General features: G+C 49.2%; 3 protein-coding genes and 1 pseudogene across 5 annotated transcripts; 1 reads left to right on the top strand and 3 right to left on the bottom strand.

The window, feature by feature from the left end:
* Window positions 1-26,083: 26,083 nt before the first annotated feature.
* LOC309684514 (E3 ubiquitin-protein ligase RBBP6-like) lies at window positions 26,084-54,861 on the bottom strand (the record flags this gene model as incomplete). The annotated part of the gene is made up of 10 exons (XM_082500408.1): window positions 26,084-26,224; window positions 27,711-27,818; window positions 28,250-28,353; window positions 29,051-29,223; window positions 30,136-30,275; window positions 31,034-31,130; window positions 31,250-31,332; window positions 45,686-45,743; window positions 50,770-50,852; window positions 54,829-54,861. The coding sequence occupies 10 exons, from the start codon at window positions 54,859-54,861 to the stop codon at window positions 26,084-26,086; spliced, it is 1,020 nt and encodes a 339-aa protein (XP_082356534.1).
* A 14,441-nt stretch (window positions 54,862-69,302) lies between these two features.
* Window positions 69,303-70,580, bottom strand: LOC309684509 (tubulin beta-5 chain-like; the record flags this gene model as incomplete). 2 transcript variants are annotated; one of them, XM_082500406.1, is made up of 2 exons in its annotated part: window positions 69,303-70,296; window positions 70,408-70,580. In XM_082500406.1, the coding sequence occupies 2 exons, from the start codon at window positions 70,578-70,580 to the stop codon at window positions 69,303-69,305; spliced, it is 1,167 nt and encodes a 388-aa protein (XP_082356532.1). The 2 variants fall into 2 exon arrangements, with proteins under 2 accessions (XP_082356532.1, XP_082356531.1); XM_082500405.1 differs by having other exon boundaries at window positions 69,303-70,580.
* On the top strand, window positions 70,579-106,752 carry LOC309684512 (E3 ubiquitin-protein ligase TRIM36-like; the record flags this gene model as incomplete). Its single annotated transcript, XM_082500407.1, has 7 exons — window positions 70,579-70,692; window positions 102,046-102,192; window positions 103,273-103,368; window positions 104,301-104,554; window positions 105,206-105,330; window positions 105,872-106,165; window positions 106,451-106,752. 7 exons carry the CDS (start codon window positions 70,579-70,581, stop codon window positions 106,750-106,752), a joined length of 1,332 nt encoding a protein of 443 aa, XP_082356533.1.
* Window positions 106,753-110,119: 3,367 nt separating this feature from the next.
* LOC309684508 (olfactory receptor 14J1-like) lies at window positions 110,120-133,644 on the bottom strand (annotated as a pseudogene). Its single transcript has 2 exons — window positions 132,728-133,644; window positions 110,120-110,143 (listed from the first exon to the last, which is right to left on the bottom strand). The product of its transcript is annotated as an olfactory receptor 14J1-like (transcript).
* Window positions 133,645-142,903: the final 9,259 nt, after the last annotated feature.

The raw sequence follows: 142,903 nt of genomic DNA, 5'->3' as shown, positions 1-142,903 counted from the left end.
CGCCAAGGCAAGCGCCACGTGCTCACAATGGTGGAAGCAACCACTGGATGGCTGGAAACATACCCTGTGCCCCATGCCACCGCCCGTAACACTATCCTGGGCCTTGAAAAGCAAATCCTATGGCGACATGGCACCCCAGAAAGAATTGAGTCGGACAACGGGACTCACTTCCGAAACAGTCTCATAGACACCTGGGCCAAAGAGCATGGCATTGAGTGGGTATATCATATTCCTTATCACGCACCAGCCTCGGGTAAGATAGAACGATATAATGGACTGCTAAAGACTACCCTGAGAGCCATGGGGGGTGGGACCTTCAAACATTGGGATACTCATTTAGCAAAAGCCACCTGGTTAGTTAACACTAGGGGATCTGCCAATCGAGCTGGCCCTGCCCAATCAAAACTTCCACGTACAGTAGAAGGGGATAAAGTCCCTGTAGTGCATATGAAGAATATGTTAGGAAAGACAGTCTGGGTTAGCCCTGCCTCAGGCAAAGGCAAACCCATCCGTGGGATTGCTTTTGCACAAGGACCCGGGTGCACTTGGTGGGTGATGCGAGAGGATGGGGAGGTCCGATGTGTACCTTATGGGGATTTGATTTTGGGTGAGAATAGCCAGTGAATAATTTTATGATGTAATAAGAACTGATCTTAGTATCTGGCGCCCAGCAATTTTCCTTGAGATCGACATCTTCAACCTGTGGACCATGGGCATGGACTGTATTGCATTCCCCAGTCACGAGCTTCAAATACAGCACCCACCAGTTCAGCACTACACATCATCTTATGTGCCCTGAGAGACTGTTCTCACTGTTGGAGCCTACCGTCATGGACTACGTGAGCTTAATGGACATTTTTAAGGGATGGCTCATAGACTATGGGAACTGAAAGATCTGGGCATGACATAGATGGTATGGAATAAGGGGTGGATAATGTCCTGGTTCCGGCAAGGATGGGGTTAATTTCCAAGGAGTCGGCAGGGGAGGCACGTATTCCATACCACGTGACCCATGCCCGCTATAAAAGGAGCTAGCCGGGGCGGGGGAGTCAGTCGCCACTCGGGGGCGGGTCGCGGCGGTGCGGGTCCGGTCGGTGCGCTTCGCGGCGGTACTGTAATCGCGTTCTTGTATTCCTTTACCGGTGTTATTGTTTTTCTTTCTTTCTTTTTCCCTTTGTCTGTTCTGCTAAATTATAATATTTCAACCCACGAGTTTTGCCCTTTTTTTTGCTGATTTTTCCCACGGCTGTGGGAGTCGTGCGAGCGGCTGCGTGGTTCTCTGTTGCTGGCTGAGGCCAAACCACGACAACACCGCAGCGGACACGCAGTGTCCTCAAGGGCCCGTCCAGCACAAACCAGGAAACCAAAAAAGGGACGCCCGACCCAAAGAGGCCTCTGATTTGGGCAGCGCTTCCAGGAGATGCGGTTTCTCAGCCCCAGCCTGAGAAGCGAGCTGCACCAGCCAGTGAGAACCACGCTGTTGCGAGTTTGCAACCGCCAGTCCCCATCTGCCACCCAGTCTGGGGTGCCAAACTCGGATTCCAAAGCCACAGGCGCAGATGCCGGCAGCCAGCTGCCTGCTCGCAAGGACCCTTGTGCCAGCGCCCCGTCTCAGAGCAGCTACGACATTCTTCTGGGGAAGGACGCCATGGAGAGAACCCCGAGATCCACCAGCAACTGGAAAACTACATCCTGGAGCCCCTCTGCAAGCGCAGCACCAGCCGCTGCACTGGTGGCAGAACAATGAGCATCGCTTCCCGGCCGTGGGGCGGCTGAGCCGGCAGTACCTCGCCATCCCCACCACCGCCTTCCTGCCAGACCAGGCCTTCGCTGCCGGGGAAGGTGCCCTGGAGCATGGGCGCGCCGTCCTGGCGCCAGAGAATCTGGTCCAGATTCTGTTTATGCGTCAGAACTTTGAGGTTTTTGAAGCCATACGGAACAGCAGCAAGACTTGCAGCAGGAATCCGCACGTGGAGCCCTTCCATGGGGCAGCGGTGGTTTAAATCCACCCGCGGGGCTTTTGGACCTGTATTTCAATACCGTGCCAGGTATTTTCCCCAAATTCCCACCTTTTGGCATCGCTTTGGCAGCACCCGCAGCGAGGAGCAGGCTTAGGGAGGAGGTGTGAACACACCGCCGCTTCTTTGATTATCAGGTTTTTTTATGAACAAGTGATGAGGAGCAAAAGGAGAATGTGCTGTTAATGTTAATTACCTAATCTAACTCTACTAAACATGTTTATACTTCAGCTCCCGGGTTTCCTTGTTTTACCCAATTCCCTTTCCCAGGTGGGGAGGGCTCATCGGGTGATAGAATGACAATAAATTGTTATGGGTCTCTCCAGCCATAACAGCACCACCAACCAAGCGGAACGAGTTTTAATTGCTTAAATTATTTACGGCACAAACAGCAAGATCAGTCCCAGAACTTTTACATTCACCAACTTAGTTAATAAGTTAATTTAATAAGTTAAATTTAATAAGTTAAAGACATAAAATGTGTTGCAGTTGATCGCATGCTGTGGATTGCATGCTCTTGATTGCAGAAGCCAGGGCAGTCACAATTATGCCATGGGGGGTGATGATGTTGTTGTTCCTCCTCCTCTCCGATTGCGCTTCCTCCTCCTGGGAGGCGCCTTCCCCTTTCATGGTTGCCGGAAGCGGCTCTGTGGCATCCCACGGCAAGCTGAGCAGCTATCCGCCTCGCTGCGCCGGCTGCTCCCTGGCAGGCAGATGCACTTGTGCTCCACGCCGTTCTCTCGTGGGCTTACAGCCATGCGCTGTGTGCTGTTGATCGCGGAAGCGAGGTCACTCGCACCTGTGCCATGAGGACTGATGTTCCTCCTCCGCTGCTTGCGCTTTCTCCTCCTGGCAGGTGCCTTCCTCCTCCCTGGTTGCAGGGAGTGGCTCTGTGGCCAAAGTGGACGGCCATCTGCCTCACTGCTCTGGTTGTTCCCTGGCAGGCAGATGCGCTTGGGCTCCATGCTGTCTCCTGGTGAGCTTATGGTGAGGCGCTCCATGCCTCTGATTATAATATCGAGGTCAGCCGCGCTTGTGCCATCTCCTGGTGAGCTTATGGTCAAGCGCTCCATGCCTCTGATTATAGAATCGAGGTCAGCCGCGCTTGTGTTATCTCCTGGTGAGCTTATGGTCAAGCGCTCCATGCCTCTGATTATAGAATCGAGGTCAGCCGCGCTTGTGTCATCTCCTGGTGAGCTTATGGTCAAGCGCTCCATGCCTCTGATTATAGAATCGAGGTCAGCCGCACTTGTGCCATCAGGAGTGGTGTGCCGCCTCTGCTTCCTCCTCCTGGGATGAGCCTGCCTCCTCTGCGGTTGCGGGGAGCGGCTCTGCGGCGTTCCACACAAAGGTGGGCAGCCATGCGCCTCGCTGCTCCAGCTCCTCTTCCTTCCAAGCATGCTTGGCATCCGAGGGCCTGGAAGCTCGGCAAACTGTGGGCCAGCTGCAGGGACCCCTGCTTTTATAGGTCCCCAAGAACAGGCAGTGTGAGGTGGCTGATGACATCAGGAAGCCATTGTGATGTTGATTGGGACTGTGGCTGATGCATGTGGCCAACTATGGTATGTTTGGGCGGGGGGGGGCTGTGGCCTGAAACATGCCCAAATGTGGGAAGAGGAGGAGGGTCGAGGGGGCCAAAAGCCTCTTTCCTGGGGCTCACTCCTGCCCGCCATGTTGCTTGCCCGAGAGGGCAACAGTGTTCCAGGAGGGCTGGGGGTCCTCAGTGCCCTCCCACCGACCCAGTGCCCTGCAAGTGGCAAAGCCCCCCATGCTTGATAGTGGCTCTTCATCTGAAGTAGGGGTCTGGGTGGTAGTGCGACAGGCCGCCTTCCACAAGGTTGTGGCTGTCGCTGCCCATCTGGGGAAGGCAGGACAGCTCACCTTCGAAGAACCACAGAAGCATAGAGGTTGGTAGAGACGTTTGGAGGTCTTCAGTCCAAGCTTCTGCTCAGAGCAGCCCCAGCTGGATCCCGTGCTTGGAACTTAGTTCAGTCATGTTTGGGTACCTTCAAGGACAGGCTTCACAACCCCTCTGGGCTGTGCTGTGTCTGAGGAGACTCATGGTGACAATCTTTTCATTTTGTCTAGCTGGGATTTCTTCTGGGCCTAGTGCCACTTGTTCAGCTGTAGTCACCAGCTGGGTCCACCCCGAGCCTCCTCTTCTTGATGCAGACCAGAGGCAGCTCCCTCTGCCTGCCTCTTGTGTGCCCCTCATCATCCCAAAGGTTTTGGGCTGGGCCCACAGCAAGTCTTTTCTTGGGCTGTGGAAACCAGGAGGGGGACAGAAGAATCCAGATGAAGTTTCCCAAGTGCCAAAGAAGAGAGGAGGCATTTCAATTGCATTTTCTGGTGTTGTTTAATTGTCTGGGTTTTTTTTTAATGGATTATTGCCCAGTCTTCTTCCATGTTGTCAGTCACTTCTGTTGCTCTTTTCCTTAAAATGTGTTCCTGTAAAGCACTGGGGCATTTGGATACAATGAAGGAAGTCTGTCCCTTTGTGTCCTTTGCCATTGATTTGTGAGGAGAAGAGCAAAGGGGAAGGAAGAGGAGGACAATCAGCAAATGGTTGCGGTAGCTCAAGAAATCCCTTAACTTGAAGCTGTTATCCAGCAACCTAATCAAACCAAGACCTCTTCCCATTGCAGTTTCTCTCACGGGACCTGTGTTGTGCTTTTTATCGTCTGGACTCTAAGTAGCTATAGATTTTATAAATATTTTTCCAGCTCCCCCGGTGATGAGTTTGCAAAGAGAGTGACAGTTCCCTGTTCATGCAGATTGATTTCTGAGGTGCATTGGGGTAAGGACAGTTTTCCAGCCTATTTGGAGCCAAGTGTTGAATCTGACTGGGGCCAGTAGGTGGAGGGAGGTCATTCTCCCCCTCTACTCTGCACTGGTGAGGCCACAACTGGAATACTGTGTGCAGTTCTGGGCTCCCCACTTCAAGAGAGATGGGAAACTACTGGAGAGAGTCCAGCATAGTGCAGCTTAGATGATTAAGGGATTGGAGCATCTCCCTTATGAGGAAAGGCTGAGAGAGCTGGGACTCTTTGGCCTGGAGAAGAGAAGGCTGAGGGGAGACCTTCTTATTGCTTCTAAGTATCTAAAGGGTGGGTTGAAGGAGGATGGAGCCAGACTCTTTTCAGTGGTTCCCAGTGACAGGGCAACGGGCACAAGTTGGAAGTTCCATTCAAATACAAGAAAAAAACTTCTTTAAGGTTAGGGTGATCGAGCACTGGAACAGGCTGCCCAGGGAGGTTGTGGAGTCCCCTTCTCTTGAGATCTTCAAGACCCGCCTGGATGCAGTCCTGAGTCATGTGCTCTATGCAATCTTGCTTTAGCTGGGGAGCTGGACTAGATGATCTCTAGAGGTCCCTTCCAACTCTGAAAATTTCATGATTCCTGAAAACCAAACCTTACTCCTATCAGAAGATAAACAAACCTTACTCCTATCAGAAGAACACTAAAGCCTAAAACTAAGACCTAAAAGATGGCTAACGAAGACCTAAGACATACACGGGACTATCACCTAAGGGGGAAACGCTATTAAATACGATAACTATTTCTCTGCTGTTTGCTTCTTCTGGGTCTTTCTGGAGTGGGGGCGACCTCGTGGTGGTGGATCCTCTGCAGAGCTCAGGCGCTGCCCCCTGCTAGAGGTCGGTGGGGTTTTCTAAACAGAGTAAATTGACCTCGTTGGTGGTCTGAGATGACAGTTGCCCAGTTGCCAGCTGGAGGAGGTCACAATCTGGGCTTTTCTCAGCTTCACCTCCCTTTAAAAACGCTGCTGGGGCCTTCCAATCGTCCCACAGGCGATGGAATTTCATGTGAGCGTTCCTCCCATTGACCTTCCCAAACACCCTGGAAGGGAGAAAACAAACGGGAATTTTTAATTTCTTTTTTTAGTTTCTTAGACCACGTTTCATTAGTTTTATTTTGTGAGTTTCTGCTGTGTTTTGCTGCGTGGTCCTACACAGTTTCTGCCGGTACCCCTGGCTGGGTGGGACCTTACTGGTTAAACAAGAGAGATTGTTGGGGATTAAAATAGGAGAATTAACAGTGTGATTGCTTAAAATTAAGGTGGATTGAAACTTGAGCAGCTTTGCTGGGAATGAGTGATGTTGCTTGGCACGAGTGACTGCAGCGTGGAAGCCCTCGGGCCGCAAACCGCAAAAAGGAACTTTAGTGGAACCTCTTCTTAGTGAAAATAGAGAAACGCTGGGATTCTTGCACAACCGGATGAAGCGGAGCAAGCCTGTAATTCGAGGAAAGGGCCTTCAAAGAGAGTCAGGAGACAGAGGAGACCCAAGTGCGGACTGGATGGGAGGAGGGTGAAACTGCACGAGCAGAAACAATCCCCACTGCATTGTCGCTCCAATCAGCGCAGAGGAAAAGCGGCTATTAAACAAATTGCTGGGACAAAAAGTCGGTGCATGCAGAACACAGAGGTGCCTGAACACCTCAGGGAATAGACCTTTTAAGGCTCCGGAAGACAAGTGAGAGGGCTCTCTCTTCGGAGATACCCAGCTTGAGCTGGAACAAAGCCACTCTGGGGCAGAGCCGGCGCTCCGGACTCTCCTTCCCAGTCGGAGGCTGAGGCTGGATACAGCCGCGCCGGGACTCCTCTCCCAGAGGAGGTGAGAAAGCAAAGGGGGTCTGGTCCGAACCTCGCGACTCGGCGGGAGGGTCTCCCCACATCAGAAAACACAGAGCTTTGGGTTAAAAGTCAAACAATACCGCCAGAAGGCTGCGGGGCAGGGGGAACCCTCCAGCTGCCCTTAGCTCCGCTCCCCCTGGGCGCCTTTGAAAGTTTCCATCGGTTTGAGCCCAAAGCAGCAGTTTCGAGAAGAAAAACGACCAGCTAACCTTCCACACTCTCTGCAGGGAAACAGCCACATTGCTGTTGCCTCCACCCCAGCACGGAGAGTCATGGGGACAGCGGGAGGGACTGCCCGTGCTGCGGGGCGTCTTTTCACAACTCCTCTGCTTTTTCTTGGTGTTTTCCTTCGGCCCGAGCCGGCGCCTCTTCTTCGGGCTGCAAGCAGCCTGTAAAGCAGACAGCCTTTACTCATTTCTCCTTCTCCTCAGCAAGGGGGACAGCTAAAGTGAAGAACTAGCTGGAAACAACCCCCAACGGCTACGGCAGCGAGGGGTTTCTTTTTGTGCTGGGTGTAACGCGTTCTGTCAGTGCCAGCCTGCCCTGCTGAACTCCTCTGAACACGAAACAGTTAAAAAAACACTGAAATTCGACAGGGAGGAGGGGGTGCAAAGACAGACCTTGAAAGAAAAACCGTATAATTCCTACTGTCCTCAGTGGAACAGCACTTTCCTCCACAGAAGTCCGTACAATGGGTTTAAAGTGTAGAAGTACTGAGCACTGAAGTGACGTGGTTACCCAATTTCTACCACTAGAAAAAAAAAAAAAATTCTGTGAACCCAATTCCTGTTTCCGGACAACGAAAGTATTGGCAACCTCTGTGCAGAGCCGGGTCACCAGCAATTCCTTTTATGGAGCACTGGGATGTTACGGAACATCCCTGAAAATCAGCAGCAGCAAGTTTAACGCAAAGGGGATTATTTCCCAGAGCCCGGGACGATAGCTTCATCGAGGAACGACATCTCGCACCAACCCCCGGCAGTTTTTCTACCTTCTCTTCAGCCTCTTCCACCTCCTCCTTGTTTCCCTTCAGCTTTTCTTCTGTCCATTCAGCCTGACCGCTGGCAAATCTGACACGTTTTTTCCAGGTGTAGTAGTATTCGACACACTGGGACACAGTCTTCGTCTGAATCTGTTGGGAGAAAACCAGAAGCGATTGATGAGGGAAAGACTGCAGGAAAACATTTAGGGCACAGACCCACAACAAATCTGTCGAGTGCTGTTTGTCTGTCCCCCCTTGTCTCTGGTTCTCACAGCACAACGTATGGGAGAGATCAGGCAGAAAATGAGCCTCCTTCTTCTGAAAGGGCTGTAAAGAAGCCTTGGGAGGGCAGAATTGTACGTTTCACACCGGTGGTCAGCGGAACGTGTCAGTATTCTTTTAGTATTTCTGGTATTTTGCATCAGAGAGATGAAATATTCTGTGGTAATTACACATTAGGGCACATTATGTCTTGTACCTGTGTCTTTTTAGCGTGAAGCAGCATCCCAAGAACAGGATTCCAACACACCATTCAAAAGATGACTTTTCTGGGTTAAAACTCCCCTCCACGCTAACAACCCGAGACCCGCCTCGGTCTAACGGCTTTACCTTCTTCTGTATCAGGTGGAAATCCTTCTGGTGTACAGAAAAGGCCTCTTTAAACAACTGCTCCTTGAGAGGCGTCCAAGTGTCTGAGCCTGGGAATGAACAGCCACGTGCAAATGATTAGACCACTCGCAGCCTCAAGGAAACCCACACCATTTATTCCTCATACATCAAAATCTCTCCTCCTTAAAGAGAAATTAGCTAACGCTGCAGGGAGTTCTTTAGCAGAAGCAGTTACGGCTGCCAGCAGAGCAAGCCCTGAACGCCATAAAGCTGGCGTACCAGGGAATGGAGGAGCGTACGGTGGCATGGGGCGTCACCACACAGGAAAACAGTGGGCTGGAACACAGGGTCGAGGAATTCCCCATGCCAAAACCCCACCAGAATAGATTAAAATGACTGTTTTCCCCACCCCAAAGAACACAAACCGCTGCTCACACGTTTGTAAAAATCACTTCTTTCAATGAGAACAAAGGGAACGGCAGTACCCGCTCGCATTCCCGGAGAAGGAACAAGCTCTGCTTCCAGTTTACCTGCGTAATGATAATCAGCCAGGGGATGGGATTCAGGTCGCTGGGGTGCCCCAGACTGCAGCATTTCCAGCCTCTCCTGCGGGAGTTCAGAGAACAAGACTTAGATTCCCCCTCAGGAGGGGCCAAAAGGTCAACTCTTCAGCCCACTGTGGGAAGACGGTGCTCAGTCGATGCTCAGCAACAACGTGTCGGGGTCACTTCCCCACACAGGAGTTGATGGGAATATTTCCTCAATCCACACTGATCTGTTTTAAGAAACCAGAACCTGCGCAGATCTCCGGGGACCAAGCTGTGGCGCCCCAATGGCCACCACCTCCGGGAGAAGACTGCTCGCTGCTGGAGTCCTTTTGGGCTCGTCCCTGCTGCAGGCAGAGTCTCCTCGTGCAGACGCAGCAGACGCCGAGTCCTCTGCTGCAGCTCAGCACTGTGAAATCCCTTCTTCGAAGAAGAGGGAGCAAAGCAGACCCGCTTGGGGCTTCACCGGGGTCAGGCTGGAGGTGTTTGCTCAGCAAGGAGCGCCCAGGGACGGTGCAGTTGTCAAGCACAGGACATTTCTCCGGGGCAGACCTCGGGTTTTAGCGAATATTCCTTCATTCCCAGCACTTGGAGTAGGAGGACTTCTATTCTCCAAATTGTCACAGAATTGACAGGAGACAAAACAAGCTCCTATTGATACATGGCGTCTGTCACCTCACGAGACCTTAACTCTGCCCCTTTAGCAAAGAGATTTGAGCCTGCAGAACAGAAAACTCAGGAGCGACTCCCAGCTCACCCGAGTGCCAAAGGCTGTCCTAGACCAGTAGGAATTCAAAAACAGCTGCTTCTTACCAGAGCTTCATGCAGGCGGTGCAAGGCATGCTCGAGGTTGGCTCTTTCCCCTGGCACGATCTTGGAGCAGGTATCCGGGTTTGTTTCAATGTCTCCCCAGGGCTTCCACACCAGCGACGCTCCCTCTTCCTCCTCTTCCAACCGGGATCTGTCCTGCAGGTCTGGGATCTCCGCCTGAAAGTCGCTGCCAATGTTGACGTATCTGAAATCGATAAGGCAGAGGAGGTGAGGAAGGCAAGTTGGGAACAGCACGATAGCACGCACCTGCTTCAAAGGAAGGGACATGTCAGGTACGGCACTTTTTCTCAGCACAGCATCACCAACTGCCCTCTAACAACTCCCACAGCCCCGTCTCGGCACCAACAGCGTTACCGTGCTGCCCTTCGAGCCCTTTTGTGCCCCATCAGGCAAGAAAATTGGGTATTTCTTCCTCAAAACCTGATCGAAATGGCAAGATCTACTCCGAGACTGATGGCCAGCAGAAGAAGAGCTGCGACCGCAGGCCAAAAAGAGCGTCAGAATGTTGCGTAGAACGTGGGAGTCCGGCAAACAGCATCATGAAGTCAGCCTGAGTGGCAAGCCCAGCCTGGGCTAGCACTGGCCATTTCTGGCCAGCACGGGGGGATCCTGCGGCCAACAAAAACCCTCCGTTACCCTCAGCAGCGCTGTGGGGCAGTGGGAGAACTGGCCGAGCCACGGGGAGAAGGACAACAGCAACAACGAGGGCCGGCCGAGGCCCAGCACCAAACCAACATCACACCTGCTCCTCAGCCCCGTTTCCCCAGTGGTTACGGTTATTCTGACCGCTGGGCCAGAACTCACAGCCCAACGTGGATTTTAGGGTTATCCTTCATCGGCGAAAACCCAAAGTCCCCGTCCATTCTGCCTGAAAGATAGATAAAAAAAAATCTGCTCAAGATAAAAATCATTCCGCTGAGACCATCCTTTAGCCTCACGGCACTCATCATCGCACACCACCCCCTATTCTCTTGGAATTTCCCTGCTTTCAATGAAATCGCTCACTGGACATGTAAGCTGTGGAGATGGACCCTCCGGATCTCCTGGCACAGCTGCCCCTCACCCAGCTCAGAGTCGGCCCCGCAGGGATTGAGCCGTTCGGGGTTTTTTCCAAGCCAAAGCCAGGAGCGGAGCAAAACTCCGGTGGGCTGTTTCCATCCCCTCTGCTACAACAGCAATCCCAAAGGAGAAAGGCACATCCTTTTTCACTTTTCCAGACTTTCTTTGGAAGGCAGGAGCCTCTGAACAAAACAGTGTAATCACCGTCAACCATGCTCATATTGCGTAGACTTAACTGCATGTCTAGCAGGGAAATCTCTGCCCCTCATTTAGCAGGAAAAGGTGGGAACTGGAGAAAAATCCCCAGCGGGACATCAATCCCCGGCGTTATCATGATGCAGCCTGAAATAAGAGAGGTGGTTAAGATCCCTTCTCCTTTGAGCGGCTATGTGAATTGTCGGTTCTTTACCTCCACAGGGAACTTGTAGCCTTTTATTGTCATAGTGTGTGATCAGAACAAGACCGGCCATTCCTCATTCCATCCTTAAAAGCCTTCAGCGTTTCACTCAGGTTACCTCCCTGTCCCGCTTCCGTCCCTGCACAATTCTTAGGAGGGAGACTCAGAAATTAGGTCTTGTGGTTCTCACTGAAACACCCATTAATTCATACAACCAAAACCCAGCCAAATGAAAAGGCTATGTTACATCTCAGCCCCCAGGGAAAAGAAATGTGCCCGACAAGGTGCTAAAAGGCGCTATGGCAGACCTCCACCCCCCTCCAAACTGCAGTTTTCTCTAGAAAACTGATGAGTTTTCTTCCTCTGCGGCCTTAGCGAGGCTGTAGATTTTTCCACCCTGCAGGGAAAGAAACAATCCTCAAAAGCAGATGTTATTCTGCCTGCAAGGAAAGCTTTAAAATAGTCATTCTGCCTTTAAGAAAAGAAAAATAAAGGGAACATCTGAGCTGGTTTCTCCATGAAATTAACACTTTGCGCTTGCACAGCAAAGCAACGCTCTTTAACCAATCTCATAAATCTTCGTGGTCGTTAAGAAACAGTCAGCCTAAGACACGTGCGTGCACCCTGTAAGCACACGTGTAAAGAGGAATCGCCATTTCCACACCACGACTATATCAAACCGCACTATTTCCCTCACAAGCCATGATGCAAACGGGCCACGCTCCCATTCCTCAGCTCCAGAGCTCCGGCAATGATGGGATCATGCCGACCCTCAGCCGCTGTGGGCATCAGTTCTTCCAACCACCCACTGCCGGGTCAGCGACAGGAATCTGGGAGCAGGAAGGGGATTGTACCACCCAGGCTCCCCAAAATCCCCCGCAGTTACGAGGAATGCAAATCTTAGGCTCCCCTAAGCCACCAGATTTCACATCGTGACCACCGCAGTAACACCAGAGGAGTTTTTAAGCAGCACCGACAGGGTTTAACCTCCGCGCCTGAGAAAGTCCCTGTCCTGAGGGCTGCCGGTCCCCTCGGCCCAACGCAGGAGGCAGCAGCAAACCCCTGTGGAGAGGGCAAGAGGCGCTTGTAAGAGTGACATCCAGCTAATAACGAAAAAGCACTTAAAGCACTTGGAGATATTTAGTCCCCGAGCCAGATGCAGCACATTGCTCAGTAAGGCACACTTCCACAACTACCCTTAATTAACTATTGTGGAGGAATTCCTGAGGGCGAGAGGTCATGATCTGATTCCAATGAGCAACCCAGGATTTCAGCCAGGCGCAGAGGCCTACGCGTGCTGTCCTTGAAGTCTATTCTGGACAACGTGGGAACAAACTTGGCCTGGGAGCGAAACTGCAGAAGGGAAAACAATCAGCGTGTGCTGTGTCCATGGGCATAGCACATCGCTGATCGGGTTGGGGGGCGTTACGTGTAAGCAAGAGGGTTAAGCCAATCACCACATTGTTTATGTGTGCTATTTCTGTAAACATATATATATTCACCATATTGTTTGTGTGTGCTATTTTTGTAAGCCTTTATATACTCTGCTACTAGCAAGCTTATATATACTCTGCTAAAACACCTAATAAAGGAGAATGACCATACTCACAGTGAGGCTACGTCGTTACTCCGGGACACAATCCCACTCCGACATCTGGTAGCAGAGGATGCACCTTCAGCGCGACTGAGTTCTCCGAGATTGCGGTAAGCAGCAAGAGGAGGGGAGTGGGAAACGTGCTGGACGAGCGTGCTGCCTGGTGCCATTAGCTAGGGCAGACACCAGTTGAGGTCGCTCCTTGCCTTCCAGACAAAGGGAAGACCGCGCCTGCTATCACGGAGCTTGAAGCAGCGGCGGCACTGCTGACGAGTATACTCTTTAAGAGAGGTGTGGAAGCATCACAGGAACAGCTAATCATATTGATTAAACTGGGACAGAGAGGGGGACACTTTAAGGATATGGCTTTGCTGTTTTCCCCCTCGGACTGGCGATCCCTGGGTGATACAATGTGGGAAAAGACGATAAACGGGGAAGAAGAGAAAGAGATAAAAACCGTTCGAGAGCTGTGGTGCACGATCTTAAAAACTTTGAAAGCCATGAAAGCAGAGAGGGAAGTTGCTTGTGCCGCAGCACAGATGCCAGCCCCAGAGCAGTCCAAAATCGGAGGACAGAGCGCTGAAATAAGACCCGGCGCGTGGGCACGTTTTTGGGGGCTGCTGGCCGTGAGAGGGGTCACGGGAACACCGTTTAGAACCGTTGCCGAAGTTCAGGAACTTGCAGACCCACCCCACCACCACCACAAAAAGCAGAAGCCCAGTTGGATCTGCCACGGGTATGCAAAAAGCGGAAGTTGTCACGCCCGAGCCAAGACCAGCGACTGAGCAAAATGCGGAAGGAGTGCCTCAGGAGACCCCAGAGGAGTGGCCTCCGCCACCGCCACAGCAGGGAGGGGAAGAATGCCCACCTGCGCCTTCGGCTCCTCCTTTGTGCCCTCCCTCCCCTACCGCCATCCATAGACTCATCTGCGCGGGGGGCGCAGGCAACGACCGGCGGGCTCCCGCAGCACCACCAGCCTGACCGGCCACCGCAGCGGGCACAAGAATGTCCACAGAGAGGCACGCACTAAGAAGATGGAACAAAACGAAGCAAAATAAAATAACAACTTATACATAAGAATGTTATGGACATATGTGTCTAGTGTCTTGTATTATGTATAACAGATATAGTGTATGTTGTAGGTGTTAAACGTACATGCATATGTGCATATAATATAATAAGCATAACATATAACCTATGGTCTATAATCTATGTATGATATAATGGATATAATGTGATACACATTATATAATATGAAGTCTATTATACATACATGCACTGGATGGTGTAGTGTATGTTGTTCATGGATTGGTATGTGTTTAACAGTAATATTTATTGTGTATTAATTTTATGAGGATGTCGATTGTGGGTTACACACGTACTGCATCTCACTATTAATTTGTAATACTGCCGAGTCTCCATATGCAATGATTTGTCAGTGGCAAAAAGAGAAGGGGGAAGGTATCTCTCCCTCTGCTGCGGGAGTTAGCAGCATTCAAGCCTGTGCCACTGCCAAAACACCAGCTTCAGGAGACGTTTAAAATCCTAGAATGGGTGTTCTTAGGAGTGCAGCCCAGGTACAGCATTCAAACAAGGCCGGAGGCAGTAGGAGAATTGATCAGGAATGGAAGAACAAGAATAGTAGAGATTAGCGGACAGGAACCCGACGACATCAGTGTACCGGTAAACGATACAGACCTAGAGTGGTGGTTGCGCAATTCAACCCCCATTCAGGAAGCGTTATTAGGTTATGCAGGACGTGTGCACTCGCAGCAGCCAAAAGGGAAAATGTGGCAAGTGCTAAAATGGAACCAATGGGTGACGCAGACAAAGGTTAAGCGTGACCCCCTAGTTAATGGCCTCACTGCATATACAGATGCTGGAAAACGGCTTCGCCGTGTGGTATGCGTCTGGCAAGATCGAGGACAGTGGTGCCAGCATGTACTAGAGGGAGAGCCGCAAGACTCCCTTCAGACATTGGAGCTCTCTGCAGTAGTGTGGGCCTTAACTATATGGTTGACAGTACTTTTAAATGTAGTGACAGATTCCCTGTATGTAGCCGGAGTAGTTCCACGACTAGAAGATGCCCTAATAAGTCATTACTGGGCCGCTCTCCATCATCTTTGAAAGGTCCTGGAGAACAGGTGAGGTGTCTGAGGACTGGAGGAGAGCCAATGTCACTCCAGTCTTCAAAAAGGGCAAGAAGGGTGACCCAGGAAATTACAGGCTGGTCAGCCTCACCTCCATCCCTGATGATGGAACAGAAGTCATTACTGGGCTGCTCTCCATCATCTTTGAAAGGTCCTGGAGAACAGGTGAGGTGCCTGAGGACTGGAGGAGAGCCAATGTCACTCCAGTCTTCAAAAAGGGCAAGAAGGGTGACCCAGGAAATTACAGGCTGGTCAGCTTCACCTCCATCCCTGATGATGGAACAGCTTGTTCCGGGCATCATCTCCAAGTATCTGTAGGAAAAGAAGGTTATCAGAAGTAGTCAACATGGATTCACCAAGAGGAAGTCACATCTGACTAATCTGATAGCCTTCTACAATGGTGTGACTGGATGGGTGGATGAGGGGGAGGGCAGTGGATGTTGTCTACCTTGACTTCGGCAAGGCTTTTGACACTGTCTCCTACATCATCCTCACAGGCAAGCTTAGGAAGTGTGGGTTAGACGAATGGACAGTGGGGTGGATTGAACAGTGGCTGGCAGGTAGAGCTCAGAGGGTTGGGGTTAGTGGTGTGCAGAGTCTGGTTGGAGGTCGGTAACGAGTGGTGTCCTTCAGGGGTCAGTACTGGGTCCAGTCCTGTTCAATATATTTATCAATGACCTGGATGAAGGGATAGAGTGTACCATCAGCAAGTTTGCTGATGACATAAAACTGGGAGGGGTGGCTGACACGCTGGAAGGCTGTGCCACCATACAGTGTGACCTGGCCAGGCTGGAGAGTTGGGCAAAGAAACCTTATGAAATTCAACAAGGGCAAGTGTGGGGTACTGCATCTGGGGAGGAATAACCCCCTGCACCAGTACAGGTTGGGGGCTGACCTCCTGGAGAGCAGCTCTGTGGAAAGGGATCTGGGAGTCCTGGGGAACAATGGGATCACCATGAGGCAGCAATGTGCCCTGGTGGCCAAGAAGGTCAATGGCATCCTGGGGGGCATCAGGAAGAGTGTGGCCAGCAGGTGGAGGGAGGTCATCCTCCCCCTCTGCTCTGCCCTGGTGAGGCCACATCAGGAGCGCTGAGTCAAGAAGGGCAGGGAACTGCTGCAGAGGGTCCAGCAAAGGGCTACGGAGATGATGAGGGGACTGGAGCATCTTTCTCATGAGGAAAGACTGAGGGACTTGGGGCTTTTTAGTCTAGAGAAAAGAAGATTCAGGGCGGATCTCATTAATGCTTACAAACACTTAAAGGGAGGGTGCCAGGGGGATGGGAACAGTCTTTTTTTTCAGTGGTGCCCAGGGATAGGACAAGAGGGAACGAGCACAAACTTGAACATAGGAAGTTCCATCTCAACATGAAGAGGGACTTCTTTCCTTTGTGGGTGGCAGAGCGCTGGCACAGGCTGCCCAGAGAGGTGGGGGAGTCTCCCACTCTGGAGCCATTCCAAACCCACCTGGACGTGTCCTGTGCCACTGCTGTAAGTGCCCCTGCTCTGTCACAGGGGTTGGAACTGGATAGATGATCTCCAGAGGTCCCTTCCAGCCCCGACCATTCTGTGATTCTGTGAAATGAATAAACTTCAGACTCAGTGTTCCTCTTTTAACAGATGCCACCCAAATGGGAGGCCTGAGTATGCTGCTTTGAGCAGGGGAACGTGCCCTGGCTGCGTAAGAGGTGAGGAACTCTCTGCTCTCCCTTACCGGCAGACCTCCATTTAAAGAGAGCTCTGGAGAGGAATATTTGACCAGTGGGAAATGAAATTACAGTCACTTACCTCAGGTGGGACTGAAGTGAGAGCCCTGTGGTATGGGTCCTGTATCCCAAGAGTGAACATAGAGGTTGGGCTCCGTTTTTATATTGGTTCAGGATTGACTCGGCTGAAGGAACCTTTGATGAGAACAGGCAAGTCTGCCCCGAGAGGAGATTGTCACAGGGGGAAGGGTTGCAATCCAGGGACTGTGTAAAGGAACAGGTGGTTTGCAAACTCTTTTGGGCAAGGATTTCAGATGCTTTTGCAATGCCTCACACAACTGTGGCCTGGACACTCATGGAAAACAGATACCTGATCATTTCCATCCCATCAGTGTCAGTGTGTGTGCCTTCTGAAACCATGCACGTGCCAACAAGCAATCGGATTTGGGTGAGTGACGTGTACATGGAGTGAATATGAACGACAAATTCATACCATTGAGATGGCAGGATGTCAAAAGTTTCAAGCAAAGTCCTTACTGTCACCAATGCTGAGTTTATTTTTTCTAAACTAAGAATAACCTAGAGCTTCCTTGTTTTAAATACATCCCCTCTGTCCCCCCTTCCACTCTTCCTTGCCCAGCAAGACTGCAACCTGCTGCCTCCTGTTCTGCGGGTCGTGAGCCATCCATTGCAGAACGGCCTCGAACACGGCCTCTTCTCTCCCGTGGAGCTCCTCCTTCTGCAGGACACGCTGGAGCTCGTTGACAGAGAGCTCCAGAAACTCTCTCGACACCCTGATCATCTCCTCCAAGTGATGGAGGACGAACGCATGGGCTGTTTCTCGCAGGTCAGGGCAGCAGTAATACTCGGTGAATTTCCAGATGCCGATGCAGTTCTCCAAGCACAGCTGGGACTTTAAGAACTCGCAGCACAGTCTGACGACGCCCATGACGTTGAACTGGTCGGCCGCTATCAGCAAATGTTCAACGTTGTCGGCTGTGACTGGTACTGTGCCGGTGTAGGCATACTCGATAATGAGCCGCATCATTTTGGGTGACGTGCCGGGGATTTTATAGATGACCTTTCCGGCGTTGCTCCAGCTGGTGGAAAACAAAGCCCTGGAAAAAGCAAAGCAGTGCTGGGGGAAAAGCAGCTTTGCTGCGTTAAACCCAGATCCCGTTATCCCGTGCCTCCTTCCCGGGGCACCAATTTGGGCACGCACAGTAGCCACGCTAGGAGGCCGTGGGGTTTATTAATTCATGTGTTACGAGCCGGTTGTATAACAAGGAGTCACTGCCTCCGGCTGTGCACAGAGAGCCACATGGCCAGTGCCCCCCTTGCTTCAACAAGACCACCAGAGAATGGCGGTGTGTGGGGAAGGAACACCTCCCGCCCCACGGCAGACAAGCCCGGCTGGCCACGCTCCAGCCCTGCACCGCATCTGGGGGTTCGTCAGACACCGCTTCCAGCGCTGCTGTGAGATCTTGGGTTGGGGATGAATTCTGGTGTCCAGGGAGGCCCAGGACTATGGGGAAGTGCTGGAGGAGAGTTTTCGGGCTGAGGGAAGTGCTGGAGAGACACCAAGGCAGCGTGACACAGCCTGGGAAATGCTGTGTGTCCCCATCCCCTCTTGTTCCAAGCACTGACCTGAAGTATTGACTGCAGCTACAGAGGATGTTCTTGTGAGCACTGAACTCAATGCCACCCACGCTGATAACCACATCGCAGAGTCTCTCCTCCAGGCAAAGCTCACTGCAGGTGGTGCAAAGCACAGCACTCATCTTCCTCTCCCTGGGTGAGGATGAGTGTCGCTGGGAGCCAAGCTATCGCCCACGTCAGAGCCTGCGGCAGTGGAAGGTGCTTCTCTCGGAGGTGCTACAGCTTTTTGTCCGTGCCCTCCCTCCAACACCGTCTCCCAACCCCTGCCTGGCTGGTGGCTCTGGAACGTGCTGCATAATGACATCACATCCCTGTAATGACATCACGGATGCAGGGGTGACCCAGGACCGGCTGTGCACCCCTTCACAGCCACTGGGGTCATGGTCCTCCTGGCTCTCTTGCCTCGGGGATGCTCTCAGCCTTCGCTTCACCACAGCTCAGAGTGCATTTCCAAAGGGAGTTCTGTCTTACCCCGTCCTTGTTCGCCATGGGGTACAGACGCTGTGTAACGCACATTACTGCTGTTATCGAGAGCACATTGGCTGCTTTTGCATTAATTGCAGACTGTTATGCTGCAGCCTTCAAACCAGGGTTAGCAAGAACTTGAGTTGCAGCTAAGCCAGTTTCTCATCTGCTCTGTCAGCCTTGTGTTCTGTTCAATGGCATCGTGCGCTGTACGCTTGGTTCCTTCTTCCGTTGTGGGTGGGGGGAAGTAGGACTACATGTGCTCTGCAGGCGTGCAGAGGCGGGTACGGTGTCTGCGTGAGTCAGCACAGGCAGGAGGCAGGAGCGACCACAAAACCACAGATAAAATGCAACGAGTAAATTTATTGTCATTAACTCGCCAACCGGGGATTGCTGAAGCAGGACCTGGGCAGAGGCACACAAGCGGGGGTGCGGGCACCGCGCAGCTCGGGCCGTGCTCAAGCGTCACCAAACCTGCTGTTTTCGCCTGTTTTCAGGGATTCACGCAGGAGTAGTTTACCACTGTGGCTGGACCTTCCCCGTAGCAGGGCAGGAATCTCAAGCACGTTGCATAGGGGGCCTCTAAGTCTATCACAGGCTGATGTTATCTAAGCACAGATGTTCTCCTTGTCAAGCACACAGCAATTAACAACAATTAGAATGTTATATTTATTTTTCTACCCCCCAGCTGCAAGTCACTCAAACACATTCACAAACCTCCTCGCCGATCTTCTGCTATTTTCCCTCAAGAAACATCTTGTTTTATACGTATTTTATTTATAGGTATTGTTTTATTTCTATGTATTTTATTAGACCACAGGCCATACTCTCCAAAGTAGTTTGGGAAGTGTGAGAATTTGATCTTATTCTCCTTGCTATCAGACCAAAACAAGTTTTCAATGATGATGGAAACATGGATTCAGAGCACAATCCCGCAAATGCAGACTCCTCCCTCCCGGCTACCTACTGCAGCAGCTTGCAGGAATTAAGTCCTCAAGCCACCAGTTAGGAATGGACGGCAGCGTTTATTGAGAAGGAATTCTGAAGGGTGGTTGGTCCACAAGTAACAGGAGTAACTCTTATCTTGGTCCTTTTTTGGGATATGGAATTATATTATGCCACAAGCAGCAGTTAAGCTTCCACCAGTGAAACATTCTCAGAAAGACACTGGAATCAGTGCTTATTCCATCTTCAGTTGTTCAAAAATGGAGAGTAAAATTTCACAATGCCAACTGAACAGCTCTCCTCGCAAGGTCACTAAACGGATCGGAAGAGATATTAAAACCCTTCCTTGGAAAAAGCTCTTCTCCTTTATTACTGAATGTAGTGGAAGAAGCCAAGGGAGTAGTTTTAGCAGACTCGGGGAAAAATATCTCCATGCAGAAGATGTATGTAGATTGCAACCTCCCTTCAGTGAATCATTCCTTCTCTCTGTGTTTAGGAAAGCACACACAACATTACGGTATTAAGAACTATAAAGTTCTTGAGAATGTGCCTTTGGAGAGGAACACCCAGGTCTGGGAACAGAGAACTTCCTTTCATTGCAAGTCTCACCAGAATATTCAAGTTTCCCTCTCCTCAGAACATTTTGTGCCGAGTTCTGTGGAAAAGAAAGCCTGATCAAGTATTTTGAAGCTTCATGCTCCATAGGCCACTCTTTTTCACATGTGGAAAACCAGTCCTATGTTCTCTCGTGGCAGGCACAGCCTTTCCCATTTTGTGGTTTTTCAGGCACAAACCAGACATCAGGAAAGCTCTCGATTGGAGTATTATTCAGTAATACTGAAGTATACTGAAGTATTCCCTCCAGTCAGTCAAGCAGAAACAACATGTCCATGACACTTGTATAGAACCCTAAGATAATACTGCAGAATAATAATAAAATAAAATCAAAACCAAACCAAAAACCAAACAACCCCAAAACCCCAAAAGCCCCCCAAAACCAGAATCAACAGTCAGTGTATTAAATCCCATTTAAACAGAAGACTAAACAGAAACTGGCACAAAGTAAGGGGGAAAGGGGACAGAAAAGAGGAGGGGAAGGGGAAGGTCACTGCTGGGTGCTACAGTTACTTCACGGTGGTTTCCTAAAACCCAATAACTTGACTAAACTACAGATTCAGCCAGGAAAGATGACAGTTGTGCTTGATGGCGATGCAGCAATGGGCACGGCTCTCTGCATTTCTGCAGCCTCTCAGGACACAGACCAACTAGAGGTCCGTGCAGTTACTGCCGTGGTTACACTAAAACAAAACGCATCCGCTTTCTTGCTTTGGTGGTAGTAATCGCAGGAGAGCAGCGCAGATTTGCAAGCGTGCAATGACAGCTAACGTAAGAGCAGCAAGACAATGAAGAAATAGTCAAATGATGAGTTTTTGTGCATCCTCTTGAAAAAATTCTGAACTGATTTTAATTTTGCTGCTTTCCTGTTCAACAATACTTGGCAAGCTTCCCCGTGATTTATTCCTGCCACACGAAGATCCAGGTTCTGCTTTGAAACAGGTACAGAAATGAGTGGATTTAAAACAAAAAAAAAAAAGGCGAAGAGAAGAAACCCCCCCCACTTCAGACCAAGCCCTGAGCTAGCTTTAAGAATTAAGCGGATTGTGTCTCCACCACGAGAAGCACCTGCAGCCGCAGTGCTTTTACAGGGGGGGAGAGAGAGAGGAACGTACAGAGTGACGCAAGGCTTCCGCCCTCCCTGTGGCTGCCCACAGCCCACACCAGGTGCTGTCACAGCAAACAAGAAGGGAATGGGTTTGCTTTGTCTTTCATTTACTTTGATTAGTTCTCACTAACACTAAGTCTTCTCTCCCACTCCAGCATTTCTCCCTTTTTCTTTTTTTTTGAGACACCTGTCAGCTGATGGTAAGGTGCTGCTTAGAAATGTAATATGGACACAACAGGGAACACACGAGGCTACAAGACCGTTAACTTTATTGATGAACATGGGATTTGTGCTTACGCACGTGGTAGCAAACAAGAGAAAATTAACTGTTTTCAAGAAATAAAAATTCATCTGAACTAGGTCAAGCGCTTCTGCTATGTTACCTGAAGACGAGTAATATGTTACAACATTACGCCGAGGCTGATAAGGTAATGCTCTTCTGTCTTCCCACACTGGGGACTACTCTTTAAATGATGGTATCAAAATAGCTTCATCCTTTCAAGAGGAAGATGTTTTAACACTGCCTGTCTTTGGCAACTCCTTTTTCACCTTTTTCACAGGAGGTTCCTTTCGCGGAGATTATTCAGGATCAGTGTCGACCTTCTCTTGGGAAGCCTTTGATGGTTTTATAATACTGTCTTTCTTAGGAGGAACGGCTGCTTCTACTTTCCGCTTTTCAATTTTTGCTTTGGGCTTATACTCCTCTTTTTTCTCCTTTTCAGACACCAGTTTGAAAGCAATTGAATGTTTTTGATGTTTATGTCCTTTGTTATCTCCCACTTGATTGTCTTTCAATTTTGTAGGCTCTCTGATGCCATGGCTCTCCCTTCCAGAAGGTTTTTCAGGGTAATTTCCAGCTCTATGATGACTTCGGTGGCTCTGCCCACCAGGGTAGTCCTCCCTATGTCCTCGAGCATATGGTGAATGTTCTCGTCTGCTCCCAGGTGGACCAAACCTCTCTGGAGAATATGTGTCTCTGCTTGCTGGAGGTCGAGGATGAGCACCACCAGCACAGTCCTTGTAATACTTTCCACACCGTCCTCTATAGTCCCTTTCCCTTTCTCTGTGTCTTTCCTTTTCAAATGGATCTCGAAAGTCAACCGATCTGCCGTAGTAAGCTTCCCTGTCATATGCTGGAACTTCCCTTTGCCCCTTCCCTTTGTCTCTTCTTGGACACGGTGGTGATCGCGACTAGGCACGAGAATGGGAACGACTAAATGATGGAGAGCGGGAGAGGGAGCGAGAGCGGCAAGAACCTGGTCTTGATGTGGAGTAGGTATATGAACGGCGGTAAGATAAAGCACTATAGGGAGTCTTGGACCTTTAAAAAAACACAACACAAAAGCAATAAATGAAAGTAATTTTGTTTCCTCACCAATTTGGTTTGTTCCTTTTTTCCCTCTCCGTATGCTTATGTCAAAACTCCTTTTGGCTGCTGACAGCACTCCTGCCAATTGAAGAACTTGATGGCATGTAAAAGTTTCTGCTTCCAAGACAGAACAGCTGCTGCTTTGTTAGGGTAAAAGCATACGGGAAGGGGAAGTCTGTTTCCACTCACTTCTAGCACATCAACTACCACAGCCATTGATTGATATAAGGTGGTGTATACTGGCCTCTACTGGTGCGCGAACGCACACGTTTCACTACTCGGCAACTCCATGCAGTGCAAACCATTTTTGTTGCAGTAAGATGCAAAAAGAGCAAGTCTTAATGTCTACAGCACACCGTGAAACATCGGGAAAACACGATTCAGACAGTAAAGCTCAGTTTTAAAATGCCAGCTTTGTCATTTTAACTTCACAAATTTGGCAATTTGTACAGGATGCAAACTACATGTCCTGCAGTCCTACACACAGGACTGTTTAACCAACACTTCTGGCCTGATGGCCTACCAAAATTTTGCCCATAATAGCTCTCACCAAGGATAGTGACAGCATTTCAAGAAAAGTCCTATCTAAAAGCTTCTAAACTCAGCCTCTGGCACTATGACGCAATGCCATTCCTCTAGGAGAGATTCTGGCAGCATTACTAAGAGCCGCCTATTCCCACTCCTGCCCAAGTGACTTTTAGGCATAGAAGACATCAGCTACTTTGAGTCTTTTCTTCACAAGTTTGTCTTTCATTAGTTTTTGAAGAACCCTTTCAAAGTATTCCTCATATGTTCGTTGGCATCATTCCTCCTCTCAAAGTCCTTCACCAGTGTAAAGTTTCCTGACAAACAAGTCTGATCTTTCAATTCCAAAGAAAACAATTGTCCTGGTTCCGGCAAGGATGGGGTTAATTTCCAAGGAGCCGGCAGGGGAGGCACGTATTCCATACCACGGGACCCATGCCCCGCTATAAAAGGAGCTAGCCGGGGCGGGGGAGTCAGTCGCCACTCGGGGGTGGGTTGCAGCGGTGCGGCCCCCGTCGTTGCGGCCCCCGTCGTTGCGGCCCCCGTCGTTGCGGCCCCCGTCGTTGCGGGCCCCGTCGTTGCGGGCCCTGTCGTTGCGGGCCCCGTCGGTGCACTTCGCGGCGTTACTGTAATCGTGTTCTTGTATTCCTTTACCGGTGTTATTGTTTTTCTTTCTTTCTTTTTCCCTTTGTCTGTTCTGTTAAATTATAATATTTCAACCCACGAGTTTTGCCCTTTTCTGCTGATTTTTCCCACGGCTGTGGGAGTCGAGCGAGTGGCTGCGTGGTTCTCTGTTGCTGGCTGAGGCCAAACCACGACAACAATGTCAACCAAATACTAGCCAAAGCCACCAGTTTTCAGCCCAGGTAAATATCTCTACGTGTATCCACATGTGATAAGGAAAAGAGGAAATAAAGACACCTTCTCTCCTTGTCCCCTTCAAAGCGCTTCGAGGTAACGCTTACAATCAAAACAGGGAGACGCAGAAAATCCTGCAATGACACCTATTCAGCTTCTGGCCTCGTCACCGCTGTCAGGAGGTGAAGGATGCCATTACAGTGAAGCTTTAGTAACGGAGTCACCTGCTCCTGAACAACTGCTGCCCAATTCTAACGATGGCTCTGCTGTAACCTCTGCCGTATGTGAGCTAGTACCCTACGTAGGAAACTCCTGTCAGGGTGATCCCTTGAATCATCCAACCCCTGTAATGACAGGGGGTGGAGCGGAACTCCTCCTGATTCTTCTAGACAACCTGCTTCTCCAGTACGGACATGTCAAACAGTCATCTGGGCTTTTTTTGCCTATGCTCATTTGAATCCTTTAGAATAGTTTTGCATGTTTACTGTCTCCAATGAAAACGTAGATTGGAAAGAGCACTACGTCATTTTTGCTTATGTCAGATGCACTTTAGTGTAACTGCAGTCCGGTCTGCTCTCAAAATGCAGAAGTGAAGAGCAACACAACTTCATTGAGCCAACTACTTACTCCTCTTTCAGACTCTGTTGTTCCCTGTAAAACTCCTCCCGAGATACAGGAGGTGCGTGTGTCGTGGGGATGGTACTGCTCTTGCTATCCAAGCTGATGACATGTTTGCAGGAGCTGGGGCATACCCTGGGGCGGGGGGACAGTGTACGCAGCAGATGGAAGTTGAGCAGGCGGAAACTGAGGAAGAAAACTGAGGAAGAGTGGAAGTGCTTGGGGTGGTGGAAGGGCGGTGGAAAGGGGAAGTGCTTGGGGTGGTGGAGGATACAAGGGAGGTGGAGGCACAGGCACAAAGACTGGTGTTGATGTTGGTAGCGTTGGGCTTGAGCCCTTCTTTGGGAACATTCGCTGTGCGGGAATCCTCGATTTGAACTTCTAAAGAGACCCCAAGACATGTGTCACTGTTTGTAACGCTCTGCCCTGATTTTACAGAGGAAAAAGAACAAAGCGGGAGCATGGTGGCTTCTTGTTCTCAACGTAAGCATATTGCTCCCTGCTTCCTGGTCATTTGAGACTACGCTCATTTCTTGATCCTCTCACTTGCCTTCCACACCCTCACCCCCAACAGTTCCCGCAGTCTTCTCTCCTCTTCTCGCCTTGCGACTGTGGGTGGAGGCTGCCCGTGCTTAAGAGAGACTCCCATCTCCCATGTGCTGAGCGCCCACCGCTCCTCTGCCGCTCCGTGAGACACTTAATACTTCCGATGTTGTCGCCTCACCATGATGTATTTGGCCTGTTCCTGTCCCTGAATTGTTCTTTTCTTGCTTACTGAACTTGAGATTTTTAGATAATCTGTGGAATGGATCCTGGTTTCTGGTTTTATTGCTCATAACATTTTATAAACACACTGTGCCCTTACAATCTATCTAGAACAAATATATACCAAAAGGAAGGACCAGCTTGACACTGCAATGATGGATAAAACAGTCTCTGCTCTCTCCAACTGAGAGAAAGCAGCTTGGCTGTTGGACATGAACGCATTGAAGAAATTCAGAATTGTCATAAAATGACAGCACTGACTTTTCCAAGGATTTGCTCAATTAGTATCAACTAAAATTTTTAGAAAAAAGAATGTTGGAGGCTGATTTCTATGGGGAAATCAATTTTTCCAGCTCTATTCAGCCAGTAATCTAAAGGGTGGCTTTCCATCTGATCCTTTAATTCTCTTTAGGTTTTACATGGAATTATGGTTTCCTCAAAAAGCATTCATTTTTCAGAGTCCTCTTTTCAATCCTGTACTGGGCTTTTATTTTAAATCATCTTACTGCAAGCGCAGATCCCCTCTGCTAAGGCCAATTCAAATTAAGGCATTTAAAATTTAGTTACCACTTGTATTCTCCACAACTATCTGTGCAGACTTTTTTCATTATAAATCAGCTGTTGTGTAAGTTATGTGGTACGGCCTCGTTTAGCAGGTTACAAGTAGGAACATATTGAATTTCGGTAGGACACTTACAGTTCGCAGCCCGGTCTGCCACCTGCTGAGCGAGGTGCACTGCCTCCCATTGGGCGACCTGTTGGAGTGGGGAGAGGACAAAGAGCAAAATCCCATTGAGTTTGTCTGAAGGTCATTTTTTTAAACGAAATTCTGAAGTTATCGTTCCTTACCAGTTGTGGGTATCGGTTGTCCCTGGGGGCCCGGAAGAGTTGGGAACGCTGGTTGTCGCAGCACAGGAACCTGACAGGTCTTGTGAGTAAATGCAAACAGTTGGAAAATAAGCTCTACTAAAATACAAGAATCCTTGCCTATGTTGACATCAAACTTACCTTCTCTTCCAACAAACTGCTGATTGACAGAGAGGAAGATTGAGGAGGTTCAGCAGCCGTCAGCAGAGCAGCAAGAGGTATAACGCTATCGGCACCACTACAAAAAAACCCACACTTTTATTAATCAAACAGCATTTTGGAATGCTGCTTGAAATATAAAGTCTAAGGTGAGAAAAGGCTGACTACTGGAAATGGAGAAAAAAAATATAAATAAGAGAAACAACTTCAGATTTACAAATGTGAAGTTGGCCGATTCCAAATGAAGCCCTGTCAAGAAGTCCCTATGGACTACTGGCATTGAAAGAGAAATTTCACGGGAAAAATAGTTTATTAAGCTGGCTGCACATGAAAGGATCAGAGTACGTGTAACCCACACGCTCAATCTCAGTGTGGGAAGATGGAAGAGCTGCAATTCTATTGGGAAATGTCGATGTGATCATTCAGAGACTGCCCGAGAGGTTCTTTTGAACTGTGATCCGGTGCATTCAACGGTACGGCCGAGCCCGACAGTCTGCTGGGCAGAGCGGCTGTTTGCATTCAGCGCATGAAGTCGAAAGGGTATAAGCCCTAAACAATAGCACAGATTTCTCATGTATTTTCATATGACTTCACTGGGTTGCAAACTTAGACTGTCATGTTTGTAAATACTTCAGATTTACAGTGTTTCAACGTTTATTATCCAATCTGTATGTGGCACTGACTACACTGTGTATTGCTGAGGATGACTCTGACTTATCATAGTATCGATGATATCAAGACTGTAGAAAAAAGTAATGTGAAAACACCTGGCCAATTTTACCTATAATTGTACTTTTACACTTTTCATGAAAATATTATTTCCCCAGTCCTAAAGAGAAATTGATGCACTCAAGAAGATTTGACATAACTAAATGGTTCCTTTAGGAACTGTGAGCCACATGCAATCAAAGGGCTTCTGGGGAAAAAACGTTCCTCTCTCAGGGTAAACCTTTACTGAACGACTGATAAGGCAACCAAGCAAGAAACAAGTCTGAGAAAATTCTTGCATGAGGCACACTTCCAACTTATCAATGTGTCCTCATTCGAAGTAAAGACAAAACCCAGAAATTCCACAGTTATCTGGAACTGTCACTAATGATGCATAAATCGCCAGCGGAGAAGCTCAAGAAGAAGAATCTGACTGCAGCATTTTGGTGTCTTTCATATTCATGTTGATCTACAGATTTCCTACCGAAAAGGTCCAGGAGGTAAAACAGGCATGAGCGGTGGTGGAGGTGGTGGCGGCGGTGGCGGCTGCTGCTGCTGAATCTGCTGACGGAGCCTTTTTGCATAGCCAGTTCCATTGTTGAAGTTGTTCACAGCCTAGAGGCAGAAAAACGTTTACAAAAAGGTAGTATGAAACTTCAGTAGATACACGAAGAAAAGGCTCCACAGAGTAATGTTACTTGTGTGCTCCTGCAAACGTTATCAATCCTAAAATGAATCAACACACAGATGTATGAACACATCGCATTAAACACTGATATTGATGACGAGTGACTCAGAGTATCTGTATTTAAAGCACTTCAGTGTTAACACCAAATTGGAAAACAAAAGTGTGCCCTGAAGTGGCCCCATTGTCTCTAAAGAGTTGTAAGCTTCTGTAGCAGCAGATGATGTATTTAGAAAGTAAACGTGGCCTTATTATGCAATTTAGCCTTGCTTAAGGAGACGTAAATTATTATTTTCTTCCCTTTCACCTTTTACTAACAGACTTTTCTTACAAACAGTTTGCGTAGAAGTCATCACGTTACCTTGCGCAGGAACTGGTTGGCAATGAGAGCATCAGGAGAAACATCTGTCTGATGACACGTTGGGCATGTGTGTTCCTCAGACTCCAGTAATGCCGTTCTAATACCTGTGTGTCAATAGAGTCATCACAGAAGGTTTAGCCAAAGGACGGCAATGTTGGGGGTTCTAATAAAAAGACATATATGACTGATGGGGGAATATGGCTTTAATTGAGAGCGTGAAGCTGTAAATGTTCAATAGTGTAAAACATTTCTAGTATGCAGCATTTATTTCTGGTATACAGTTTTGATATTTCACCAGTGTAACACTTGATGGTTCGACCAGTCTCTTTTCCACTATCCGCTGCAGTGAGATGTCACCAACCTCACAGTTAATGAATAAAACACACCTCAACAAAACATTAGTAGGTTTGAGTTCTGAAGGATTCCACCAACTCTCCCCTGGAGAAGAATGCAGATTAAATGCCCAACGACCCATTGTTGCAGAGCACACAATTATGTGTGAGAGAAAGGGCTGTGAAAAAACTAAATGCATTTGATATCTAATACTGCAATGCACTGCGCAGTTATGCACTCTTCTCATACGCCTCCTTCCGCATGGAAAGAGGATTTAACCGGATACATGAAAGGAAAAAAAGCTTTCTGCCTTTTTTTTTCCTTTATACAAAAAGAGCCCTTTCCTATTCAGGGGATACATTAGTATGAAATAGAACGGGCAACAACGTAATTTCGCCGTCTCCTATTTCTGCTCTCAGAAAATCAGAGGTGATGTTTTGAATTAACAAACACGGGAAGAATACGTACATTTGTCACAATAACTGTTTCCACAGCAGGGAATAACAGCGGCATCAGTCATTATCTCTTTACAAATGACACACAAAAACTCAGCTGGAATAGGGTCTTCTGAGGACGAGGGGGAGGACGGCTCCTCTGGTAAAAAGGGAGGCTTTTCCTTCTTTCCTCCAGCATAAGCTTCCCTGGAGGGTGGGGTGGGGAAGGAAGAAGAAAAAAGTTACAGATGGGTAAAGGAAAACTGTTCGAAGCTTTGGATATCACCAGAGGAAGATAATAGATGGAATTCTCATTTCACATTTGCCTTCTGAGACGCAGACATTTAGTTTAAACCACTTTGCAATAGTCACAATATGAGAAGAGGGAGGTGGGAACAATCTTCCTTCTGCAGAACTTTCCCATTCATTGGATCAACTAAGAAATTAGCTCAGACTAGAAACATCATTTCTTGACAGCCAGAAATCAGGTGCAATGAATCCCACCTCTCCTGGGCCAGAGGGTACATGCAAATTGTAGGCTCAGGATAAAGTTTGTCTCCGAGTAAGTGCATTTTATAGATGGAAGAGGTCTATGTTACAGCTTCTACAAAAGGAGATGCGTGACAGAAGAACAGAAGTGCCACCAAGTGCATTTTGAAACAGCCACTCCTGCCAGCACACAGTACTATTGTCTTAGTTTATAGCAACAGGAAAACCTCAGTGGGTTTCCCACATGGGATTTGATAAAAGTCAGAGCAGGGGAGGAAATCTCAGTCCAAGAGCTATTTGTTAAATTTTACAAGAAGCCTTTGGAACATAAAACAGAAGCAAAATGAGCTTTCCAAGAGAACAACTCCACATTAAACACGACAGAAATGTTTTACAGAAATACAGATTCTTAGCGCACTGCAAGTTTAACCAAGTTCCAGAGGCATGAACAGTAGGACCACCCCATTTTAATACTAGCAAGTATCACAGTTGTTAAGGTGACGATGCAATGCCAGTGCTTCCTCCCCCGTAATGACCGACGCTGGCCAACTCGGTTGCATCGTCCCTCAGGCATTTACGCATGGTTTGTCTCCTTCACTTTTTGGTCCATCCAATTAACTCCATACTTACGCATTAATAATCGGTAGTGCACATTTTCCAGTGTTTTTCAGCATAGCACCCTTTCTATTGGGATCTTTCACGTCCATCACGAAACTCCTTGGTATTTCTGTGCTCTTTTTAATTCTGGGAAAAGGCTTAAAATTTTTGTCCTGTTAAAAAAAGAAATGCAGACATATCTCATCTTAAGACCCACGCTTAGAATGACATTTCAATGACTATTTTAAGCAGCAAAAGCCCTTAATCCTCTCCTTTTACCTAGCGCAAGGGTTTCTCAACTAAAATACTTATTTTCCTAAATTAATAGAGCCAATACGTTTCAAAGACTTGAGCAGCGTATTGAACTCAATCGATGTTCTTTTGCTTAACTTCAGGTTCCATAAGGGTAACATATCCCTGAGCTCACCACCCACTCAGAGAGGAGACACAATCGCATATGGCTCCAAAGCGCAGTCCAGAGTGAGAGCTGAACTCAGTGCTCAGAATCGGCCACTGCAGAAACTTACTTTCACCACCTATATACATGAAGGCTGCACATGCATTCAGTGACTGATGTTACCTGGCATGAGTACTCAGCCAGAGACTTGTGTCATTAAAACACGCAAATACTCAATAGGTGGGGTCAACAGAAACATCAATAGTATTGAAATATATGTAAATACACATGAAAGTTCCCAGAGAAAGATCGATGGACATATTTAATGTCTATGACGTAGAAAAAAGAAAATGTCACATTTTTAATTCTAGGTTTCCCTTGAATTTTGAAGGCTTTTGCAACATTGCCATATAACATCTGTCTGTCACCCCAAGAGAAACACTTCCGAATAAGAGCGTTCCCGTGTTTGTTACGTAACTGCCAAGGTAAAAATAAGAAAAGCTAAGTTACACCAGAAGTACCCCACAATCTTACCCCATTTGTTGGGCAGTGCTTTATATAGTGGCCAGGTTTTCCGCAACGAAAGCAAATGTATGATGGTGGAGGTGGAGCCAAGGGTTTCTTCATGGAACTAACAATTTTTTGGGAAAAGAAGAAAAAGGTATGCATTTGTCTCTCTTGTTAAAAGAACCCACCTCTACAATCTTTCCATAATCTTCAAAGAAGAGATGTGACATTAGCAACACTTACTTCATTGGATCGTATTTACAGCACGACTGGATCATCGTAGCTTTCGTTATATCTTCTTCGGAAGCACCGGCCAGGTCGTCACTCTGTGTAACAGGGAAGGATTTGATGCACACGTTAGAGACACGTTCAAGCCCACACAGCCCAAGACAGCACCGCTCACCCCATCCTGGAAAGAGCAGCACAACGCTAGCTGAGGTTGCGTGAAAACAGCTGCTTCGATCAAATACAGTTGTCCTGAACGTGTTCTGGGGAGTCCATATGCCATCGCGTGATGTTTATGTGACCGTTCACCCCCCTGAAAAGAGCATTCTCGGGCACTCAGAACCTTCGGATCTGTTTGTACCTCACAGAAAGACTGGTGTGAACAATCCAGTTTTCTTCCAAGTGGACTGAAGCTATGTGCAGAAAAAAATATACTATCCCGTATTTTTAAAGGGATTTTTAAGCTCCGGACCATTAGAAGAACAAGCTATCCACTGTTCATTTAATGGGGAAAGATGCATGCAACTATCAGTATTTATATTTTGCAGCATTAAAAGGACACTCAAGAGTCAGGGAAGTTGTTCCAAAACCAAAGCTAAGCAATACAATGTGAAAAAGGAAAAAAATACCCTCTAAACAATTTTCATTGCAGGAAACAAAAAGCACGCAACAACCCATACAAACATACGTATCACAAGCTACGGACAGACAGAGGTAGAACACGGCACCAAGTTCAGCTGTGCAAACCTTGAACCTGCATGATCTAAAACCCACCATACATTATCTGTACAACATAAAGTCGTACAGGAAATTTTCCAGCATATTCACTATGAAATACAATGCACTGCTGGGCACAAATACGGATATTCACATGAGAACTGCGCAAATGATGGCATTACTCACTTTTTGCTATGCTGAATTCAATACATTGTATTTGCCACATAGACTACATTTTACTGGAAAATAGATTAAGTCAATGTTTGGAAAATTAATACAAGGCGACATTGTTTAGAATTAAGTGCAGTGTGTAGAAAAACCTTTGAGACTGTTTTTACATACTGCTTTTGATGTTCCACTCGTAGGCCCAGTTCGACTTCTAGGAGAAGAAAGAAAGGGGATCAGAACTTCAAATAAAGCACTTGTACCCAACATAAAGCAGTGAAAACACATTCTAAAACCTGAACATCAAAACATTATGTTCTGACAATCTAGTGAACGGGGAAGTTCCTTTGTATACATAACCTGTTCTCTCCTGGTACTGAAAAAACCCAAACCCCAAATCACAGTTCTCCTTGGTCACAAAGCACTCTGAGACTGACAGATAGAGAACACGGCAGTGCAAGAGGAAGTCCTCAGATATTTTATCTCGGCTCTGTAAGTACCAAAAAAATGAAGCCTGTGCTACAGTTTTGTGTTCTTGAAGAATCAGCCACCAAAGCATAGAGGTAACTTCAGCCAATCTGTGGGTCCCTGGTATTACAAATGGGTACCAGATAGAGCAGTTTAGTTTCTAAGAAGGAACAGTCATAATTTTGATGCTTCAAAGTGCAAGTTTACTTCCGTGAAACAAATCAGTAGTCTGACAAAGAAATAACAAAAATCTCAGCAGCACAGTCTGTAGAACAGTGTTTCTCTGTGGAAGCCCACACACTGTCTTCAGGTATCCACCACGCTTAGCCATGAAGGTGTCAAAATACTAAACGTGTTCCATATGCTAAATGGACTAAAAATAGTAGTAGCAATGACACCTGAAAGCATTTTGTGTGATTTAGGGGTCTGGTGACCAAAATAAAAGATACATTAAAATCTGCCCCATGACAACAAAAGGTCAGAGCAGCTTTAACAAGAGAGGTACAATCTCAATGCCTCTGTAAACTAATACCCATAAAAAAAGCTAACACACTGAAACCTGAACAAAGAATACAACGCTTTATGGACACTTACATAACTGATGGTTTGCTGCTAGCTTTAACTCCTCCAGCAGGGATTCTTCCGACAATTACCCATGAGTTCTTAGGAGTCGGGGCATTGTCATCTGCGTATTCTGAAAACAACGTAAATACAGAAAAGAATATCAATCAGTTTTTAAGAATATATGTTACTATGGACTTACACAACACTTCAGAAAATTCTTTCACAGATTTAAAGGCAAAATTTTCTGTGTAACATTGTGCTGTTATCACCTCAACACTCTAACAGTACATTTCAAGAAGTCTTCAGGTTTCATCATCAAACCCAAGCAGCAAAATCTTCAATTTTTAAAATAGTTTGAATGCCAACAGCAAAATGCTCTCACAGGTCACTACAGGAGAGTCTGACAATGCGTGAGGTTCTTTCCTGATCTAGCCTAAGCTGCTTTGGCTTCTGTGAGGCTACAAATGGAATCGGATTATTACTGGTTCGTTAAATGAACTAATACAGATTGTTTTCAGTCGTGCCACTTGGTCAAGAATGAAGTAGAAACATATTAAGGGAGGTAAATATTTATTAGCTTGTCTTCCTTGGACCTTAATTATGTTGGATAAAGCACAACATTCAAAACAACATGGAACTCTTTTGGTACTATCTTTTACAAGACACTTCAAGGGGGTACTTATTTCTTCTAAATTTAGTTCTATAAAAGTTTGGTGTATGGCTGCATCTAATCCTCTAGACAGCCAAGAGAGCCAGCAGAGAGCGCGGCGCCATCTCACCTGTCTTTGGCACTGTCTCATGATCCAATAAACAGCCCCCAAAGAGTGCCCGTCTCTCTCCATGTCCAACAGTGAGCCCACATGTGAAATCTAAACTACATTCCTAACCTTAGGGTGGTTAAACTTAGACTACATAGATCTTGATCGTGAAGAAAAAGTCTATGAAAGACCTATGTTGTGTATCTCAGGAACGTACGCGTAGGGTTAACAGCCCATTTCCACCTTTTCCATTTACAGTCGTCTGATGCAGGGAGTCACCACGCGTGTGACAGTATAAATATATATGGGGAAAAAGGAATGAAGGATTTTTATGCTCTTTGTAATATGCTATCTTTTATCGTCACTAAATTAAAAAAGCGGGGAGGACGGGAAACTATGTCATCGTTTCTCCCTGTAACAGTAATTTGAAAACTGGTAAACATTGTCCGAGAAGACGGAAAGTACTTGCCTTTCTGCAAGCGTCGCTTGGTAGCTTCCAAGGGTAATAGCTCATTTTCCCAACGCAAAGACGCGGTTTTTGTTGATCGGTGTTTGTGAGGGTACTGAATCCCGTAATACTCGCCTAAATATATCCCAAGAGGGAAAAAAAACACCGGAGTTTACTATATTGGCAGTGCTGCTGTTTAGGAAAGAGTGACTAATTCTGTATTTACCAGATATATAGCACACTTCCTTTATTGCTCTTTCCTCTTCAATATCTGCAGCAGTCTTAGGCACCCATTCAGAAACATCTGTAGGAAACAGTTTTAAAAGATTTTTAGGTATCTATACTAAGACCTTCAACAATTCTTAATAATCAAATCCCATAATGAATTTCATTTCAGTCATGGCTGTTTCTTTTCTGACTGTAGCCTCTGCTTCGGGACAGAAAAAGGGTTCCTTAATATTAGGCATTGCCAAGTGCAATGGAATTGCACTCACAACACATATTAAGCTAACGTTTGGTGATTTAAAATGATTCAAAAGCATCTTCAGTACTCCTTTGCAAAATAATCCTTCATTTACACCCAAAAGGAAATCTCCTGACTAAACACGTCACTGGGGAGTGTGTGTCACCAAACCTCTGCCTAAAGTCACCATCACGTGACGTCTGCCGGCAGAGCTGGTGAAGTGAGTGCTCCTTATCTGTCCCAGTTCAGGTATGTGATTTATACCACTGCTGACATCTACAGCCAGGCATTTCACAGGATTTAGAAAACGTTGCCTCACTCCCATCTGGGGACTACCAGTTCCAAAATTTGAAGATTAGCTGGAAACTATTTCCAAAAATTGTCAACAACTCTTCTCTAAAAAAAAAATTCTAATACATCAGTTGTGAAGTACATTGCAAGGGTCCAAAACCCCGACTCTACTTCATTGAAAAAGAAAGACAAAAACTTTTTACAGTTCTCTTTCTCTTCATCGTCCTCTTCGTCATCTTCGTCATTGAGGTTTATAATCACTGGAGGGTGAACCGGTAGTAAAATATTCTTATGAGTTCTGAGCGATTGTTGACGATGGGCCGGAGGCAGAATCCCTTCTCCTACACCCTGTGGCAATGGGGCATCTGCAGATAAGAACATTATATGTATTTTATTAGGAGGGAACTAGAACATCAAGTCCAGGTTCAGACCAGCAGGTACAGTTTTTAAATCATTATCATATTGAAGGAATCATTAAATAGAGAGATTGTGCATTGTAGAAAAAATCTGCAGAGGTTGACATCTTCCAACCACCAGAGAGTAGGAGAGACACTCTCTTCCAAGAGCACCTTCCAACTACAGAGAGTAGGAAGAATCATGGGCACTCGCTTCTCTGAATGGGCAGATGAGGCAGCGCTGAAGAAAGCCTTTTGCAAAGAGGAACACAGTTATCATTCTACGCTATGTAAAAAAGGACGAGGGGGTATGGTATTGCCTTGCACACTGTATTTCAATAGCCTGCGTCCAATGTTCACGCCTGAACAATTTATTCCAAATGATGAATGGAAAGACACCTGCACGCACTGCACTGTATTCTGACGTTATCTATCCGAGGGGGGTCTCATCCATCTCACATGTTGTGCTCTATCAACAGATATTGCTACCGGTGGCCCTACCAACCTCCTCCCCCACCACACACACTACTCATTTCTCTTACATCATCACCTGCCTACTCACCGCTTTCACTACTGGAGAGATTTAATCTAGCAAACACCCAAGTAAAGCAACACTTTTACTCTGTGGACCCTGGCAACCTAAATTGCCATTTGTGAGTTCATCTTTCATGTCACTCATAGTTAGGAAGACCTGTAATGTGACAGCTGAAAAAAATCATGTGGCAGACCCTATTCAAACGCCAATACAATTCCTTTCTTTGCCTTCAACTTGCTGGGGCAGCAGATCATACCCGAGTGATTTGTAACAGTGCGTTTCTTGACCTTAATACATACTATGTAAGCACGGGAAGTAAGCACTGGGAGGACGTTTTCCTGTATCTACTTACTCTCATGAACAAATGGTTGAGAATATATTTTTACTCACTGTTACTAGGCGGCAAAAAAGGCCCATGCATGTAACGAGGTTTGCTGTGATGGAAGGCACAACTGACGCTCAAACAGCCTGAGGGTTGTCTTTCCCAGCAACAGGAGGTGTTGCTGTACTTTTGCTGCAGGAGAAAACAGTTTTCAGGTACTGTAAATACAACAATAAAAATGGACTAAATGGATTAATACGGGGTGTGCTGCTGTGAACACAGCGACAGAATCTGCACCCGGAACCCACACGAGGACAATGACTTTGTGGGTAAGTCACGCTACATTCCCATGCTCTAGTGGTTGCCTCAGATGTGAATCTCCTCTTTTAAAACTCTTCGGTTTTAATTAATAATACAGTAGTCCAGGTATAACAGCATTATGGTGACAAATATAAACTCGGGTTTATATCCTGGGTATGAACGACATCCCAGCTGACAGCTGGAAATGCCAGGTTGCTGGTTATTTCTTAACCAGTTTCTGAGTGATTTTTTAGAGGAAAACAAAGTCACACTTGAAAATATTGGAGCATTTGAAGGTCAGTTTCACTCAGTTCCAGACACCAGTAGCTGGGTCTAGGAGCAGCATCTCAAACCCACTCCACTGTTGGACTGTAGTCAGTACGACTGGGCCATCCCCTGAGACACGCTGGGGGCTGGAGCCAAAGCCCATCGCCCCGGCATTAACGCCTAAATCCCCCGGGGATGAAACGGATGCAATGACAAAGAGCCCTACAGCCGCCCCCGGATTTTCACCAGGTGGAATGTAAATATTTCTTGGAAGAACAAACCCCTTTTGAAGGACTTTGCTTTAAAGAACTGGTTTTGCAAAATTCAGGGAGTCGCTATAAGCAGAAGTTGCAAACATGGCCTATTTATTCAGAATATAATGTTGGTTCAACAGGACAGTGATGAGTGATCTCTATGCGCGGTTTTTAACTTGTGTATTCTCTGAGTATCCGAGCCCAGTTCCCAGGAAAAATTGTCCATAGTTTAGATGATCAGTAGCTCTTCTCAGCACTTCTGAAGATCAGATATCTCATCTACAGATGCTGCCATAACCCAGCCAGCGTGACACAGCAACTTCAAACTTTACATAACAAACCTCCCTTTCAACATGGACATCTCAAGAAAATCAACAAAACAAACCACTCTAAAATCTACTGCATTTACCTGTGCAGAGTCGGAATAAAAATAGTCGTCATTCCCAGCAGTGGCCATTTTCACCTTTTGTGCTTCTCCTCCACTGCCAGAACATACATGAAAACGTTAAAGCTATCAATAGTCAGGCAAATCGTATTCTTACCCTGAAAGCAGTCATTTTCTTTCAAAAACTAGACCGTCAGAACCTTACCTCTGATTCTTTCTTGAAACAAAACTACAACTGACAGTGAAATACACACACAAACGAAGAGGTGGTACCCGCTCCAGGCTTGCTGGACCAACAAAGGCAGTTGCCAGCCAGTACAGAATGTTATGCTTCCGAGGTTCCACGGTTGCCAGCCGCTCCTCCAGCTCATGAAATGATAAAGATGGTGCTTTGGGACCTGTCCGGCATGAATGTCTTCCTTTATCTCCATTGCTTCAGAGTAAAGTGTGGAAAATCGGACCGTTTCAAAGAGTCTCCCATTCCACCGTTTCCTCAACGTAAATGGAACAAACCCATTTGGTGGGGCTTAAATAGTACCCAGCTTCTTGCTGTAGGAAGTGTGGTCTTAGAAACAAATCTAAGACAAACCTTATTCTTTGGCTGGGTTTTAGCCAAAATCCTTGTGATCAGTGTGTTTCTTACTGTACCTTGTTCTTGGGATGGAGAAACTTGCTGCTTCCTGTTAGTCCCCTGTTAGCCGTTACCTGCTCACACTGCTGGGCTTCATTGCTTTTTCTTGCTGCCGTGGTGTCCACTGCCACAGCTCAAGCAGAAAGAACAGCATATGCCCGTGTCCCCAATTAACACCTCTGTTCCCATTCAGGTCCCAGGCTGCCCTGAACAAAAACTATCTAGCACTGTTAGCCCAAAACTGGGGAACTTAGGAGTAAAGCATAACAGGAAGCACCGAAAGGAAAAGGAGCTGTGACCTCAAAAGAGAAGGATGCCGCCACTTGACGAGTACGAAGGATACAGATGAAGCCAAAAAAGAAGGGAGGTAGATACAAGGCAGAATTCAAGCCAGAGGCCGAGACGTGCATGTGACTGCTGGTTTCTTGGGAAAAAAAAACCAACAAAACCACCACCACTGGGCTGGACGGACTAATCACTGGAGCACACCTGTACTGTATGCCATGGGTCTGCCAGCGGGAAGGGTGACAGGCGCGTACATGACAAGCAGGTGCCAGTGACTCCATGGGCACAAACGGTCCGAGGCTCAGTGGTAGTGACACCCAAGTTGGGGAAGAAGTACGAAGGCATCGAAACAACTTCTTGTCTCTCGAGGAGCCCATCAACTTGTCTGTAACTCGAGTATCAGCGGATACTGCGGATAACTGTGAAGGAGAATACTGCACACCTGAACACGGGGACTTTGGCACTGGAATAAAGAGATTTCTGCAAGGATGGATCCACCTGAGCACAGAAGGGGACCAAGGTGGGGAGTGCAAGCGAGAGCTGTGAACAGAGACATGATATGAGAAGGCTCCCACAGTTCCATAAGCCCGACATCTGACTGGGGCACACGGGGCAAGGAAAGCTCCAGAAAGCAGATGAGGACCATGAATAATGAACTGTCAGTGGGCAGCATCAGCAGAGTAAGAAAGTGCTAATGCTGCCAAGAGCGATCCAAACAGGGGCTCTTTGTAGCTGTATAGCTGTGCCCAAATGAGGCAGAAAACGAGAAGAATGAATTCTCTACTGGGTTTGCCTGGCAAGGGTCTGGTAGTGGGAGGGCTAGAGGGGGAAATTCTGTGAGAAGCTGCTAGAAGCTTCCCCCATGTCTGACAGAGCTCCAGGACAGACCCACCGCTGGCCAAGGCTGAGCCCATCAGTGACGGTGGGAGCGTCTCTGGGAGAACAGATTTACGAAGGGGGAAAAACTGCTGGGCAAGAGCAGCCAGAGAGAGGAGTGAGGAAATGTGAGAGACCTGGATGAGGGGACAGAGTGTATCCTCAGCAAGTTTGCTGACGATACCAAACTGGGAGGGGTGGCTGACACTCCAGAGGGCCGTGCTGCCATCCAGCGTGGCCTGGACAGGCTGGAGAGCTGGGCAGAGAAGAACCTGATGAGGTTCAACAAGTGCAAGTGCACAGTCCTGCACCTGGGGAGGAAGAATGCAAAGAACCAGTATAGGTTAGGGGTAGACCTGCTGGGAAGCCATTCTGAGGAGAAGGATCTGGGGGTCCTGGTAGATAGTAAAGTATCTAGCACACACAACATTACGGTATTAAGAACTATAAAGTTCTTGAGAATATGCCTTTGGAGAGGAACACCCAGGTCTGGGAACAGAGAACTTCCTTTCATTGCAAGTCTCACCAGAATATTCAAGTTTCCCTCTCCTCAGAACATTTTGTGCCGAGTTCTGTGGAAAAGAAAGCCTGATCAAGTATTTTGAAGCTTCATGCTCCATAGGCCACTCTTTTTCACATGTGGAAAACCAGTCCTATGTTCTCTCGTGGCAGGCACAGCCTTTCCCATTTTGTGGTTTTTCAGGCACAAACCAGACATCAGGAAAGCTCTCGATTGGAGTATTATTCAGTAATACTGAAGTATTCCCTCCAGTCAGTCAAGCAGAAACAACATATCCATGACACCTGTATAGAACTCTAAGATAATACTGCAGAATAATAAAAACAAAAACCAAAAACCAAAAACCAAACAACCCCAAAACCCCACAAGCCCCCCAAAAACAGAATTGACAGTCAGTGTATTAAATCCCATTTAAACAGAAGACTAAACAGAAACTGGCACAAAGTAAGGGGGAAAGGGGACAGGAAAGAGGAGGGGAAGGGGAAGGTCACTGCTGGGGTGCTACAGTTACTTCACGGTGGTTTCCTAAAACCCAATAACTTGACTAAACTACAGATTCAGCCGGGAAAGATGACAGTTGCGCTTGATGGCGATGCAGCAATGGGCACGGCTCTCTGCATTTCTGCAGCCTCTCAGGACACAGAGCAACTAGAGGTCCGTGCAGTTACTGGCGTGGTTATAGTAAAACAGAACGCATCCACTTTCCTGCTTTGGCGGTAGTAATCGCAGGACAGCAGCGCAGATTTGCAAGCGTGCAATGACAGCTAACGTAAAAGCAGCAAGACAATGAAGAAATAGTCAAATGATGAGTTTTTGTGCATCCTCTTGAAAAAATTCTGAACTGATTTTAATTTTGCTGCTTTCCTGTTCAACAATACTTGGCAAGCTTCCCCGTGATTTATTCCTGCCACACGAAGATCCAGGTTCTGCTTTGAAACAGGTACAGAAATGAGTGGATTTAAAACAAACAAAAAAAAAGGCGAAGAGAAGAAACCCCCCCCACTTCAGACCAAGCCCTGAGCTAGCTTTAAGAATTAAGCGGATTGCGTCTCCACCACGAGAAGCACCTGCAGCCGCAGTGCTTTTACAGGGGGGGAGAGAGAGAGGAACGTACAGAGTGACGCAAGGCTTCCGCCCTCCCTGTGGCTGCCCACAGCCCACACCAGGTGCTGTCACAGCAAACAAGAAGGGAATGGGTTTGCTTTGTCTTTCATTTACTTTGATTAGTTCTCACTAACACTAAGTCTTCTCTCCCACTCCAGCATTTCTCCCTTTTTCTTTTTTTTTGAGACACCTGTCAGCTGATGGTAAGGTGCTGCTTAGAAATGTAATATGGACACAACAGGGAACACACGAGGCTACAAGACCGTTAACTTTATTGATGAACATGGGATTTGTGCTTACGCACGTGGTAGCAAACAAGAGAAAATTAACTGTTTTCAAGAAATAAAAATTCATCTGAACTAGGTCAAGCGCTTCTGCTATGTTACCTGAAGACGAGTAATATGTTACAACATTACGCCGAGGCTGATAAGGTAATGCTCTTCTGTCTTCCCACACTGGGGACTACTCTTTAAATGATGGTATCAAAATAGCTTCATCCTTTCAAGAGGAAGATGTTTTAACACTGCCTGTCTTTGGCAACTCCTTTTTCACCTTTTTCACAGGAGGTTCCTTTCGCGGAGATTTTTCATGATCAGTGTCGACCTTCTCTTGGGAAGCCTTTGATGGTTTTATAATACTGTCTTTCTTAGGAGGAACGGCTGCTTCTATTTTCCGCTTTTCAATTTTTGCTTTGGGCTTATACTCCTCTTTTTTCTCCTTTTCAGACACCAGTTTGAAAGCAATTGAATGTTTTTGATGTTTATGTCCTTTGTTATCTCCCACTTGATTGTCTTTCAATTTTGTAGGCTCTCTGATGCCATGGCTCTCCCTTCCAGAAGGTTTTTCAGGGTAATTTCCAGCTCTATGATGACTTCGGTGGCTCTGCCCACCAGGGTAGTCCTCCCTATGTCCTCGAGCATATGGTGAATGTTCTCGTCTGCTCCCAGGTGGACCAAACCTCTCTGGAGAATATGTGTCTCTGCTTGCTGGAGGTCGAGGATGAGCACCACCAGCACAGTCCTTGTAATACTTTCCACACCGTCCTCTATAGTCCCTTTCCCTTTTTCTGTGTCTTTCCTTTTCAAATGGATCTCGAAAGTCAACCGATCTGCCGTAGTAAACTTCCCTGTCATATGCTGGAACTTCCCTTTGCCCCTTCCCTTTGTCTCTTCTTGGACACGGTGGTGATCGCGAATAGGCACGAGAATGGGAACGACTAAATGATGGAGAACGGGAGCGGGAGCGAGAGCGGCAAGAACCTGGTCTTGATGTGGAGTAGGTATATGAACGGCGGTAAGATAAAGCACTATAGGGAGTCTTGTACCTTTAAAAAAACACAACACAAAAGCAATAAATGAAAGTAATTTTGTTTCCTCACCAATTTGGTTTGTTCCTTTTTTCCCTCTCCGTATGCTTATGTCAAAACTCCTTTTGGCTGCTGACAGCACTACTGCCAATTGAAGAACTTGATGGCATGTAAAAGTTTCTGCTTCCAAGACAGAACAGCTGCTGCTTTGTTAGGGTAAAAGCATACGGGCAGGGGAAGTCTGTTTCCACTCACTTCTAGCACATCAACTACCACAGCCATTGATTGCTATAAGGTGGTGTATACTGGCCTCTACTGGTGCGCGAACGCACACGTTTCACTACTCAGCAACTCCATGCAGTGCAAACCATTTTTGTTGCAGGAAGATGCAAAAAGAGCAAGTCTTAATGCCTACAGCACACTGTGAAACATCGGGAAAACACAATTCAGACAGTAAAGCTCAGTTTTAAAATGCCAGCTTTGTCATTTTAACTTCACAAATTTGGCAATTTGTACAGGATGCAAACTACATGTCCTGCAGTCCTACACACAGGACTGTTTAACCAACACTTCTGGCCTGATGGCCTACCAAAATTTTGCCCATAATACCTCTCACCAAGGATAGTGACAGCATTTCAAGAAAAGTCCTGTCTAAAAGCTTCTAAACTCAGCCTCTGGCACTATGACGCAATGCCATTCCTCTAGGAGAGATTCTGGCAGCATTACTAAGAGCCGCCTATTCCCACTCCTGCCCAAGTGACTTTTAGGCATAGAAGACATCAGCTACTTTGAGTCTTTTCTTCACAAGTTCGTCTTTCATTAGTTTTTGAAGAACCCTTTCAAAGTATTCCTCATATGTTCGTTGGCATCATTCCTCCTCTCAAAGTCCTTCGCCAGTGTAAAGTTTCCTGACAAACAAGTCTGATCTTTCAATTCCAAAGAAAACAATTGTCCTGGTTCCGGCAAGGATGGGGTTAATTTCCAAGGAGCCGGCAGGGGAGGCACGTATTCCATACCACGGGACCCACGCTAGCCGGGGCGGGGGAGTCAGTCGCCACTCGGGGGCGGGTTGCGGCGGGGCGGGTCCGGTCGGTGCGCTTCGCGGCGGTACTGTAATCGCGTTCTTTCTTTCTTTTCTTTCTTTTTCCCTTTGTCTGTTCTGTTAAATTATAATATTTCAACCCACAAGTTTTGCCCTTTTCTGCTGATTTTTCCCACGGCTGTGGGAGTCGAGCGAGTGGCTGCGTGGTTCTCTGTTGCTGGCTGAGGCCAAACCACGACAACAATGTCAACCAAATACTAGCCAAAGCCACCAGTTTTCAGCCCAGGTAAATATCTCTACGTGTATCCACATGTGATAAGGAAAAGAGGAAATAAAGACACCTTCTCTCCTTGTCCCCTTCAAAGCGCTTCGAGGTAACGCTTACAATCAGAACAGGGAGACGCAGAAAATCCTGCAATGACACCTATTCAGCTTCTGGCCTCGCCACAGCTGTCAGGAGGTGAAGGATGTCATTACAGTGAAGCTTTAGTAACGGAGTCACCTGCTCCTGAACAACTGCTGCCCAATTCTAACGATGGCTCTGCTGTAACCTCTGCCGTATGTGAGCTAGTACCCTACGTAGGAAACTCCTGTCAGGGTGATCCCTTGAATCATCCAACCCCTGTAATGACAGGGGGTGGAGCGGAACTCCTCCTGATTCTTCTAGACAACCTGCTTCTCCAGTACGGACATGTCAAACAGTCATCTGGGCTTTTTTTGCCTATGCTCATTTGAATCCTTTAGAATAGTTTTGCATGTTTACTGTCTCCAATGAAAACGTAGATTGGAAAGAGCACTACGTCATTTTTGCTTATGTCAGATGCACTTTAGTGTAACTGCAGTCCGGTCTGCTCTCAAAATGCAGAAGTGAAGAGCAACACAACTTCATTGAGCCAACTACTTACTCCTCTTTCAGACTCTGTTGTTCCCTGTAAAACTCCTCCCGAGATACAGGAGGTGCGTGTGTCGTGGGGATGGTACTGCTCTTGCTATCCAAGCTGATGACATGTTTGCAGGAGCTGGGGCATACCCTGGGGCGGGGGGACAGTGTACGCAGCAGATGGAAGTTGAGCAGGCGGAAACTGAGGAAGAAAACTGAGGAAGAGTGGAAGTGCTTGGGGTGGTGGAAGGCCGGTGGAAAGGGGAAGTGCTTGGGGTGGTGGAGGATACAAGGGAGGTGGAGGCACAGGCACAAAGACTGGTGTTGATGTTGGTAGCGTTGGGCTTGAGCCCTTCTTTGGGAACATTCGCTGTGCGGGAATCCTCGATTTGAACTTCTAAAGAGACCCCAAGACATGTGTCACTGTTTGTAACGCTCTGCCCTGATTTTACAGAGGAAAGAGAACAAAGCGGGAGCACGGTGGCTTCTTGTTCTCAACGTAAGCATATTGCTCCCTGCTTCCTGGTCATTTGAGACTACGCTCATTTCTTGATCCTCTCACTTGCCTTCCACACCCTCACCCCCAACAGTTCCCGCAGTCTTCTCTCCTCTTCTCGCCTTGCGACTGTGGGTGGAGGCTGCCCGTGCTTAAGAGAGACTCCCATCTCCCATGTGCTGAGCGCCCACCGCTCCTCTGCCGCTCCGTGAGACACTTAATACTTCCGATGTTGTCGCCTCACCATGATGTATTTGGCCTGTTCCTGTCCCTGAATTGTTCTTTTCTTGCTTACTGAACTTGAGATTTTTAGATAATCTGTGGAATGGATCCTGGTTTCTGGTTTTATTGCTCATAACATTTTATAAACACACTGTGCCCTTACAATCTATCTAGAACAAATATATACCAAAAGGAAGGACCAGCTTGACACTGCAATGATGGATAAAACAGTCTCTGCTCTCTCCAACTGAGAGAAAGCAGCTTGGCTGTTGGACATGAACGCATTGAAGAAATTCAGAATTGTCATAAAATGACAGCACTGACTTTTCCAAGGATTTGCTCAATTAGTATCAACTAAAATTTTTAGAAAAAAGAATGTTGGAGGCTGATTTCTATGGGGAAATCAATTTTTCCAGCTCTATTCAGCCAGTAATCTAAAGGGTGGCTTTCCATCTGATCCTTTAATTCTCTTTAGGTTTTACATGGAATTATGGTTTCCTCAAAAAGCATTCATTTTTCAGAGTCCTCTTTTCAATCCTGTACTGGGCTTTTATTTTAAATCATCTTACTGCAAGCGCAGATCCCCTCTGCTAAGGCCAATTCAAATTAAGGCATTTAAAATTTAATTACCACTTGTATTCTCCACAACTATCTGTGCAGACTTTTTTCATTATAAATCAGCTGTTGTGTAAGTTATGTGGTACGGCCTCGTTTAGCAGGTTACAAGTAGGAACATATTGAATTTCGGTAGGACACTTACAGTTCGCAGCCCGGTCTGCCACCTGCTGAGCGAGGTGCACTGCCTCCCATTGGGCGACCTGTTGGAGTGGGGAGAGGACAAAGAGCAAAATCCCATTGAGTTTGTCTGAAGGTCATTTTTTTAAACGAAATTCTGAAGTTATCGTTCCTTACCAGTTGTGGGTATCGGTTGTCCCTGGGGGCCCGGAAGAGTTGGGAACGCTGGTTGTCGCAGCACAGGAACCTGACAGGTCTTGTGAGTAAATGCAAACAGTTGGAAAATAAGCTCTACTAAAATACAAGAATCCTTGCCTATGTTGACATCAAACTTACCTTCTCTTCCAACAAACTGCTGATTGACAGAGAGGAAGATTGAGGAGGTTCAGCAGCCGTCAGCAGAGCAGCAAGAGGTATAATGCTATCGGCACCACTACAAAAAAACCCACACTTTTATTAATCAAACAGCATTTTGGAATGCTGCTTGAAATATAAAGTCTAAGGTGAGAAAAGGCTGACTACTGGAAATGGAGAAAAAAAATATAAATAAGAGAAACAACTTCAGATTTACAAATGTGAAGTTGGCCGATTCCAAATGAAGCCCTGTCGAGAAGTCCCTATGGACTACTGGCATTGAAAAAGAAATCTCACGGGAAAAATAGTTTATTAAGCTGGCTGCACATGAAAGGATCAGAGTACGTGTAACCCACACGCTCAATCTCAGTGTGGGAAGATGGAAGAGCTGCAATTCTATTGGGAAATGTTGATGTGATCATTCAGAGACTGCCCGAGAGGTTCTTTTGAACTGTGATCCGGTGCATTCAACGGTACGGCCGAGCCCGACAGTCTGCTGGGCAGAGCGGCTGTTTGCATTCAGCGCATGAAGTCGAAAGGGTATAAGCCCTAAACAATAGCACAGATTTCTCATGTATTTTCATATGACTTCACTGGGTTGCAAACTTAGTCTGTCATGTTTGTAAATACTTCAGATTTACAGTGTTTCAACGTTTATTATCCAATCTGTATGTGGCACTGACTACACTGTGTATTGCTGAGGATGACTCTGACTTATCATAGTATCGATGATATCAAGACTGTAGAAAAAAGTAATGTGAAAACACCTGGCCAATTTTACCTATAATTGTACTTTTACACTTTTCATGAAAATATTATTTCCCCAGTCCTAAAGAGAAATTGATGCACTCAAGAAGATTTGACATAACTAAATGGTTCCTTTAGGAACTGTGAGCCACATGCAATCAAAGGGCTTCTGGGGAAAAAACGTTCCTCTCTCAGGGTAAACCTTTACTGAACGACTGATAAGGCAACCAAGCAAGAAACAGGTCTGAGAAAATTCTTGCATGAGGCACACTTCCAACTTATCAATGTGTCCTCATTCAAAGTAAAGACAAAACCCAGAAATTCCACAGTTATCTGGAACTGTCACTAATGATGCATAAATCGCCAGCGGAGAAGCTCAAGAAGAAGAATCTGACTGCAGCATTTTGGTGTCTTTCATATTCATGTTGATCTACAGATTTCCTACCGAAAAGGTCCAGGAGGTAAAACAGGCATGAGCGGTGGTGGAGGTGGTGGCGGCGGTGGCGGCTGCTGCTGCTGAATCTGCTGACGGAGCCTTTTTGCATAGCCAGTTCCATTGTTGAAGTTGTTCACAGCCTAGAGGCAGAAAAACGTTTACAAAAAGGTAGTATGAAACTTCAGTAGATACACGAAGAAAAGGCTCCACAGATTAATGTTACTTGTGTGCTCCTGCAAACGTTATCAATCCTAAAATGAATCAACACACAGATGTATGAACACATCGCATTAAACACTGATATTGATGACGAGTGACTCAGAGTATCTGTATTTAAAGCACTTCAGTGTTAACACCAAATTGGAAAACAAAAGTGTGCCCTGAAGTGGCCCCATTGTCTCTAAAGAGTTGTAAGCTTCTGTAGCAGCAGATGATGTATTTAGAAAGTAAACGTGGCCTTATTATGCAATTTAGCCTTGCTTAAGGAGACGTAAATTATTATTTTCTTCCCTTTCACCTTTTACTAACAGACTTTTCTTACAAACAGTTTGCGTAGAAGTCATCACGTTACCTTGCGCAGGAACTGGTTGGCAATGAGAGCATCAGGAGAAACATCTGTCTGATGACACGTTGGGCATGTGTGTTCCTCAGACTCCAGTAATGCCGTTCTAATACCTGTGTGTCAATAGAGTCATCACAGAAGGTTTAGCCAAAGGACGGCAATGTTGGGGGTTCTAATAAAAAGACATATATGACTGATGGGGGAATATGGCTTTAATTGAGAGCGTGAAGCTGTAAATGTTCAATAGTGTAAAACATTTCTAGTATGCAGCATTTATTTCTGGTATACAGTTTTGATATTTCACCAGTGTAACACTTGATGGTTCGACCAGTCTCTTTTCCACTATCCGCTGCAGTGAGATGTCACCAACCTCACAGTTAATGAATAAAACACACCTCAACAAAACATTAGTAGGTTTGAGTTCTGAAGGATTCCACCAACTCTCCCCTGGAGAAGAATGCAGATTAAATGCCCAACGACCTGTTTGTTGCAGAGCACACAATTATGTGTGAGAGAAAGGGCTGTGAAAAAACTAAATGCCTTTGATATCTAATACTGCAATGCACTGCGCAGTTATGCACTCTTCTCATACGCCTCCTTCCGCATGGAAAGAGGATTTAACCGGATACATGAAAGGAAAAAAAGCTTTCTGCCTTTTTTTTTCCTTTATACAAAAAGAGCCCTTTCCTATTCAGGGGATACATTAGTATGAAATAGAACGGGCAACAACGTAATTTCGCCGTCTCCTATTTCTGCTCTCAGAAAATCAGAGGTGATGTTTTGAATTAACAAACACGGGAAGAATACGTACATTTGTCACAATAACTGTTTCCACAGCAGGGAATAACAGCGGCATCAGTCATTATCTCTTTACAAATGACACACAAAAACTCAGCTGGAATAGGGTCTTCTGAGGACGAGGGGGAGGACGGCTCCTCTGGTAAAAAGGGAGGCTTTTCCTTCTTTCCTCCAGCATAAGCTTCCCTGGAGGGTGGGGTGGGGAAGGAAGAAGAAAAAAGTTACAGATGGGTAAAGGAAAACTGTTCGAAGCTTTGGATATCACCAGAGGAAGATAATAGATGGAATTCTCATTTCACATTTGCCTTCTGAATTGTAGGCATTTCATTTAAACCACTTTGCAATAGCCACAACACCAGAAGAGGGAGGTGGGAACAATCTTCCTTCTGCAGAACTTTCCCATTCATTGGATCAACTAAGAAATTAGCTCAGACTAGAAAAATCATTTGTTGACAGCCAGAGATCAGGTGCAACGAATCCCACCTCTCCTGGGCCAGAAGGTACATGCAAATTGTAGAGTCAGGATAAAGTTTGTCTCAGAGTAAGTGCATTTTATGGATGGAAGAGGTCTATGTTACAGCTTCTACAAAAGGAGATGCGTGACAGAAGAACAGAAGTGCCACCAAGTGCATTTTGAAACAGCCACTCCTGCCAGCACACAGTACTATTGTCTTAGTTTATAGCAACAGGAAAATCTCAATGGGTTTCCCACATGGGATTTGATAAAAGTCAGAGCAGGGGAGGAAATCTCAGTCCAAGAGCTATTTGTTAAATTTTACAAGAAGCCTTTGGAACATAAAACAGAAGCAAAATGAGCTTTCCAAGAGAACAACTCCACGTTAAACGCGACAGAAATGTTTTGCAGAACTACAGATTCTTAGTGCACTGCAAGTTTAACCAAGTTCCAGAGGCACGAACAGTAGGACCACCCCATTTTAATACTAGCAAGTATCACAGTTGTTAAGGTGACGATGCAATGCCAGTGCTTCCTACCCCGTAATGACCGACGCTGGCCAACTCGGTTGCATCGTCCCTCAGGCATTTACGCATGGTTTGTCTCCTTCACTTTTTGGTCCATCCAATTAACTCCATACTTACACATTAATAATCGGTAGTGCACATTTTCCAGTGTTTTTCAGCATAGCACCCTTTCTATTGGGATCTTTCACGTCCATCACGAAACTCCTTGGTATTTCTGTGCTCTTTTTAATTCTGGGAAAAGGCTTAAAATTTTTGTCCTGTTAAAAAAAGAAATGCAGACATATCTCATCTTAAGACCCACGCTTAGAATGACATTTCAATGACTATTTTAAGCAGCAAAAGCCCTTAATCCTCTCCTTTTACCTAGCGCAAGGGTTTCTCGACTAAAATACTTATTTTCCTAAATTAATAGAGCCAATACGTTTCAAAGACTGGAGCAGTGTATTGAACTCAATCGACGTTCTTTTGCTTAACTTCAGGTTCCATAAGGGTAACATATCCCTGAGCTCACCACCCACTCAGAGAGGAGACACAATCGCATATGGCTCCAAAGCGCAGTCCAGAGTGAGAGCTGAACTCAGTGCTCGGAATCGGCCACTGCAGAAACTTACTTTCACCACCTATATACATGAAGGCTGCACATGCATTCAGCGACTGATGTTACCTGGCATGAGTACTCAGCCAGAGACTAGTGTCATTAAAACACGCAAATACTCAATAGGTGGGGTCAACAGAAACATCAATAGTATTGAAATATATGTAAATACACATGAAAGTTCCCAGAGAAAGATCGATGGACATATTTAATGTCTATGACGTAGAAAAAAGAAAATGTCACATTTTTAATTCTAGGTTTCCCTTGAATTTTGAAGGCTTTTGCAACATTGCCATATAACATCTGTCTGTCACCCCAAGAGAAACACTTCCGAATAAGAGCGTTCCCGTGTTTGTTACGTAACTGCCAAGGTAAAAATAAGAAAAGCTAAGTTACACCAGAAGTACCCCACAATCTTACCCCATTTGTTGGGCAGTGCTTTATATAGTGGCCAGGTTTTCCGCAACGAAAGCAAATGTATGATGGTGGAGGTGGAGCCAAGGGTTTCTTCATGGAACTAACAATTTTTTGGGAAAAGAAGAAAAAGGTATGCATTTGTCTCTCTTGTTAAAAGAACCCACCTCTACAATCTTTCCATAATCTTCAAAGAAGAGATGTGACATTAGCAACACTTACTTCATTGGATCGTATTTACAGCACGACTGGATCATCGTAGCTTTCGTTATATCTTCTTCGGAAGCACCGGCCAGGTCGTCACTCTGTGTAACAGGGAAGGATTTGATGCACACGTTAGAGACACGTTCAAGCCCACACAGCCCAAGACAGCACCGCTCACCCCATCCTGGAAAGAGCAGCACAACGCTAGCTGAGGTTGCGTGAAAACAGCTGCTTCGATCAAATACAGTTGTCCTGAACGTGTTCTGGGGAGTCCATATGCCATCGCGTGATGTTTATGTGACCGTTCACCCCCCTGAAAAGAGCATTCTCGGGCACTCAGAACCTTCGGATCTGTTTGTACCTCACAGAAAGACTGGTGTGAACAATCCAGTTTTCTTCCAAGTGGACTGAAGCTATGTGCAGAAAAAAATATACTATCCCGTATTTTTAAAGGGATTTTTAAGCTCCGGACCATTAGAAGGACAAGCTATCCACTGTTCATTTAATGGGGAAAGATGCATGCAACTATCAGTATTTATATTTTGCAGCATTAAAAGGACACTCAAGAGTCAGGGAAGTTGTTCCAAAACCAAAGCTAAGCAATACAATGTGAAAAAGGAAAAAAATACCCTCTAAACAATTTTCATTGCAGGAAACAAAAAGCACGCAACAACCCATACAAACATACGTATCACAAGCTACGGACAGACAGAGGTAGAACACGGCACCAAGTTCAGCTGTGCAAACCTTGAACCTGCATGATCTAAAACCCACCATACATTATCTGTACAACATAAAGTCGTACAGGAAATTTTCCAGCATATTCACTATGAAATACAATGCACTGCTGGGCACAAATACGGATATTCACATGAGAACTGCGCAAATGATGGCATTACTCACTTTTTGCTATGCTGAATTCAATACATTGTATTTGCCACATAGACTACATTTTACTGGAAAATAGATTAAGTCAATGTTTGGAAAATTAATACAAGGCGACATTGTTTAGAATTAAGTGCAGTGTGTAGAAAAACCTTTGAGACTGTTTTTACATACTGCTTTTGATGTTCCACTCGTAGGCCCAGTTCGACTTCTAGGAGAAGAAAGAAAGGGGATCAGAACTTCAAATAAAGCACTTGTACCCAACATAAAGCAGTGAAAACACATTCTAAAACCTGAACATCAAAACATTATGTTCTGACAATCTAGTGAACGGGGAAGTTCCTTTGTATACATAACCTGTTCTCTCCTGGTACTGAAAAAACCCAAACCCCAAATCACAGTTCTCCTTGGTCACAAAGCACTCTGAGACTGACAGATAGAGAACACGGCAGTGCAAGAGGAAGTCCTCAGATATTTTATCTCGGCTCTGTAAGTACCAAAAAAATGAAGCCTGTGCTACAGTTTTGTGTTCTTGAAGAATCAGCCACCAAAGCATAGAGGTAACTTCAGCCAATCTGTGGGTCCCTGGTATTACAAATGGGTACCAGATAGAGCAGTTTAGTTTCTAAGAAGGAACAGTCATAATTTTGATGCTTCAAAGTGCAAGTTTACTTCCGTGAAACAAATCAGTAGTCTGACAAAGAAATAACAAAAATCTCAGCAGCACAGTCTGTAGAACAGTGTTTCTCTGTGGAAGCCCACACACTGTCTTCAGGTATCCACCACGCTTAGCCATGAAGGTGTCAAAATACTAAACGTGTTCCATATGCTAAATGGACTAAAAATAGTAGTAGCAATGACACCTGAAAGCATTTTGTGTGATTTAGGGGTCTGGTGACCAAAATAAAAGATACATTAAAATCTGCCCCATGACAACAAAAGGTCAGAGCAGCTTTAACAAGAGAGGTACAATCTCAATGCCTCTGTAAACTAATACCCATAAAAAAAGCTAACACACTGAAACCTGAACAAAGAATACAACGCTTTATGGACACTTACATAACTGATGGTTTGCTGCTAGCTTTAACTCCTCCAGCAGGGATTCTTCCGACAATTACCCATGAGTTCTTAGGAGTCGGGGCATTGTCATCTGCGTATTCTGAAAACAACGTAAATACAGAAAAGAATATCAATCAGTTTTTAAGAATATATGTTACTATGGACTTACACAACACTTCAGAAAATTCTTTCACAGATTTAAAGGCAAAATTTTCTGTGTAACATTGTGCTGTTATCACCTCAACACTCTAACAGTACATTTCAAGAAGTCTTCAGGTTTCATCATCAAACCCAAGCAGCAAAATCTTCAATTTTTAAAATAGTTTGAATGCCAACAGCAAAATGCTCTCACAGGTCACTACAGGAGAGTCTGACAATGCGTGAGGTTCTTTCCTGATCTAGCCTAAGCTGCTTTGGCTTCTGTGAGGCTACAAATGGAATCGGATTATTACTGGTTCGTTAAATGAACTAATACAGATTGTTTTCAGTCGTGCCACTTGGTCAAGAATGAAGTAGAAACATATTAAGGGAGGTAAATATTTATTAGCTTGTCTTCCTTGGACCTTAATTATGTTGGATAAAGCACAACATTCAAAACAACATGGAACTCTTTTGGTACTATCTTTTACAAGACACTTCAAGGGGGTACTTATTTCTTCTAAATTTAGTTCTATAAAAGTTTGGTGTATGGCTGCATCTAATCCTCTAGACAGCCAAGAGAGCCAGCAGAGAGCGCGGCGCCATCTCACCTGTCTTTGGCACTGTCTCATGATCCAATAAACAGCCCCCAAAGAGTGCCCGTCTCTCTCCATGTCCAACAGTGAGCCCACATGTGAAATCTAAACTACATTCCTAACCTTAGGGTGGTTAAACTTAGACTACATAGATCTTGATCGTGAAGAAAAAGTCTATGAAAGACCTATGTTGTGTATCTCAGGAACGTACGCGTAGGGTTAACAGCCCATTTCCACCTTTTCCATTTACAGTCGTCTGATGCAGGGAGTCACCACGCGTGTGACAGTATAAATATATATGGGGAAAAAGGAATGAAGGATTTTTATGCTCTTTGTAATATGCTATCTTTTATCGTCACTAAATTAAAAAAGCGGGGAGGACGGGAAACTATGTCATCGTTTCTCCCTGTAACAGTAATTTGAAAACTGGTAAACATTGTCCGAGAAGACGGAAAGTACTTGCCTTTCTGCAAGCGTCGCTTGGTAGCTTCCAAGGGTAATAGCTCATTTTCCCAACGCAAAGACGCGGTTTTTGTTGATCGGTGTTTGTGAGGGTACTGAATCCCGTAATACTCGCCTAAATATATCCCAAGAGGGAAAAAAAACACCGGAGTTTACTATATTGGCAGTGCTGCTGTTTAGGAAAGAGTGACTAATTCTGTATTTACCAGATATATAGCACACTTCCTTTATTGCTCTTTCCTCTTCAATATCTGCAGCAGTCTTAGGCACCCATTCAGAAACATCTGTAGGAAACAGTTTTAAAAGATTTTTAGGTATCTATACTAAGACCTTCAACAATTCTTAATAATCAAATCCCATAATGAATTTCATTTCAGTCATGGCTGTTTCTTTTCTGACTGTAGCCTCTGCTTCGGGACAGAAAAAGGGTTCCTTAATATTAGGCATTGCCAAGTGCAATGGAATTGCACTCACAACACATATTAAGCTAACGTTTGGTGATTTAAAATGATTCAAAAGCATCTTCAGTACTCCTTTGCAAAATAATCCTTCATTTACACCCAAAAGGAAATCTCCTGACTAAACACGTCACTGGGGAGTGTGTGTCACCAAACCTCTGCCTAAAGTCACCATCACGTGACGTCTGCCGGCAGAGCTGGTGAAGTGAGTGCTCCTTATCTGTCCCAGTTCAGGTATGTGATTTATACCACTGCTGACATCTACAGCCAGGCATTTCACAGGATTTAGAAAACGTTGCCTCACTCCCATCTGGGGACTACCAGTTCCAAAATTTGAAGATTAGCTGGAAACTATTTCCAAAAATTGTCAACAACTCTTCTCTAAAAAAAAAATTCTAATACATCAGTTGTGAAGTACATTGCAAGGGTCCAAAACCCCGACTCTACTTCATTGAAAAAGAAAGACAAAAACTTTTTACAGTTCTCTTTCTCTTCATCGTCCTCTTCGTCATCTTCGTCATTGAGGTTTATAATCACTGGAGGGTGAACCGGTAGTAAAATATTCTTATGAGTTCTGAGCGATTGTTGACGATGGGCCGGAGGCAGAATCCCTTCTCCTACACCCTGTGGCAATGGGGCATCTGCAGATAAGAACATTATATGTATTTTATTAGGAGGGAACTAGAACATCAAGTCCAGGTTCAGACCAGCAGGTACAGTTTTTAAATCATTATCATATTGAAGGAATCATTAAATAGAGAGATTGTGCATTGTAGAAAAAATCTGCAGAGGTTGACATCTTCCAACCACCAGAGAGTAGGAGAGACACTCTCTTCCAAGAGCACCTTCCAACTACAGAGAGTAGGAAGAATCATGGGCACTCGCTTCTCTGAATGGGCAGATGAGGCAGCGCTGAAGAAAGCCTTTTGCAAAGAGGAACACAGTTATCATTCTACGCTATGTAAAAAAGGACGAGGGGGTATGGTATTGCCTTGCACACTGTATTTCAATAGCCTGCGTCCAATGTTCACGCCTGAACAATTTATTCCAAATGATGAATGGAAAGACACCTGCACGCACTGCACTGTATTCTGACGTTATCTATCCGAGGGGGGTCTCATCCATCTCACATGTTGTGCTCTATCAACAGATATTGCTACCGGTGGCCCTACCAACCTCCTCCCCCACCACACACACTACTCATTTCTCTTACATCATCACCTGCCTACTCACCGCTTTCACTACTGGAGAGATTTAATCTAGCAAACACCCAAGTAAAGCAACACTTTTACTCTGTGGACCCTGGCAACCTAAATTGCCATTTGTGAGTTCATCTTTCATGTCACTCATAGTTAGGAAGACCTGTAATGTGACAGCTGAAAAAAATCATGTGGCAGACCCTATTCAAACGCCAATACAATTCCTTTCTTTGCCTTCAACTTGCTGGGGCAGCAGATCATACCCGAGTGATTTGTAACAGTGCGTTTCTTGACCTTAATACATACTATGTAAGCACGGGAAGTAAGCACTGGGAGGACGTTTTCCTGTATCTACTTACTCTCATGAACAAATGGTTGAGAATATATTTTTACTCACTGTTACTAGGCGGCAAAAAAGGCCCATGCATGTAACGAGGTTTGCTGTGATGGAAGGCACAACTGACGCTCAAACAGCCTGAGGGTTGTCTTTCCCAGCAACAGGAGGTGTTGCTGTACTTTTGCTGCAGGAGAAAACAGTTTTCAGGTACTGTAAATACAACAATAAAAATGGACTAAATGGATTAATACGGGGTGTGCTGCTGTGAACACAGCGACAGAATCTGCACCCGGAACCCACACGAGGACAATGACTTTGTGGGTAAGTCACGCTACATTCCCATGCTCTAGTGGTTGCCTCAGATGTGAATCTCCTCTTTTAAAACTCTTCGGTTTTAATTAATAATACAGTAGTCCAGGTATAACAGCATTATGGTGACAAATATAAACTCGGGTTTATATCCTGGGTATGAACGACATCCCAGCTGACAGCTGGAAATGCCAGGTTGCTGGTTATTTCTTAACCAGTTTCTGAGTGATTTTTTAGAGGAAAACAAAGTCACACTTGAAAATATCGGAGCATTTGAAGGTCAGTTTCACTCAGTTCCAGACACCAGTAGCTGGGTCTAGGAGCAGCATCTCAAACCCACTCCACTGTTGGACTGTAGTCAGTACGACTGGGCCATCCCCTGAGACACGCTGGGGGCTGGAGCCAAAGCCCATCGCCCCGGCATTAACGCCTAAATCCCCCGGGGATGAAACGGATGCAATGACAAAGAGCCCTACAGCCGCCCCCGGATTTTCACCAGGTGGAATGTAAATATTTCTTGGAAGAACAAACCCCTTTTGAAGGACTTTGCTTTAAAGAACTGGTTTTGCAAAATTCAGGGAGTCGCTATAAGCAGAAGTTGCAAACACGGCCTATTTATTCAGAATATAATGTTGGTTCAACAGGACAGTGATGAGTGATCTCTATGCGCGGTTTTTAACTTGTGTATTCTCTGAGTATCTGAGCCCAGTTCCCAGGAAAAATTGTCCATAGTTTAGATGATCAGTAGCTCTTCTCAGCACTTCTGAAGATCAGATATCTCATCTACAGATGCTGCCATAACCCAGCCAGCGTGACACAGCAACTTCAAACTTTACATAACAAACCTCCCTTTCAACATGGACATCTCAAGAAAATCAACAATACAAACCACTCTAAAATCTACTGCATTTACCTGTGCAGAGTCGGAATAAAAATAGTTGTCATTCCCAGCAGTGGCCATTTTCACCTTTTGTGCTTCTCCTCCACTGCCAGAACATACATGAAAACGTTAAAGCTATCAATAGTCAGGCAAATCGTATTCTTACCCTGAAAGCAGTCATTTTCTTTCAAAAACTAGACCGTCAGAACCTTACCTCTGATTCTTTCTTGAAACACAACTACAACTGACAGTGAAATACACACACAAACGAAGAGGTGGTACCTGCTCCAGGCTTGCTGGACCAACAAAGGCAGTTGCCAGCCAGTACAGAATGTTATGCTTCCAAGGTTCCATGGTTGCCAGCCGCTCCTCCAGCTCATGAAATGATAAAGATGGTGCTTTGGGACCTGTCCGGCTTGAATGTCTTCCTTTATCTCCATTGCTTCAGAGTAAAGTGTGGAAAATCGGACCGTTTCAAAGAGTCTCCCATTCCACCGTTTCCTCAACGTAAATGGAACAAACCCATTTGGTGGGGCTTAAATAGTACCCAGCTTCTTGCTGTAGGAAGTGTGGTCTTAGAAACAAATCTAAGACAAACCTTATTCTTTGGCTGGGTTTTAGCCAAAATCCTTGTGATCAGTGTGTTTCTTACTGTACCTTGTTCTTGGGATGGAGAAACTTGCTGCTTCCTGTTAGTCCCCTGTTAGCCGTTACCTGCTCACACTGCTGGGCTTCATTGCTTTTTCTTGCTGCCGTGGTGTCCACTGCCACAGCTCAAGCAGAAAGAACAGCATATGCCCGTGTCCCCAATTAACACCTCTGTTCCCATTCAGGTCCCAGGCTGCCCTGAACAAAAACTATCTAGCACTGTTAGACCAAAACTGGGGAACTTAGGAGTAAAGCATAACAGGAAGCACCGAAAGGAAAAGGAGCTGTGACCTCAAAAGAGAAGGATGCCGCCACTTGACGAGTACGAAGGATACAGATGAAGCCAAAAAAGAAGGGAGGTAGATACAAGGCAGAATTCAAGCCAGAGGCCGAGACGTGCATGTGACTGCTGGTTTCTTGGGAAAAAAAAACCAACAAAACCACCACCACTGGGCTGGACGGACTAATCACTGGAGCACACCTGTACTGTATGCCATGGGTCTGCCAGCGGGAAGGGTGACAGGCGCGTACATGACAAGCAGGTGCCAGTGACTCCATGGGCACAAACGGTCCGAGGCTCAGTGGTAGTGACACCCAAGTTGGGGAAGAAGTACGAAGGCATCGAAACAACTTCTTGTCTCTCGAGGAGCCCATCAACTTGTCTGTAACTCGAGTATCAGCGGATACTGCGGATAACTGTGAAGGAGAATACTGCACACCTGAACACGGGGACTTTGGCACTGGAATAAAGAGATTTCCGGATGTTTGCTGGAAGGACTACACAGCCAGCCAGCCTCAGTCTAGGAGGTTCCTCCAATGCATTGATGACAACTTTCTGATGCAAATGGTGGAGGAGCCGACTAGGAGAGGTGCACTGCTGGATCTCGTCCTCACTAACAAGGAGGGTCTGGTGCAAGGAGTAAAGGTTGAAGGCTGCCTTGGCTGCAGCGACCATGAGATGGTGGAGTTCATGATCTCGGCTGGTGGAAGCAGAATAGCAAGCAGAATTGCAACCCTGGACTTCAGCAGGGCAAACTTTGGCCTTTTCAAACAATTACTAGGGGAAATCCCGTGGACAAAGCTGTTTGAAGGTAAAGGTGCCCAGGATAGCTGGTCAGCATTCAGGGACTGCTTCTACCAAGCTCAAGATCAGAGCATCCCGACACGTAGGAAGTCAAGGAAGGGAGCCAGGAGACCTGTGTGGCTAAACAGGGAACTGCTTGGCAAGCTCAAGTGGAAGAAGAGAGTTTATAGATCATGGAAGGAGGGGCTGACCGCTTGGGAGGAGTACAGGGCTGCTGTCAGGGGATGTAGAGAGGCAACTAGGAAAGCTAAGGCCTCCTTAGAGTTAAACCTGGCAAGAGGGGTCAAAGACAACAGGAAGAGCTTTTTCAAATACATGGCAGATAAAACTAACACCAGAGGCAATGTAGGCCCACTACTGAATGGGGTGGGTGCCCTGGTGACAGAAGATACAGAGAAGGCAGAACTATTGAATGCCTTCTTTGTCTCTGTCTACTCTGTCGGGGGCTGTCCTGAGGAGTCCTGTTCTGCTGAGACCCCAGGTGAAGATGAAGTCAAGACAATGGATGGGTTTGCCTTAGTTGATGAGGACTGGGTCAGAGACCAGTTAAGCAACCTGGACATCCATAAATCCATGGGTCCAGATGGGATGCACCCGCGGGTGCTGAAGGAGCTGTCTGAAGTCATTGCTGGACCACTCTCCACCATCTTTACCAAGTCTTGGGAAACGGGCGAGGTGCCTGAGGACTGGAGGAAAGCAAATGTCACTCCAGTCTTCAAAAAGGGCAAGAAGGAGGACCCGGGTAACTATAGACCGGTCAGCCTCACCTCCATCCCTGGGAAACTGATGGAGCAGCTTATCCTTGGTGCCCTCTCAAGGCATATCAAGGATAAGAGGGTTATTAGGGGCAGTCAGCATGGCTTTTCCAAGGGGAAGTCATGCTTGACCAACCTCATAGCCTTTTATGAGGAAATAACGAGGTGGTTGGATGATGGCAGAGCGGTGGATGTGGTCTACCTTGACTTCAGTAAAGCATTTGACACGGTCTCCCACAGCATCCTCATAGCTAAACTGAGGAAGTGTGGACTGGATGACCGGATAATTAGGTGGACTGCGAACTGGCTGAAGGAGAGAAGCCAGAGAGTCGTAGTCAATGGGGCAGAGTCCAGTTGGAGGCCGGTAACCAGCGGAGTGCCTCAAGGGTCGGTACTGGGGCCCATATTATTCAATATATTCATTAATGATTTAGATGAGGGAATTGAGTGTACTATCAGCAAGTTTGCTGATGACACTAAGCTAGGAGGAGTGGCTGACACGCCAGAGGGCTGTGCTGCCATCCAGAGAGACTTGGACAGGCTGGAGATTTGGGCAGGGAATAACTTAATGAAATACAACAAGGGAAAGTGTAGGGTCCTACATCTGGGCAGAAACAACCCCAGGTTCCAGTATAGGATGGGGAGCTACCTGTTAGAGAGCAGTGTAGAGGAAAGGGACCTGGGGGTCCTGGTGGACAGCAGGATGACCATGAGCCAGCACTGTGCCCTTGTGGCCAAGAAGGCCAATGGCATCCTGGGCTGTATTAGAAGGGGGGTGGTTAGCAGATCGAGAGAGGTCCTCCTTCCCCTCTACTCTGCCCTGGTGAGACCGCATCTGGAATATTGTGTCCAGTTCTGGGCCCCTCAGTTCAAGAAGGACAGAGAGCTGCTGGAGAGAGTCCAGCGTAGGGCAACTAAGATGATTAAGGGAGTGGAGCATCTCCCTTATGAGGAAAGACTGAGGGAGCTGGGTCTCTTTAGTTTGGAGAAGAGGAGACTGAGGGGTGATCTTATTAGCGTTTATAAATATATAAAGGGGGAATGTCATGAGGATGGAGCCAGGCTCTTCTCAGTGGCGACCAGTGATAGGACAAGGGGTAATGGATTCAAGCTGGAACACAAGAGGTTCCACTTAAATTTGAGAAGAAACTTCTTCTCAGTGAGGGTGACAGAGTACTGGAACAGGCTGCCCAGGGAGGTTGTGGAGTCTCCTTCTCTGGAGACATTCAAAACTCGCCTGGACACCTTCCTGTGCAACCTCGTCTAGGTGTTCCTGCTCCGACAGGGGGATTGGACTAGATGATCTTTTGAGGTCCCTTCCAATCCCTAGCATACTGTGATACTGTGATACTGTGATTTCTGCAAGGATGGATCCACCTGAGCACAGAAGGGGACCAAGGTGGGGAGTGCAAGCGAGAGCTGTGAACAGAGACACGATATGAGAAGACTCCCACAGTTCCATAAGCCCGACATCTGACTGGGGCACACGGGGCAAGGAAAGCTCCAGAAAGCAGATGAGGACCATGAATAATGAACTGTCAGTGGGCAGCATCAGCAGAGTAAGAAAGTGCTAATGCTGCCAAGAGCGATCCAAACAGGGGCTCTTTGTAGCTGTATAGCTGTGCCCAAATGAGGCAGAAAACGAGAAGAATGAATTCTCTACTGGGTTTGCCTGGCAAGGGTCTGGTAGTGGGAGGGCTAGAGGGGGAAATTCTGTGAGAAGCTGCTAGAAGCTTCCCCCATGTCTGACAGAGCTCCAGGACAGACCCACCGCTGGCCAAGGCTGAGCCCATCAGTGACGGTGGGAGCGTCTCTGGGAGAACAGATTTACGAAGGGGGAAAAACTGCTGGGCAAGAGCAGCCAGAGAGAGGAGTGAGGAAATGTGAGAGACCTGGATGAGGGGACAGAGTGTATCCTCAGCAAGTTTGCTGACGATACCAAACTGGGAGGGGTGGCTGACACTCCAGAGGGCCGTGCTGCCATCCAGCGTGGCCTGGACAGGCTGGAGAGCTGGGCAGAGAAGAACCTGATGAGGTTCAACAAGTGCAAGTGCACAGTCCTGCACCTGGGGAGGAAGAATGCAAAGAACCAGTATAGGTTAGGGGTAGACCTGCTGGGAAGCCATTCTGAGGAGAAGGATCTGGGGGTCCTGGTAGATAGTAAAGTATCTATGAGCCAGCAATGTGCCCTTGTTGCCAAAAAGGCCAATGGAATCCTGGGCTGCATAGGGAAGAGTGTGGCCAGTAGGTCAAGGGAGGTCATTCTCCCCCTCTACTCTGAAATGCTGAGGCCACAACTGGAATACTGTGTCCAGTTCTGGGCTCCCCAGTTCAAGAGAGACAGGGAACTGCTGGAGCGAGTCCAGCAAAGGGCAGCTAAGATGACTGAGGGATTGGAGCATCTCCCTTACAAGGAAAGGCTGAGAGCGCTGGGACTCTTTAGTCTGGAGAAGAAAAGGCTGAGGGGAGGCCTTATTATGGCGTACAAGTACCTAAAGGGTGGGTTGAGGGAGGATGGAGCCAGACTCTTTTCAGTGGTTCCCAGTGACAGGACGAGGGGTAATGGGCACAAGTTGGAACATAGGAATTTCCATTCAAATACACAGAAAAACTTCTTTAACTGTGAAGAAGGGTACCAGAGCACTGGCACAGGCTGCCCAGGGAGGTTGTGGAGTCCCCTTCTCTGGAGATTTTCAAGACCCGCCTGGATGCAGTCCTGAGTAATGTGCTCTGGGCAATCCTGCTTTAGCAGGGGAGTTGGACTAGATGATCTCTAAAGGTCCCTTCCAACTCTGAAAATTTCTGTGATTCTGAGATTCTGTGAAGCTGATCTCAGGAAGGAAGAGATGATGCTGAGAGTGTCCTTGGTGTGGACAGCGTGTGATTCAGGCCAACTGTGAAAATAATTGGCCTGATCCATAATTGTATCATCAAGGGAATGGTTAAACACTGGAGGAGAGAAGAACCTTTTCAAGTTAGAGAGTGAAGGAACACGAGTGAAGACCCTGGTGTGATGTGTTTGCTGTTCGGGCACTGCCCAGTATCTACTGGAGAGAGAAGGGAGAGAGCTCAAACCACTGCAGGGGTGGGATTCAGTCACTGGCCCAAAGGCACCCACTCTCTCTGAGATGCCCTGGGTGATGCCTGTCACACAGCCAGGCTGGATGGGGACGGGGTTCCTGTACAGGACCTCTGCTGTCCCTGTCAGGCGCATGCAGTTGTGCTGGAGAGCCCTGGCACCTCCCCTACCACTACAGGACGGAATTTGTAAACTAAATTGAAGTTCAGCTGCCCTGAATTAGGTTAGGCAAGGAAGGGATGCACATGAGACACCTGCCATTGTACTCCAGCGACATGTGGAAATGAGAGCTGATTGAGAAGAGGAAGAGAGACTTAGCTCTGCCTATGCCACATGACTTCGTTCAACATCTTTGTCAGCGACATGGACAGTGGGGTTGAGTGCACCCTCAGCAAGTTTGCCAATGATACCAAGCTGTTTGGCAAGGTAGACACACGGGAGGGGAGGGATGCCATCCAGAGGTACCTGTGCAGAGGTGGGCCTGTGCAAACCTCATGCAGTTCAACAAGGCCAAGTGCAAGGTCCTACATCTGGGTCGGGGCAATCCCAAGCACAAATACAGGCTCGGCAGGGAATGCCTGGAGAGAAGCCCCGAGGACAAGGACCTGGGGGTGCTGATTGACAAGCTCATCATGAGCCAGCAGTGTGCGATCACAGCCCAGAAGGCCAACCGTATCCTGGGCTGCATCAAAAGAAGTGTGGCCATGAGGTCAAAGGAGGTGATTCTGTCCCTTTACTCCACTCTTGTGAGACCCCACCTGGAGTACTACATCCAGCTGGAGTCCCCAGCAGAAGAAGGACATTGACCTGCTGGAGCTTGTCCAGAGGAGAGCCACGAGGATGATTCGAGGGCTGAAGCACCTCTCCTATGAGGAGAGGCTGAAAGAGTTGGGGCTGTTCATCCTGGAGAAAAGAAGGCTCCGGGGAGATCTAATTGCAGCCTTCCAGTACCTATAGGGGGCCTACAGGAGAGCTGGCGAAGGACTTTTACTAGGGCATGTAGCGATAGGCTGAGGGGGAATGGCTTTAAACTGGAAGAGGTTAGGTTCAGATTAAACATTAGGAAGAAATTTTTCACTTTGAGGGTGGTAAGGCACTTGAACAGGTTGCCCAGAGAGGTTGTTGAGGCCCTAGCCCTGGAGGTGTCCAAGGCCAGGCTGGACGTGGCCTTGGGCAACCTGGTCTAGTGAGAGGTGTCCCTGCCTATGGCAGGGGGGTTGGAACTCGATGATCTTCAAGGTCCTTTCCAACCTAAACCATTCTATGATTCTATGACTCCATTTGGTCAGCTGAATCCCTCCATGGGCTGCCCTGGACAGAAGGAAGAGTTACGACATCGCCATGCTGGAATTGGACCAGCCTGTCCAGTGCAGCTCCTCCATACAGCTTGCCTGTGTGCCCAACGCCTTGCTGAGAGTGTCAGAGCTGAGAACCTGATACACCAGTGGCTGGGGTTCCAAGAGTGCAAGATGTGAGTTCTCAAAAAGTACTGGTGTCCTGAGTGCAAGCTTGGATCACTGGGGAGATGGGTTGGGCTTCCCGAGAGCAGAGCTGACAGCCAGATCCAGGCTGCAGGGACGTATGTCTCCAGAGAGATGGGCCTGACCCATGCCCAACATGAGACAGAAGGGAAACCCCAGTGCAATGCCCTCAGGAGGCAAAGGAAATCCCTAGGGAAGGGCTTCACCCAGACAGGGAAGGAGAACTGGCAACAACGAGCTGCTGCGTGTTCATTCCTTTCTGAGCTCACAGCAGGAGCATCAACCGATGTTCTGCAGGAGGCCAAGGTGTGCCTCAGTGATGTTGAGCTCTAACACCAGCCGGCAGTACGCAGAGGACATCCACAGCCACAACCTGTGTGCTGGCTATCCGCAGGGTGGCACCGACACCTGCCAGGTAGGATATGCTACAAGTTCAGCCCCAGCAGCACAGGCTGCCCTGTCACAATGCCCAAACAGACCCTGGCATGTGCTTTGCCTGGCAAGTCACCCTCCCACCGCTGGGTCCCCACTGCTGTTGGGGCTCACCTTCCCTGCCCCATCTGCAGCTCCTTGCCCAGTGCACCTCAGTCCCCCCGAGGCCGGGGACTCTGCCCAGAAAGCCCATTCAGTGCTCTTGGCAGCTCATAGGTCCAGATCCCAGTCCCAGAACATCTGTCTTCCACGCATCCAGGATCACTGTGCAGGGATGAGAGATAGCCCAACCTTACAGGCCCACCACCCCCTCCCAGGCAAGGCTCTGCAGGCTCCAGCACCTGAGCAGAGCCGTTCTGTGCCATGAGTACAGCTCTGGCAGGTGCTGTGAGAGAGAAGGAGCCGGCCAGAGTGCGGACAGCGGCCACCCGACACCACCTTCATCCTCTCTCCTCCCCTGCAGGGTGACAGCGGTGGTCCTCTCGTCTGCAAAGACAGCAATGCTGACCACTTCTGGCTTGCTGGAGTGACCAGCTGGGGGAAGGGCTGTGCGAGAGCAAACCAGCCCAGAGTCTACACCTCCGCGCAGCACTTTTACAACTGGATCTTGGTACAGATGGACTGCACCCAGCAGTAACGGCTACTCCAACGCCACAGCCAGTCCTCACCTCAACCCCCTTGAGAGGCCAAGGCCAATACCAACGCAAGCGGGCAGGTTTATGCCCTGTCCATCTCCATGCCAGAGATGGGTGCTAGGTGGTAATCCACAAACTAGCACAGCAGCCTACAAAATCTTTGGAATACTTATACAGTTCAAGACACAGAAATACACACCCTTAATTATAATTATTGCTTAGTAAGTTATCTTAATGACTTCTATTGGTTAGTACAGGCTCTCGCTTTCATTTGAAACTACAGTGTCCTTTAACTGATCTGCGCATGCTCCAGTACGGTGGGGGGGTAATTCTTTTCAGTCTCTAATTGAGTCGGTGGTCGTGATCTCCCACTGCCGCCTTTACCTTTCCCCCAGTTACTGCTTATCTTTGATGGCTTTGGGCCTCTTTCAGCAGCTGTACAGTTCTCAGCGGTTTTGGCACTTTCTGCTTAAGGATATTCCCATGTTATCATCCCTCTTTTGTTCTTCGAGGGTACTTTCATGAGCAAGGCATGTATTGGTTATACGAAGTGTCTTGTTTGATAGAGCCTTGTAACCTTTTTACAGCTTTTTGTTCTTGCTTAGTGAGAAATTCTACCTTTGAAAATGCATTCTACCTTTTAAAAGTAAATTTTACCCTTTCAAAGTACATCACTAAGGCTGGCCACGTGCAGTTAGCCTCCGTGGGCTGTCCAGTGCCGCTGAGGAAGACCCCTCGGCTGGCCTGTCGCCCTGGGGAGAGGAACCATCCCTCCTGCCCCGCTCCTGCCTACTGCCTGCCTCTGCCTCCTCCTGCAGCCCCCAGAGCGGCCCTCGGAGGAGCGGTGTGTGGCTGTGGTGGGCACATCTGTCAGTGAGAGCAGCTCAGCAGAGGGGCCCCTTCCACCCCACGGTGCTCTGGGAAGCAGAATTTCCACAGGCAGGGCTTGATTTCGCCTCGCCTCGAGATCTTGAGCCAAAACACCTCTCCAAGCTCTCTGTGCCAGTGCCACCACAGGAGCCATTCAACCCCGCGCCAGGAGCCCAGCTCAGGCTGACCCCGTGGGGTCAGAGGGCGGGAATGCGCAGAGCATGCTGGGAGACAGCTCACCCCGGGGCATGCTGGGAGCTTTAGTCCCAGTGCATGCTGGGAGCTGTAGTCCTGGGACATGCTGGGAGCCAGCACACCCCGGGGCATGCTGGGAGCTGTAGTCCGGGGGCACAGGGCTGCCCGGCAGCCATGTTGTGTCGGGTGCAGCAGTCTCTGCTCCAGCCACGGCCCGGCTGAGGGGAGGAGAGCTGAGGAGACGAAGGCAGGAAGGGACAGGGAGGCAGAGACAGAACTGCCTGAAACGTAACGTTGCTGGCAGCGCAGAGAGCGTGAGCTGCAGTGAGCCCCAGGCCTTTGGGGCCACATCACCCCTCTGCTGCCTCCCAGCCCCTCTCTGCCCTCCTCCCATTTCCCTCTCTGTCGTTTTTCTCACTTCCCTGTACCTCTCCTAGTTTTGTGTGTACCGCTCCCTATCCCTCTCTTCTCCAAGTTCCTCTTTCTCTGTCGCTCTGCCCACCCCTGTCTTTTTCTTGCTGTCCCTCTCTCCTGCTCCCTGTCCCTCTTTTTTTCTTCCTCTCTCTGCCCTGCAGCCCATTGCTGTTGTTTCCTTCCCTGTCTCTTTGTGCTGATCTGCATCCCTCCCTGTTTTTCAGTCTCTCTGGCCTGTGCCCTCTCCTTCTGTGTCTCTGCCTGTACGTCACGCTCCCTGTCCTTGTCTTCCCCTCTCCCTCCTTCCTTCCGCTTCTCTTTCTCTCTCTGTCGCTCTGTCCTGCTCGCTGTTGCTGTGTTTTTTCATTCTGTATCCCACGGTCCCTGTCCTTCTCCCTGTCCATCTCCTCTCTCTCTTGCCCTCTTTGCTGCTCCCTGACCGTTCCCCCCCCCTCCCCTGCAGGGCTCCTGATACCTCTCTTTCTTTCTCCATCCCCCTGTGCTGCTCACCGTCCCTGTTCTTCTCTTTCTCTTTGTTGTTATTCTCGCTCTTTTCCTCTGTGCTCTACACATTGCTGCTTTTTTTCCCCTTCCTTCTCAGTCTCGTCATCAGGATCTGACCCTCTTTGTTTCTCGGTCCCTTTGTTCTCCTCCCTGTCCTTCCTTTTTCTCTCTCCATCTGTACATCCTGCTCCCTGTCCCTGTCTTTCTCTATCCCACCTTCCTTCTTCTTCCCTGCCCCCATCTCTGTCTCTCTGTCTTCCTCCTCAACCCAACTTTTTCTTCCTCCATGTCTCTGCAGGTCTCCTCATCCCTGTTTGCCTTGATTTCTCCATCTCTCTAGCCTTTTTCCTTGCACCTTTCTTTCTTGGCTCCTCTGTCTTTTCTTTCATCATGTTTTTCTCTTTCTAGTCCTCTGCCCTTCTCCCCATCAACTTAAACTGAATGACCCGGTGTCCCTGTGCTCTGGTATTTCCTTAGGATTGCCCTGAGGAAGATGTGTGGTTTTAGGGATCATTTAGGGGCTGGTGTCCGTATGTGGACAGTGGAGCGAGGTGTAGTTAAAGCAGAGGTTGTTCTCAGCTGGTGCTCTATGCATCTTGTTCAAACAGCCAGCTGGGGGCCTTATTTTGAAGGAAGGTTTCTTGTTCTGCACTTATTGCTTCTCGGGATGCTGCACAGGAGCAGTGTTGGGGTCTGGAGACATGGAGCGGACCTGCTGTCAGTCCTAGTAATCATGAACTTATCTGGACTGGAATGAAACCAGACTGACCGTGTATGGGTTTCTTCCCAGCTCCAATTCCAACCTACATGCTCGGTGCTAATGAACAAGAGACGCTCTGCTATTTTGAAATTGTCAGTGGCTGCAGATGAGCAGAGAACATTGCTCAGCCAACAGGGCAGGTGGTCTGTGATAAAGGATGTGTCCCTGCATGGCGGTGCTTTCATGAATGTTTTCATGTCTTGTGACTTCAAAGCCCTTCCTTTTTGTGAAATTTTTAAGAAGGTATTTCTTATTCTGGGGTTTTGCCTGGAGTTGGGCTTCAAGTTGAATGGCTGATAGAATGGGCTTCATAAAACAGAAGACAGAACCCTGCTTTCGTGTTCTTATTTTCTAATGGCCTCTGAACTTCGGTACGCAAAGGGAAGAGTGGTTGAAAGAGTCTGATTTTTGAGAGTAACATATTCCTGTCGCATGCCTGTCTCTACATACCTGAAGTATGATTTGGCTCAGCTCTGAGGCTGTAATGGTGTAGCAACAGGAAGAAGTGTCATCTTTAAAGGTAATGAAGCTGTAGCAAAACTAGGGGGAAAAGCTAGTTTCTTCCTTGAATGCTGCCTGACAAACACAGTAGCAAGGAAAGGCACTTGCAATTGGCTTTTTTATGCAGTCTTCATAGGGAGCTTTTCGTATTGATTGATTTCTGGGAAGCAAGGCAGCATTGAGGAAAAAAACCTGGGGCTTGTCTAAATGGCGTCTTCACCATAGACAGCGTTCAAGCCCTTGTGCTCAAACAGGTCTTTATTGCAGTTTATGAAGGCAGAAGATGAGCTGTGTGTAAGGAAAGTTTCGGCAGAAGAAAGGCTAGATTTGCTAAATTGGGTCTTCTGTATGTGATGCAAATATGAGAAGACTTGGCAGTGTTTACATCTTAAGTGCGTGCCGGTGTGTTAATGCAGTTATCGAGGTCTTTTCGGGGGTACTTTTGGACTGCAGGTCACGTGTCTGGGTGGTACCGAGCCCGAGAATGAGCCAGCACCTGCTGATGGTTTTAGCTCACAGGATGTGACAGAGTGGAAAACCTCTTTGTGGTGGGCTTCAAACATCAAAGGTGAGGATATGTTGCTGACGCCCACCCCGTCCTGGAGATGTGGGGAGTTTTGCTAAGAGTCCGGTAAAGATTCTGCTTTAGAATCATAGAATCGTAGACTCATAGAATGGTTTGGGTTGGAAGGGACCTTAAAGATCATCCAGTTCCACCCCCCTGCCCTGGGCAGGGACACCTCCCACTAGCCCAGGTTGCTCCAAGCCCTGTCCAACCTGGCCTTGAACACCTCCAGGGATGGGGCAGCCAGAGCTTCTCTGGGCAACCTGGGCCAGTGCCTCACCACCCTTACAGTCAAGAATTTCTTGCTAGTACTGCTGGTACTCGGAGACGAGGTCGTTCATGTTGCTCTCGGCCTCGGTGAACTCCATCTCGTCCATGCCCTCGCCCGTGTACCAGTGGAGGAAGGTCTTACGCCGGAACATGGCCGTGAACTGCTCCGAGATCCTCTTGAAGAGCTCCTGGATGGCCGTGCTGTTGCCGATGAAGGTGACGGCCATCTTGAGGCCCCGCGGCGGGATGTCACACACGGCCGTCTTCACGTTGTTGGGGATCCACTCCACGAAGTAAGAGCTGTTCTTGTTCTGGACGTTGAGCATCTGCTCGTCCACCTCCTTCATGGACATGCGGCCTCGGAAGACGGCGGCCACCGTGAGGTAACGGCCGTGACGCGGGTCGCAGGCGGCCATCATGTTTTTGGCATCGAAGACCTGCTGGGTGAGCTCGGGGACGGTGAGGGCGCGGTACTGCTGGCTGCCGCGTGACGTCAAGGGGGCGAAGCCGGGCATGAAGAAGTGGAGGCGAGGGAAGGGCACCATGTTGACGGCCAACTTGCGGAGATCGGCGTTGAGTTGACCGGGGAAACGCAAGCAGGTGGTGACGCCGCTCATGGTGGCCGAGACGAGGTGGTTGAGGTCACCGTAGGTGGGGGTGGTCAGCTTCAGGGTGCGGAAGCAGATGTCGTAGAGGGCTTCGTTGTCGATGCAGTAGGTCTTGTCCGTGTTCTCCACCAGCTGGTGGACAGACAGGGTGGCGTTGTAGGGTTCCACCACCGTGTCGGACACCTTGGGGGACGGGACGACGCTGAAGGTGTTCATGATGCGGTCAGGGTATTCCTCCCGGATTTTGGAGATGAGGAGGGTCCCCATGCCGGAGCCGGTGCCACCGCCCAGCGAGTGGGTCAACTGGAAGCCCTGGAGGCAGTCGCAGCTCTCCGCCTCCTTCCTCACCATGTCCAGGACCGAGTCCACCAGTTCGGCCCCCTCCGTGTAGTGGCCTTTGGCCCAGTTGTTGCCTGCGCCGCTCTGGCCAAAAACGAAGTTGTCCGGCCGGAAGATCTGCCCGAAGGGTCCTGAGCGCACCGAGTCCATGGTGCCCGGCTCCAGGTCCACCAAGATGGCCCTTGGCACATACTTACCCCCGGTGGCCTCGTTGTAGTAGATGCTGATGCGGTCGAGCTGGAGGTCGCTGTCGCCGTGGTAGGTGCCGGTGGGGTCGATGCTGTGTTCGTCGCTGATCACCTCCCAAAACTTGGCCCCGATCTGGTTGCCACACTGGCCCGCCTGGATGTGGACGATCTCCCTCATGGTGGCGGCGCGGGTCGGGCTGGGCGCGGTGTCGGTGCAGTGGGCCCCACCCGGTCTTGCTGGGCGATTCGATGGCGCGGCCCCTTTAAGGCGGGAGCGCTGTTGCGCTCTAGTATCTAATCTAAAAACCTCCTTTCAGTTTAAAACCATTACGCCTTGTCCTATTGCTACCCTCCCTGATAAAGAGTCCTTCCCCAGCTTTCCTGTAGCCCCTTTAGGTACTTTAAGGGGCTTTAAGGTCTCCTCGGGGCCTTCTCCTGTCCAGGCTGAAAAACCGCAACTCTTTCAGGCTGTCCTCATAGGAGAGGTGCTCCATCTTTGTCGCCCTCCTCTGGACTCACTCCAACAGGTCCATGTCTTTCCTATGTTGGGGGCCCCAGAGCTTGACGCAGGCCTCTGATCATCTTTCTGGCCTCCTCTGGACCCACTCCGACAGGTCCATGTCCTTCATATGTTGGAGTCTCCAGAGCTGGACGCAGTACTCCAAGTGGCGTCTCACGAGAGCAGAGTAGAAGGGCAGAATGACTGCAGCCCAGGATGCAGTTGACTGTCTGGGCTGTGAGTGGACATTGCCGGCTCATGTTGAGCTTCTCATCCACCAACACCCCCAAGCCAGGGCTGCTCTTGATCGATTCTCTGCCCAGCCTGGATTTGTGTTTGGGATTTCCCCGACCCAGATGTAGGACCTTGCACTTGGTCTTGTTGAACTTCACGAGGTTTGCACAGGCCCACCTCTCCAGCCTGTCCAGGTCCCTCTGGATGGCATCCATTCCCTCAGGCAAGTTGACTGTGCCACACAGCTTGATGTCATCAGCAAAGTAGCTGAGGGTGCACTCCATCCCAACATCCATGTCACCAGCAGAGGTGCTGAACAGCACTGGTGCCAGCACTGACCCCTGAGTAACACCACTTGTCACTGGCTTCCACTGGGACATTGAGCTGTCGACGATAACTTTTTGAGTGTGGCATCCAGCCAGTTCCTTACCCACCAAGTGGTCCATCTGTCAAATTGCTTTCTCTCCGGTTTAGAGACCAGGATGTCATGCGGAACGGTGTCCAGCTTCGCACAAGTCCAGGTAGATGATGTCAGTTGCTCTTCCCTTATCCACCAATGATGTACCTCAGCCATAGAAGGCCACCAAATTTGTCAGGCATGACTTGTGCTCAGGGAAGCCCTGTTGGCTCTCACCCATCACCTCCTTATTTTCCATGTGCCTTAGCAGAGTTCCCAGGAGGATCTGCTCCATGATCTTGCCAGGCACAGAGGTGAGACTGACCGGCCTGTAATTCCCCGGGTCCTCCTTTTTTCCCTTGGTGAGGAGCGACACCAACTGTTTTCCTGCCCAGTTCCTGTCCTGTTGCACCATACCACTTGCTGCATATCTTAAAATTACAAAGGCAGATTGTTTTCCAGTAGTGTTAAAAAGGAAAAAAAACACTCACATTGATTATAGCAAGAAGAAAAGAATTTTTAAAACTGCCACAATTAGAGGAAAATTTGGAGAGCAGTACTGAGCAGTGAGTGAGCAATTACCGTGAAGGGAATGTAGTTTCATGACTTTCTGGAATAGTGTGCATTAGTAGAGTTATATTTTTATTTTGAACTAACAGGAACAAGAGGAAATAGCAAAGAAGCATGAGGAAAACCTTAGAGTTCAACACCAGAAGCTAAATTTGCATTCTGACAATTCCCTTAATAAATTCAAAGAAACTGCTTTGGTGAGTTGTGTGTATCTGTGGGATTAGAGAAGTTGTTCCCAAGTTTTTAAAATTGTTGGTCAGAAGAACAGTTTTGCAGTCAAAAGTAAGTACTAAGTGATGACAGAAAAAAGAAATGGACCATTGATAAAAAATTACTGTACTATTCTTGAGAGAATTGGCAAGAGATGGATTAGAGGTGAAGTGTGAAAAACCAAAGTTACCACCTCAGTATATATGGGCATTTTTCCTATCCTCCTAATTTATGGAGACTTCTAGGAGAGGGAGGTATATTTTGTTTTCTGTTCTTTTCATTCAATCCGTGGTTATGTTAAATTGACCCATTTCAATGCAGAATTCCTCTTGATGCTTTATAAGATGAAACCTTATTCTGTGGATCATTGGATGCATAAAGCTCTTTTCAAACCAGCGTCGCTGCTTTTTCTGTGGACTAAGAATCAAATCTCACTAAATAAACACGTTTGTTAGATATTAATGCTTAGTTATGTTCAGGACTGAGTTTAAAATGCATTGCTAATGCTTACCTTTGTTTTAAAGCTTAAAGTATTTCTTACATACATTTGTTCTGTTTTAGAGGAGTTAATGAAAAAGTCTTCACCTTCCAACAGCAAGGATTTTCTCCACTTAGCTGAAATGGAGCAAACTGTAGCAGAACAGGATCATTATCTTCCTTCACTTGTTGGAAAACTAAAGAAAACATCATCTCAATTGGAGAAACAAAAACTAATTACTTTAATGAAAATCCAAGAGTATCAGACTATCAGACCCCAGTAAGTTTTTAGACTATTAACATAAATCACAACGGGATTGGATCAAGTCAATTATGTGTTGCTGCTATAGGATTGGTCTCTCAGATTGAACATCTTTTTGCTGAATTTAAGATTTGGCTGGAAAAACTAACTCAAAAGAGTCACTATAGTTGGTAAGTGTAAATGATTTTTAATCTGTAGCCCTTCATTGAGGCTAATACTGAAAAACTGTGGCTTAGAAAAGAAAAGCCTTTCTGTTGTCAGCTTTATGCCATTCAGTGAAAAAGAAAATAGTCAACGGGTCTCGGTACGAGAGTCGTCCTGAAGCTACTGTGATATTTGGTGGTTTGTGTTTCGTTTATTTTCTTTTTTCTCCTGAAAAAAGCTCCGTTTGGGCTTGCTGCCTAACAAGCTTAAACTCACAAAAAAATAACCCTTGTTTAAAAGGGAAAAGGCGTGCTGCTGTCTTTTCCTGTTAGGGCCAGGAACTAGAATGAACCATGCCCCCATCTCATTTTGCTGATCTTCTTGAGTAATTTTCTTATTAGATGGAGGATGCCTTTGTTGAGTCAGTGTTTTTTGCTCTTTCCAAGTCTGTGTGTCATTGCTTTAACAATAATAAAATCTATAAAATCATTATTTATTTGGAGTTTGCTAACTTAATTATCGCAGTGTGCCCTATTAATGCTTATTTTTTTCTTAGGCTTCAGGAAGAGCACACAGTTGATGTGGAACAACTTAAAAGATGAAGCAAATGAATTGAGGAACATCTTATCTCAGGTGGAGAAGGATTTAGCAAATGTAAAGGCTGAACTAGAGATCCCAAAAAGAAGAAAACAATAGAGCACTCACAGGAACGCTGAAAAACCTGGTGGAACAGTGGAAGAGCCAGTTAGGCAAAAAAGAGATGCAGCAGAAAGTTAGTCAACAAAAATTAATCCCTATGTCACATAAACGTTTAATATTGCTTAATGCTTCAGACTCCGTGTATAGTAGAACAGGGTGTAGAATATAATTGCATAATATAAGAGAGTAAAATATAATTGGCTTTTCTTGTTTTGTAATGTTCGTATGAGCAGCTTCTTCACTTAATAGAACTTGAATTTCTTATTTTCGGGCTCTGAGTGAAGCACTTCTGGACCTCCGAGCAGAAACGACTGCTGATGCTGAACAGCAGACTATTTCTGCTGCAACACAAATAGAACGTCCAGGAGACTATTGACAAACAAAGGGCTGACAGTGAGTACTGGGTAACATATCGTTGTATTGCATCATTGTATTGTTGATAGTCCTGATTTCGGGGGGTTGCTGGTTGGTTGGCTGGTTGGTTGGTTGGTTGGTTGGTTGGTTTTCTTCCAGACACAGATAGAGAAAGTAAAATATCCGATTACAAAATTTACAGATAACCTTAAAATAAGGAAAAGCAGGAAAAGTTCTTTGTCAGATGAAAAGGCTGAGCTGAACCAAGAACTCCAGAGAAAACAAAAAGCGTTTGCTAAATTGCTGAGAGAAAAACATGAAGTGGAAAAAGAAGAAGAAGAACTGAGGAAAGGAGTCAGGAGGCTGAGCAGCAGCATTGAGGTAGAAGTGATTTTTAAAATCATGTTTGATGTTGGTCAAGTTTCTGCATCGATGTGCTGGGTTTGGGGGGAAACATTAAGTCCTCTTGGCAGGCATTGAGACTTACACTTGATTTTAAAATTTACGTTTGCTCACCAGCTGGGTTACCTGTGAGCTGTTAGCTTTGCTGTTGGAAGATTCCTCAAACAACAGGAAGAGCCTGAAAAAATACTTGCTCCTTGAAATAAGTTTGAAGGAGTGTGAGGAGTTGAATTACCACTTTTAAGGCTTCTTTGGAAAATGGAACTTGGTGATCTTCCTGGCTGTTCTTTTTTTCTCCTTGCAGAAGAAAAGTAAAGGATTTACAGTAGAATTATCGTGGGGGTTTTTTTTTGTTTGTTTGTTTTTTTTTTAATTCAGCTACTCGATGGTGATTATTCACTTTAGAATGTAAACTAATTCTGCCAATAGGAAGTCCTTATTTTTTGAGTGGAGAAAAATGCTTAGGTAGTGGTCATTAAACTTGATGTTTGTGAAAGCGTGTAATTTTTCAGAGCAAAGCTGATGAACAAAATCTGATAGCTGCACTTCAGAAAAAAATTAAATAGTTGGAAAGCGAACTTGAGAAGAAATGTGAAGAAACAACAAAAAAAAAAGATGTAAGAGAAGACAAGGAATGTGTTACTTAGACCGTGGCTTTGAAAGACATCATCAGCCTCGGTGCAGGCAGGCCAACTCTCCCTATTGCCTCTAAAAAAACCCGCCCACCCAACCAAACCTGACCAGAAGAAAAGCAGTTTCGTGACTGTAACTTCTTCACGTTCCCCGTGCTCTTTGTTGCTGCTCCTGTTGCTCAGTACTGCTATATTAATGCTTCCTGACCTTTTTGTACAATTAAAGATCCCTTACCAATCATAAAGTATACGGGGATATTATAGCATGCTTGTATAATGACATTCAGACTATTTAGGACATTAAATATTACTCTAGGCCAGCACTTACGCTTCCAATTAATTTGAGGCTTTTAAAATACCTGTTGCTTAATGTCTAGAGATATTTTTCTCAAATTGTGCTTGTTTTTTCCTTTTTCCGTGATTTTGCTTTCTGTCTGCCCCTTAGTAGCAGCAGTTGTTTTGAATGAAGGCAGAAAAGAAAGTACAGGGCCAAACCGGAGAAGTCCAATTAAAAAGACCCCAAATTGCTTACAGGAATATTGACTGTGATTTTTTCAGTAGCCATTCATGATCACATAGGTGTCTTAAAAAAAGACATATGTGCAAACCCTCTGCAAATGTTCCGTTTCCTTCAGTACCGTAATGGCAGGGTTTGACTGCTAAAAGATGCAGAAGAGAAAGGAAACGGTGACGGTGGTTGTAGCTGTTGTTAGATTGTGGTCTGAAACGGCTTCAAAATGGCATTTATTCTTAGCAAGTCTCTCATGAATTTCATGTAGAACACAGCCATGATCAGCACGTGGTTTATGACATTATTTTTTCCAGGTTTGGGGCTGTTGGTTTTTTTTTTCGGTAAAGCTATACTGTCTACAAGGTAACCATAATAAACAGAGAAGGGGGTGTGATTCAGTAAGGAAATAAATTGCAAATGCGGATTCTTTAAGACATAAAATAATTTCTCCTAAAGGAAGCAAGTTAGCAAATAAAGTTTTCAATGTAAATTTACTGGATGTTGCGGGCCTGAGAAAGAGAAAATTGCTCTACAGCAAAAACTGAGAAGTACCAGTGTCGCTGTTGACTGTGCTGTTGGAGTAAGAGCCTCCAAGACTGAAAAAGAACTGGAAGAACTAAGAAAACAGAATCTAGATTTTGAAAACAAAGTTGCTCACATGAGGTGAGAGGCATTCCAAAAGAATCTGTAAAAACTAAAAAAAATCTAAATGAGACAAAAAATCTGTGGAAAGAGATAGATAGTCTCTGTTAGGCCAACTGATGCAGTAAGGACAGGGCAAGACTCTATTCAGTGGTGCCCAGTGACAGGGCAAGGGGCAATGGGCACAAACTGGAACACGGGAAATTCCATCTCAACATGAGGAAGAACTTCTTTACTTTGAGGGAGCCAGAGCGCTGGAACAGGTTGTCCAGAGAGGTTGTGGAGTCTCCCTTTCTGGAGAGATTCAAAACCCACCTGGATGCATTCCTGTCCAACCTGCTGTAGGCGATCCTGCTCTGGCGGGAGGGTTGGACTAGATGATCTCCGGAGGTCCCTTCCAACCCCTGCCAGCCCGTGATTCTGTGAAAAAAAAAAAAAGGTGGGAATTTCAAAAACCCGTGGAGCCTGTGATGAGCAAACTTAAAGCTGCTTGAGGTATTTTGAGAAAACAGTTGGCTTATTCATTTTCATTGACTAAACTGTTAGATGATTTAGCGCTACCTACCTAGTTAACTTCTGTTCTCAGGGTCAAACATGGTCAGTACATGTTTGGACTGGGCTATCAACAAAGATCATTTATTTAATCTTGTCTTCCATCCTCCAGTCTCCTGCAATATGTCAAATTTTGAGTAATAGCCCAACATTATTGTTTATGTTTGTTTTTTCACGTTTAGGAATTCACACTTCAGACCCCAAAGTAAAACCACGTCACCAACAAAGGGGTCGACGTAAGGATGGTGAAAGTGCTGCTTCTATGCCTTATGTGAGAGAAACTGGAAGAAAGACATTTCAGTTCTTCAGAACCTCGAAGCGCAGCATGTGTGGTCCACCGTACTGTCACTGTCACCCAAGAACCAAAGCTCAATGGATCTACAGGTGGGTTCCTGCTTACACGAGGTTCTTAAAATGCCTCAAATATACCCGTCTGTATTGTGCTGCTTTTGGTTTTGTCCGTGCGGGTGACTATTAAGTTATTTCTGCCTAAATACAGGCAAGAGTAAATTTGATCCAGCATAATTTTCAGAAATAGATTGGGGCGGTATGCATAGGGAGAAATGTAAAGCTTTATAAAGCTTTACAATTAGTCAGACAGAATATTAACGAAGAGTAATTTAGCTGCCTCCATAGCAGGAATTAATTTCTCTGCCAACAAAGAGGGATGAATGTGATAATGTGCCAATGTGCAGTAACATACACATCCCCACTTTTTACACCCTCTTTTATGTGATTTATTCTTTTGAAATATGTAATAAACTGTGGATTAGTCCACCTTTGACTTCTCATTTTCATTGATATTTAAATATTGATAGCAATAGTACCAGTTTTGCAGTAAAATTTCTGTTTTCTCTCAAGAAGAGTTTCATGTTCAGATGTTTCCTCCCAGCAGGGGATGAAAGAATGACCTCGCTTTGCATGGTGTTTTTCCACAACTAGGATTTCACTGGAGGTTTGATTATGATGGATTGGATTTATGATTTGTTTAATTATTTAGGATTATCTTTCATCTTGGATAAACCTGGGCTTGGGTCTTGTTCAGATTTCTGTTATTGATTTAAATGTACTCTAACTTTTTGTGATTTATATTGTTATTTTTTGCATGTGATTTATGTGGGACAGATGACTGAATTCACTCTTCCTGCCATTTGTGCAGGATGATATTTTCCTTCATCTTTTTTCCATCTTTGAAATATGCTACTGTCGCCTTGATAGCACGCACTGTGTCATAAATTTGACGAGAAGCCTGCAGGTGGGATTCTGAGTCTTGCATCTTTCTTTTTGGTCATCTGTTTCAGATGTAACAATCATTTTACATATTTCACTTTATTTTTACCTTGCCAATAAAGCCGCGTGCAATCTAGTACCGTACGTCATTGGCATTTTATTTGCCAATGGTAGTACTTACATGTTGCGTATAAACTGCAAATTTGGGGATTATTGTGCAATTAGTAATTGGAATGAACGGAATTAGTCTGCAATGCCCAGAAAACCAGAGTATTAATAATAAAGATTTTTAACCAAGTGTTACAGAACGTGGTCAGTCATTAGGCAGCGTGCTCTGATGCAAAATCCCTGCCCAGCACAAACCGTAATACTGCCCGGCCGCTCCTGCCTTCGCAAGCAGAGATAAAGGAGGAGACTGCACTATGGAGTCATCAGATCCAAAAGCAGTTGATGCCTTTGGGAAGGTTTTCAGCACAGGAACATTCCCTTTGTTCAGGTCACGGGTGTCTGTGGCAGAATCGCCTCATTTGGAAGATCCTGTGAGGCTGACGCAAACGCTGCGAGTTACAAATGGTCTTTAAAATGCCAGAGAGAAAGTCTGTATTTAACAGCAGCTTGTAGGGCAGAGACGGTGTACAATTCGCCTGATGCCTTCGCTGACACTTCAGCTGATGTAACATTCAATTCACTGCTCAGACTGAGAGAGTCTTTCCTGAAATTGTAGCTGGAATTAGGAAACAATGTCTGTGTTTTTTCTATAGACAAATATCCTTCAGGATCATCTAATGCACCAACTTGGGGGAAAAGAAGTCCACGTGCGAAACCATCATCTAAGAATAAAACAACCATTCAGGTCACTGTTTCATAGAATCATAGAATCAGTGAGGTTGGAAGGGACCTTTAAGATCATCAAGTCCAACCTTTAACCTACCCTGATAAAAACACCACCACTCCTAAACCATGTCCCTAAGCACCTCATCTACCCTTTTCCTAAACGCCTCCAGGGATGGTGAATCCACCACCTCCCTGGGCAGCCTATTCCAATGTTTAATAACCCTTTCAGTGAAAAAATGCTTCCTAATATCCAATCTAAACCTGCCCTGACATAACTTGAACCCGTTTCCTCTTGTCCTATCACTTGTCGCCAGGTAGAAGAGGTCAGCTCCCATCTCTCTAAAACCTCCTTTCAGGTAGTTGTAGAGGGTGATAAGGTCTCCCCTCAGCCTCCTCTTCTCCAGGCTAAACAACCTCAGTTTGATATAAATTGTTACAGTTCAGTCCTTTTGGAAAAAGCAATGTGTCTCTCCCCACCTTGGAAATGTAAAAGAGCGCTTCAAACTTCCCCAACCAAAGTCCCGCAGGATTCTAAGCAACGCTGAGCAGTTTTGTTTATGTGCAGACATGCACTTCTGCCTGTATGACTGTCCTGGTTTGAGGTAAAACAGAACCAATTTTGTTCAGTAACTTCGCTGCTTAGCGGGGCCTCTTCTAACTCCTGAAGTTAACTGCATATTGTGCAGACAATGTTCACTCTCTCAGAGAGGTCAGACCAATGTTTATAGCTGATGCCCAGGCATGGGATGCAGAGAGGCTCCTGCTTATACTTATTGCTATAACCCCCACGGCCAAACAACTTTGTCATTTGCCACGTTGGAGGGTCGGAAGCGGAAAAGCATAGTGGTGTCCCACCTGGAGGGAGGAGCGGACAGGACAGGTGACCCCAAACTGACCAACAGGGTATTCCATCCCATCTGCCTCATGCTCAGTAGAAAAGCTGAGGGATCAAAGGGTCACGGGCTCTTCCTTCAATGGCCGACGTCTGAGGAGGACTCTGTTTGTCTGCCTGTGATCCCAATCCTGACTCTGGATCCGGAATCCAGTTCCCGTCCGTCACTGAGTCCAGCCTGGGACTGCCCCAGTGCCAGCCGGTGACGTGATTGTCATCTCGGGAGCTTGATACGGTTTTGTATATATTTTTCATTATTTCCTTTTATTTTATTATTAATATTTCATTAAAGTAGTTTAGTTTCTTCTAAACTCGTAAGTCTCTTTTTCCTCCTCTGCCTCTCTCTTTGTAGAGGGGTAGAGGGGAGCATCTGTCGGTCCCGTCTGGGGTCCCTCGGGTCCCCAGTGGTGGATTTGGCCTAAACCACGACAGAAGAGTATAAAACCAGGGACTTTCGGGAAACGGGTGCGAGCCGTCGGCGGAGTGAGACTCCCGGGCCGCCCAGCGCTGTTTTGCTTGCTGCCGCTTGCTAATAAATACTTCAGTCTTAATTGGCTCCGTCTCCTCGCATCAATTTGTGGGACTAACCCATAACAAACCTGAAATTAATTACAGCTTGTTGGGAGTGTCGAGATGCTCGGTGGGGGCTCGGGGGTGGGTGGTGGAGGGAGAAGCGGTGCCCTGACCCCCACCTCTTCCTTTTCCCCTCTCCTCCCCAAGACTGCACAGCGCAAGATGAGGGAAATGCTCCAGCAGGTGAAGCAGCAGGAGCAGAAACACGCTCCGGGAGCCCCGGCCCCGCAGCACAGCAAGGGAGGCTCCCGCCGTGCCACCCAGCACCGCCCGATGAATGTAACCCCCCAGCCGGACATCCCCCCCTCCCAAATCCTCCTCCCCCACCCCCAGCAGGTCAGGGGAGCAAACCAAAGACCCCCCCAAACACACAGCCCCCCATTCCCCGCGGCGCTGCGAGGATGCACAGCCGAGGGGTACGGGGAGCGCTCTCTCCATCCCACAGCCTCCCCCTTCCTCCTCCCTCGCCTCCCGACGCTCTCCCTTTAGTTGGACTAACGTGGGCAGGTTTGGGTACCTCAGCACCTCACGCTTGTGTCTCCCTTTTAGAGATTCTGTGTGCCTTGGAAACCTGAGAGTTGGAGATCTTTTTTTAATTAATTTTCTAATAAAAAAGGAACCGAGTTTGAAAAGCGATAGGGATAGGCAGCACTCTGGTCATTCTCTCCGGGGCGTTGTGGAGGAAGGCTGCCAGTCTTCCTCCCGGTGTACTTTTCCCCGTTGGCTCCAGACTGCTGCTGGGGCTGAGCTCTGAGCCGCCAGAGCGGTTCTCAGCAGACGGTCACTCGGCGCAGACAATGAGGCCCTGAATAGCCCTTCCTGTGCTCTTGATGGCTCCGGACGGCTCTGCTCCTCTGCTGCTTCTAAGGTGGGGCTGCCCCAGTGCCCTCACTCAGGAGCCTTTTGTCTGTGCGGGTCTCACTTGTGACAGGGGGTGGGGGTGTTGCCAAACTAACTGCTGTGCTGCGATGTGTGAGTGGGTGTTCCCGCCCGTGTCAGTGCCAGAGCTCTTCCGTAGGCTCCTTCTGCCAGCGGAGAGCCAGGGGCCGCTCCTTCAGGAGAGAGCTTGTTTAAAAAGAGAAAAAAAAAAAAGGGGGGGGGGGGGGGGGGAAGTGGGAAAAGAAAAAAGAGGAAAAAGATAAAAAAAGGGGAAAAAAGTAAAAAAAGAGAAAAAGTAAAACGGGGGAAAAGGGAGAAACAGAGAAAAAAGGGGGGGAAGGAAAAAAAAAAGGGAAAAAGAACAAAGGGGAAAAAGAGGAAAAAAGTAAAAAAAGAGAAAAAGTAAAACGGGGGGGACGGGAAACAGAAAAAAGGGGGAAAAAGCAAAAAACAAAAAGGGAAAAAGAAAAAAGGGGAAAAAGAGAAAAAAGGGGGAAGAAGTGAAAAAAGAGAAAAATAAAAATGGGGGGGAAAGGGGAAACAGAGAAAAATGGGGGAAAAGGCAAAAAAAATCGGAAAAAAAAGGGGAAAAAGAGAAAAAAGGAGGGGGAAGCGAAAAACAAAAGGGAGAAAGAAGAAAAAGGGCAAAAGAAAAAAAAACCCCACATATTAAAAAAGAAAGGTAGAAAGGAAAAAAACAAACGAACAAACCAAGGAAGGAAAGTGGGAACATCCCCCGGGCAGGAGGAGGGACAGGAGCCGGGGGAGGGGGGAGGTGAGGGGAGGTGGCGGTGCCAGCGCCGGCCCCGGGGGCTGCGACACCACGTTTTTGTCCTCTACTGCAAAGTGTTCTGTGAAAAACAACCAACCAAATCCCACCCAACGACAACATCAAAACCCAAAGAGAAATCTCTCCAGCTCACACGAGCCTGAGCTGCTCTCCGCTGCTCTCTTTCCAGTGTCTCGGGGGGGTCACGGCCGAGCTGAGATTGGGGGTGGTGGTGGTGGGAGTTTGCCCCATGGCTGTGATGGGGGGAGAAGGGGTGGGTGGGGAGTGGAGGATGTGGTGTGGGTTTTTTTTTTGGGGGGGTGGTGGTTTTTTGCCAGGTGTCGCTTTACCCAGTGGCTCGGGGAGGCGTTGGCATCAGGAAGCCTGTGCTAAAGCGGGGTGGGGGCCTCGCCGCAGTTGGTTAGCAGAGCCAAAGTCGTTATTAATGGTTATTAATGGTGCACTAATTACGCCCTTGTAACGGGGAAGCTCAGATGCCCCCTAAGCACCCCCGCGGTGCTTCTCTAGCCAGGCGAGCGCTGGGCGTCCCCCCCGCAGGAGAGGAGAGCACCTCCGGGGTGGGTGGAAGGGCATCACCCAACGGGGAGAGGACCAAGTTGGGGCTTGGGTGTCCCTTGGGGTGGCCGGGTGGCGGGGTAGGGCTGCTGGGGGCTGCCACGATGAGGGACACCCCCACACCTTTCTCCATGGCTCCCAGAGCTCTGCTCCCTCCCTCCCTCCCACCCATCCAGTGCCACCGGAGAGGTGGTGTCCCCCCTCCCGGGGCGGGCAGGGGCTGTGCCACCCCATCTAACACCTCAACGCACCAAAGCACCGCACTGGGGGAGGGACTCTGCGCCTGGTAGCCCCGTGCTCCCCAGCACTGTAAGGATGGGGCTGAGCCCCCACCACGGCCACCCTGTGCAAACCAAAGACCCCCCCAAACACCCCCCCCCCATTCCCCGCAGCGCTGCGAGGGTGCACAGCCGAGGGGTACGGGGAGGGCTCTCTCCATCCCACAGCCTCCCCCTTCCTCCTCCCTCGCCTCCCGACGCTGTCCCTTTAGTTGGACTAACACAGGCAGAGAGAGAGAGAAAGAGAGGTTTTATTATTCTTTTTTTTTTTTAATTTTTTATTTTTTATTTCCTAAAAGCCACCGGTTTTTCATCCCAGGCATGGCCAGAGGAGCTCACCCAGCGTTGAGGGGGGGAGGTTGGGCTGCGGCACACAGCGCAGCGGCTCATCAGTTTTTAGAATTAATGTAACGATAAAAAAACTAACGGCGATTTTTAAGTTTTGTAAGGATTTTATTTATTTATTTATTTATTTATTTCATTTCAGAGGGGGTGGGGGCGGGAGGGGGATGTTTGTTTTTTAGCACAAGCCGGCTTTTCTAGAGGTTAAAGAAAGGCCGTGCTCGGCCGTAAACGCTTTGGGGAAAGATCCCGGTTGCAAGGAGAGAAGGTGGGAAAAGAGGGGCAGGGGGGGAAAACAGATTTCCAAGAGGTTGTCAGCCCAGGGCTGGGGGAAAAAAAAACCAAAACACTAGCAAAATTATTATTATTTTTTTAATTTCAAAAATAAAACACACACAACCCCCAACCCCAAATGACACACACACATCCACACACAAAAACTACCTCAGGTTTTCATACCTCAGCACATTGCGCTTCTGTTTCCCTTTTACAGATTTTCTATGCCTTGTAAAACTGATAGCTGGAGCATTTTTTTTGTTTATTTTCTTAATAAAAAAAAAAATGAGTTGGAAAACACACTCTTACTGAGTGCGAGGCGGGAGAAGGAAAGCAATCCCACGGGTGCCAGAGCTCTTCCATAGTCTCCTTCTGCTGGCTGAGAGCCAGGGGCCGTTCCTTCGGAGAAAGCTTGAGAAATGTTTGAAAAGAGAAAAAGAAAAAAACCAAAAGAAAAAAATGGGGGGAGAAAAAAAAAGAGGGGAAAGAAGAACAAAGAGAAAAAGGAGATAAAAGGGGGGGAAGAAAAAAGGGGGAAAAAGAAAAAAAGGGAAAATGAAAAAAGGGGAGGGAAGAGGAAAAAAAAAGGAAAAGGAAACAAAAACCGCAAATATAAAAAAAGAAAGGTAAAAAGGAAAAAAAAAAAACCAACCAAACCAAGCAAGGAAAGTGGTGAAAGCCATCGGGCAAGAGGGACGAGAGCCGGGGGTGAGGTGGCGGTGCCAGCGCCGGCCCTGGGGGCTGCGACACCACACTGCAAAGTGTTCTGTGAAAAAAACCAACCAAAACCCACCCAATGACAACATCAAAAAACAAAGAGAAATCTCTCCAGCTCACACGAGCCTGAGCTCGCTCTCCGTTGCTTTTGTTCCAGTGTCTCGGGGGGGTCACGGCCGAGCTGAGATTGGGGGGGTGGTGGTGGGAGTTTGCCCCATGGCTGTGATGGGGGGAGAAGGGGTGGGTGGGGAGTGGGGGATGTGCTGTGGGGTTTTTTTTGGGGTGGTGGTGGTGGTTTTTTTGCCAGGTGTCGCTTTACCCAGTGGCTCGGGGAGTGTGACGAAACGGGAAAAAGGGCTTCACTGAGAAGTTCAAATTAATAATTTCTTTGGACTTCGCTCACGGGTCCAATACGTCACTATTGCAAGTTCTGTGTGTGCGATGGCGATTACACTATTGCAATTTAAAAGAAATTAGCGGGATCCACTATTGCGAGCTACAAATGCCCCTGAACAATAGCAACACAAACCACAAGGGCGCTAGATATTAATGCCTTAAAAGAGTGCACCAGTCACAAACTCAATCACATGGCATATACCGTACAGATGTTTCTTAGTCACTTACCCTCTCTCTCTCAGGTGAGGTCGCTCCATCCCGGGGAAGTTACCCTGTACAGCGTCCTGGATGGGGGGGCAGATCTCCGAGGGGCCAGCTGTATCCTTGGAGGATTCCCCATTTGTCTCCCCAGACCCTGCGGTTTATATTTCCTGACTCGGTGAGGGTGCAGGATTATGCCAGAGTGGATTACACTGTCTGGGATATTTCCCTCTGGTGGGGTGACAGCGAAGTCTCTGTTGCCAATTTGTGATGTCCGGTGCTCAACCTCACGGGAATAGTGGTGGGATGGGACTCGGGGCATTTTGTTTGTTAAGGGCCATTTGGTTTTGGTTGTTCTGTGCCATCTTGAGATAAGCCCGGGCTGAGCTGTTTTGCAGCTGCCCCCAAGTTCTCTCTGCACAGCCAAGGCACGGCGGGGATGGAGCTGAGTGGGATGGCAGCTCCCTGCCTCTCACCTCTTGTGCTCTGAAACCGGCTTGGCTGGCTGCTCCCACACCGTGTGTTACTGGCTTGCCCAGCAGGTAAAGAACCCAGATTTGGGACGCCACTGTGGTGTCCGTAAGGGGTCCTGGGCTGCCCTTATGTGGTCCTGGGGGGGGTCTCTTGCAGGCCAGAGGGAGTCTGGGGCAGCCCTTCAAGGATCTGGGGGTCCCCTCTGGTGCCTCTGGGGAGGGTTTTGTGGCTGGGGAGGGCCGAGCTGGTTTCAAGAGGTGCTTCCTCCCTTTCTCCAGCCCACCCAGCTCCCCTGACACCCCCACCCCCCAGCTTGGTGGGTGCCAGCAGTGCCAGCCTGTCCCACTGGGTCGGGCACTGAGGGGGGCACCGCCCCAGCTGCGGGATGGGAGGAGGAACCACAGCACCAGGGACAGAGACCAACATTTTATTTCTTTAACATTTCCCATGGGGGGCACCCCAGGGTTGCGCGGCTGCACCGCAGCTGGTGCCAGGAGGGACTCCAACGTCCCCCCCACAGCTCACCTGGCTCCGCTCGTGATGCTTTTGATGGGGCTCAGCACGGTCTCTTCTGTGCTACGGACCAAGCGGCTCCAGGTAGGCGACTGCTGCACCGCACTGTGCCGCAGCGTGGGGTGGTGTGGGGGGCTGCGGCGCGGGGCTGGGAGCTGCTCCCGTCTCACCCAGCTCCCGGGGTCCTGCAGAGGGACTGGAAGAAGCCAAAGCAAGGGACGACGGACACGAGAGCCCGCCCAGAGGAGCAGAGCGGTGAGTGTCCCTGGCACCGAGCACCATGCAAACAGCCCACACCCCACGGCAGCCCTGAGCTGGGGCTGTGCCGGGGGCTGCCGGCCGCTCACTCTGTCCCCTCCCTCAGCAGCTTCTTGACTAGCAGATGAAGGATGGGAGCTCAAGTCGATGCAGGAGAAGCAGGGAGTGTGTGGGAGACCCCCAGATCCTGCCCCAGACCCTCAGCCCGTGCCCTGCCCTGCCCTGCCTGTGCTGGGCAGCCCTGCCCGCCTGCTGAGGAGGGGGTGCTGCCCGTGGACCCCGACGGAGGAGACGGGGTGCAGCGGGCTCTCTTCTCTCTCCTCCTCTGCAGGGCAACTGAGGAGGCAGCGAGGAGGGAGCACCGGGCCCCACAGAACCCACTGGGCTCCCTGCCAACCATATACCATCTGAGCAGTGATGCCTCTCTCTACCCCCTGTCCCCCCCAAGCCCCCAGGTCCCCCTGCCCTCCTCTCCCGCCTATAGGTCCTATCAGTGGGGACAGCTCCTTCTGGTCCAGGCACGGCCGGGCTGACCTGCCGGGGGAAGGGGGGGGGCTGAGAGCGGAGCCAAGCGCCCGGCCAGGCCGGCCCCGGGCACCCTGCGCTGCGGCCGGGGCTGCCGCCACCTGCGGGGAGCGAGCGGGGGGTGAGGGGGCGGCAGCGGGGGACGGGGGCCTGAATCGGCCCTGTTTCCCCCGGGGACCCCCCACTCGGCTCTGCCCCCCCCAAACAGGCCCAGACCGCCCCCCGAGCCCCCCAGCCCGGTCCCGCCACCCCACAAACCCCCCGAACTGGCCCTGCACACCTCCGCGGCGCCGCCGCCGCCGCCGCCGCCGCCGCCCCGCCCGCCCGCTCCCGCCCTCCTCGGCTCCGGTCCCCCCGTCTCCCCCGGTAACGACCGTCGCAGCTCCCGCCCGACGCCGTACACCGGAAGTGCTCCCCCTCACGTCCGCCCACCCGCGCATGTGCCGAGGCGAAAACCCGGGCCACGCCCCCCTGCGTCGCCGCGGCAAACGCGAGCGAGGGGGCGGGGCCGCGCCGAGGAGAACGAGCCCCGCACCACAGCTTCTCTCCGCGTCGGGCAATGCGAGGCCGAAACCATCCCAGTCCTTCCCAAAAAGAGCCGGGACCCCCCGAAACCAGCCCAGCCCTCCCCAAAATGAGCCGGACATCCGCCTGCAGAGCTCCGCCAGCCCCCCCGACGGACATCACGGGGATGGGGGGAAAGAAAACAACCAGAAAGGTACTGAAAATAACTTGGAGGTGGGGCTTAGAGATCCTTCTGAGAGGCAAAACCCGGCCTTTGTTCTCATTTTTGATCACGGGGTTTCGCAGTGCTTCGCGGGCAGTGGTTATCCAGGGGCATCAGCTATCCCGGGAAGCGAAAGTTCCCATCCCGTGTGGCAAAAGTCCACTCGCATGAATAACTTAGACAAAACCAGCTCTCAAAAGGACAAGAGGCGCGTTTGGTCACCTTTTCCTTGAAGCTTCGCTAAAACTGTATACTCAGATTGGCCCTGTCCTGCAGTTTCTTTCCCAGAGTTTTGCCCCCAAACCCACGCTTCCGGCCCCGGTCCCCAAGCCCTCCCTCAGGGCCCACCGCCTTTCCCCAGCCCGGCCTGTCCTTAAAGCTTTTCTTTCCACACACAGCCCTTTCCACTCACCTCCCTCCGGGGCCTCCTCTCTCACAGACACCTCACAGCCCTGCAAACCTCCCTCTCCCGAAAACCCATTCCCCTCTCACTCCCCCCTCACACAACACCTACTCCCCTCACACCCTCGCTCCCACCCCCCCCCCCCATCTCTCGCCCCCCCTTTCCCCTCTCCTCCCATTCAAAATGGCGCCGCCCTTCCCTTCCCTTCCCTTCCCTTCCCTTCCCTTCCCTTCCCTTCCCTTCCCTTCCCTTCCCTTCCCTTCCCTTCCCTTCCCTTCCCTTCCCTTCCCTTCCCTTCCCTTCCCTTCCCTTCCCTTCCCTTCCCTTCCCTTCCCTTCCCTTCCCTTCCCTTCCCTTCCCCTCTCGCCTTTTCCTGCCACAGCCGCCGCCCCCCGCTCAGGTGACACCGCACACAGCCGCCATGAGGCGCGGCGGGGAGGGCCGGGGCTGTGAGAGGCGATGGCGGTGAGGGAACTCTTGGCTTTTCTCCTCTTCTTTTCATCTCCTCAGGCTTCGGGCAGCCCCGCGTGGGCGGCTGGAGATCCCCCCCTCCCCTTCCAGGAGTGGCCCCGGCCCTGGGGCGGCCCCCGCCTCCCTCCTCCCCACAGGCTCTCCTCAGGGAGAGCCCCCAAATCTGTCCCCCGGGCGGCCCCACAGCCTCCTGTGTGTCCGGGAATGGGGTTTCCTTCAGGGAGAGTCTCCAAACCTATTCCCGGGGTGTCCCCACAGCCTCTTGCGTGGCCGGGAATGGGGTTTCCTTCAGGGAGAGGCCCCAAATCCATCTCTGTCGTTGCCCTACAGCCTCCTGCATGGCTGAGAGCAGTGTTTCCCTCAGGGAGAGCCCCCAAATCCATCCCCAGGGTGGTCCCGCAGCCTCCTGTGTGGCCAGGAATGGCGTTTCCCCTATGGATGGAGCCCTCTCCTTCCCCTGACTCCACTCCTGGGCAGCCTTTTCCTCCCTCCCACCTTCTCCCCACAGCCTCTTCCAGGGCTGGGAGAACACTCCTGCCCTTTCTCTTCCTGCGGGATTTGAGAAGAAGAGCCCCCCCGTCTGCCCAGCCCACACGTGGGGTCTGGGCAGCTCCACGGCTTGTGTTTGAACCGGGAATTGGGATATTTCAGTTTTCTTCTGCGATCAGGCCTGGTTGTGAAAGGGCCAGTTGTAGTGGTTAGGCTTTGGTGGGTGAGTAACAGCAACTCTTATTTAAATTTTCCTTTTCTTTAGATTTTGTGTAAGGGGCTCGTTGTCCTCACGCCCACGAGTTCTGCTCCAGGTCAAGCGAAGCCCCATGGAACTGGCCCTAAGGGCGGCGGCGGCGGCCATGGACCCCTTTGGCGTCAAGAACGTGGTTTATTTTGAGTTGAATCTCCCTGTTTTTCTTGAAAAGCGGGGGTCTGGTTTGTAGCGAGGCTTAAAACCCCGGGTTGTGCCTAAACGTGGGTCTGATTTCAACCTCAGGGGCTGCAACTCTGTCCAGCTCTGACTCACAGCCCTGGCAGCACCGTCAGCATGCCGGGCTCGGCGTTCTCTTGTATTTTGAAGGGTTTCTTACGGATCGGCAGCAGCCGGGGATATTTAGCAGCTGTGTATTGGTGGTGGAATCCATGTGGTGAAAAGATCTTTGGGGTAAAGAGGTGAATAGGTGTTGTTTTCTTTTTTTTCACCTCGAGAATGTTTCTTGTTGCCTTGTACCTGTAAAAAGATGTTCAAATCGTTAAGGTGTTCAAATCGTTTCATAAAATTACCCCCTAGACAGGAATATGTTTTGTGGTTGGTTTGGTTTTTTTTATGAGAGTCCTTTCAGCCTGCTCTCCAGGTGGAAATGGGAAATGCAAAGGCATTACAATGATAGATTTGCTAAATCTGTTGCCAAGGTCTATATTACTGGCTTTCCCTGAAGCGGGGAAAAGACGTCCTGTTTAATTGTTGTTTGCATTTGAAATTCTCTGTGAAATGGATTAAGCAGTGTGGGCTTCTTTTTGTGGGTCTGCCCTTGGAAGGAGAGCGCCTTTAGGAAAAGGCTTTTCTGGAGGGACAGAGAATTTAATTACTGATGGCTATAAAAGCGCGCCCTGTTTGGGTGGCCTGAAAACAAAACCCGTGAAAATCCATGACTGAAAAATGAGACTTTCTCCTAATGATCGGGGCTGCTGTTTCTACTGATTGGCCCATGAATAACAGCTCGTTCCTTACTGGTGGCTGAGGACCCTTGAATTGTTTCCCAAAGCCTAAGGCAGCGGGAAGGGCTGGGGTTGTCAGATCACTGCAAATCAAATAAAAGAGAGCGGTTTGGAGTTGTCTCGTTCCCTCTTTCTTTTCCCAAGAAAGAGGGGTGGAAAATGGTAAAATGTTTTGCAGCAGAGTTCAAAATGGCAAAGGATGTACCGTGTGGGGGGTGGGACGTGGGTTTAGGTGTTGGTGGGGACCCCAGCAATAAACCGTAAGAGGTAGAGCAGCTTTGTGGGACTTTTGGGGCTTGTTTTTGTGTGGATATTCGCTCGTTGCAGACCACGTGCCGGAGCCCTCCAACGGAGGCATTAGAAAAAGAAGTCTTTTTCTTAGTACTAATGCTTTGAATTTTCCAGTGTGGGAAAAGCCGCAAAAGTGTGTATTTCTGCCCAGCTGCGGAGAAATGGGTAATACTGAGCCCTACAATAGCTTGGTTGTTTTTTTTCCCCCTGTGTGATGACTGGTGTGGAGGGAGTTTGTACCAAAGAGTCAACTTCTGATTGTGGGCAGCCCCTGTTTTAGGAACTGTTGCACAGATTGCTTATCGATGCAACTGCTGCCGCGACTCCCGCACTCCCTGCTGAGTGATAATCCAAAACTGCAGAGCGAGCTGGGTGCCCGTGGAAGGGGAACTGCACTCTCAAGTGGAAATACTTGGGGTCTCGTTGCCTGTGGGAGGGAAAGGGATGTCAAGAGTCAACCTAAAGGAACTTCTCACCTTCAGAGATCAGGCTCTGGAGGTGACAGTTAATTGAGGGGAGTCGTGGAAGCGTGCTTTACTGAGCAACATGCTGCTGCTGGCCCAAGACTAAATGTCTCCAAAGTTTGGGGTTGGTTTAAGTGCTTTTTGGTTATTAGCTGGATGTCACTCTTACAAGCACCTCTTGCCCTGTCTGGAGGGGTTTGCTGCTGCCTCCTGCATTGGGCCGAGGGGACCGGCAGCCCTTAGGACAGGGACTTTCTCAGGCGTGGAGGTTAAACCTGGTGCGTGCTGCTTAAAAACTGCTCTAGGTGTTAGTGCAGTGGTCACGGTGAGAAATGTGGTGGCTTAGGGGAGCCTGAGATTCTCATTCCTCTTAAGTGCGGGGGATTTTGGGGAGCCTGGGTGGTACAATCCCCTTCCTGCTCCCAGATTCCTGTCGCTGACCCATCAGCGGGGTGTTAGCAGAGCTGATGCCCGCAGCGGCTGAGGGTCGGCATGATCCCGGCATCGCCGGAGCTCTGGAGCCGAGGAATGGGAGCGTGGCCCGTTTCCATCATGGCTTGTCAGGGAAATAGTGCGGTTTGATATAGCCGGGGTGTGTAAACGGGGATTCCTCTTTGCACGTGTGCTTACAGGGTGCACGCAGGTGTGTTACTTGGAGTGTTTCTTAATGCCTGCGAAGCTTTCCGAGATTGGTTAATGAGCGTTGCTTTGCTGTGCAAGTGCAAAGTGTTATTTTCATGGAGAAACCAGCTCGGATGTTCCATTTAGGCATTCTGCCTTTAAAAAAAGAAAAATATTTTAAAGCTTTCCTTGCAGGCAGAATAACATCTGCTTTTGAGGATTGTTTCTTTCCCTGCAGGGTGGAAAAATCTACAGCCTCGCTAAGGCTGCAGAGGAAGAAAACTTGTCAGTTTCCTAGAGCAAACTGCAGTTTGGAGAGGGGGGGTGGTTTGCCAGAGCGCGTTTTAGCACCTGGTCGGGCACATTTCTTTTCCCTCGGGGCTGAGGTTTAACATGGCCTTTTCATTTGGCTGGGTTTTGGTTGTATGAATTAATGGGTGTTTCAATGGGAACCACAAGACCTAATTTCTCAGTCGCCATCCCAAAAATTGTGCATTCTAAAAAATCAGAATGCGGATGCAAGAACAGAATTTGGACCAGATTCTCCGGCGCCAGGACAGTGCACCGATGCTCCAGGGTGCTTTCCCCGGCAGCGAAGGCCTGGTCTGACAGGAAGGCGGTGGTGGGGATGGCGAGGTACTGCTGGCTCAGCCGCCCCACGGCCGGGAAGCGATGCTCATTCTTCTTCCACCAGCGCAGCAGCTGGTGCTGCGCTTGCAGAGGGGCTCCAGGATGTAGTTTTCCAGTTGCTGGTGGATCTCGGGTATGCTCTCCATCGGGTCCTACCCCAAAAGGATGTCATAGATGCTCTGAGATGGGGCGCTGGTGCATGGGTCCTTGCGAGCAGGCAGCTGGCTGCCGGCATCTGCGCCTGTGGCTTTGGAATCCGAGTTTGGCACCCCAGACTGGGTGGCAGATGGGGACTGGTGGTTGCAAACCCACAACAGCGTGGTTCTCACTGGCTGGTGCAGCTCGCTTCTCAGGCTGGGGCTGAGAAACTGCATCTCCTTGAAGCGCGGGTCCAAAACAGAGGTGATAGCTGCTGGGCTTTCGAGCACTTTCTCGAATGCAGTTCCCTTCAGTTTGGAAGACGGCAGAACACGGAGAATGGCATTACATGCGATCTACTCCTTGGTGTGTTGATTGGACAGGGAATCAGTCAAAAGAGAAAATAAGAAAAATTAATTTGCCTTCTACTTGGATGGCAGAAATCTACGAGAGGCAATAGAAGTCGGATGGTTGAACAAAATCTTGCATGGCTTTGAGTTTGCCCTGAGCTGACGGCTGCAAAGCCTATTGCGAAACCTATTCATTTTTGTGATGGTAGTGATTTTTGTTGGTGTTTTGTTTGGATGTCTTAAGAGTATAGTTATCAAGCAATTATCTCCCCCCAGCCCTGCCATGCCCGCCAGCAGCAATGGGCCGATGGGGTCCTCAGCTGTCAGGTGGGAGGCAGCGGCACCGGGGCAGGGAGGGGGATGCCCGGTACCCCCGGGCGGGCCGTGCCGCCGGTGTGGCTGGAGGATGCTCCATGGCTGCTCACTGCGGCATTTCCCATGGCAGGGAGGAAACGCAGGGGGAGCAGGGGGTGGGGGCAAATGGGGGAGGCAAAGCATCTGCACGGGGGGGAGGGGGGGGGCTGTGAGGGCCATGGAAAGGGGAGTGAAGGGCATCTGCAAGGTTGGAGGGGGTAAGGAGGGTGGTAGGTGTCTAAAATGGGGTGCTGGGGGTGTGCAAGGAGGGGGGGCAGCAGGCCGCTGAAGGGGGGTGTAAGGCATCTGCAAGGTGGAGGGGTGGGGGCTCAAAGGGGGAGGTGAGGGGTACCCAAGGTGGGTGTGGGAGGGAGGCACCTGGGCGATGCCTGTTGGGGGTCTCCCCACCAGACCCCCCCTCCTTGTCCCCTCCTCCGCATCTCGATGTGACCCCCTGGTGATGCTGTGGCCCTTCAGAGCAGGGGGACAAAGGCCACTGTCCCCACAGAGCCCCATGCCACCCGGTCACCTCAGCTATTGTCCCACCGGGCGCTTGTGCGGATGCGCCTGGTGTTGGGGTGCAGGCAGGAGGTGGCTGGGTGGTCCCCCCATCTTTCTGCATTTCCTTAGCCTGGGGGAGGGCCTGTCCGCCCCCCCGCTGCACCCATGGGACCCGGCTGCAGGAGCTGCTCTCGGGGGCAAACGAGAGGTGGGGAATTAATTAATCTGCCCTGAAATTACAGCTCACGGCAAAGACGGAGAGGAATTTGCGTCTCCACCAGCAGGGGATGACGGTCACGTCCTGGTGATGCTCAGCTGTGACCTGCGTGTCCCCCCCCCCTCACAGCCCCACTTTGGGGCTCTGGAGATGTGTCCTCTCCTGGGTCCAGTCCCCGTCACAGCCCAAATCCTGGCTCAGGAGCCAGAGGGGTCCCCGCAGGGGACGGTGCTGACCCCCACGATAGCAAAGGAGGGAGCCACAGGACCGGTGGCTTCGTCTGGGTAGGATGGAGATGGAGAGGGGCAAGGAGGGGGGTCTCCTGCTCCGCCACCAGAGCAGCTCCCCCAGTTTGGCCCCTCATCCCCTTATAACACTGGGATCAGTGTTATTAATTACACTTTGCGCGAGATTAATTACATTAATCCTCCCTCCTGCTGCTGGTGGCCAGTCCAGCTTGCGTGTGACGGGACGAGGGGGCCGAGGTGGGAAGTTTGCCTGCTCGTGCGATGCTTTTGGCCTCCCCCGGCACCGGGAGGACTCAAAGCCGGACCTGAACCTCTGCTTTGTACTTTTCCTCATCCTCAATTACACCAACGCTTCCCCAGGGAAAGATTTTTCTTTCTAACTGGAGGAGTTGCACTGAGACAGGTAAACTGAGGCAGGACAGTCAAAAATCCCTCTCTCTCCTGCTAGGACAAAAAAACTGCTGCAGCAAAATAATAATTTGGAGAAGTTTTCTTGAGATGGAACAACACTCTCTGCTCCGAAACTCAAAAGTGAGCTCGCCATCCCCTTTCCCAGCCCAGTTTCGATGCTTTGATGTTTTCCAGGCACCTGGCAGCGGCGGCGAAGGACAAAGTACTCGGGGGCCAGAAAAAGCTCATTCCCAGATGGGAACGTTTGTTCCTTTTGCTCGTTAAATTGGCTGGCGAGTGGGAGGTGTGAGCTTCCCCGAGCGTCGCTGCTGCGCGGCGGCAGGTGATGCCATTGGGTCGAAGCAGGAATTTGGGGGATAAAAAGCAGATTTCCGGTATTTTGCTCTTCTCTAAAGAGAAGGGTTTCCTGGAGGCCCTTTGAAAGCTGCAGTTGTGACTCGAGTGTGAGACGTGGTTGGTTTTTTATTTCTTTGAGCGCGGTGATCCCAGTGATGCTTCCCCAGCCCCGGGGGCAAGGGGAGAAGAGAACTCCTGTAGTTCTCCTTCAGCTTTTAAGGCACAGATGCTCTTTGTGCAGCGCTGGCAGTGGTATTTCAGCCAAGGAGGGCATTAGCTGTCAGCCCTTGGCTTTTTTTTTTTGAGGAGAAAAATGCAGTTTTGTGTGGAAAGCGGGCTTGCAGCAAGAGAAGCCTGAGCCTGGTTGGGCTGAAGACGAAGCTTCACCCTTGTAGGTTCTGAGGGCCTTTGGAGGTTGGTGGTGGCCATGTCCTGTGGCCAAGTGCCATCTAGTGAGTCCTGCAGGTATCACGTTTGGAGAATGAAACTTGCTGTGCTCAAAAGTGTGGGGTTGGGTCTCCGCACCCCACCCCCAGTTTGGAAATCCCTATTTTAATTTTTCGAAAGGAACCACAAGAATGAAGCAGGACGTTTGGTTTTGGTTTGAAACACTCAATTGTCTCCCCTTTTAGTAAATCCTTCCAGACTCACGGTGTATACAATACAGGTGACATTACAGGTGGTTTTATTTGGGTAGGGGAAAAAAAACCTCCTCCAAGTCCGTGTTTTTAGGGCTGTGCCTGAAGGAGGAGACACGCAGAGGTGTGATGCTCGTTGGCTCGCGTGGCCGCGGGGATGGGTCATGACTGGGAGGACGTAAGGGAGCTCTCCTCACCTGGCCCCAACTTGTACCTTCTTCTTCTCGCTAAACAGAGACACGCCGAGGAGGCGGTGATGGACCAGGGAAGAACGAGCACCGTTGCCAATATTCACTATGAGAAGGAGGAGCTGGAAGGTGAGTCGGGAGAGGTGGCACCAGCCCCACGCATTTTCCCGTTGCGCAAAGTCCCTGCCGCGTCCTGTGCTCAGTGTACGCATCACATGCAGCGAAACGTGGCATGCTTCTAAATAAACAAGCACAGTTATTTTCACATTTTTTTTAACGTTGTGGCTTTTCGACAGAGGGGAAAAAGCCCCCGCGGCATCTGTGGTGTGAGTGTTGGCCACGGAGCTGGGCAGTTCCCAGCTTGTTTTCTCAGAGGCTGCTCTTGGCTTGGAGAGGTCAGGAGAATAATTTGATGGCTGCAGACACAGGGCTGTGATTTTCTTTTTTTTTGTTCCAGACTTCATTATCACGGGACTAATTGGATCTCCTCTTGTCGCCTTGTGCCGACAAAGATTTTAAAAATAATTACCTTCTGTGGCTGCTTAATGAGCAGGTCTGAGTGTTGTCCAGCCGAAGCTGGAATTTGAGACGAGGGTTGATACTTTCAGGGCACTTTTAGGTGACCCGGAGCCATCGCTTGTTGTTGCTCTGTTGTTGCAAAGTTAGAGTAAAACAGGCTTGGAAAAAGGGACGGGTCTCTGACATTCAGGAATGCAGTGAAACTAAAATGAAGAGAAGTTGGTGTTTCCTCCTGGGATGGCTGTGCTGGTTTAATCATGGCAGCGGCGTCAACCGTCTCCGCAATATCGAGAGTGATGAGAACGCTGCTTTTTTTGCAGGCCACCACACCCTGTCCATGAGCATGCGGATGCCGCTGGTGAGGCAAAGCCACCGGCACCACCGACCCCACCGCCAGAAGCATCGGAAGAAGGAACGGGAGGACTGTGCCCCAATGGAGCAGGGCTACCACTGTAAGTCCCGCCGCAGCATTCATGAGCCTCCTCGGGGCTGCGTGGGTGCCGGGGTCCTCTGCAAGCAGGTCCGTGTGGCTGATTGGTGTGGTTTGCTGTTCTTCTGAGGGAAAGTGGCATTATTTGGGAGGCAGTTGAAGGCATAATGGATTGAGGCTGGTCTTCCTTAGAGGGATCCTGCCTTTAAAAATGGAAACGTGGGGAAGGAAAGTGGCCCATCCTTATGCAGAGGTGGAACAGATGGTTCTCCTTCTCCATGGCTCTGTGCAAGCCTGGCCAGACCCGGGGGAGAGGGGCCAGCCCAATATTTAGGGCTGAACTGGTGCCAATCGATGGCCACGTAGGGCTTGCTCCAGCGTTCGCTGCCGTCTTCCACGTCCTCCTCAAACTTCAGCCACCTGCGGACATCGGGCACGATCAGCCCCGTTGCAAGAAAACAGCAGCTCTGTGGAAAGGGACCTGGGAGTCCTGGTGGACAACAGGATGACCATGAGCCAGCAATGTGCCCTGGTGGCCAAGAGGGCCAATGGCATCCTGGGGTGCATCAAAAAGAGTGTGGCCAGCAGGTGGAGGGAGGTCATCCTCCCCCTCTACTCTGCCCTGGTGAGGCCGCATCTGGAGTACTGCGTCCAGTTCTGGGCTCCCCAGTTCAAGAAAGACAGGGATCTGCTGGAGAGGGTCCAGCAAAGGGCTACGAAGATGATTAGGGGATTAGAACATCTTTCATATGAGGAAAGGCTGAGGAACTTGGGTCTCTTTAGTGTAGAGAAAAGAAGACTGAGGGGGGATCTTATTAATGCTTTCAAATACTTAAAGGGAGGATGCCAGAGGGATGGGAGGAGTCTTTTTTCAGTGGTGCCCATTGATAGGACGAGGGGTAATGGGCACAAGCTTGAACATAGGAAGTTCCATCTTAACATGAGGAGGAACTTCTTCAGTTTGAGGGTAGTGGAGCACTGGAACAGGCTGCCCAGAGAGGTTGTGGAGTCTCCCACTCTGGAGATGTTTGATCCGGGATGTGAAGCGAAAAGCCCCCTGGTTCTGGAGTGACTTTCGGGATGGTCTGAGCCTACAGTGTCTGGCGTCCTTCCTCTTCCTCTACTGTGCCTGCAAGTCCCCCGTCATCAATCACCTTTGGGGGACTGCTGGGGGAGGCGACCAACAGCCACATAGTGAGCACCTCTCTCTGTTGGGTGGCACGAGGGAGGACAACACTCATGCAAAAGTCCTTGCTGCAGTGAATTTGCACTTGTGGTTTTCCCTCTAATGATTTAATTACTCGCTGCTGCCTCTCTTCCCTGGACAGAGTGCCATGGAGTCGCTGCTGGGCGCATCCGTGACCGGCGTGGTGTATTTCCTCTTTGCTGGCCAACCTCTCGCCATCCTCGGCAGCACCGGCCCCGTCCTCGTGTTCAAGAAGATCCTCTACAAATTCCGCAAGTAAGGCTGGCTGCTGCGGCCAGGTGCTGCGAGCGCCTTCAGAAGAAGGCAGGGATGGAGAAAAGATGTTTTTCTTAGTGGAAGTTGGTAGATTTAAGTTGTCTTCTGTGTCACAGACATCACGCACTGCTGCTTTAGTATGTGACGGTGCAGGAGCCCTCGGTCTCTGAAGGATGGATGGGTGGTTCAGGGTTTTTAGAGTTAAAGTGAAAGAGCAGGAGGAGGAGAAACCACAAGGATATGGATGCCCGAGATGGGCTGCACAGGGAAGATGAGACAAATGACTCTGGTTTGGGAATGAGGGAAGATTTGCTTTCCTCTCAGTACAAACTCGGGCACTTTTTTGCATGTTTTTTGCTGGAAGTGGAAATATATTTTACCCACATATCCAAACAGTTCTCTGGTCAAATGTTTTGATGATTTTTGAAAAAGCAGGAGCTTTTCAGGCAAAATGGATATTTTCCATGACAGTCTTTTTGTTGTGGCAACTGTGATGGGAGATTAACCTCTCTTATTGCAATTAAATTTATTATGAAGCCCCAACTTGCTGGCAGCAGGTAACTGGGTGCAAACCCAGCCGGTTTCGCTGTTAGGGCATCGGGGTGATGTGGGAGAACACCACCTTCCACAACAGGGACCTGACCTCAATTAGCCTCCGAGGCATTAACACAAGGTAATTGTTAAAGAATGATAATTAAATAATTGGCCTCTCCTCCTGCGGGCCCACACCCTGCGCCGCAGCCCCGAGGCTGTCTGTCGTAGGACGTGGAAACTGCATTTACCATCCGCAGCCTTGACACGCTCCTGAATTGCTGCCGACTTTCCCCAAAGGAAGGCACGGCTCAGAGCCTCTTGCTGCCCTCTCCACCCTGCGTTTTCTTTTGCTTTCCCAGGGACTACGCGCTCTCCTATCTCTACGGGCGTGCATTGGGCTGTGGACCGCCTTCTTCTGCATAGTGCTGGTGGCCACTGACGCTAGCTCTTTGGTGTGCTACATCACCCGCTTCACCAAAGAAGCCTTCGCCTCCCTCATCTGCATCATCTTCATCTATGAGGCTCTGGAGAAGCTGAGTCACCTGCGAGAGGCCTACCCTGTGCACACGCACAGCAAGCTGGACTTCCTCACCATCTCCTAGTGGGTTTCTTCCTCCTAAAGTGCCGCTGCCCCTTGGCAGGAGCTCAGGGCTGCACCTCCATGCCTTCCCCTCACCTCTGTCTTGGCTTCTCTCCTCCCAGCTGTAAGGGTGAGGCACCGACCCATCCCAGCAACGAAACCCTGCAGTTCTGGGAGAGCAACAAGATCAATGTGTCTGGCATCACCTGGGAGAACCTCACGGTGACTGTAAGTGCCCCGAGTCACTGCTTCCTCGTGCCGCGGCCGTGGCGTCCAGGGGCACTGGCCTGGTGCAAAGCTCAGAGCCCTTCAGGTGATGATGGGCTTCCAACTGTGCCAGTGCTGCTCTGAAAAGTCGTTATTTCAGTCTAAGGTGTGGGTTTAACCCCCTTGGGCCTGGGAAGGAGAGTCCACCTCATCCCTGACATGGTGGGCAATAACTGTTATCCTCAGGACAGCGGTTCTGTCTGGGAGCAAGGTTCAGTGGGTGCTTTGGTTATTGGAGAAGTTGGAGGACTTCAGTTCATGCTTGAAGGCCATAATTAGCTTCTTTAATTGGTTCCTAGTAACTCCAGGCCTTGCTTTCTTACTCAGCGCTGTCTGAAGGTACGTGCATAAACTTGCATGTCTGAGCAGCTCCTTGGGCCATTGTTGCTGGAAGCAGAGCTCAGGCACAGGGTGGGACGCTCTTATGGACATCTTCACCCCCCTTGGCTGTGTCCTGTGAGCCCGCCCCCTGTGAGCCCGCCCCTGGGAAGGGACAATTTGTCTCTTCTCCTTTCCTGTCACTGTTGTCTTAGCCCTCCTTCCCCGTTCCCTCTTTCACTCTCCCCAAGAGTTTCCAGTGTTTCCTTCCCCTCTGGTGTCTTCTTCAGCCACGGTTACCTGCCGTTCAAGCGGAGGATGTGCCATAGGTCTGTGGTACGGTGTCCCATCACATCTCCTGTCTCCGCTGTCGTGGAGAGTTTCATGGACCTGCCTGTGGACACGATGGCCCCTACACACCTGAAGTCCTCTTCAGGCTGAGAGATCTGGGGCTGTTCAGTCTGGAGAAAAAATGGCTCAGGGAGACCTTATTAAGGTGTCTCAATGCCTGATGGGAGGGAATGAAGGCAAGGGAGCCAACTGTACCTCAGGAGTTCCCAGTGAGTAGACTCGGAAGGTTGTCAAACTCTGGAACCACTGGAACACTGCAACCGCCCAAAGAGGTTGTTAACTCTCCACCAATGGAGATCTTCCAAAGCCTCAGGAGTTCCCAGTGAGCTTTGAATTTTGAGGGTGAACAAACACTGGAACAGGTGTCTCAGAGAGGTGGTGGAGTCTCTAATAACGGAGTTATTCAAAACCCACCGAGAGAAGGTCCTGAGCAACCTGCTGTAGCTGACCCTGCCTCAGCTGGGGCTTGGACTACACGGTCTCCAGAGGTGCCTTCCAACCTCACCCATTCTGTGAGTGTAGAGGACAAAAGTAAGACAGAAAGAAATGAGAACAGATCCCCTTGGCCACAAACACCTTGGTCTCCTGTGGAGAGGACCTGTGATGAAGAGAGGAAACTTATAATGAGGAAGGAGTAGCAGAGATGGAGTGTTATGCACTGACTGTAATCCTCCATTTCCCATCCCTCGTGTGCCTCTCCAGGCGGGAGTGAGAAGAAGAAATGCAAATGCAAATGAAGGAGTAATTTGAGCCTAGGGGAAAAAAAAAAAAAAGTGGGGTGGGGGAATGGTCTAAAATATTTAGTCATAGTTTCTGACTATCCGAGTCTACTTGACTTGGCAATGAACTGATAATTTGTAAGTGATTTCCCTGTCTTTGTTTTGACCCATGATCATCTTTCCCCTCGTATCATCTTGAGGAGGGGGAGCGAGTGAGCAGCTTGGTTGTTGTCTGGCTGCTGGTCAAGGTTAACCCACCTTTCATAAACCCGCTTTCATTCACAACCAGACTGGAGAGCACTTTGTAACGTGTGTGGTGGGGATGGGAGAAGCAGATACTGGGCTGATTGTTCTTGAATTCTGAGAGAACTAGACAAGGTAATCTGCTGACCTCTTCGGTCTCTAGCTTGCAGGCTGTAATTCTTACTTACACGAGGAGATGAATAAAAGTGTGCAGTTTCCGTTAGGTGTGACTGTGCACTGCTGTGGAAAAACTGCTTCCACAGACTAACAGCATGACTGCAGTTTTTGGAGATGTCTGCCTGCACAGCTAATTTTCCTGAACATTTCCTTTGTCTTTGGGCTTTTCACCATAGCCTAAGATAACATTTGGAGCTTGAGAGTTGGTTTTGGAGATGGTCTGCAACCTTAGCTTTGAGTGTCCGTGTTTATGCTACTTTATGGGCCTTTTAGATGGCTTTAGCTGTTGCATGATCTTGGAGTTGAGCGGCACTTTTTCCCTCTTTGAGCAGTTATTTCAACACGCTCAGTTTTTGAAAGATGAGTTTTAGTGAACACCAGGTTTTTTACAGTGCTGTTTAAGCTGTTGCTGGAATTAGCGCTCAGCATGAGCAACTTGTAATTGGAGTCAGACAGAAAAATTGAAACACTGGGGCCTTTTGTCTTTAAGATGGCTGTGACTGGTGGTGGTGGCTGCGTTTCATTTGTTGCTCCAAGAGCAATGGCTATGTGGCTGGTCAGAGTCTAGCTTAGACCTCAGTCATTACAGTATTATGTCAACTCTTGCTTTAAGAAACAGTTGATAGCTGTTTCAAGAGATGCCGGTGTGAACAGGGTTAAATTTGACAGGGTGGACATGTTCTGTATTGCATTTACATCTCCGAACTGGAGTGCGGGGAGCTTGAGGTGTGCAGACAGCTTCAGGGATTAGCAAAATGGTTGATTGCAGTATGGAGGCTATGTGATGTGTACACAGACATTGCTACAGGTTCACTCACTGTAAACCTGGTGAAACTGTTTGTTTTCATCTGCTGGCTTTCACTGGCATGGACAAATGTAAAAGGTGGAAGATAAACAGAATATAAAAAATACCCACTGATAAGTCAGACGCTGCTGTGGGATAATTGAGTGTTTTGGTGGTTTGTTGAGCACCTCAGTTTTTGGAAGGACACCTGCATTCTCTCTGCTCTCTTTTTTTTTCTTCCAGATTTTGATGTGTCCAGAACATGAAATGGAGAGGGTAAACATGTACTGTGAAACCTGCAGAAGGCCTGTTTGTCGTCTATGTAAACCGGGTGGATGTCAAGCAAACCACAGAGTAACAACCATAAGCACCGCCTACAAAACCTTTAAGGTAAAAGTAAATACTGTTGGACCTGGCCTTAAGAAGGGGGAAGAGCACTGAGCCTCGGGTTTAAGGGCAAACTTCCCCTGGCAGGATGCCAGGACGTGTGTTTGGAGGACACTGAACGAGTCATGAGGCATGCTGCTGTGCAACATCTGTTAATGTATATATTAGTGTGACATAGTGTGCGGCTAAGAAACTAAACTATATTTTCTATGAGGCTTCAAACAGAACCCCTTAAAAGCGCTTCCACCTTATGTTAGCCAACTGTGCATCAGTACTGACCAATGCAGAAGGTTTAAGAAGTTAATGGTTTACAATCTGGCTTTTTTAAGGCAAGTGTCCTTGTGGCTTGGGTTAGCTTATACTTCAGAAGCACTCCTGAAGAATCTGCATCGGCAGTTATCTGCTGGGACGCTGTATGTTTTTGAAGTTGCAGAGCTGTTGATTCCCTAAGCACCATACAACAGGGCAGACTTGCAAACACTGCTTTGTTATTAAAGAATGATTGCTGCTGCCTCCTCTTCTTCCTTTGCTTCCTCTCTTGCTCACAGGAGAGAAAAAAAAAAAAAAAAGCCCATCCCAGCCTGCCTTCTGCTCTTTGGCCTCCTCGCCTGTTTGCAAGGCTTTTCCTGTACAGCTGTTAACTCTTGCAACTAAGGAAGTGCAGAGACACTCCTAAGTTCAAGTTTCCAACCACTCATTTTTCTAGCAAACCTTACTACAGATGAGTTAATAACCTATGAGGCTTTTCTATTAGTTCTGGTAATGTCTTGAAGACTCGTGTTCCTAGCCTAAGAGAGAAGGTGACTGCTGTGGCTGGGGAAGGATGAGCCAGCTGAGGCTGTCACCTCTTCTCCTCAGAGGCTGTGCCACCAGTCCTGCACATGGCAGTGGCCTGATGTCCCGGGCCAGTCATGGCGGGTCACTGAGCAGTTCTCCGCAGGGTTGCTGCTCATAACTGATGGCAGGCTCTTGTCCTCGTAACTACAGAAACTGAGTGCTGGCTGGGTGGCCCACCTGTGCTTGTTGTCAGTTTGGGTGGGATGCCCTTGTTCTGCCTGCCAGTTTGCTGTTTTATTTTAACAGGAGAAGCTTTCAAAAGATATCGAGTACCTCATCAGTAAGGAGAGCCAGGTGAAAGCTCGCATCACGCAGCTGGATCTGCTGCTGAAAGAAACAGAGGTGAGAGTGGCTTGTGGGTTGTCTGGGGATGGACCTTGCAAGGACACAGCAGGGACTCCAAATGGAACAGTGAAGTGTTCCAGATCCTTTGGTTTTTTTTTTTGTTAGCCAGCAAAACCATTTCTGAACAGTTTGTGTTGGTTCTGAGTCACAGACGGTAAGACCTAATCCTGACAGTGTGGGAAATTTGGGCAACCTACAGAGGGAAGTTAAGTTTTGGGTGCTGCTGTGAATTTAATTGACATAAAGCTTATTTGATACCTTACCCAAAGAGAGGTGGGTTAGACTTACAGCTCTTGCATATGAGTGGTGCTGCACAATTTATGCTGTCTGTTTACCTTGAGGATGTTGCAGTGAAGTCAGAATTAAGGGCAAAATCTCCCTGCAGAAGAGTCAGAGCTGGGAGCTCACATACGAGCTGAAAAACGCAATGGCAAAAATTGGCAGGAGCTCCTGGCCCTGCCTGTATCTTGCTGCAGATGGCCTTTGTGCTTCATAGTTCCTTTTATCCAGGGCACTCATCAGAGGTGGCACTACAGGGCATAGGGGAGAAACTGGGCTGGACTCCCAGTTCAGGGTGACTGGGGAAGGTGGAAGAGCACCTAGGTCTTGGGCATGAAGACTTCAGACGCTGACTTGCTTTTACAGTGCTTTTCCATGAACTATTTAGACAAACGCTGTGCGTAACTCAATACATAATCGGAGGAATAATTTCCTGCTCTTTCCTCTCTGTGTTAACGTAGGAGACGCTTACTAGCTTGGGTGCAGTGCTGATTGCATTTTCAGTGTTGAAGAGCATAACAAAGCTCGTTAGTCTTGTCAGTCAAACAGATGACTAGTTTGCTCTGATCTCTTGAACAACCCTAAGTACATTTCTGTACACAGCCACAGTGCTGTGGGATCCGTCTAAAATGTCTTTTGTTCCCTCCTAGTGCAACAGTGAAAGAGCTAAAGAAGCAGCATCTCAGAGTTTTGAGAAATTATCTCATGTCCTGGAAGAGAAGAAATCCGCAGCTCTTAGGGCAATTGAAGCTTCTAAGAATTTAAGGCTGGAAAAATTGCAAACACAAGCAGAAGAATCTCAAGGGCTCCTGGAAAATAATGGCCTTGTAGGACTTGCTCAAGAACTGCTTAAAGAAACCGATCCATCTTGTTTTGTTCAAACAGCAAAACAACTTCACGTCAGGTATCTTATTAATTATCTTCCGTTTGAGGTACAGGTACTGTTCCAGGGATGTCTGGTCAGTCATATTCTTTGGACACCTGCTAGGAAAGTACTGAATGCAAGTACTTTGTGTTGCAGAGCCTCAGAGGCGGTCCCGGTACCATTCAGTAGAAATTCCTATATTACAGTGTGCGTTAAAAAACAGCCCAGAGGAGGGGCTCTGTCCTGCGCCAACGCCTAGCCTTCTTCAGTAGGACTGCAGTGGAAGGGTAACCCATTCAGCTCACTGATACAGTCCTTTGCTCAGAGATTGCATCGGGTATTTGCAAGTTAATCTAACAGGTCTCTTCTGGCTTTAAACTCTTTGATCTGAATAGTTGTGCTCCATTAGCGCTTCACACCTATTTTGTTCTTTGAATGTAATGCCCCAAATTGTTAAAATGCTCTGCCAACCAAAAGATTCCCTGTTAGTTATCTTTACACTGATGTACAAAAGGCCTTTAAATTTTGCATTTTAATTCTGTCTAGAGAGACAAGTTTCTGGGACACGTGAGTAAGTACCTGAAAAGAGAACTTTTTTTAAAGCAAAACCTAGCGGTTTTGCTTTAAGGAATACACCCATGTGAATTCCTTTTTCCCTCTTCTGCCATCCCTCTGCTTCTGTGCTTTCAGAATCCAAAAAGCTACTGAATCTCTCAAGAGCTTCAAGCCAGCAGCTGAAACTACTTTCGAGGACTTTGTGATGGACATAGCCAAGCAAGAAGAGATCCTTGGTGACTTGTCCTTCCATTCCAATGGTAAATTATGAGAGCATCATGTCTTTCTTGAGTTATAGCTTTAAGGGCTTCTCTGGAAAGAGGCAAAACTTGTGCAGGGCTGCAGTTGCAGAACTCAATCTTGTGACTTGCATTGTCCCTTCTGCCTCTGTGATTCTCAAGGCATTACCTGGCAGCAATGCTAGCTTCAGCTTTGATAAAGAAGCTAAGATGCCATGGCATTCAGAACCAGTTTACATTGGCTTCCAAAATATTGTAGTTAAGTAATACTAGGTCTTCCTAGCAGCTTTTTGTCGTGATTGCATGACAGAAAAGAATAGGTTTTTATATGGTTTTTTAGTTGCCAGCAAAAATAAATAATACAACTTTCAAAGTAAAACCAGAAAGGATTTAAGTGCATGAACAGACCCGTCCTCATCTGCACTCTTTGACTGAGTCAGATTCCCCCCCCCCACTGTCCCCCCAGTGCTGTAGCCACTCAACAAAGGGCTTCTGTGTTTAATTCTAAAACAACATGTATCTACATTTGAGGTTTTTTTCTCCTGAATCTCTGTCATTCCAGGTCTAGAAATACCAGAAATCAATGAAGAGCAGAGCAAAATGTACAACAAAGCTCTGATCAGTTGGGAATGCCCTGGGAAGACAGACTCAGCTGATATCTATGTTCTTGAGTATCATAAGCTTAATAGAGAAGAGGAGAGTACAACGTGGCAGGAGATCGAAGTTTGCAGCAAGAGCAAAGTAATATCTGATCTCGATGACGACAGCAGCTATGCCTTCAGAGTTCGAGGATATAAAGGATCCATCTCTAGCCCTTGGAGCCGAGAAGTTATCTTGCGTACGCCTCCAGCCCCAGGTATTGGGTTTTCTTATGTCCACGAGCTGCTGGTGGTGGTAAGAGCTGTAGGTGGTTTCCAGTAGCTCCCAGACTTCTACTACACTGTTACCGGTTGTATAAATGTTTAAAAGCACTGTTAACAAACAGGTTAAGTAGGTAGCATACTGAGACTGTGTTAGCTTGCGTAATGTTCCTGGTAGCCTTTAAAAGCGAGGAATTCTAGTGCCAGCATGACTTAAAATATAGTTTATAAGCACAGAAATACTTAACTAAGAGAAAATTTTTTGGGATGCTGTTTTTCAGTTCTCAGTTTTCTTTTTGATGACAAATGCGGGTACAACAGTGAACATCTCCTGCTGAACCCAGGAAGAACCTCTGTGGAAAGTAGGGCTGGATTTCCTCTACTGCTGGGGTCTGAGCGCATGCAGGTCGGATGCTACACAACCCTGGATTACATCATTGGCGACACCGGGATTGCCAAAGGGAAGCACTTCTGGGCTTTTCACGTGGAAGCCTATTCCTACCTGGTGAAAGTGGGAGTTGTTTCTAGCAACAAGATACAGAAGTTGTTCCATAATACCCATGATGTGACCAGCCCAAGGTAAATTGCAGACTCTTGCTTAATACATGTTTTGTATAAGGAGATGGCTTTTTAAAAAATAAATTAAGAGCGAGCCTGGTCTCAATTAGTATACAAGATGAACCTAAGCAGTGGGAAGTGGCTTGAAGGATATAGTGTAAGCAGGTTGTCCTGTTCATCCTCTACTATTAGTAGGAAGATGTTCTAATTGTCCAGAGTCCTATTTTCTTTCTTTCTGGGAAAGAAATCGGGTTTCTACAGATATCAAGATATGTCAGTTAAAGCAAGAAGGTTAAAAAAGAGAAAAAAAAGCATCATTTGCAAGATTGAAGCAATGCTTAGTTGTCAATAGTAAGATTCTGCCTTAATTCCCTTAGCATACTAGGTTTGGCAGCCACTCAGAGGTACAATGTTCACTGTGCATATCTGTGTGTCTTTGCTGTAGCTTGCGTCATGGTGGATTCCAAGTCACTGGCTCATCCCAGGCTATAGATTTGCATATGACACTGGAGTGCTACTGAGCACAAGCCAAAGTGCAGTGGATAAACCAGCAAAAAGATTTCCAGCTCTCAATTACAGTTGTAGTAAGCCTGGATGTGTCTAGGAACTGCAGGCTGGGAGGCTATCTCCCAGGGGCTCTTAACTTTTTCATGAATCTAACAAAAGTGTTGGCCTTCTGCTGTATAACATACTGAAATTATAAAAACGCCAGTGTCTCAAGCTTCTGAAAGTCAGATGGAGACTTTTTGAAAAATGAGAAATTAGATCCTGATTTTCTCATTTCTCCCGGTCCCTGCCAGGAGGGAGCGAAGCTCAGCCCCGCTCCCTCCTTTTACAGGGAGGAAAACAAAATGGAAAAAAGAAAACCAGATTGTCCTATATTAGAAGTGTATAATTCCATTTTAAGGGTAGGGCAGCAATAGGGCTGGTACCACAGCCCCCCAGCCCCACAGCCACTGTGGGTCACCGGCGTAATAATGTACCTCTCCGGTAATTAAAGTTTCTTTTGGGAAGGGGGGAGAGATGGGGACTCTCCTGCGCCGGGACCTTTCCCCTCCAGGGAGGCAGAGCCGGAGCAGCGAGCACGGTCCTGCCCGGAGGGCAGCGTGGAGGGGATGCGCACGGGCATCCCGGAGGAACAGCAGCAAGGAAACCCCGGCACTGCACCTTTCCCTTCCTCCGAGCCTTTTTCTTTTCCTCTTTTTAAGGGCTCAACCATTTTCTTCCCCCTCTGACCGTCACCATGGGGCACTGGCACCAGCAGCTTTGCAAAACCCCATCCTGTAAAAGCCGCCTGATTTTGGCCCTGTTTGGGGATGCGCTGCTTCCATCCTTACAGAGCAAACTGATAGATTTGTTTTTCTCCCCCCTCCCCATTTAGCAAGAAGCACCAACGTGCCGTTGTCGTTTTGGGTCGGTTTGCTGCAGAAAAAGGCTCCCGCAGGGGACGGGATAAGCCGATGGCAGGAGGGTCCCTGCACCCATCCCACCGCTGCTGGTGGAGGGCGGCAAGGGGACCTTTTCTTCGGGGTTGTCCTCTCCTCCCGGGCTCTGCAGCCCCACGCCGCAGCCCAACGACCCCCCCGAGATGGGAAGAGAGCACGAGAACCATCTCTGCTCAACAGCTCAAGAGGAAAAAACAAAATAAACGAAAGAGATAAAATAATACAATAGGATGAGATACAATAACGCAGGAGCACCCGCCCCACTCGTGGCACTACTTTTATTCTCGGCCACTGCAGTGATTGGGGGGTTTGACAGGATGGACCTTCCAAGGTCCCCTCCCACCCAAACCAGTCTTTGGGTCCATGACTGGAAGTGTCTGAGGTCAGGTTGGATGGGGCTGCAACCAACCCCGTCTACTGGATCCCAAACCACCCAGAAATCCAATCCAAACTGTTCTTTGGGTCCGGTTGGAGGTGTTCAAGGTCAGGTTGGATGGGGCTGGGACCAACCTGGTCTACTGGAAGGTGTCCCAGCCGATGATGGGGAGGTTGGACTGGATGGACCTTCAAAGGTCCCCTTCAACACAACCGTTCTGTGGGTCTATGACTGGAAGTGTCCAACGTAAGGCTGGATGAGACTGGGACCAACCTTCTCTACTGGTTCCCAAACCTTCCAGCCCAAAAATCCAACTCAACCAACCCAAACCTTCTATGAGTCTGATTGGAGGGGTTCAAGGTCAGATTGGACAGGGCTGGGACCAACCTGGTCTGTTGGAACCCAAACCACCCAAAAATCCAACTCAACCAATGCAAACCATTCTGTGGGTCTGAGTGGATGTATCCAAGGTCCGGTTGGATGGGGCGTTGAGTAACCTGCTCTACTGGAATATGCCCCTGCCGAAGACAGGGGAGGTTGGACGAGATGGACCTTCAAATGTCTCCTCCAAGCCAAACCAATCTGTGTGTCCATGACTGGAAGGTCCGAGGTCAGGTTGGACGGGGCTTGGAGCATCCTGAGCTGCTTGAAGCTCTCCCTGCTAATGGCCACCCCACCAGAGGTTGGCGGTTGCCGTGTCACCACGGTCAGTCAATCAGCGATGAACATGTCACCCTGATGTCACAAGAGGTGCGTGGCACACCCACTCAGGGGGTATAAAAGGGCCCACCTGGTGGTGGGTCCCACACTTTGGAGGAACGTCCATAAGATGACCTCTAACATGGCTGTCGCCACCAAGAACCGACCTGCCAGCGTGAGGCGGACCAAGATGGACTTCTGGGATGGGATGGAGCACACCTTCGCTATGTCCAGCGTCACCGCTGAAGGTACGGCCAACCGCAGCCACCTCTCCGGCAGCCAAGACTCAAGGGCTTGTCACCATTTCGGAGCCAGCCATGACACTTGGCGTCTGCCACCGCGTCGCGGCTCAAGGGGGAGATGTTTGGGGTGGACCTGAGAGCTGGTGGAGATGGGGCCTGACCTGGTTCTTCTTTGTTTTTTCAGAGCGAACGGCCGTCTGGGATGCAGTGGCTGGCTACATTCAAGACCAACTCCTGCTCCACAAGGTGGTGCAACACCCGCGTCCTCCTCATGCACCATGAGGGGTGGTGGGATCCCCCTGGGGCGTGGCCTGCTCTCACCCTTCAACTCCTCAGAAAACAGGAATCTCACCCCAAAAGTCCCCACTGACGGCCAAACGGGGCCTGTGCAATGTTGGTGTCACTTCTGGTAGGGCTGATCCTGGTCGCTGGAGACCCCCTGGGATGGCCTCGTCCTGGTTCTGCCCAAACTCCTGTGCTGTTTTTTTCTCCTGAGGAGGGGAAGGACTCAACATCTCCTCCCCAAAGTTCTCCCCACCGCCCAGCTCGTGCCTCCGAACGGTGGGAGAGGGCAGGATCCAGCCTCAAGCACCATCCCTGGACGGGGGAGGTCACCTCCAGATCTTCTCTCTAGCCAGTCCTTACCCTCCCACCCTTCTCGTCCACTTGCAGGGCGTCCGAATTCCCACCCTTGGCTCCTTCGGTACTGTCCTCGAACGCGTCCAGGTCGGAGATGAAACCGTGACTATCCAGAAGCCGGTGTTCCACCTGGCCAGGAACCTTGCTGTTGTCCACAACCTGATGGACAACAAGGACTACCTGCCCGGTAAGATGGCTGACTGCACAGTCATCTTCTCTGAAGCAACTCCAAAGTCCAATAATTGAGTGGTTTTGAGTTTTTTTGGGGCAATGCAATGATTGTGACGCACAAGCTGTAGGACACGGGCCACCGGGTGAGCCTCTCCATCCTTCTCCTGTGGTTCTTCCAGGCAACAAGGAGATGGAGCCCCTCAAGTACTCCAAGGTGGCCGTGGCAGCCGCCGTGTCCCGGCAGAAAGTGGTGGACTGCATCCAAGGCACCACGACCCTCCTCTCGCACTGCCTGGGGAAGGGGCAGAATGTGGCCCTCATCCTGAGGGAGGTGGGGGTGCTCCTCATCGAAGGCACGAAAGTGCGCGTGAAATTCTACCGCAGCTTCCTGGAGAGGCTGTCTGGGAAGGAGAACTTGGAGAAGGTTGTCTTCAAGGTAAGCATTTTGGTTTCTCTGTGGTGCGTGCGGTCCCACGGCAGTGTTCTGGCACTGCTTGTGTGGGGTCCCTCAGGACACGTTCAGCCACTCGGTCCAGGTGAGAGTTACGGTCCTGCCAACACTTGCTGCCTCAAGCTCCTCCGACACTTGAGTGCCTCAGCCATGTGGGGGATGTCCCACCATTTTTGGCCTCTTCCAATGTGGGGTGCTTTAACCACGTTGAGGGATGTCCTGCCATCTTTGGTCTCCTCTAACACTGAGACCCTCAACCACATTGAGGATGTCCTGCTGTCTTTGGCATCCTCCAGTGTGCAGTGCTTCAACCACCTTGAGGATGTCCTGAATCTTTGTGTTCCTCCATTGCAGGTCCCCCATCTGCTGGACATGATTGTGTCCCCAGTGGTACCCGTGGCCTCACTGAGCTTCTCCGGCCGTGTCATCCTCTTTCCCAAGTGAGTACGTTGGCGGCTGTAGCCGCTCTTTGATGCCAACGCCCAAGGTAGCATCTCTTCCTTGTGCCGCTGCGGGTGTCCTGGGGACACCAGGCGGCGACTCTTGATGATGTCCCCAGGCCGCAGTCACTCCCATAAGGCAGCTCTGAGGGGAAAGACAGAGGAATTTGGATGACATTTCTTCCCGTGGTGGCCTGGACTTCTTTGCTGAGCGACTCCATTTCCCAGGCCCGTCCTTGGGGATGGGATGTGGTAGACTTGGGAAGTCAATGGCCTTCATGGCAATGCCAAACTCTGCCTGCGGGCAAGTGGCCGCAGGAAGTGGCAAGTGCTGGTGGTGCCATGGGTCATATGGGTGTCTTCTCCTTCTTTCCAGGTTTGTGATGGAGTGTGTGCCCAAACACCCACCCAGGGCTCTCCTCAAGACCTCGAGACAAGTCCCTGGTGAGGATGTGCAGACGAGAAAAGACAGTTTGCCACCTCTCCAGCAAGGTGGGAAAGGTAAAGCAGCTCCCAGCTCTTCTCCATGGGACGGGCAGCCAACTTCTGCCATGTTGTGGGGAAATGGCCGACGCTGAGCGCCAAAAGGCTCCGACTTGTCCCAAAGCTTCAGGCCAACTCCTGAGGGCCTTTTGTCCTAACGATTTGTTGGTGTCACCAAAAGAGAGCCCCGGGGTGGGATGTGCCCAAGGGTACAGTGGGAGGATGGTGGGCCAAGGCCTTCTCCTCCCCCTCTTCCCCTCAGAAATGACACCTGTCCCCTCCCCGGCACCACCCGGCTCTTCCTTCCTGACCATCATCATGATGATGAAGTCGGAAAACCACATTGGAAATGGTGCTGGTGTTGGGGAGGACACGATGGGGCTGCTAGAGGAGCAGAATGTCCAACCCTCAGACATTTTGGGAAGGGGCCTGAGCACCCCCTGCGTGTCCCTGGGTGGTCTGGCAGCGTCACAGCGACGCTCTTCTGAGGAGGTGTCTTCTTTCTGGTTCCAGTGGGGTTTCCCGGTTTTCCCTTTCCTGCTGCTCCGAGCCCGACTCAAAGCAAAACACCACAGTTCGGGGAAATCTTGGAGCTGCAGAAGAAGAAGAGGACAAGGTCTCTGGCCAGGTGAGGCTGAAGGCTCAGGGTGGGCGGCCGCACGGGGCCATTTTACCCGGAGAGGTGGGAGACGCTCCATCCCTGGAGACATTCCAGGCCAGGTTGGATGGGGCTTTGAGCAACCTGATCTGGTTGAAGACCTCCCTGCTCATGGCAGGGGTGTTGGACTAGATGGACCTTCAAAGGTCCCTTCCCACCCAAACCATTCCATCAGCCTGACTGGAGGTGTTCAAGGTCAGGTTGGATGGGGCTGGAACCAACCTGGTCTACTGGAAGGTGGCCCTGCCGATGACAGCGGGGGGCGTTGGACTAGATGAACCTCTAAATGTCCCTTCCAACCCAAACCATTCCATGATTTTCTGACCCAGCAAGAGCCCGTTCCCCAGCCCTGAACGCTCCTTGGTCATCACCACCCAAGAGTGGTGAAGGCAGCACCTGGAGGGGTGGGATGTGGCTGCTGGGAACACCCCCATTTCACAGGGCTGGATCTTCTCCAGCTCTTCAGGAGAGCCCCAGCGTGGTCTAGGGACAATGGGACAGCTGTGTGTCAGATGAGGGTCCCGGCACAGGGGGTTTCCTCAGCCAACCTGCTGCTGGCTACATGAGGAGGCACGTGGCTCATGGGGAGGGGCAGAAAGCAGCCCCAAACCCATTGTGTCCTCAGGTAGACCTCTTCCTTTGTGTCCTTCCAGGCGGCGGTTGGTGGTCCCAAGGGTCTCCTCCAACACAAACCAACCCATGACCAGCCAACCCAAGGGCAAAGCAATGCCCAAAAGACAACATGGACGCAGAGCCAAGAGATGGCAGCCAACCCTCAGTCCGATAGAGGAGGAAGAGGAGGAGAAGGAGGAAGAGAGGGAGGAAAAGAAGGAGGAGAAAGAGGAAGAGAAGGAGGAAGAGAAGGAGGAGGACGAAGAGAAGGAGAAGGAATAGGGGAGAAAATCCTCACCGAACGCACAGTGCTGAAGGCGGTGAAGGCCGAGTCCTCCCATCCCCGCGAAGCCTCGGCCTTCATAACGTCTGTAATAGCCGTATTATCGGCAACGAGTTCTGAGGTCAGCCTGCTCAAGGAGCCTGCCTACGGGGCCCTCCAACGGCCACCACCGAGCCGAGGCAGCAAAACCAGCAAAGCTGTCCCTCCATGGAGAGTTGAGAGAAGACTTTAAAGGACAGTCCTGTGAAGAGTCCCTGGAAGGATCCCCTGAAGAGTCCTCCAGAGAGTTCCCTGCTGAGAACCCTCTGTCACCCGCTGCCAAGAACCCTGGCCAGACCCCCGGCTGTCCCCCAGCATCGGCCACCCCGCATGGCCCAACTGTTGGAGGAGCTGCTGAGGAGGCAGTCCCAGGAGGTTTTGACCCGCTCGCTGCTGCCACCAGCCGTTGTCTCCTGCCAGGCTGTGCCTAGATCGGGAGAGGGGGGTGGCAAGCAGGCCAAGCACCCTCGCCACACGGCACCCCCAGGACGCAAGAGACCTCCCCGTGGGACAACATCCCACCCAAGAAGAGGAAGATGGTGGTGTGCTAGGTGGAAAAACACTCCAAACCCCTGTGGGAGGGGACGCCGGAGCGGGACGGTGCCGCAGTGGGCAGCAGCAGGCAGCACATGGGCAGCAACAAGCGGAGGGCATCTGATGGCAACACCATGGCCACCAAGCGACGCAGAAACCTGGTGGATGCTGGGGGGCAAAGTGCCCTAGGCTCCCCCAGCCTCTCTTCATGGGCTGATAGAGAAGGCGTGGAGCACGCATCCCCACCGCATGCGACCCGCACCCACCCACTCCAGCCCCAGCCCCACTCTCCCACATCTCTCTCTCTTTCTTAATTCATTAAAGGTTTGATGTTTGGTTCACAGTGCGTCTGCCTGCGGTCATTCCTGCAGTGGGAGGCACGGGGGTTAACGCAGCCCGTGCCGCATGTGTACATCTGACCCTCCACCTCTTCACCCCTGTATATGAGGAATCCCCCAAGGTTGTGGATGGAGACTGTCCTGGTTTGAGATAAAACAGAACCAATTTCGTTCAGTAACTTCGCTTCTTAGCGGGGCCTCTTCTAACTACTAAAATAACTGCATATTGTGCAGACAGTGTTCACTCTCTCAGAGAGATCAGACCAATTGTTTATAGCTGATGCCCAGGCATGGGATGCAGAGAGGCTCCTGCTTATACTTATTGCTATAACCCCCACGGCCAACCAACTTTGTTATTTGCCCCGTCGGAGGGTCGGAAGCGGAAAAGCATAGTGGGGTCCCACCTGGAGGGAGGAGCGGACAGGACAGGTGACCCAAAACTGACCAACAGGGTATTCTATCCTGTGGGAAACCTTGGCTGGTCCGAGGGATCAGAATGCGAGTTTAACATTGACCTTGAGCAGATATCCGTGTACCCTTGAAGAGACTGGGGAGTCCTTAGAAGAGCTAAGTAAAAAGATAAGGGTTGGCAAACATCCTGGCTTTGACCAGAGCATGAACAGTGTGTGATGTGAGAGCGTATCGGGCAAAAGTAGAATGCTGAATATATGCATAGATAAGCACCTGGGTAAAAGACTATAAAAAAGCACTGCTTGTTAAGTAAAGAAATTGGATTGCTGCAACTTGATGTCCAGTGTTGTGTCCGTCCCAACAACGACTCAGTATTATCAAGATTTTATCCCGCACATTTACACAAAACAAACAATAATAATCTTTTTTATTACACGTGGCAGGTCAGTGGCAATTCTTCATGCCTAATCTACTGATTACTCTGGTGTCTTGTCATGTTAAGAACATAACTCTCCCTCCTATAGTGGAATTATATTCTTACTGATTCATTGAATAAACTAATTATATTTTCTTCAGTCATGCCACTTGGCCAAGAATAAGGAGAAACATATTAAGGGAGGTAAATATTTATTAGCTTGTCTTCCTCTGACCTTAATTATGTTGGATAAAGCCCAACATTCAAAACAAAACGGAACTCTCTTGTTACTACCTTTTACAAGACACTTCAAGGGGGTATTTATTTAATCTACATTTAGTAATATAAAAGTTTGGTGTATCACTGCATCTAATCCTGTAGACACTCAAGACAGCCAGCAGAGAGCACGGAGCACCTCTGGGAAAGTGAGTCCTCTCACCTGTCTTTGGCACTGTCTTATGATTCAATAAATAGCCCCAAAAGAGTGCCTATATCTCTCCATTTCCAACAGAGAGCCTACATGAGAAATTTAAACTACATTCCTAACCTTAGGGTGGCTAAACTTAGACCACACAAATCTTGATCATGAAGAAAAACTCTATGAAAGACGTATGTTGTATATCTCAGGAAAGTACACGAAGGGTTAACAGCCCATTTCCACCTTTTCTATCTACACTCAATTGTTGCAGGGAGTCACCATGTGTGTGACAATATATGTAGAATCATTGAATCATAGAATCATAGACTTGTCTAGGTTGGATGAAACCCTTGGGATCATCGAGTCCAACCATCTACCCTACTCTACAAAGTTCTCCCCTACACCATATCCCCCAACACCACATCTAAACATCTCTTAAACACATCCAGGGATAGTGACTCAACTGCCTCCCTGGGCAGTCTATTCCAATGCCCGACCACTCTTGCTGTGAAAAATTCTTTCCTAATGTTCAGTCTAACTCTACCCTGTTGGAGCTTGAAGCCATTCCCTCTTGTTCTGTCATTAATTACCTGTGAGAAGAGACCAGCACCAACCTCTCTACAGTGTCCTTTCAAATAGTTGTAGAGAGTGATGAGGTCTCCCCTCAGCCTCCTCCTCCTCAAACTAAACAGTCCCAGCTTCTTCAACCGCTCTTCGTATGATTTGTTTGCTAGGCCCTTCACCAGCTTCGTTGCCCTCCTCTGCACTCCCTCCAGCACCTCGATATCTCTCTTGTATTGAGGTGCCCAAAACTGGACACAATACTCGAGGTGTGGCCTCACCAGTGCTGAGTACAGGGGCACAATCACCTCCCTACTTCTGCTGGCCACGCTATTTCTAAGACCAGCCAGGATGCCGGTGGCTTTCTTGGCCACCTGGGCACACTGCCGGCTCATATTCAGCCCCTTGTCAATTAGAACCCCCAGGTCTCTTTCTGCCCGGCAGCTTTCCAGCCACACCTCCCCAAGCCTGTAGCGCTGCACGGGGTTATTGTGGCCCAAGTGCAGGACCTGGCACTTGCCCTTGTTGAAACTCATACCATTGATGTTGGCCCAATGATCCAATCTATCTAAGTCTCTCTGTAGAGCTTCCCTATCCTCCTGGGAATCAACACTCCTGCTTAACGTGGTGTCATCTGCAAACGTGCTGATGATACACCCTATGTCCTTATCGAGATCATCAATAAAGACGTTAAACAGAAATGGTCCCAACACTGAGCCCTGAGGCACACCACTTGTGACCGGCCGCCAGCTGGATTTAAATCCATTGAGCACCACTCTTTGGGACCTTCCAGTCAGCCAGTGCTTGATCCAGCGGATCGTATGCTCATCCAGGCCCCGCGAAGCCAGTTTTTCCACGAGAATTGTATGGGGGACAGTATCGAATGCTTTTCGAAAGTCCAGGTATACAATACCAACAGCCTTTCCCTCGTCCAAGATTCTGGTTATCTTGTCATAGAAGGAGATGAGGTTCGTTTGGCAGGACCTGCCTTCCATAAACCCATGCTGACTAGGCCTCACCCCCTGGTAACTAGGCCTGATCCCCTGGTACTAGGCCTGATCCCCTATATATATGGGGGGAAATTAAAAGTATTTCTATCCTCTTTGTAATATGCTATCTTTCATCATCACTAAGTTCAAAAAGCAGGGAGGATGGGCAAATGATGTCATAGTTTCTTCCTCTAACAGTAATTTAAAAACTGGTAAACATTGTCTGAGAAGATGGAAAGTACTTGCCTTTCTGCAAGTCTCGCCCGGTCGCTTCCAAGGGTAATAGCTCATTTTGCTGAGGTGAAGACACAGTTTTTGTTGATTGGTGTTCGAGACGGTACGGAATCTTGTAATACTCAGCTAAATATATCCCAAGAGGGAAAAAAAATGCACCGTCATTTGCAGGGTGCACGCAGGAGAGTAGGTTGTTCTCTCACACTCTGGGAATGTGCAATTCATTCCATCACTCTGAATCTCTCATCTCTGAGTGAGATACAGTCAACGGTTTAACTACAGTTCACAAAAAGGGAATAAATAATAATGTAAATATATACATATAGACACTGCAGTTAATCTAGTGAAGAGTTTTGTCTGGTTTCTCTTCGCTAGACTCAAGAGTAACTTTCTGCAATAAAATGAGACTGCCTTCAGAGTTTAGGAAACCAGTCAAACAAATTATTTAAGTTGAGGTCACTCGGCTATCTTTTGTAAACAAACCTGTGACTTCACCTTCAGTGATGAGTGTCTACACCCCCTGTTCCAAAGTTTGTTTCCCGGGAAAGAAGTACCTCCTGAATTTGTGATTTCATCCCCAAATTTTGAGAATTTTTGAATGGTGGATCACATCATCTGAATAGTGGATCACATTTTAAACTTCATTGAATGAAAAAGAAGTGAATTGTACCACCATTGAAATATACAGCTAGGCATTTCACAGGGGTTAGAAAACATTGCCTCACTCACATCTGGGGACTACCAGTTCCAATATTTTGAGGATTAGCTGGAAGCTATTTCCAAAACTTGTCAACAACTCTTTTCTAACAATGTAATTGTTATTATAATACATCAGTTGTGATGTATACACTGCAAGAGTCCAAAAAACCCATTCTGCTTCCTTGTAAAAGAGAGAAAAAAACTCTTTACAGTTCTCTTCCTCTTCATCATCCTCTTCATCCTCCTCGTCGTTGAGGATTATAATCAGTGGAGGGTGAACGGGTAGTAAAATATTCTTTTGATTTCTGAGTGATTCTTGATGATGGGCCGGAGGCAGAATCCCTTCTTGTACACCCTGTGGCAATGGGGCATCTGCAGACAAGAACATTATTTTATTTGGAGGGAACTAGAATATCAAGTCCAGGTTCAGACCAGCAGGTACAGTTTTTAAATCATTATATTGAAGGAATCATTAAATAGACAGATTGTGCCTTTTAGGAAAAATCTTCTGCGGAGGTTGACGTCTTCCAACTACAAGAAAGTAGGAAAGACGCTCTCTTCCGAGAGCATCTTCCAACTACAGAGAGTAGGAAGAATCACAGGCACTCACTCCTCTGACTGGACAGATGAGGCAGTGCTGAATAAGGCCTTTTGAAAAGAGGAACACTTTGACCATTCTACGCTATTTTAAAAAGGCTGGCTGTCTCTTCCAGCTGGTGGATAGATTAATTTGAGGCAGAAACCTTCTTTCTTCCAATACCTTTTAAGATATTTACAGCTGAGGGAAACACACGATCAGTAATACCTGGGCTGAAGTGAGTGAGTTCAGGACCCCACCTGTGAAACTCGTTAAACATGCTGAATAATAGGCAGGCCTGTATCGCTCCTCATGGCATCAGTTTTGGAGGATTTAGCAATGCTAAGATTACCTTTTTTTGGCTTGTAGACGTTCTTTTGCTATCAATTTTCTGAATCAGAATTCTCTTTACTAAGTACAAAATGTAGATTTTGAGAAAGAATATCAAGTTCACAAAAATAATTTCCACTTAATTAGAAGAAAATCAGAAAAGATATTCTTTTCCTTAGGAATTTATATCTACCCGTAATATTTGCAGCAAAACCATTCCAGTACAGGGATAGCATTTTCTGAGAGCCAGGAAATGCAACGGACTGAAAATAAAAATGATGAAAAATGGTAAGTCTATTTGTACTGTTCAAGCTGACCAATTTGCAGCTCTATATACAATGAGGATTCTGTGCATTATATTAAAAATATCAAAGAAATAAGATGAAGCGTGGGCATTTTCTGTTATTCCACTTGCTGTTATTCTTCCGCATCTCTTGCTTGCCTAGGAGCAGCATGCGTATCCTAGCAAACCCATTTCAATAACACTCCTGCAGATCAGATTTGTTGTATTTCATGCCAGAGAAAGTAAGATACAACACTTTACCTTGATAGAGCCTTTGTCAGTGTCCAGAATAGGATATTATTAGCCCTGGGTAGTGTAAGCCAAATCAAACTTGAATTCGTTTGACAAGATTTCTAAGTATTAAAACAAATCAATGCACTTTTCGTATTTGCAATGTTATTGTGCAGCACACGAACTTTGAATTCATCCATATTGCAGTAAAAAGGAAAAGGCCTGCGTCCATTTTCTCTTTCTGATTGTTGGACGTTGCTCTTCTACAGGATGCCCTTGTCCGCAGTGCCTCTTAGGCACAGTCTCTGACTCACACCAGACCCAATGTCATGCCTATGTGGTGGGCACGGCAGCACCAGCTGCCTGGCGCCAACACGGGGGAAGTGGAAACTGCACTGGAAGCAGTATGGGCACTCACAGAAAGAGCACACAACCCCTTGCCATGGGGTTAGTTAGGCTCAACATGCCCAGATATGACAGGCTACCCTTTCCTGGGGGAATTTCAGGAACTCAAGGTGTTTGCTTCTGACTAGAGGTCTCTCTGGAGTTCTCTGGTGACACCTGTCCACAGCTCTGGAGATAAGGCCCAGGAACAACTCTGGTTTAGTCCACTTCTTCATCCATCTATGACACACCATGCCGACTCGCTGAAATGAGCAGTGCTGGTACAGGCAGGGCCGCAGAGGAACCCCTTTTTGGCAGCAAACTGGGCCTTTCTGGAGCTTTTCTGGTGCAGGAAAGGCTGGGCCAGTGCAGGGACACTCGCAGGGTGTTATCAGGATGGCTGTGACAAGCCAAGGGACGACACTCCAAGGTATGAGGGATGGGGCGCGAGCGAGGGCCCTCAGCCTCTTGCTCCAAGATGTGCTGGGTATACTGCAGCACACTCGTAGTCTTATGAAGAGGAGCCAGGGGCTCCTGAGGCAAGAGGAGCCAATGGGGAAACACAGGTAAACACCTCAAAGGAAGGCCACCTGGAGAACAGCACAAAGGAACTGCAGCCACTCCAGCCACTAAGTCACCTTCAACGGGGACCCAGCTTAAGTGCCTCTATGCAAACGCACATGGCGTGGGGAGTAAACAAGAGGAGTTAGAGACGTGTGCACACCTCCAGGTCTATGATCTCATTGGCATCACAGAGACGTGGTGGGATGGCTCCTATGACTGGAGTGACTGACGAGAAGCTCAACATGAGCCGGCAATGTGTGCTCACAGCCCAGAAGGCCAACCATATCCTGGGCTGCATCAAAAGAAGCGTGGCCAGCAGGGCGAGGGAGGGGATTCTGCCCCTCTACTCCATTCTTCTGAGACCCCACCTGGACTATTGTGTCCAGCTCTGGATGCCTCCACATAAGAAGGACATGGACCTGTTGGAGCGGGTCCAGAGGAGGGCCACGAAGATGATCAGAGCACCTCTGCTGGGAAGACAGGCTGAGAGAGTTGGGGGTGTTCAGCCTGGAGAAGAGAAGGGTCGGGGGAGACCTTATAGCAGCTTTCCAGCATCTGAAGGGGGCCTACAAGAAGGCTGGAGAGGGACTTTTTACAAGGGCATGTAGTGATAGGATGAGGGGTAATGGCTTCAAACTGGAAGAGGGGAGATTTAGATTAGACATGAGGAAGAAATTTGTCACTCTGAGGTTGCTGAGCACTGGCCCAGGTTGCCCAGAGAAGTTGTGGATGCCTCATCCCTGGAGGTGTTCAAGGCCAGGGTGCATGGAGCTTTGAGCAACCTGGTCTAGTGGGAGGTGTCCCTGCCCATGGCAGGGGACTTGGAACAGGATTATCTTTAAGGTCCTTTCCAACCTAAACTATTATATTATTCTATGGTTCGATGACTTGCTCTCACTTTGGCTTCCCCCGATTTCTGACATCTGTCTTGGTTCCCTGCCCTGGAGTCTTACCCCGTTCCAGGTTCCGGCTGTCTACTAGGACTCCTGGTAGACAAGAGCTCTTCTTAGAATGGACTGAGGGAAAAATCCCAACTTATAATTTTTTTTTTCCATAAATACTCTGATTTTCAGATATTATGCTGCCTTGTACACTAGTACTGTACTTCAATAGCCTGCATCCAGTGTTCAAGCCTGAAAAATTTATTCGAAACGATGAACTGGAAATACACCTGCACACACAGCATTGTAATCTGATGTTATCTGTCTGAGAGGGGTCTCATCCATCTCACATGTTGTGCTCTGTCAACAGATATTGCTACTCGTGGCCCTACCAACCGCCTCCCACCACCACACACACTACTTTTCATTTCTCTTACATCATCACCTGCCTACTCACCACTTTTACTACTAGAAGGATTTGATCTAGCAAATACCCAAGTAAAGCAACACTTTTACTCTGTGGACCTTGGCAACCTAAATTGCTGTTTGCGAGTTCATCTTTCATGTCACTGACACTTAGGAAGATCCCTAAAATGACAGCTAAAAAAAATCATACGCAACCCTATTCAAATGCCAATACAATTCCTTTCTTTGCCTTCAACTTGCTGGCATAGCAGATTAAAAATTCTTGGTTTTAATTAACGGGGGAGGTGATTCAGTAGTCCAGGTATAACAGTATTATGGTGACAAATAGACACTTGGGTTTGTATCCTGGGTATGAACAACATCCCAGCTGACATCTGTAAGTGCCAAGTTGCCGGTTATTTCTTAACGGGTTTCTGCGTAATTTTTTAGAGGAAAACAAAGTCACATTTGAAAATATTTGAATATTTGAAGGTCAGTTTCACCCAGTTCCAGACATTAACAGCTGGCTCTAGGAGCAGCATCTCAAAACCACGCCGCTTTTGGTCTCTAGTCAGTACGACTGGGCCATCCCCTGAGACATGATGGGGTCTGGAGCCAAAGGCCATCACCCAGGTATTAACACCTAAATCCCCAGTGCTGAAATGGATGCAATGACAGAGAGCCCTACACCCACCCCCGGATTTTCACCAGGTGCAATATAAATGTTTCTTTGAAGAACAAACCTGTTTTGAAGGACTTTGTGTTAAATAACGGATTTTGCAGAAATTCAGGTAGTTGCTATAAGCAGAAATTACAAACATGGACTATTTATTCAGAATCAATATAATGTTGGTTCAATAAGAAAGTGATGAGTTATCCTCATGTGCGGTTTTTAACTTGTGTGTTCTTTGGGTATGTCGTGGTTTAGGCCAAATCCACCACTGGGGACCCGAGGGACCCCAGACGGGACCGACAGATGCTCCCCTCTACCCCTGTACAAAGAGAGAGGCAGAGGAGGAAAAAGAGACTTACGAGTTTAGAAGAAACTAAGCTACTTTAATGAAATATTAATAATAAAATAAAAAGAAATAATGAAAAATATATACAAAACCGTATCAAGCTCCCGAGATGACAATCACGTCACCGGCTGGCACTGGGGCAGTCCCAGGCTGGACTCAGTGACGGACGGGAACTGGATTCCGGATCCAGAGTCAGGATTGGGATCACAGGCAGACAAACAGAGTCCTCCTCAGACATCGGCCATTGAAGGAAGAGCCCGTGACCCTTTGATCCCTCAGCTTTTCTACTGAGCATGAGGCAGATGGGATGGAATACCCTGTTGGTGAGTTTTGGGTCACCTGTCCTGTCCGCTCCTCCCTCCAGGTGGGACCCCACTATGCTTTTCCGCTTCCGACCCTCCGACGGGGCAAATAACAAAGTTGGTTGGCCTTGGCTGTTATGGCAATAAGTATAAGCAGGAGCCTCTCTGCATCCCATGCCTGGGCATCAGCTATAAACATTGGTCTGATCTCTCTGAGAGAGTGAACACTGTCTGCACAATATGCAGTTATTTTAGTAGTTAGAAGAGGCCCCGCTAAGAAGCGAAGTTACTGAACGAAATTGGTTCTGTTTTATCTCAAACCAGGACAGTCTCCATCCACAACCTTGGGGGATTCCTCATATACAGGGGTGAAGAGGTGGAGGGTCAGATGTACACATGCGGCACGGGCTGCGTTAACCCCCGCGCCTCCCACTGCAGGAATGACCGCAGGCAGACGCACTGTGAACCAAACATCAAACCTTTAATGAATTAAGAAAGAGAGAGAGATGTGGGAGAGTGGGGCTGGGGCTGGAGTGGGTGGGTGCGGGTCGCATGCGGTGGGGATGCGTGCTCCACGCCTTCTCTATCAGCCCATGAAGAGAGGCTGGGCGAGCGTGGGGCACTTTGCCCCCCAGCATCCACCAGGTTTCTGCGTCGCTTGGTGGCCATAGTGTTGCCATCAGATGCCCTCCGCTTGTTGCTGCCCATGTGCTGCCTGCTGCTGCCCACTGCGGCACCGTCCCGCTCCGGCGTTCCCTCCCACAGGGGTTTGGAGTGTTTTTCCACCTAGCACACCACCATCTTCCTCTTCTTGGGTGGGATGTTGTCCCACGGGGAGGTCTCTTGCGTCCTGGGGGTGCCGTGTGGCGCGGGGCGCTTGGCCTGCTTGCCACCCGCCTCTCCCGATCTAGGCACAGCCTGGCAGGAGACAACGGCTGGTGGCAGCAGCGAGCGGGTCAAAACCTCCTGGGACTGCCTCCTCAGCAGCTCCTCCAACAGTTGGGCCATGCGGGGTGGCCGATGCTGGGGGACAGCCGGGGGTCTGGCCAGGGTTCTTGGCAGCGGGTGACAGAGGGTTCTCAGCAGGGAACTCTCTGGAGGACTCTTCAGGGGATCCTTCCAGGGACTCTTCACAGGACTGTCCTTTAAAGTCTTCTCTGAACTCTCCATGGAGGGACAGCTTTGCTGGTTTTGCTGCCTCGGCTCGGTGGTGGCCGTTGGAGGGCCCCGTAGGCGGGCTCCTTGAGCAGGCTGACCTCAGAACTCGTTGCCGATAATACGGCTATTACAGACGTTATGAAGGCCGAGGCTTCGTGAGGATGGGAGGACTCGGCCTTCACCGCCTTCAGCACTGTGCGTTCGGTGAGGATTTTCTCCACTACTCCTTCTCTTCCTCCTTCTCCTTCTCTTCCTCCTTCTCTTCCTCTTTCTCCTCCTTCTCCTACTCGTTCTTCTTCTCTTCCTCTTTCTCCTCCTTCTCTTCCTTCTTCTCTTCCTCCTTCTCCTCCTCTTCCTCCTCTATAGGACTGAGGGTTGGCTGCCATCTCTTGGCTCTGCGTCTATGTTTTCTTTTGGGCATTGCTTTGCCCTTGGGTTGGCTGGTCATGGGTTGGTTTGTGTCGGAGGAGACCCTTGGGACCACCAACCGCCGCCTGGAAGGACACAAAGGGAGAGGTCTACCTGAGGACACAATGGGTTTGGGGCTGCTTTCTGCCCCTCCCCATGAGCCACGTGCCTCCTCATGTAGCCAGCAGCAGGTTGGCTGAGGAAACCCCCTGTGCCGGGACCCTCATCTGACACACAGCTGTCCCATTGTCCCTAGACCACGCTGGGGCTCTCCTGAAGAGCTGGAGAAGATCCAGCCCTGTGAAATGGGGGTGTTCCCAGCAGCCACATCCCACCCCTCCAGGTGCTGCCTTCACCACTCTTGGGTGGTGATGACCAAGGAGCGTTCAGGGCTGGGGAACGGGCTCTTGCTGGGTCAGAAAATCATGGAATGGTTTGGGTTGGAAGGGACATTTAGAGGTTCATCTAGTCCAACGCCCCCCGCTGTCATCGGCAGGGCCACCTTCCAGTAGACCAGGTTGGTTCCAGCCCCATCCAACCTGACCTTGAACACCTCCAGTCAGGCTGATGGAATGGTTTGGGTGGGAAGGGACCTTTGAAGGTCCATCTAGTCCAACACCCCTGCCATGAGCAGGGAGGTCTTCAACCAGATCAGGTTGCTCAAAGCCCCATCCAACCTGGCCTGGAATGTCTCCAGGGATGGAGCGTCTCCCACCTCTCCGGGTAAAATGGCCCCGTGTGGCCGCCCACCCTGAGCCTTCAGCCTCACCTGGCCAGAGACCTTGTCCTCTTCTTCTGCAGCTCCAAGATTTCCCCAAACTGCGGTGTTTTGCTTTGAGTCGGGCTCGGAGCAGCAGGAAAGGGAAAACCGGGAAACCCCACTGGAACCAGAAAGAAGACACCTCCTCAGAAGAGCGTCGCTGTGACGCTGCCAGACCACCCAGGGACACGCAGGGAGTGCTCAGGCCTCTTCCCAAAATGTCTGAGGGTTGGACATTCTGCTCCTCTAGCAGCCCCATCGTGTCCTCCCCAACACCAGCACCATTTCCAATGTGGTTTTCCGACTTCATCATCATGATGATGGTCAGGAAGGAAGAGCCGGGTGGTGCCGGGGAGGGGACAGGTGTCATTTCTGAGGGGAAGAGGGGGAGGAGAAGGCCTTGGCCCACCATCCTCCCACTGTACCCTTGGGCACATCCCACCCCGGGGCTCTCTTTTGGTGACACCAACAAATCGTTAGGACAAAAGGCCCTCAGGAGTTGGCCTGAAGCTTTGGGACAAGTCGGAGCCTTTTGGCGCTCAGCGTCGGCCATTTCCCCACAACATGGCAGAAGTTGGCTGCCCGTCCCATGGAGAAGAGCTGGGAGCTGCTTTACCTTTCCCACCTTGCTGGAGAGGTGGCAAACTGTCTTTTCTCATCTGCACATCCTCACCAGGGACTTGTCTCGAGGTCTTGAGGAGAGCCCTGGGTGGGTGTTTGGGCACACACTCCATCACAAACCTGGAAAGAAGGAGAAGACACCCATATGACCCATGGCACCACCAGCACTTGCCACTTCCTGCGGCCACTTGCCCGCAGGCAGAGTTTGGCATTGCCATGAAGGCCATTGACTTCCCAAGTCTACCACATCCCATCCCCAAGGACGGGCCTGGGAAATGGAGTCGCCCAGCAAAGAAGTCCAGGCCACCACGGGAAGAAATGTCATCCAAATTCCTCTGTCTTTCCCCTCAGAGCTGCCTTATGGGAGTGACTGCGGCCTGGGGACATCATCAAGAGTCGCCGCCTGGTGTCCCCAGGACACCCGCAGCGGCACAAGGAAGAGATGCTACCTTGGGCGTTGGCATCAAAGAGCGGCTACAGCCGCCAACATACTCACTTGGGAAAGAGGATGACACGGCCGGAGAAGCTCAGTGAGGCCACGGGTACCACTGGGGACACAATCATGTCCAGCAGATGGGGGATCTGCAATGGAGGAACACAAAGATTCAGGACATCCTCAACGTGGTTGAAGCACTGCACACTGGAGGATGCCAAAGACAGCAGGACATCCTCAATGTGGTTGAGGGTCTCAGTGTTGGAGGAGGCCAAAGATGGCAGGACATCCCTCCACGTGGTTAAAGCACCCCACATTGGAAGAGGCCAAAAACGGTGGGACATCCCCCACATGGCTGAGGCACTCAAGTGTCGGAGGAGCTTGAGGCAGCAAGTGTTGGCAGGACCGTAACTCTCACCTGGACCGAGTGGCTGAACGTGTCCTGAGGGACCCCACACAAGCAGTGCCAGAACACTGCCGTGGGACCGCACGCACCACAGAGAAACCAAAATGCTTACCTTGAAGACAACCTTCTCCAAGTTCTCCTTCCCAGACAGCCTCTCCAGGAAGCTGCGGTAGAATTTCACGTGCACTTTCGTGCCTTCGATGAGGAGCACCCCCACCTCCCTCAGGATGAGGGCCACATTCTGCCCCTTCCCCAGGCAGTGCGAGAGGAGGGTCGTGGTGCCTTGGATGCAGTCCACCACTTTCTGCCGGGACACGGCGGCTGCCACGGCCACCTTGCAGTACTTGAGGGGCTCCAGCTCCTTGTTGCCTGGAAGAACCACAGGAGAAGGATGGAGACGCTCACCCGGTGGCCCGTGTCCTACAGCTTGTGTGTCACAATCATTGCATTGCCCCAAAAAAACTCAAAACCACTCAATTATTGGACTTTGGAGTTGCTTCAGAGAAGATGACCGTGCAGTCAGCCATCTTACCGGGCAGGTAGTCCTTGTTGTCCATCAGGTTGTGGACAACAGCAAGGTTCCTGGCCAGGTGGAACACCGGCTTCTGGATAGTCAGGGTTTCATCTCCGACCTGGACGCGTTCGAGGACAGTACCGAAGGAGCCAAGGGTGGGAATTCGGACGCCCTGCAAGTGGATGAGAAGGGTGGGAGGGTGAGGACTGGCTAGAGGGAAGATCTGGAGGTGACCTCCCCCATCCAGGGATGGTGCTTGAGGCTGGATCCTGCCCTCTCCCACCGTTTGGAGGCACGAGCTGGGCGGTGGGGAGAACTTTGGGGAGGAGATGTTGAGTCCTTCCCCTCCTCAGGAGAAAAAACCAGCACTGGAGTTTGGGCAGAACCAGGACGAGGCCATCCCGGGGGGGTCTCCAGCGACCTGGATCAGCCCTACCAGAAGTGACACCAACATTGCACAGGCCCCGTTTGGCCATCAGTGGGGACTTTTGGGGTGAGATTCCTGTTTTCTGAGGAGTTGAAGGGTGAGAGCAGGCCACGCCCCAGGGGGATCCCACCACCCCTCATGGTGCATGAGGAGGACGCGGGTGTTGCACCACCTTGTGGAGCAGGAGTTGGTCTTGAATGTAGCCAGCCACTGCATCCCAGACGGCCGTTCGCTCTGAAAAAACAAAGAAGAACCAGGTCAGGCCCCATCTCCACCAGCTCTCAGGTCCACCCCAAACATCTCCCCCTTGAGCCGCGACGCGGTGGCAGACGCCAAGTGTCAGGGCTGGCTCCGAAATGGTGACAAGCCCTTGAGTCTTGGCTGCCGGAGAGGTGGCTGCGGTTGGCCGTACCTTCAGCGGTGACGCTGGACATAGCGAAGGTGTGCTCCATCCCATCCCAGAAGTCCATCTTGGTCCGCCTCACGCTGGCAGGTCGGTTCTTGGTGGCGACAGCCATGTTGGAGGTCATCTTATGGACGTTCCTCCAAAGTGTGGGACCCACCACCCGGTGGGCCCTTTTATACCCCCTGAGTGGGTGTGCCACGCACCTCTTGTGACATCAGGGTGACATGTTCATCGCTGATTGACTGACCGTGGTGACACGGCAACCGCCAACCTCTGGTGGGGTGGCCATTAGCAGGGAGAGCTTCAAGCAGCTCAGGATGCTCCAAGCCCCGTCCAACCTGACCTCGGACCTTCCAGTCATGGACACACAGATTGGTTTGGCTTGGAGGAGACATTTGAAGGTCCATCTCGTCCAACCTCCCCTGTCTTCGGCAGGGGCATATTCCAGTAGAGCAGGTTACTCAACGCCCCATCCAACCGGACCTTGGATACATCCACTCAGACCCACAGAATGGTTTGCATTGGTTGAGTTGGATTTTTGGGTGGTTTGGGTTCCAACAGACCAGGTTGGTCCCAGCCCTGTCCAATCTGACCTTGAACCCCTCCAATCAGACTCATAGAAGGTTTGGGTTGGTTGAGTTGGATTTTTGGGCTGGAAGGTTTGGGAACCAGTAGAGAAGGTTGGTCCCAGTCTCATCCAGCCTTACGTTGGACACTTCCAGTCATAGACCCACAGAACGGTTTGTGTTGAAGGGGACCTTTGAAGGTCCATCCAGTCCAACCTCCCCATCATCGGCTGGGACACCTTCCAGTAGACCAGGTTGGTCCCAGCCCCATCCAACCTGACCTTGAACACCTCCAACCGGACCCAAAGAACAGTTTGGATTGGATTTCTGGGTGGTTTGGGATCCAGTAGACGGGGTTGGTTGCAGCCCCATCCAACCTGACCTCAGACACTTCCAGTCATGGACCCAAAGACTGGTTTGGGTGGGAGGGGACCTTGGAAGGTCCATCCTGTCAAACCCCCCAATCACTGCAGTGGCCGAGAATAAAAGTAGTGCCACGAGTGGGGCGGGTGCTCCTGCGTTATTGTATCTCATCCTATTGTATTATTTTATCTCTTTTGTTTATTTTGTTTTTTCCTTTATGGTATTTTATTTTATGTTATTTTATTTTGCTCTATTCATTTTATTTTTCTTTATTTTATTTTATTTTATCACTTTATTTTACTTTATATTTGATTTTACATTTGACTTTATTTTCTTTTACTTTATATTATTTTACTTTATTCTCCTTTATTTTCTTGTACTTTATTTTCTTTTACCTTATTTTCTTGTATAATTTTATTTTACATTACTTTATTTTACTTTATTTTACTTATTTTTTTCTTTTTCTTTATTATATTAATTGTTTTGCTTTATTTTATTTTATTTTATTATATTCATTATTGTTCTTTATTTTATTTTCTTTATTGTATTTTTTTTACCGTATTTTATGGTATTTTATTTTTCTTTGTTATTTTATTTTACGTTATTTTATTCTTTATTTTACTTTAACTTTTTTCTATTATACTTCATTTTATTCTATCCTATTCTATTTATTTTACTTTATTTTACTATTTCCTTTCCCCGTCCCCTCAGCAGCCCCACATTCCCCCCTCCCCGCCCTTCCCCCCCTCTCCCCTCTCCTCCCCCGGGACACGGATTTGGCCGTTCCAGACTGCCCAGGATGGGGGCAGGGGGAGGGGTCTTGGAACAGGGCAAAAAAAATCCCGTGGAGGGAAACCCGTGACCCCCCCGCAAGTACATCCCCCACCCCCCAAACCCATCCCCCACCCAAATACACCTCCAAAAATTACCCCCCACCCCCCCAATCCCATACCCCACCCCATGACCCCCACCCGAATGGGGGAGGGGGGGAGGAGGAGAAGGGGGCGGGGCCACGCTTGGTCCCTCCCCCAGTGGAAGTACCATGATTGGGGAGGGGAAGGGCAGAGGGGGCGGGGTCTGTGCTTACGAGGCTCCGCCCCCCCGAGGTGGGACTGGTCAGAGAAGCTGTCCCCGGAGGTCTGACACAGCAGGGACACCCTGGCTCCACACCTCCCCAACCCCACCATGTCTCTCCTCAGCCCCCTGGGACTCGCCTCCCTCTGCCTCCCATCACCCTTCTCCACCGCACTCTGCAGCTGGAGGTCACAGCTCCTTTGCACCAGCGCCCACTGCTTTCCTTAGAGACCGGGCGGCACAAAGGCAAAGAGGGATTCTTCCGAGTTCTGAACGAACAGAATGAAACTGATAAGATTTACCCTTAAACCAAAACACGCTCCTCAACTGTATGCCACGTACAAGCGGCCACCAATGAGCTTTAACTCCCACAAGGCATAACCGTGGAAGAAATGTTTCTGCCAGAAAACAAATGGAAAGATACGCACAACTAAAGAGTTTTCTAAACAGAGAATTCAAGAGACTACTGAAAGATTGGGGAGCTTTTAACTGCCTGAAGGTCAAAGCAGCACCGGGATTGTGGAGAGGTGTCTGAGTGGTGTAAGAGGAAAGGGAAGGGAAACCTAGGGAGCAATCGCAAGTGCTTCTGCGCAGATGCGCTGCTGGAAAGGTGCCTTCAGACATGGTCAGTTTAGTTCGGAGAGGTGGAAATGCGTGAAAGGTGAGGGAGATTAAATGCAGAGCCTGAGAGAGAGAGTCCTGACAATGCAAAGAGAGGGGAAGGTCCATAGCTCTCCTCTTGCACATCTTGAAAACTCTTCATATGGATCTTACGGGAGAATACTGACTCTGAAGCACGTGCCTGGGCCTGGCCGCTGTCCCCGAGGAGCTGCTGGAGACCAGAGCCCCTGGGAAGCTGCAGCTGGAGCCTGGGCAGAGGGTCCCAGGCACCTACAGTGGCACCACTGTCCGTGTCCCTGTAACTGCATCCCACCCCAATTTTATCATCACTCTCTTCCCAGAAGATAAGTAAGAGAGAAAAGGAAGGAGAGATTTATGGGTTTTAAGGAAAACTACAACTAGAAATGAAGCTCTAGGTTATTCTTAGTTTAAAAAAAATAAACTCAGCATTGGTGACAGTTAAGACTTTGCTTGAAACTTTTGAAATCCTGCCTTCGCACGGGTGTGAATTTGTAGTTCATATTCACTGTACGTACACGTAACTCACCCAAATCTGACTGCTTGTCGGCACTTGCATGGTTTCCGAAGGCACACACACTGACACTGACTATAAGGAAATGATCAGGTATCTATTTCCTATGAGTGCCCAGGCCACAGTTGTGTGAGGCATTGCACAAGCATCCAAAATCAATGCACCGCTGCGGCAAAGGCCGACAGCTTCCTGGGCTGCATTAGGAAAAGCGTTGTCTCCAGCTGGAGGGAGGTGATCCTTCTCTTCTCCTCAGCACTGGTGAGGCCACATCTGCAGTGCTGTGTCCAGTGCTGGGCTCCCCAGGGCGAGGAAGCTCTTGACCTCCTAAAGGAATTCCAGCAAAGGGCCCCAAAGCTGATTTAAGGGGCTGCAGCATCTTTCCTAGGAAGGAAGGCTGAGAGATCAGTAGTGTGCCCAGAAGCGTCTGCAAGCTGTAGCATATTAGTCAGCAGAGCCAGACCTCGTCATTCAAGGCAGGATTTCATGCGCTAGGGCTGTTGCAGCAGCAGCTGTGGTGATTGAGAGAGCAATAAATGCGGTCCTGGGGAACCTCCTCACGCTAACGGTTCATTCCCGCTTCCTTCGTCCTCCTCTGCAGAGTTCAAGCGACTGTGGGTGTGCCACCGTTGGGAAGTGCATTGGTCTATGGCAATAACCATAGGTGGCCGTTGGTCTCTTTGGCTGAACTCTCTGTCCCTGCCCCAAGGTCCACTCAGCGTCCCCAAGATGTCCCCTGCCTTGGCTGGCCCCGCGTTGTGGGCAGCCGGGCGCCCCAGGGCAAAGCCCGCTGCATCTGCCCCAGGCTGTGTGGCCTTGGCTGGCTGCGGAGAGGAGGGGAGAGCGGGGGTGACAGCCCGGGGGGTGACAGGAGGGCCAGCAGGCGGTGAATCACTCCCCAGTCTCCCTCATGCCTGCTGTGTCCCCGCTGCTTATCCTGACATTGCAGAGCCCTCATTAGACCTTACTGGTCTGTCCTTCCTTTGCTTTTACCTTATTGTGAAACTCCATCCACTGTGCACCCAACAGAAGGCACATGGTGTCTCTGGAGACTTCTTGTGCTCTCCTGGTGGCTCCTGATACTTCCCTGAAGGACAGGAGTCTGTTAGTAGCCCTTCCACATGTGAGACAGTCCCAAGCAGGTGCCTCTTGACCGTTCAGGATCTCCGGCGGCACTGGGAACTCACAGGTCAAGGCTCAGTCCTGTCCTCATTCCCATATACGACACCCCATGCTCTCATCCCGCAAGGCCATTCAGCACCCAAGCACATCACCAAGGCCTTTTAGCCTGCAGCTCCCTGAGTGTATTCTGCACTCCACTTTCGGGAAAAAAAGCCAAAGCTTCACACACGGTACTGGTGAAATCCCCTTTTATTGCAGAGATGCCACAAAGGAAGCCACTATCACTGTGGTGATAGACTCAATTACAGGTCTCTGGGTAAGACAGGCTGGGTTCATCCTCTGAAGAAGTGGGACAAAAGCAACTATTTGTGTACAGACAGGTTTATAACTGATACAATGACCACAAGAAAAAAATGCCTGAGATACATATAAAGTCACTGGTGAAGAGAGGTGGGCAACTCATTGCTGCTGAAGTATACTGCTAGAATCAGTTTCTTCAGGGCATCCATGATGTCCTGGTTCCTCATGCTGTAGATGAGGGGGTTCACTGCTGGAGGAACGATTGAGTACAGCACTGCCACCACCAGATCTAGAACTGGGGAGGACACAGAAGGGGGCTTTAGGCAGGCAAATATGCCAGTGCTGACAAATAGGGAGACCACGGCCAGGTGAGCGAGGCACGTGGAAAAGGCTTTGTGCCGCCCCTGCTCCGAGGGGATCCTCAGCACCGCCCTGAAGATCTGCACATAGGACAGCACAATGAAAACAAAGCAAACAAACGCTAAAAAGGCAGTAACCACTAGAAGGTCAGCTTCGGTGAGGTGGGCATCTGAGCAGGAGAGCTTGAGGATGTGGGGGATTTCACAGAAGAACTGGTCCAGGGCATTGCCCTGGCAGAGGGGCAGTGAAAATGTATTGGCCGTGTGCAGCACAGCATTGAGAAACCCACTGCCCCAGACAGCTGCTGCCATGTGGACACACGCTCTGCTGCCCAGGAGGGTCCCGTAGTGCAGGGGGTGGCAGATGGCAACGTAGCGGTCGTAGGACGTGACAGTGAGAAGGGAAAACTCTGCTGTAGCACAGAAAAAGAGAAAAAAAACACCTGTGCAGCACATCCTGAGAATGAGATTGTCCGAGTGTCCCGCTGACAATTGGCCATGGCTTTGGTGAGAGTGGTGGAGATGGAGCCCAGGTCAAAAACAGAGAGGTTGAGGAGGAAGAAGTACATGGGGGTGTGGAGGCGGTGGTCGCAGGCGATGGCGGTGATGATGAGGCCGTTTCCCAGGAGGGCAGCCAGGTAGATGCCCAGGAAGAGCCAGAAGGTCAAGAGCTGCAGCTCCCGTGTGTCTGCGAATGCCAGGAGGAGGAAGTGGGTGATGGAGCTGCTGCTGGACATTTGCTGCCTCTGGACATGGGGGACATTCCAGGGAGGAAATAACAGCGACAAGTCAGGGGAGACTTCTCTGAGCAAAATCAAAGCCATTTCCCACAGACCCTCCCCCTGTCACACACAGACACCCTTTTCTTTTACGAGGAGACCTTCCTTCAGCTCTGCTGCTGGAGCCCTTTTTGGTGTTGGCCCAGTGGGAGATGAAGACTAGGGCATCTGCCCATGGGCTCCTGATAAGTTTACCCCGCTCTGCAGAAGGTGGTAGGGGCAGGGAACAGCCCTGGTGAGGAACGGGAACGGTATAGGTAATTTAAGAGTTCTACTTTTTTTTTTTTTTAAAGTTCCCCACCCCCCCATCTCCCATGGAGAGTATTCTTGGATGGCAGAAATCATCATAGTTTCTGCTGCACTCCAGAAGAACAGAGCGAGTCCAGCGAGGCAAGAGAATTGCCGGTGGCTTTGTGCAGAGTGAGGAGGGCTGGTCTGTCCCTCCATCTTGTTGCTGGTTTTTCCGTGCTTGCACCTTTCTGAGATGGAGGGTGACCACACTCCCACGTTCCCTTGAAAAACCACCAGACTTTGCTGAGGGCAAAAGGATCCAGAGCAGACAGCTGAATGTCTCGTCTCAAGGTCTCAGCACCCCACTTCTAGCCCATGACACTCATGCCTTATTTCACCCAGCCAACATCATCTCCTCTGTCATAGAGGCTTTTCCTCTGCCATGGGGTATTAACATAAAAGAAAGCTGCTATGGAAGGACAACCTGGAAGGACACTTGGAGTACAAAGCCAAGTGTCCTAATGATGGTATCTCGGTAAGCGTCAGCTCATATCCCAGCCCCACAGACTGCATTGACCAGTGCTCCAAAGGCGCGAGGAAAGCTGGGACACTTCTTCCCACAGACACACCTGCATGAGAGGACCCACAAGATTACTGTGTAACTCTGTGGCTAAAACTGCACCTCCCCAGAGAGCCTGGCAGCCAGAACAAGGTAACAATAGCAATAACAGACAAGTGGAGGAACCAGGAGAAATGCAGTGAGGGTCTGGCTGCAGGAGGCCGGGGAGAGGCAGCCGGGCGCTCAGGACAGCTCACCCTCACCCAGCCGGGCACGCCACCGCCCAGACACCAGCATTGCCGGGCAGTCGCCCTCAGCCCCTGTGCTCTGCAGGGGGAAAGGGGCACACAGTTAGAGAGATGTACCGTGGCTGTTCTGGAGCTGTGGCTTCACAGAGGTTCCTGCCTTGGACCCCAGAGCCCTGATGACAGAGGCTTTGCTGAGTGCAGAGGAGACAAGAGGCCTTCCTCAGCGAAAGGGCTCTGCATTGGAGGGGACCACATGGAGCTTTCTGAATTCTCCCTCCCACAGTGTTTCTGGCTTCAATTTCCTCCCATTCCTGATAACATCCCTGCTGCCTGGAGATTTTTCTTCTGGGAGTTGTCTCCCTGTGCCAGGCCTTTTCCCTGTCAGCACTCACAGACTCCAACCCAATCTCTGTGCAGTTACCATTCCCCTACAGAAACACGGCTGTTTTCATGAGCATCTTCCTGTTTGCGGGTGGAAAAAGGGCAGAAGAACCCTGATGGGTCCAGCAGAGGTGATGCTGGCACTGCCCATAGGGAGAGGATTTGCTGAAGGCATTTTACTAGGCTCCTGGCAGACCTACTGATCACACAGAGTGGCAGTTCAGGAGTCTCAGTAACTTGTTAAAACTTGAAAGCTCCTTTTCAAGTTACCCTTTCCTCCTGATCCCCCGCTACTGTTTCCCACAATCAGAAAATAAAAAGACAGACTCAGGAAAGCTCCTTATCCTTATACTGATCTCTGCTTTGATCTTCTCCTTGAGACATCCCCTTAGAAATATTCTGGGGGTTATGTAGAACTGAGAGGAGCCCTGACACACACAGCACCCTCTCAACAGCAGGAGAGGGTGAGAGCAGAGAGCTTCTCCCCACAGAAGCTCCGTGGGAGCTCCCCGGGCAGGCGGAGAGCGGACCCTGGCAGGCGGCAGAGTCCCTGCCCCAGCACAAAGCCCCCAGGGTGCAGGGACCCTGCTGGAAAGGACAGCCCTGCCCACCCCTGCCTGCACACCCACATTCACACATATTCACATTTCCCAACAAGAGCTCCCCCCCCTTCTCCCCACCGTACAGACCCCACAAGCTGTGGGTTATTCCAGCGTTAGGAGATGCCTCCAGCAACTCCACCGGCATTGCCCTGCTCCCACAGACTCACCCTGTGCAGCGCCGCAAAGATTTCTCCTCCAGTGAGCTCTCGGTCCTCCTCCCAGTCCTGACCACCGTGAAGCTCTCTCTCTGCCTCGCTCGTCTCCTTGAGGTCCCCTGGCACTGCCCTCAGCCCTGCTGCGCTGAGCAGAGGAGCTGCTCCTGCGCAGACCTGTCTCTCTGCAGGCTCTGCCCACTTGTCGGGAGCTTCCTCCGTCCCAGGAGCCCGGCGCAGCTCAGCAGCACAGCACCAGCCCACAGCACTTTAATGACCCCTCTGGTGGGTTTGGTGCTGACTCCATCAACCTCAGACCTGAGAGGAACCTGCAGAAACCTCTCAAGGACTCCAAGTCAGAGGCAAAGTCGAAAGTTGCTTGTAGTGTTGATGGGTCCCATGGGCATGAGTGGCAGAGACAGCAGCCATGACCAGAGATCTGAAGAGGTTGGCTCTGTCAGGGGGCTTCCAGCTTTGCCACATCCCCCTGTCATCTCCACCACAGGCTGTCCTACAGTGTCGCCTTACCGGTGCCTCTTTCCCTGCAGGCTGTAGCCATCCCCCCGACTGCCCCACCTTGCTGTCGCCTTCCTTGACTGCTCTCTCTTTGTCCTCCCGGGCTCTTCCTTGAAACACAATGCCCTGGGCTCATCCAGACTCCTTCTGGGTGACGTGTTACAGCACAACACTGCCCTTGGAAGGAAATGTCTTCCTCCTCTTGTCCAGTCTGGACTTTGTGACATTATTTCTTTCTCATGCTGTTTTGCACCAGGAAGAAAAGCTCCACCAGCTCTGAAACCACCCTGCAAGCATTCTCAGGCTTCTCCTGTCCTGTCCTCAGTCTCCACACCAGTGAGCCCACAGCCCGCAGCCTCTACATACTGGTAATGTGCTTGAGGCCTCCAAACCCCATCTTGGGCGATCTCGGGGCACTCTCCACAAGGTTTGCAGATGAAAACATAGTGGTCATAGACCAAGAAAGACAGAGCGTGGCTTTTTACCAAGACCTGTAGCAGCAGGACGAGGGGTAATGGCTTTCAGCTGAAAGAAGGTAGATTTACATTGGCTATAAAGAAGAAATAGTTTATGATGAGGGTGGCAAGCCACTGGGACAGGTGTCCCAGAGAAATTGTTGATGCCCCATTCCTGGAAGTGTCCAAGGTCAGGAACTCCAAGCAACCTGAACTAGTGAAAGATGTCCCTGTCCATGGCATGAAGGGGTTGGAGTAAATGATCTTTTAGGTTCCTAGGGCTTGTGCAAGACTTACCGTGGGATGGCTAGGAAAGGAATAAAGGAAGGGAAAGGGTGGGATCAAGGTGGTTTGTGGAGGCACAAGGCCCACAGGAGGTGGGAATCCTCTGGCCTCATGACAGGGGGCCCCACAATAGACACCTGCATGGGAGCTCCTTGGCTCAGCTCCCATGCTAATTAGTGGAGATGGCAGCCAGGACGGACATGGTCATATGCACAGACCTGGGGACAGCTGAAATTCCAGGGGTAGTCCAAGATACCTGGAGCTGGCTGTAAGCTCCAGTGCAGCAACACTGAGAGACAGGGCAGCATCTGGGGGCATCATCTTGGAGGCTGGTGGGGAATCTTCGGCCAAACGAAATGCCACCATTCACCCACTTTTAGGAGGACAGAACCTGTCTCTGTTGGTTATGTTCTGGGCAGCCTGTGCAGGGATTCCCCTGATGAAATGGAGTCGGGTACCACAGGGAGAGCTCAGGTTCCCTCTGTCTTTTCCTCAGCCAGGTTTACTAGATCTCCAGTGGCCATAATGATGGATGTGTCAAGACCATTCTCACATTGTCTCATCCAATTTGGGGCAGTTATTCCCTTGAAGGACAAATAAAGGCCTGTGGAGTTAGGTGAGGGGCCAAGGCTCTCACACACAGCTACATGCATTGGGCAGGAGCAGCGCTGGCCCTCTACAGGAAAGCCATCCCCATTAAGAGTGAGCGTGTGACACGCCCCCCCCCCCCCCGGACAGCCTTGAGACACAAAGAGCTGATGGAGAGCCTATGGGTCAGGATTACAGGGCTCACCTCCTCCAAGCTCAGGAGTGATGCATCCCTACAAAGAAGAAGGCAGGCAGAAAAGCCAGGAGGCCTGCATGGATGAACAAGGAGCTCCTGGACATGCTCACAAGTAAGAAGGAGGCCTATAGGGGGTGGAAACAGAGGCGGGAAGCCTGGGAGGAATACAGAGAAAATGTTCGAGCAGCCCGGGATCAGGTTAGGCAAGCTAAAGCCCAGATAGAAGTAAATCTGGCCAGGGACAACAAGACAAACAAAAACCCTTCTTTAAGTATGTCAGCGAGAAAAGAAAGACTAGGGAAGATGTGGGCCCTCTCTGGAAGGAAACACAAGAACTGGTCACCCGGGACAGAGACAAAGCTGAGGTCCTCAATGACTTTCTTGCCTCAGTCTTCACTGGCAAAGACTGCAGCCACACTGCCCATGATGCATAAGGCAAAGGCAAGGAGCTGGAAAATGAAGAACTGCCCACTGTAGGTGAAGATCAAGTACGAGACCACCTGAGGAACCTGAAGGTGCACAAGTCCATGGGACCTGATCAGACACATCCACGGGTCCTGAGGGAACTGACAGATGAAGTTGCTAAGCCACTGTCCCTCATATTTGAGAAGTCGTGGCAATCTGGTGAGGTTCCCGCTGACTTGAAAAATGGGAAAAATAACCCCTGTTTTCAGAAAGGAAAAAAATGAAAACCCAGGGAACTACAGGCCAGTCAGTCTCACCTCTGTGCCTGGCAAGATCATGGAGCAGATCCTCCTGGAAACTCTGCTAAGGCAGATGGAAAATAAAGAGGTGATTGGTGACAGCCAACATGGCTTCACCAAGGGCAAGTCATTCCTGACAAATTTGGTGGCCTTCTACGAAAGGGTTACAGCGGCAGTGGACAAGGGAAGAGCAACTGATGTCATCTACCTGGACTTGTGCAAAGTGTTTGACACTGTCCCACACAATATCCTGGTCTCTAAACTGGAGACACATGGATTCAACAGATGGACCACCAGGTCCAGAGGAGGCCCTGAAGATGATCAGTGGTCTGGAGCAGCTCTCCTATGAGGACAGGCTAAGAGAGTTGGGGTTGTTCAGCCTGGAGGAAAGAAGGCTCTGGGGAGACCTTATACCCCTTCTAGTACCTAAAGAGTGCCTACAGGGGAGCTGAGGAAGGACTTTATACTACGGCATGTAGTGATAGGATGAGGGGGAATGGCTTTCAACTGGAAGAGGGTGGATTTAGATTAAATATTAGGAAGGAATTTTTCACTTTAAGGGTGGTAAGGCACTGGCAGAGGTTGCCCAGAGAAGTTGTTGAGGCCCCATCCCTGGAGGTGTTTAAGGCCAGGCTGGATGGGGCTTTGAGCAAATTGGTCTAGTGGGAGGTGTCCCTGCCTATGGCAGGGGGGTTGAAACTTGATGATCTTCAAGGTCCCTTCCAACCTAAACCATTCTATAAAACAAGAAGTGCTTTTTTAAGTACGTTAATAGTAAGAGGGGGTCTAAAGAAAACATTGGACCGATAGTTGTTGAAGATGGTGATCTGACTAATAGGGATGAAGAAAAAGCAGCGGTGTGCAATGCTTTTTTTTTGCCTCACTTGTTAATCATCCATCTAGAGCTTGGGCTGCCCGGTCCCCTGAGTCAGAGGGCCACGAGTGTGCAAACAAAGACTTTCCATTTGTGGGACAGAAACCGTCAGAGAACAGCCGTATCAGCTGAATGTTCACAAGTCCATGGGGCCTGATGGGATTCATCCCAGAGTATTGAAGGAGCTGGTGGATGTGCTGGCAGGACCTCCTACACCTTCTCTGGGCAACCTGTTCCAGTGCCTTACCACTCTCAAAGTGAAAAATTTCTCCCTAAAAACTAATCTAAATCTACCTTCTTCCAGTGTGAAGCCATTCCCCCTCATCCTATCAAGTCCTGCCTAATTAATAAGTCAGAGCAGATATGCTGGACCTCAGCCAATGCACCAGGACCAAGCTCAGATGTGTAACAAAGAAAGGCAGTACCAAGTGCCCAAGGTCCCATGCAAGGCAAAGGTTCTCTTCAGAGCATGCAGGGGTGGGTGGCAGATGGCAATGGAAAGCAGAAATGAGGTGACCCAAAGGAGAGCAAACCCTCGGGACCAGAGAGACGCAGGGCTGGGCTGTGCAGCCGTGGCAGGCCCCTGCAGGGCCTGTGGTGCAGGGGAAGCTGATCTCCAGGAAGGAGAAGGTTCTTTTGAAAATGTCCTTGGCGATGTACATCCCGTGATCCAACAACACTGGGAAAATCATTTCTCTATTCCTTGATTGCATCATCAAAGGAGTGACTAAAGGCTGTGGGAGAAGCACTGCCTACATCTACTGGATGGAGATGGGACAGTGCCTCACTGCAGCTGCCTCAACAAAAGCACTGAATGTCCCTGAGGTTCTCTTGGGGTGTGTTACACGGCTGCTCTGAATGGCGATCGTGTTCCTGCAGGTCTTGTGCTGTCCCTGCTGGCTGCCTGCGGCTGTGCTGGAGAGCCCTGGCACCTCCCGTAGCACCACAGGGTGTAGGTCACCTTCCAATGGAGCAGCTGCCCTGAAGGAGGTAAGGCACTGTAGGGGTGTCTGTGAGAAACTGGCCATGGGTGCCAAAGGAGGTCTGCTAAAGATAGCTGGTGGAGATGGGAGAGAGAGACTCAGCTCCCCTGATGGCAATGGCTCCATTGGCTCAGAGGAATACCTTTATAGGCTGCCCTGGACATCATGAGCAGGATCAGGCTTCATGTCCTAAAGGTGGGCATCTACTGACACTTCAGCTGGCCAAAGGCATGCCCCAGCAGCCTCCAAAACGATGACCCCAGATGCTGCCCTGTCCCTCTGAATTGCTCCATCAGCTTCCTACAACTGTCTTCCTACATCTGTGTCACCGGTGCTTTGCATGGGTATAGGAGGAACATGAAATTCCTGCCTTTCACTGCCTGGGTGTGCTGTCACCTAGTGGGACAAGAAGAAGAGATTCTTGGACCTAACTCTGTCTCTGACAGGGGAAATGACACTGCTGGAAAGAAGTGTCTCTGCCCAGCTGAGGGAGAGAACATGACTTCAGCTGGTTTCCCAGCAGGTTCCCCTGGAGCCCCAGGGACATCTCTGAGGGAGCCCAGAGGGGACAGAGACGGTGCCACCGTGGGCTGGTCCTCTGCTGCTGAGCTGGGCCGGGCCGCTGGGACGGAGGGAGCTCCTGGCAAGCGGGCAGCACTGCAGAGAGACAGCTCTGCCCAGGAGCAGCTCCTCTGCACAACGCCGCAGGGCTGAGGGCACTGCCTGCAGGCAGCGAGGGCAGACAAGAGAAGGGAGAGAGAGATAAGGGCAGTCTGGGGCGTCTTTCCTATAGCTGAGAGCTCTCTGGGAGAGAGATCTTCACAGCCTTTCACACGGTAAGTCTCTGGCTGTGGGGTAATGCGGATGAGTTCCTGGCAGTGTCTCCTGGACCTGGCACATGCCATGGCTGATAGGAGCTGTCAGGACAGCTCTCCTGGCTTGTCTGGTGTGGAGAAGGATGTTGTGCTTCAGAGCAGGGATGCCCTGCTGCACCTTCAAAGGGACAGTGAAGGTCAGCTGCCTTCTCCCAGGGATGGCTCTGGGGTTTGAAGACAGGTGTGCAGGCAGGGGTGGGCAGGGCTGTCCTTTCCAGCAGGGTCCCTGCACCCCGGGGGCTGTGTGCCGGGGCAGCGACTCTGCCGCCTGCCAGGGTCAGCTCTCCGCCTGCCCGGGGAGCTCCCACGGCGCTGTGGGGAGAAGCTGTGGGTGGAAGGAGTGCCCCCAGCACAGTAAGGTAGGGATGAGCAGGTCAGGGCATGGTGCTTCTGCTCTCAAGAGAGTGCAGCACGGGTCAGCTCTACCTCATGCCACTGTTCAGAGGACCTCTTGGGCAGCACACCAACTCAGCAGCACCTTCCCCTTTGCAGCCACATCAGGTTTGCTGTGAACTGGTCTTTAGTCCTCGCACACTCAGAGATGCCCCTGGGCAGCGCCCCGTCCCTGGGAGGTGTTTGCAGGCAGAGGTGGGCACACAGCAGTGGGACGGGGTTTGTGAGCACTGACGGGAGCTGAGCCGGGGACAGGGAGATGGCTGCTGGCAGCAGAGACACGGGCAGGGAGTGAGAGGGAGCTGCTGCCTGAAACACTGGCGAGGGGGATGTGGGCACGTCCGTGCTGTCCCTGCAGCACAGACACCTTCCCCTGGGCAGCTCCTGCCTGGTCTCCGTTCCCAGCCGGGGCACAGCTCTGCCCTCCAGCCCATGGGGTCTCGGGCACGCATTGTCCCTGCAGCAGCCAGAGCCCAGCAAAGGACGAACCCCGGATTGCCGTCTGCTTTGCATGTCCCTCCTCCCTTGTCAGGAGCATTGTGGCACCTCACTGCCGCCCCTCCTGCCTGAGCTGCCCATGTCCTCTCCATTGGATACACTGAGTCAGTGCAGGGGGTGGGGGTTGCGGGTGGCAGATTCAGCTCCCGTTCAGATGCCGACCCTTTGGGTCCTGCTCTGCAGTCGTGTCTATGGCAGCAACGCGCCCAGGTCTCCTCCAGGCAACTTCAGAACATTAACTATTTCCCTGGGGAGTCCTGCAGGGCTGCAGGGTGCTCTCCAGAAGGGCACAGCTCTCCCGTAGTCTCTCTGTGCTCCCTCGGATCCACGTGGAGAAGACATCTCAGTGCTCAGGCCAGGGAAATGCTGCTGGGCAGCTGTACGTGGGCAGCTGCAATGATCCCTCCTGGTCCCAGTCTGGGAGGAGAGAGATGAGAAAAGGCAACGAGTCTGTATATCTGCCCGTTGAACCTGGATTCCTCTCCTCTCCGCAGTGTCTTGCTTCTTTTGATGGGAACACCCGAGAGGGATCCTCCTCCAGCTGCAAGCTGCCAGCACAGGGCAGCGGAGAAGAGGGCTGATGGGCAGAACAGCTCTCCTCTCTCTGCACTAAGAGACCGTCCCTTTGCCTCTCAGCACCCACAAGACTTCACCTGGAGTGCATTAGAAATGTCAGG

This window comes from Vanellus vanellus, assembly GCF_965231255.1.
Source record: "Vanellus vanellus genome assembly, contig: HAP1_SCAFFOLD_105, whole genome shotgun sequence".
In the NCBI taxonomy this organism is placed as follows: Eukaryota; Metazoa; Chordata; class Aves; order Charadriiformes; family Charadriidae; genus Vanellus; species Vanellus vanellus.
Note: the sequence above shows the minus strand (reverse complement) of the source record. Positions and strands in the feature narration are given on the sequence as shown.